The sequence below is a fragment of the Saimiri boliviensis genome, chromosome 5, assembly GCF_048565385.1.
Source record: "Saimiri boliviensis isolate mSaiBol1 chromosome 5, mSaiBol1.pri, whole genome shotgun sequence".
Classification (NCBI taxonomy): domain Eukaryota; kingdom Metazoa; phylum Chordata; class Mammalia; order Primates; family Cebidae; genus Saimiri; species Saimiri boliviensis.
In genome coordinates this window covers 21,542-165,357 of record NC_133453.1, presented here as the reverse complement: position 1 = coordinate 165,357, position 143,816 = coordinate 21,542, and the positions used below count along the sequence as shown (strand labels likewise).

General features: G+C 47.4%; 1 protein-coding gene, 2 non-coding genes and 1 pseudogene across 3 annotated transcripts; 3 read left to right on the top strand and 1 right to left on the bottom strand.

Annotated features, from left to right (window-relative positions):
* The first annotated feature begins 38,305 nt into the window (after positions 1–38,305).
* Positions 38,306–38,412, top strand: LOC141584722 (U6 spliceosomal RNA). Its single transcript, XR_012517927.1, has one exon. It is a non-coding gene; the product is annotated as a U6 spliceosomal RNA (small nuclear RNA).
* Positions 38,413–39,217: 805 nt separating this feature from the next.
* Positions 39,218–40,104, bottom strand: LOC141584509 (uncharacterized; annotated as a pseudogene).
* Positions 40,105–78,110: 38,006 nt separating this feature from the next.
* On the top strand, positions 78,111–112,243 carry LOC141584432 (phospholipid phosphatase 2-like). The gene is given in 5 exon segments (XM_074398658.1): positions 78,111–78,161; positions 78,716–78,993; positions 110,877–110,934; positions 111,170–111,374; positions 112,095–112,243. Coding segments are annotated over 5 exon segments (726 nt in total). The 5' UTR covers positions 78,111–78,125.
* Positions 112,244–127,053: 14,810 nt separating this feature from the next.
* LOC141584720 (U4 spliceosomal RNA) lies at positions 127,054–127,194 on the top strand. Its single transcript, XR_012517925.1, has one exon. It is a non-coding gene; the product is annotated as a U4 spliceosomal RNA (small nuclear RNA).
* Positions 127,195–143,816: the final 16,622 nt, after the last annotated feature.

Genomic DNA, 143,816 nt, shown 5'->3' with positions numbered 1-143,816 from the left:
AGAGAGGGCCTGGGGAGTTCGTGCTCATCTGAGGGTGATGGGAAAGGAGTGTTGCTTGGGCCTCCCATGTGCTGTGAGAGAAGCTCTTCCTTGTTGGTGGGAGGCCTCGAGGCCAAGGCGGGTGTGGGGGCCCCATGGCCCAGCTGGTGTGAGAACCTCACAGCTCCCAGGCCCTTCTCCCCCTCCAGCCTCCCTGTCCTTCGCTGTCCTGTTGCTGGTGAACACCCCGTATAACAGAGGATTTGACTGTGGGGATGACTCCATCCGGTACCCCTATCGTCCAGACACCATCACTCTTGGGCTCTGGCCGGGGTCACCATCACAGCCACGGTCATCCTTGTAAGGCAGGAGGGTTTCAGAGGGACAGGGAGGGGGACAGGATGGGGTACGGCCTAACCCTGGGTTCCTGATGGGGGTGGCCTGGAGGTCTGTGGGGGGCTGGGGGACACAGCCTTGCCCCGAGTGGTACTTGTGGGTAATAGGAACCCCCTTTTGTGTTTTGAGATGGAGTTTTGCTCTTGTTGCCCAGTCTGGAGTGCAATGGCAGGATCCCCGCGCACTGCAACCTCCGCCTCCTGGGTTCAAGTGATTCTCTTGCCTCAGTCTCCCCAGTAGCTGGGACTACAGGCGTGCTAATTTTTGTATTTTTAGTAGAGACAGGTTTCACCATGTTGGTCAGGCTGGTCTTGAATGCCCGACCTCAGGTGATCCTCCCTCCTCAGCCTCCCACAGTGCTGGGCTGGCAGGCGTGAGCCACCGAGCCCAGCTAGGGCACCTTTAGAGTCTCCAGCTCTGCAGCAGCCTTGGGGAGGCCCATAGGGAGGACTGAGGCCCACTAAGGGCCCATGGGCTGACCAGGACCTCCGCTGGTCGCTGCGGCTGCCCCACACGCAGGTCTCAGCGGGAGAAGCCTACGTGGTGCCCACAGACCGGCTCTATTCCTGCTCTGACTTCAATAATTACGTGGCTGTCGTGTACAAGGTGCTGGGGACCTTCCTCTTTGGGGCGGCTGTGAGCCAGTCTCTGACGGACCTGGCCAAGTGCACAATCGGCTGCCTGCACCCCAACTTCCTGGCCATCTGTGACCCCGAGTGGAGCTGGGTCAACTGCTCGGTCTACGTGCAGCTGGAGAGCGTGTGCAGGGGAAACGCTGCTGGCGTCACCGAGGCCAGGTGAGTGTGGACGACCAGCCTTCACTCTGGGGGCAGTGGGAGCTGAAGAAGCCGCAGAAGCCAGATGATTAGGAGCCAGCAGGCAGGGAGTCAGGCAGGAGCGGGGCCTCAGGGCTCCAGGCACCCCACAGGCAGCAGGAGGCCGCGGGGAGCCGGCTGTCTCCCTTGAGTCTCAGCCCTGCCCTCTTCTGCCCTGTCTTCTTCTTTTTTTTTTTTTTAAAGATGGGTTTTCACCATGGTGGCCAGGCTGGTCTTGAATTCCTGACCGCAGGTGATCCACCCACCTTGGCCTCCCAAAGTGCTAGGATTACAGGCGTGAGCCACCGCGCCCAGCCATGCGCTGTCTTCTTACGATTTCTACTGATAGGTCCTTACACGTTTCAACTCATCATTGTCCTTTTTAAAAAATCAAAATATTGACTGACAAGCCTAGAGGCATGGCAGACCAGAAAAAATCAATCAATCAATCAATCAAAATAAAATTTGTATAAGTCACCATTTCTTCCATTGTAATGTGTACAGTTCATTTTTAGTACATTCACAATGCTGTACAGCCATCTCCTCTACCTAATTCCAGAATATTTTCATCTCATCAGAAGGAAACCCCGCAGCATAGGTAACATGGCAAAACCCCGTCTCTATGACAAATCAAAAAATTAGGCCGAGCTAGGTGGCTCATGCCCATAATCCCTGCACTTTGGGAGGCTGAGGCGGGCAGATTACCTGAGGTTGGGGGTTCGAGACGAGCCTGGCCAACATGGAGAAATCCTGTCTCTACTAAAAATACAAAATTAGCCAGGCATGGTGGCACACGCTTGTAATCCCAGCGAATACCACACCATGAGCGAGAGAACCCTGCAGTGCTCTAGTTGCCAACACGGGAGTGTTGCCAGGACGCTATGGGCAAGAGGGTCTTGCAGTGCCCCAGTGGCCAGCCGGGGGTGTGACCCCACTCCACCGAGAGTAAGAGTGCCCAGCAGCACAGGCACCACACCGTGAGCAAGAGGATGTAGCACTGCGCTGTTTGCCAGCAGCGGGCATATTGCCACTACACTGAGCAAGAGGGCCCTGCAGGGCTCCAGCTGCCAGCAGGTGATGCCGGTCACCACACTGTCAGAGGGCCCTGCAGTGGACCTAGCCAGAAGGGGGCGTGGGCACAGCATCGTGAGCAAGAGGGCCCTGCAGTGCAGGCCCCCAGTAGGGGCCCCCACACCCACCTTTCAGATTCTTGAGGCTCCTCCACCGGTGTGCATCCTGTCACACCACCAGCGTGCATTGAGTCACAGCGGTCTGCAGAGTTGCGTTCTCCTCCTTACAGAACTGGGGGGCATTGTGAGGGTGGAACTGCGTCCTCCTCAGCACAGACCTTAGGGTGGGGTTCTTACTCCAAGAGGGGCTTGCGGTGGCCCCAGCTGCCATCAGGGGGGTGCAGACACAGGAACATGAGCAAGAGGGCCCCCACCGCCTGGCCACCAGCAGGGGGCGCCCGAGCGTGCCTTTTCAGTGGGCGTCAGGGCACCGGCGTGCATCGCGTCAGGGCGATCTGCGGAGCTGCGTTCTCCACGGCACAGACGTAGCGGGCACAGCCTCGGTTTGGGACAACTCTGGGCCGTGTCCACGGTGAGTAAAATCCTTCCTGTCTGCATTCCTGACTGCTGAGGGTCAGAGACTAGTACGAAGAGCTCTGTGTGGGAAACTGGACACGAAAAGCCCCTCTGAACCCTGCGCACCTGGGTTCTCCGCCCAAGGCCAGGCGGCTGCGGGGTGAGGGGCACCCAGCAGCCTCAGAAGACAAATGGAGCGTTCCCGAGGCAGATATGGCCTCTGAAATACGGATACAATAAGCCCAGTGCTCAGGTAGGAAACACCTAATGCTGATGCAAGGCCTCAGTCCAAACATGTTACTATAAAATCCGCACTAGTCATGCGGCCCTGCCGGTACCGCGGTTTCAATACTCAGCACGGACATATCAGTGCAAATGTAGAAACTAACGTATGGTTAGGGTTTAGGGTGAGGATTAGGGCTAGCGGATAGGGTTAGCGTTCGGGGTTACCAGTTAGGGGTTAGGATACAGGGGTTAGAAAAATTTTAGGCAAATTTGAAGGAAGGAATGATGCATGAATCATGCCTGAAGCACCAGAACGGAAAACAGGGCTTGGGGCTTCGAGCTCTTAGTGGTGGCAGCTGAGTGAGGTTTCTCATGGGCTCCAGCTGGGCGACCGCCGGTTGTGGGGATGGTTCCCTCAGCGTCAATAGTCGTACAGCCAGCTGGCAGCTGGGCTTTCTGTCATTAACTGATTGGTTTATTCATGTTTTTAAGTCAGTTTGCATGCCTCGAAGTTCGGTTTCCGTTTGCTTAGGCAAGACCTCAGGCTGACGGCTTCCTCCTTTTTTGCTTTAACATATCAAAACCATAATTCATTTTCATTTTATTTTCCTGGCATTAATAAAAGTAAGTTCACATTTTTGTTGTCATTCAGAAAGTCAGTTTAATTGGCAGCCTATTTGTGATGTTGCATAAAATAATGTTTGTTAATCATTAGCATCTTAGATTAGATGAAATATGTTAACTCTATTAAGCTTTGTTATGAAACCATCACAGGAGTTCAGTTGCTTTTTTTTCCTCCTAGGCTTTAACCAATTAAAATACACTCAAGCATCTCCTAACAATGTGGATACTGTCTGAGAAATGTGTCCTTAGTGATTTCATCTTTGTGCAAACACCATCGAGTGTCCTTATAAAACCTGGATGGTGTAGCCCCCTTCACACGTAAGTGATATGGTATAGCTTCTTGCTTTCAGGCTACATACCATACCTGTATAGCTCATCTCTGTACTGAATGCTGTAGTCAAATGTCACACCATGGTGATTGTGGATTGTGATCCCTAAATATCTGAGTCAGGTCTCAGTCAAGTAGAAAGCTTATTTCGCCAAGGTTAAGGACATGCCCATGACACAGCCTCAGGAGGTCCTGACAACATGGGCCCAAGGTGGTCAGGGTAGAGCTTGCTTTTATATCTTTTAGAGAGGCAGGATACACCAATCAATATGTGTAAGATGTAAAGTCATTTTGTTCAGTGAGGTGGAACAAATAGAAGTAGGAAGGCAGGGTGGGGGGTGGTTCTAGGTCAGAAGTAGATAAAACAAAAGTTGCATTCTTCTGAATTTTTTGATCAGCCTTCCACTGAATACAATTTAGTCTGGTTCAGTGAAGTTGCATTTTTACATAGACAGTAGGGCAGAGGAATGGTGTGATCTTGGCCCAGCACACCCGCCTCCTCCCTGGTTTAAGCCATTGTCTTGCCGCATCCTCCCCAGTAGCTGGGATTACCGGCAGGCACCACCAAGCCTGGGTAATTTTTGTATTTTTAGTAGAGATGGGGTTTCTCCGTGTTTGTCAGGTGGGTCTTGAGCTCCTGACCTCTGGTGATCCGCCTGCTTTGGCCTCTCAAAGTCTTGGGATTACAGGTGTGAGCCACCATGCCTGGTCAGGAAGCTTATTTTGATTCTGATATTGTCAACTGTATTTCAGGTATAACTTGTTTTCCTTGGAGCGTTAAATACTGCGTTGGTATTGTATTACACAAATAAAACAGAGATCCCTTTTTATCACATTCATTGCTAGTGATATTGACAACTAAATTTAGATACATTCCAGAGTCTGGGCTTCCAGTAATTCTTGGCGATCCTCTAAAGGTAAATTACTTTTTCTCACAAGACACGGTGACATCTAAAGTCACATTGATTGTCCTGCCACTTTTGTTTCTCTAGTTTCATCGATTTCTTCAAAGCATCTTTGGGGGAATAACTTTGACTATCCCTTTAAACTTTTCAGTATTAGAAAGCATCTTCATGAAACATTGAATAATTGTGGTCACAAATTCCCTTTACAGTCTTCCTTTGAATATTTTTTCCAATGGCAAATATTTGCTTTTGTTGCATTGTAGCTAAAAGGAATGCTGGGAAACAAAGAGAAGCATTCATTATAATAAGTGATTCAGTCACAATCAATTGCTATTTTAATTTTTTTATTTAATATATATAAATTAAATTAATAAACCGGTCGCCCCTCATTGGGCCACCCATGGAGGTGCTCAGGGACACCTGGGAAAGGGAGGGGTGGTCTTTGGCAAGAGGAGGAAAACCAGAGGCGCTGCTTACCCTGCGCGGGAGGGGCACACCTTGCTTGACCACCTCGACGACCCCCCCTCCGACGAGCTGAGCTCCTCCTCAGGACCCACACGCAGACCCCACGGCAGCAACCGGAGGAGGGGGCCCCAGGGGCTGGAACAGCACCACCGCTCGGCCTCGGGCACCTGAGGGACAGCCCGGAGCGCTCCAGGGGCACCGCAAAGGCCCAAGCGGAGCCAACGCTGACACCACCCCGGCAAGGGCAGCACGGCGGGCTGGCGGGACAGCCCCCCACCGCCGTGGAGAGGGGCCCGCCCCCGCAAGGCAACAACCACAGGAGGCAAGAGCGAGGGATGCCTGCCGCGTCAGATGACCCCGCCGCCACCGCCTCCGCCAGGCAGCGGAACGGGGAAGCACAGCGAGGTCCAGCCGGATTCCGTACCCCTATGCCTCTCCCAAGGCAAACCCCACAGGCAGGGAGAGGAGAGGCAAGGGGCCCCCGCGGGCAGGACGAGAAGAGCAGTCCCAATCACCATGAATGGCTGTCCCTCGCCCGCCACGGATCGGTCACGGCCTGGGAGAGCATGACGTCACCACATCGATCGGAAGAAATTTTTTTTTAAAAAAGTTATATTTTTGAAAACGTCCTGCTGTAAATTGAAATAGTCTCCAAAATCTGAATTCTTTCCTTGGTTCTAAGGTGACCAGATTTCCTAGAGAGTGAACCACACCACAAGAAAAAAGATACGATAAATATGTTTACATGGATGTGTTATTTTAACATAAATCTTGTAAAATAGGCATTTCATTGAAATTATATGTTTGCATAAATTACTTTGCAGCATCATGAATGCCCTTGTTTTGAAAAGTAGTAGTTAGTGTCAATTACTACTTATTATTAGTACAAATAAGTAAGCAGATATTTTTAAAAATTTATAATTTTAAAATAAAGGTTTTATTTTAAATTGGTTTTAGATTCACACTGAAATTGGGAGGAAAATGCAGATTTTCTGTGTAGACCCAAACTAGTTTCCCCTCATATTAACATATCAACATGTGTCAGATACGTTATTAACATTTTTTTTTTTTTTTGAGATGGAGTCTTTCTTGCTCTGTAACCTAGGTTGGAGTGCAATGGCACGATACTGGCTCATTGCACTCTCTAGCTCCCATGTTTAAGTGATTCTCCTGCTTCAGCCTCCCAAGTAGCTGGGATTACAGGTGCCCACCAGCACGCTTGGCTAATTTTTTGTATTTTTAGTAGAGATGGGGTTTCGCCATGTTGGCCAGGCTGGTCTGGAACTCCTGACCTCAGATTATTTACCCATCTAAGCCTTCAAAAGTTGTGGGATGACAGGCAGGAGCCACCATGCCCAGCCTACTATCAGTATATTTGCTTTGGTTAGGTATCTGTTCAGATATTTACGCAGTTTTAAAATCACGTATGTGTTTTGTAATTATCTTCTCACATCTCTCTTGTCTTTTTGTTCTCTGAATAGTTTTGCACAGTTGAATACTTAGTTTTATAAAGTCTGTGTTATCAATATTTTCATGAATTGGCATTTGATGTTTTATGTTACAAGTCAACACCAAACTCAATGTCATATAGATTTTCTTTTAGATTTTTTATAGTTTTGCATTTAAAATTACAGGCTCTGGGCCGGGCGCGGTGGCTCAAGCCTGTAATCCCAGCACTTTGGGAGGCCGAGGCGGGTGGATCACGAGGTCAAGAGATCGAGACCATCCTGGTCAACATGGTAAAACCCCGTCTCTACTAAAAATACAAAAAATTAGCTGGGCATGGTGGTGCGTGCCTGTAATCCCAGCTACTCAGGAGGCTGAGGCAGGAGAATTGCCTGAACCCAGGAGGCAGAGGTTGCGGTGAGCCGAGATGGCGCCATTGCACTCCAGCCTGGGTAACAAGAGCGAAACTCCGTCTCAAAAAAAAAAAAAAAAAATTACAGTCTCTGGACTATTTTGAGTAGGTTTTTGTTTTTCTTAATTTGTGTATTTATTCATTTTATTCTACATGGCTTCCAAAGTCTTCCATCACCGTCTTTGGGAAGGAATGGCTACAGCGGGCTTCATTTTGGTTTGAATTTCTAAAATTATTACATTGCGTAAACTCAATATTGAATTTTATAGGTATTTCAGGACAGCCAGGTGGGGTTGCACGTCCACCTAGAAACTGAGCAAGAGTGTCTGTGCTGAGCTCTGGCATCACCAGAGGGTGCACGAACCCACCCCTGACCAACTTCCCTCTGAGGTGCCAGAAGTGGCAAGGAGCTTTATCTTCCTCAGGGCAGCATGAAGGTCGTGTCAACTTGGTGTTATTCATTGGTGAGTAATAAACTTCCTGTCCAAAGCCCTGAGTGCAGAGGAGAGAGTCTTTAGAGAGTACTCAGCAGAGGAAGGAATTCAGCTAGACAAAGGAAACCATCAAATCCACTGTTTTGACTACACTCTGATCTTGTCAGTGTCCAAGACACAGCGGCTGCTAATAAGTATTCTCACAGTGGTCTGTAATATAGTAATCACACCATGCCCTAACACCAGTATAATATTCACACCATGTCCTAACACTAATATCCATATCATGCCATAACACTAATATATCCACACAGTAGCTTCTAATACTAGTAAATACAGTAGTATCTACTAAGTGAACTCTGTTGACATGGAGACTTTTATAAGGATTTCACAGCTTTGGTTGAACTATAGCCTCTATAATGGATTTTGATGAGGTCTTTGCTTTCCTGGCATGGTATTGATATGGTTGTTCTAAAAAGTAGTTTGTTTCCAATAATGTCATACTTCTAAGAATCTTCCAATAGCAGTACAAAGTATAACCTGTTTCTTCTCTTAGATTTTGCAGCAGTTGTTGCTGTACCAGATTTACAATGTCCCAGAAAATACTTCAGTATATTTTGCCCAAAGTACACTCTCCCAGGTAACCACCACATAACCCCTAGATCAGGAAATCAGCATGGTTCCTAAATGATAATTCAGTCTACAAACTCATTTCACTTTTACCTTCTGCACCACCTGGGAGTATGATGTGTTTTTCATTGTTCTGATCCAGTTTTCTTTTCCTGGCACTGTGACCCAGACTTTCCTGCATATTTGTCACCTTGACACACTTAAAGAGCATACAAGTTTTTGTTTGAACACCTGTCTTCAGTTCTTTGCAGTATATGCTGAGGAATGGAATCATTGAGTCATATGGCAAATCTATTTGCAAGTGTTTGAAGAAACACCAAATGATTTTACACATAGGCTGGACCGTTTAATACTGTCAGAAGCAGTGTTTATGGGTTCAAGTTTCTGCACATCTTTGTCAACTCTTTTTTTTGTTTTGTTTTTTAGTATAACTACTCTAGTGTGAAATTATTTGAATTTTTTTTTTTTTTGAGACGGAATCTTTCTCTGTCGCCCAGGCTGGAGTGCAGTAGCACCACCTCGGCTCAGTGCAAACTTCACCTCCCAGGTTGAAGTGATCTTTCTTCCTCATCCAGCTGAGGAGCTGGGATTACAGGCACATGCCACTATGCCCAGCTAATTTTTGTATTTTCCATAGAGACAGGTGTTCTTCATGTTGGTCAGGCTGGTCTTGAACTGCTAACATCAGGTGCTCTGCTCGCCTCAGCCTCCCAAATTGCTGGGATTACAGGAGTGACCCACTGCACCCTGCCACTCCCAGACATTTTGGTTTTCTTTCTTTTTTTCTTTTCCAGATGGAATCTTGCCGTTTCAGCCAGGCTGGTGTGCAGTGGCTCGATATCAGCTTACTGCAGCCTCCACCTTTTGGGTTCAAGCAGTTCTCCTGCCTCAGCCTCCCAAGTAGCTAGGATTCCAAGTGCATGCTAGCAGGCCTGGGTAATTTTTGTATTTTTAGTAGAGACAGGGTTTTGCCACACTGGCCAAGCTGGTCTAGAACTCCTACCCTCAGGTGATCTGTCTGCCTCGGCTTCTGAGGTGGGTGGATCACGAGGTCGAGAGATCGAGACCATCCTGGTCAACATGGTGAAACCCCATCTCTACTAAAAACACAAAAAATTAGCTGGGTATGGTGGCACGTGCCTGTAATCCCAGCTACTCAGGAGGCTGAGGCAGGAGAATTGCCTGAACCCAGGAGGCGGAGGTTGTGGTGAGCCGAGATCGCGCCATTGCACTCCAGCCTGGGTAACAAGAGTGAAACTCCACCTCAAAAAAAAAAAAAAAAAAAAAAAAAAAGAATTCAAATATAACTTAATCCGTTATTACTAAAAGAATGCTCAACTCAAGGGGACACAGGTCACTCATTTTGACTTTATCAGCTGTGGCACTTAGAGACAACTTTTTGAAAATACACAGCTTAAACTGTCCATGCTTTAAGTGCTAGATAAGTTTTTAAGAATACAGAGCTAAAATGGTCCCCGCTTTAAGTGCTTTAGGAAAATGGATTTCAGGCAAGGGCAGGCACGTCGATTTCAGAAAAGTCGATTTCAGACAAGGCATGTCGATTCCAGAGAAATTGATTTCAGGCAAGGCCAAGCAAGTCGATTCCCAAAAAAATCTATTTCAGGCAAGGAAAGTCAATTCCAGAAAAATCGATTTCAGACAAGGGGAGGCAAGCAGATTTCAGAAAAATCGAGTACAGGCAAGGCTAGGCAAGTCCATTTCAGAAAAATCGATTTCAGACCAGACAAGTGGATTGCAGAAAAGTCGATTTCAAAAAAAAAAAAAAAGGCAAGGCAAGTCAAATCCAGGAAAATAGATTTCAGGCAAGACCAAATAAGTCGATTCCAGAAAAATCAATTTCAGGCTAGACAGGTCGATTCCAGAAAAGTGGATTTCAGACAAGGCACATCGATTCCAGAGACATCGATTTCAGGCAAGGCAGGTCTATTCCAGAAAAGTCGATTTGAGAAAAGGCAAAGCAAGTCGATTTCAGACCGGAGAAGTAAATTTCAGAAAAATCGATTTCAGGCAAGTTGATTCCAGAAAAGTCGATTTCAAAAAAGGCAAGGGAAGTCGAATCCAGGAAAATGGATTTCAGGCAAGGCCAAATAAGTTGATTTTAGAAAAATGGATTTTAGGCAAGTCGATTTTGGAAAAGTCGATTTCAGACCAAGTAAGTGGATTCCAGAAAAATCGATTTCAGACAAGGCATGTCGATTCCAGAGAAATGGATTTCAGGCAAGATCAAACAAGTCATTCCAAAAAAATCGATTTCAGGCAAGGAAAGTCAATTCCAGAAAAATCGATTTAAGACAAGGGGAGGCAAGCTGATTTCAGAAAAGTCGATTTCAGGCAAGGCCAAACAAGTCGATTCCAAAAAAAAAAATCGATTTCAGGCAAGGCAAGGCAAGTCAATTTCAGAAAAGGTCGATTTCAGACCAAACAAGTGGATTTCAGAAAAATCGATTTCAGACCGGAGAGGGCGCCCAAGCCCGCCTTTTCAGAGTCCTGAGGCTCCGCCCCCCGAGGTGCATCATCGCCGCCCACGTGGTCTGCAGAGTTGTGTTCTCCTCAGTGTTGACCTGGGGGCACTTGGAGGTGGAGCTCCGTCCTCCTCAGCACAGACCCCGGGGCTCGGGTCTCACTGTGGGAGGGCCCTGCCGTGGCCCTCGTCGCCGGAAGAGGGCGCGGGCACATCACCGGGAGCGAGAGGGCCCCGCACTGCCCGGCGGCCGCCAGCAGGGGGCGCCCGAGCCGCCTTTTCAGACGGCGTCACGGTCCCGGCGTGCCTTGCGTCATGGCGGCCTGCGGAGTTCCGTCGTCCTCATTGCAGACCTGCGGGGCCCATGAGGGCGGAGCTGCGTTCTCCACAGCACAGACCTAGCAGGCACAGCCTCACCTGGGGACGACTCTGGGCCTTGTCCACAGTGAGTAAAATCCTTCCTGTTTGCAGCCTGACTGCTTAGGGTCAGAGACTAGTAGGAAGATCTCGGTGTGGAAACCTGGACACCAAAAGCCCTTCGGAGTCCTGTGCGCTGAGGTTCTCCCGAGCCAAGGCCACGTGGCGACAGTGCGAGGTGCACACCGCAGCCTCGGAACGCAATGGCGCGTTCCTAAGGCAGCTGTGACATCCGGGATGCAAATACAACACCCGCAGTGCTCGTGTAGAAAACGGCTGTGATGCTGATGCAAGGCCTCCGTCCGCGGCCTTACTCTAAAGTCCGCGCTGCTCCTGCGGCCGCCATACAGCAGTTTGAATCATCAACAGTGACGTATCAGTGCAAACGCAGAAACCAATGTATGCTCAGGGCTTTGGGTGAGGATTACGGCTACGGGTGAGGGTTAGAGTTTGGGGTTACCGGTTAGTTGTTAGGATTTAGGGGTTAGAGAATTTTAGGCAAAATAAATTTAGTTTATTTAAGCAAAGGAATGATTCGCGCATCACACCTGAAGCACCAGAATGGAAAACAGGGCTTGGGACTTCGAGCTGTTAGTGGTGGCAGCTAAGTGAGGTTTCTCCTTGGCTCCAGCTAGGCGACTGCCTGTTGTGGGGATGGTTCCCTCAGCATCAACAGTCATAAAGCCAACTAGCAGCTGGGTTTATTGTCATTGACGGGTTGGTTTGCTCATGTTTTAAAGTCAGTTTTAAAGACTCCAATTCGGTTTCCATTTGCTTTGCAAGACCTCAGGCTAACGGCTTCCTCCTGTTTTGTTTTGAATTAAATGTAATTCATTTTCATTTTACTTTACTGGCATGAATAGCAGTAAATTCACATTTTTGTTGTTATTCAGAAAGTCAGTTTAATTGGCAACCTATTTGTGATGGTGCATAAAATAATGTTTGTTAATCATTAGCATCTTAGATTAGATGAAACATGTTAACTCTATTAAGCTTTGTTATTAAACCAAAACAGGAGTTGAGTTTCTTTTTTTTTCTTTCTTCTAGACTTTAACCATTTAAAATACACTCAAGCATCTTCTATTGATGTGAATTCTTTCTGAGAAATTTGTCCTTGGTGATTTCATCCTTGTCTGAACACCATAGAGTGTCTTTTTAAATCCTAGATGGTATAGCCCACTCCACACATAAGTTATATGGTATAGCCTATTGCTCCCATGCTACAAACCTGTATAGCACATCTCTGTAATGAATGCTGTAGTCAACTGTCATACCATGGTGACTGTGGATTGTGATCCCAAAATATCTGAGTCAGGTCTCAGTCAAGTAGAAATCTTATTTCGCCAAGGTTAAGGACATGCCCATGACACAGCCTCAGGAGGTCCTGACAACATGGGCCCAAGGTGGTCAGGGTAGAGCTTGCTCTTATACATTTTAGAGAGACAGGAGACACCAATCAATAGGCGTAAGATGTACAGTCATTTGGTTCAGTGAGGAGGAACAACTGGAAGTAGGAAGTGGGGGTGCTTCTAGGTCAGAAGTAGATAAAACACAAGGTTTCATTCTTTTGAATCCTTGATCAGCCTTCCAGTGAATGCAATTTAGTCTGGTTCAGTGAATCTGCATTTTTACATATACAGTAGGGCAGAGGAATAGTGTGATCTTGGCCCACCACAACCTCCGCCTCCCAGGTTCAAGCGATTGTCTTGCCTCAGCCTCCCGAGCAGCTAGGATTACAGGCATGCACCACCATGCCTGGGTAATTTTTGTATTTTTAGTAGAGATGGGCATCCACCATGCCCAGCCTACTATCGGTATATTTGCTGTGGTTGAGTATCTGTTCAGATATTTAACCAGTTTAAAAATCACCTATGTATTGTGTAAATATCTTCTCACATCTGTCTTGTCTTTTTATTCTCTGAATACAATTTTCCACAGTAGAATATTTAGCTTTATAAAGTCTGTTATCAATATTTTCATGAATTGGCATCTGATGTTGTGTGTTAAAACTCAACACCAAACCCAATGTCATCTAGATTTTCTTTTAGATTTTTTTATAGTTTTGCATTTCATATTACTGCCTCTGGACTATTTTGAGTAGGTTTTTGTTTTTTTTTATTTTGTGTATATATTCATTTCATTCTACGTGGCTTCCAAAGTCTTCCATCACTATTTTTGGGAAGGATATGGCTACAGTGGGCTTCATTTTGGCTTGAGTTTCCAAAATTATTACATTGAATAAACTGAATATTGAATTTTATAGGTATTTCAGGACAGCCAGGCGGGGGTGAACATCTGCTGAGAAACTGAGTAAGAGTGTCTGTGCTGAGTTCTGGCGCCACCAAAGGTTGCGTGAACCCACCCCTGACCAACTTCCCTCTGAGGTGCCAGGGCAGCACAAGGGTTGTGTCAACTTAGTCTTGTTCATTGGTGAGTAAAATGCTTCCTTTCCATGGCCCTGAGTGCAGAGAAGAGAGTCTTTAGAGTACTCAGCAAAGGAAGAAATTCATCTAGAAAAATGAAATCCCCAAATCTCATCATTATGACTACACCCTGATATCATTGTCAATATCCAGACACAGTGGCTGCTAAGATATGTTCTCACAGTGACCTCTAATATAATAATCACAGCATGCCCTAACATTACTATGATATCCATACCGTGCCCTAACACCAATATATTCACACCATACTCTAACGCTAATCTGATATCCACACCATTGCTTCTAATACTAATGTAATACTATCCACATGGTTCCCTGATGTTAATGTAATATCTGCACTGTTCACCAACACCAATATAGTATGTACACCATGTCCTAACACTAATATCCACACTGTGCCGTAACACTAATGTATCCACACAGTAGCCTCTAATACTAATAAGTGTAATAATATCTACTAAGTGGAATCTGTTGACGTTGAGGCTTTTATAAGGGTTCACAGCTTTGGATGAAGCATAGCCTCTATAGTGGATTTTGGTGATGTCTCTGCTTTTCTGGCGTAGTATTGATATGGTTGTTTTAAAAAGTAATTTACTTTTTTTTTTTTTTTTTTTTTTTGAGATGGAGTTTCACTCTTGTTACCCAGGCTGGAGTGCAACGGCGCGATCTCGGCTCACCGCAACCTCTGCCTCTTGGGTTCAGGCAATTCTCCTGCCTCAGCCTTCTGAGTAGCTGGGATTACAGGCACATGCCACCATGCCCAGCTAATTTTTTGTATTTTTAGTAGAGATGGGGTTTCACCATGTTGACCAGGGTGGTCTCGATCTCTTGACTTCGTGATCCACCCGCCTCGGCCTCCCAAAGTGCTGGGATTACAGGCTTGAGCCACCACCCCCTTCAGTAATTTACTTTTTAATAATGTGATACTTCTAGGAAACTTCCAGTAGCAGTGCAAAATATAACCTGTTTCTTTTCTTAGAGTCCCCAGCAGTTATCACTGTACCAGATTTGCAGCGTCCCACAAAATACTCCGGTATACTTTATCCAGAGCATGGAAACTCTCCTAGGTTACCACCACATAACCCCTAGATCAGGAAATCAGCATGGTTCCTACGTGATAATTCAGTTCACAAACTCATTTCACTTTTACCTCCTGCCCCGCTTGGGAGTATAATGTGTTTTTTCATTTTGATCCAGTTTTCCTGTCAGTGTTCCCAAGACTTTCCTGCATGTTTATGATCTTGACACATTTAAAGAGCATACGAGTTTTTGTTTGAACACCTGTTTTCAGGTCTTTGGGGTATATAGCTAGGAATGGAATCACTGAGTCGTATGGTAAATCTACTTGCAACTGTTTGAAGAAACTCCAAATTATTTGACACATATGCTGCACCATTTCATATTGTCACAAGCAGTGTTAAATAGTTCACGTTTCCGCACATTTGTCAACACTTGTTTTTTTTTTTAGTATGACTATTTTAGTGTGAGTTAAGGGGTATCTGTTTCTGGTTTGAATTAGGACTAATGATGTTAAGCATCTCTCAAGTGCTTGCTGGTGAAGTGTGTATTAAAGTGCTTCATTAGTTTTTAGATTGGATTGTCTTTGTTGTTGAATTGTAAAAGTTATTTATACATTCTGGATAACAGACGCTTAGGAAGAATCTACTGTGCAGATTTTTTCTTCCATTCTGTGGGTTACTGGAACATAATAAGTGTTTGTGTGTGGTCTCTGCCCCAGTGTCCTGAGTGTAATGTATGAAATGATGTGTCTTTTGTATGCTAATGAGATGACTGATGGCTGGGGGCACCTGGACAGCCTCAGTGGGGCTGGTTGCCAAAGAAACCAACCTTGCCATTAGAAGATTTGAAATTTCAGCCTCCCTCCCATCTCTGTGAAAGTTAGAGGTGCTGATGGTTGAGTAGAATACCTGAGGCACTGTTGGGAACATGCTAACACAGTGGTCTGCAAGCTTTTTGGCACCAGGGACTGGTTTTCTGGAAGACAGTTTTTCTATGGCCCAGGGTGGGCTGCATGGATTTGGGATGATTCAAACACATTACGTTTATTGTACATTTATTACACTGTAACATGTAATGAAATAATGATTTCAGATTGTCTTCTTGCAATGGACGGTCCCATCTGGGGGTGATGGAAGACAGTGACAGATCATCAGACATGAGATTCTCATAAGGAGCATGCAGCCCAGATATCCCACATGTGCAGTTCACAATAGGGTTCATGCTTCTATGAGAATCTAATGCCACTGCTGATCTGTCAGGAGGCGGAGATCAAGTGGGGACGCATGTGATGTGGAATGGATATGAACACAGGTGACACAATGCTCGCCTTTCCTCCTCTCACCTCCTGCTGTATGGTCCAGTTCCTGAGGCTGCAGACTGGTACCAGTCTGTGAGCTGGGGGTTGGGGGGACTCCTCCTCGAACAGACCAGGTCTTGTCCTCATGCAGAAAGTCCAAGATGATAAGCATGGCAACATTTTGGTCAAGCTAGAAAAAAGTATCACTGCAAGCTCAGCACGATGGCTCATGCTTGTCATCCCAGCACTTTGGGAGGCCGAGGTGGGTGGATCATGAGGTCAAGAGTTTGAGACCAGCCTGGCCAAACTAAAATACAAGTATTAGCCAGGTGTGATAGCGTGCACTATAATCCCAGCTACTCAGGAGGCTGAGGTAGAATAATCGCTTGAAGCTGGGAGGCGCAGGTTGCAGTAATCGAAGACCATGCCACTGCACTCCAGCCTGTGCTACAGAGTGAGATTCCATCTCAGAAAAAAAAAAAGAAAGAAAGAAAGAAAGGAGAAAAGAAAATAGCATAATTGCAAGCCTTATTGCATGATGAGACTCTCCAAACTCAAGTTACTTGGGCTTGCCCCTCCAGCCCATCCTTTTGTCACCCCATAGACCAAGCCACCCTCCCCCTTGTTGTACTGAAGCACCTGGGCAAACTGTGTACCTGGAAAACACTCACCTAGTGGTAAAAACCTAGCCGATGGCATTGGACTGCCCAGGTCCAAATCCCAGCCCCGGCACTGACTAGCTGGTTGATCCTGACAAGTAGATCATCTCTCTCAGCCTCTGTGTTTCCATCTGCAAAATGGGCATATTGATTATCACAGCAGCTGGTTGTGAGAATGGATTTAATGGATCTGGGCTGAGCCATGAGAGCTTTGATTTTTAGAAAATCTTTCAGGAGATTCTATTTGTTAAGGATCAAGAACCACTAATCTAATTACACTTGTCACAGTGAAATATTTATTAACGATTATAATGGTTATGATAATTATTGTAGTTATGTAATTAAAAATAAATATATAATATATATTCTAATAAGTATGTGCTATTATTTGAGATGGAGTCTCGCTCTGTCTTCCAGGCTGGAGTGCGGTGAATGGTGCAATCTTGGCTCACTGCAACCTCCCGGGTTCAAGCAATTCTCCTGCCTTAGCTTCTTGAGTAGCTGTGATTACAGGCACCCACCACCACACCTGGCTACTTTTCATACTTTTTGGTAGAGACGGGGTTTTGCCAAGTTGGCCAGGCTGGTCTGAAACTCCTGGCCTCAAGTGATCCACCCACCTCAGCTTCCCAAAGTGCTGAGATTACAGGTGTGAGACATGCGCCCTACCCCTGCAGGGTCACACAGGAGCCAGCGAGCAGCTGGACGGTTTGTTCAGTAGGAGAGATTTCCTGTTGCTGCTTCTGCCTCTGGCCTCCCCGATGCAGAGGCTGGCCAGGTCAGGGGGCTCCTGTAACTGGCCTCTTGTGCCCCGCAGCTGCCAGGAAGGATTGCATCATGATACACGGTGCCACCTCTGCCTGGTTCCAGGAAAGCCCTCCCTGCCTCCACAGGTACAGAATGACACCCATGGAAACCAGCCTCATGTTTTTAGGGAGAAGCTGTGTAGGGCTCCAGCTGACTTCCACCTGAGGGGTGGTGCAGGTTTCCAGCCTGGGATGGGAGGGTAGGTTAGGTTGGGCTGGGCCTCTGCCAGAAAGGTTCCCAGGATGCTCCTGTACCTCCTGCAGGTGGGGACCTGGACAGCATAGACCTGCACTTCCTGCAGATGGGGACAATGGCATTTGCTTAATCGGCTTTGCTCAATTCTGTGCCACATATATCAGTCCCAGATCATTATCATCTACAGCCCCCGATTCCATGGCTTGGTCTTTGTGGCCAAAAAATCTCAGCCAGGCCTGAAACTCCATAAGAAGGGAGAGAATATGTCCTGGGCAGTATTTGCATTGGCTGTCACTCAGTCACTTCATTTATGGAGCACTAGCTCTGGGCCATGCTCTGTTCTAGGTACTGGGGATTGGGTGAAAGAAACAGACAAGGGCCGTGCTCTCTTGGGGTGATGTGCTGGTAGAGGTGAGGCCCAAACAGGAATCCAGGGCAAGGGGACAGAGCACGATGGCATGTAGTGAGGGAAGGCTTGGCATTCAAGCTGAGACCATAAGGAAAGACAGTGAGCCGTGCCGTTGTCTGGGAGAACAGTTTTGGGGTTTTTTTGGAAACAGTCTTCCTCTGTCACCCAGGCTGGGGTGCAATGGCATGATCTTGGCTCACTGCAACTTCCACCTTTGGGGTTTAAGCAATTCTCTTGCTTCAGCCTCCCGAGTAGCTGGGATTACAGGTGTGCCCCACCACACCCAGCTCATTTTTGTATTTTTAGTAGAGATGGGGTTTCACTATGTTGGCTGTGCTGGTCTCCAACTCCCAACTTCAAGTGATCCACCTGCCTCATCTCCCATAGTGCTGGGATTACAGGCATAAGCCGCCATGGCTGGCATGGGAGAAGAGCCTTCTAGGCAGTGGGAATGGCATATGCAAAGGCCCTGGGTCAGGACTATGCCTGGACTTAGGTTTTCCAACCTCAGCATGGTTGATATTTTGGGCTGAAACTTCATTGTTGGGTTCTGTCCTGTGCATTACGGGATGTTTAGCAGATTCCCAGTCTCTACCCACTAGATGCCAGCAGCACCCCCTACCAGTTGTGACATCCAAAAATATCTAGATCTTGCCAAATGACTCTTGGGGGATGCAGTCATCCGCAGTTGAGAACCACTGACCGATTATGTTCAAGAAACAGCAAGGAGGTCAGCATGGCCAAGAAAGAGCAGCTGAGGCACAGAGTGGACGGAGGCGGGATGTCGTTCATGATCATCAGGACTTTAGCTTTGACCCTGAGTGAAATGGGAGTGCTGACGGGTTTAGCTGGGAAGTGTTAAGAGCTGACTTGGGTTTTTTATTTATTTGTTTGTTTTTTGAGATGGAGCCTCACTCTGTTGCCAGGCTGGAGTGAAGTGGTGTGATCTCAGCTCACTGCAACCTCCACCTCCTGGTTCAAGCAATTCTCCTGCCTCAGCCTCCCAAGTAGCTAGGACTACAGGCATCTACCACCACACCCAGCTAATTTTTGTATTTTTAGTAGAGATGAAAGTCCTCCATATTGGTCAGGTTGATCTCAGGCTCCCAACCTCAGGTGATCCACTCACCACAGCCTCCCAAAGTGCTGGGATTACAGTCATGAGCCACTGCCGACTTGGGTTTTAACAGATCCCTCTGGTCACGGGGTGGAGGATGGGCTGTGGGATAATGGACAGGAGTGGGGCGGGACCAACAGCAGGGGCAGGGAGGGGAGGAAAGAGCCTATTTATTGCAGGAGCCAAGGCAGGAGGCCAGGCTGGTGAAACCCTCAGGCTACTGCCAACTCTGTGCACGTGGGTGGACATGCATGCATGTGTGTGCATGGTGTGAGTGTGTGCACACATGTATGCATGTGAGCATGGATTGCTTGGGTATGCGCATGTGCTTGTGTGTGTAGATGTGTGCCTACATTGTGTGTGTTGCTGTGCATGCTAACATGCTTGTATGAGTGTGCAAATGAGTGTACATGCATGTGTACACACTTTGTATGTGTGTATGCGTGTGCACATGCACAGATGTGCACAGGATGGTTGCTCAAATAGCCAGACAAGGACTGGGAAAGGAACAGCCCCACAGGTGCTCTTAGAGTCCTGGAGCAGGAAAGCTCGTCTCCATCTGAGGCTCACCCTTCCTCAAAGATGAGGGTTGGGCCCTAACCAATGTCATGTCTCCTTTCTTGCACTCAAAGAATAAACCTCACCATGCCCCAGGGCTGTTTCCTGGCTTTAGTCAGTCCAGTGGGGACAGGGAAGTCCTCCCTGCTGTCCATCCTCTTTGGGGAGCTGTCAAAGGTGGAGGGGTTTGTGAGCATCACAGTAAGGCCACCCCCTGCCTGTGTGCTAGGATGTCCCCATCATCCTGAAAGTCCCCCTTCCTCACTGCCTTTCCACCCCTCCCCATCTCAGCCAAGCTCACTTTCATTCTCTCAACCACCCACCCACTGAGAGCCCAGCTCCCACTGCTCCTCAAAACCTGTCATACGTCTTTCCCCATCATCCTTCTGTGACCAAAGTAAGTCGTGTTTTAGTGTTCAGTGGCCTACACGCTCCAGGAGGCCTGGGTGCAGAACACCTCTGTGGTGGAGAAAGTGTGCCTCAGGCAGTAGCTGGACCCAGCCTGGCTGGGGAGAGTCCTAGAGGCCTGTGCCCTGTGGGCCAGATGTGGATAGCTTTCCTGGGGGAGTCCACACTTCAATTAGGGAGAAGGTGAGAGTCTTAGGGTCTTTTGGGTCAGGGAGGCATTGCAGTTGGGGGTCATTTGGGTCTCTGACTCATCATGGGCACTATGATGGAGAAATGCAGGGAGTGGTCAGGGACTTGGGGAAGAAGAAGGGCTCAGCTCATGGTCAAGCACATACTAGGTGCTCAATGAATAATCACTAATCAGGAAATAGAAATGGACACAGAGAGACTCAAGGAGTTGTGGTAGGGATTGGCTGTGAGGGTCTGTTCGGCAACTGAGAGTGAGATGACTAGAGTCCTGTCTTACTCTGCCCTGCCTTGCTGGGTGACATTGATCTAATTGCTTCCCCTCTCTGGGCCTCACCAAAGGGTCTGGACAGAGATGTCCAAGACACAGAATATATGCATCTGGAGCTATGGCTTGGGCAGGAGCTGGCAAACTGTGACCCCCAGGCCAAATCCAGTCCTCCACTTTTGTGTGCGTGTGTGTGTGTTTGAGATGGAGTCTCTGTTGCACAGGCTGGGGTGGTGCAATCTTGGCTCACTGCAACCTCCCCCTCCCACATTCAAGAAATTCTCCTGCCTCAGCTTCCTGAGTAGCTGGGATTATAGGCGCATGCCACCACACTTGGCTAATTTTTACATTTTTAGTAGAGACAGTGTTTCACCATGTTGGCCAGGCTCATCTCGAACTCCTGACCTCAGGCCATCTTCCCGTTTTCCTCAGAGTCAAAGCCCAAGTCGTGATGATCCCTGGCAAGGTCACTGTCACCTTGCTCTGGTATCTGTCATCCCCATCTTCCTTCATCATCTGGCTTCACTCCAGCCTCCAGAGTCTGTGATGTTCCCTGATCCCCTGCAGCACACTCTGTCCCCAGGGCCTTTACAACTGCTGTTCCCACTGTGGGAAATCTCTCCCCAGGAGTGGCCAGGACTCATCCCTCACTTCTGTCACATTCGCAGAGAAGGCTTCCCAGATTACCTTATCCACCACCACTGCAACCCTGCTCATGCTAGTGCGCCTTACACCCACACCTGCTTCCCCTCCCCTCCCCTCCCGTCCCCTCCCTTCTCCTCCCTTCCCTTCCCTTTCCTTCCCTTCCCTTCCCTTCTCCCCTTCCCTTTCCGAGACAGAGTCTTGCTGTGTTCCCCAGGCTGGAGTGCAGTTGTGCAATCTCGGCTCACTGCAACCTCCGCCTCTCAAGTTCAAGCAATACTCCCGCCTGAGTAGCTAGGATTAAAGGCAGGTGCCACCATTTTTGTACTTTTAGTAAAAATGGGGTTTCACCATGTTGGTCAGGCTGATCTCGAACTCCTAATCTCAAGCGATCCACTCACCTTGGCCTCCCAAGGTGCTGAGATTACAGGCGTGAGCCACCGCACCTGGCTGCACCTACTTTAGAATTTATTCTTCATAGCGCTTTCCACCTAATGTGCTGTCTGTGTTACTGGTTTGTTTGTGGATTGCCTGTCTCTCTCCCTCTCATTAGAGTGATGGATCCATTCAGATAGCAGAAACTTTGTTTCATTCACTGCTGTTTCCCCAAAGACTAGAACCCTGACAGGGATATGATAACCAGGCAGTAGTTAATGGAATAAATTAATGTAAGAATGAATGAATGTGTCATCTGAGTCTAGATTATAGACAGAAAAAAAAAGAATGAATGAATGGCTGGGTGCAGTGGCTCATGCCTGTAGTCCCAGCACTTGGGGAGGCTGAGGCGGGCAGATTGCTTGAAGTCAGGAGTTCAAGACCAGCCTGGCCATCTCTACTAAAAATACAAAAATTGGCCAGGCATGGTGGCACACCTGTAATCCCAGCTACACAGGAGGCTGAGGCAGGAGAATCGATTGAACCCAGGAGGTGGAGGTTGGAGTGAGTTGAGATCACGCCACTGCACTCCAGCATGGATGGAAGAGCGAGACTCTGTCTCAAAAATAAATAAAAATAATTTTAAAAAGGAATGCATGAAAGACAAGAAGTCCTAGATAGAAGGAATAAGTGATAGTAATCAATACTATACAAGGGAAATCATAGTGAATGAGAATTTATTTGTAAATTTCAAGACAGCTAGAAGACAAGGATTGTGGTGTACTCAATACAAAAGATAAATATTTGAGGTGATGACTATCTCAGTTACCCTGATATAATCATTACATACGCTCTACATCAGGGGTCCCCACACCCTCTGGCCACGAATCAGTACCAGTCTGAGGCCGCTTAGGAACTGGACAGACAGCACAGCAGATGAGTAGGGGGCAGGTGTGTGAGGCTTCATCTGTGTTTACAGCCACTCCTTATTGTTTGCATCACCACTTAAGCTCCACCTCTAGATCAGTGGCAGTGTTAGATTCTCATTAAGAGCACAAACCCTAGTGTAAAGAGCACATGTGAGGAATCTCGGCTGCATGCTTCTTCTTCTTCTTCTTCTTTTTTTTTTTTTTGAGATGCAGTCTCACTCTTTGCCAGGCTAGAGTACAGTTGCACATGCTTGGCTCACTGCAACCTCTGCTTTTTGGGTTCAAGCCATTCTCCTGCGTCAGTCTCCTGAGTAGCTGGGATTACAGATACATACCACCACACATGACTAATTTTTGTATTTTTTTAGTAGAGACAGGGTCTCACCATGTTGGCCAGGCTGGTATCAAACTACTGACCTCGTGATCCACCCACTTTGGCCTCCCAAAGTGCTGGGATTACAGGCATGAGCCACCATGCCCTGCAGCTGCATGCTTCTTATAAAAATCTAATGCCTGATAATCTATCACAGTCTCCCATTACCCCCAGAGGGACCATCTAGTTTCAGCAAGACTAGCTGAGGCTCTCGATGATTCTACATTGTGGTGAGTTGTGTATTTTGTCATATTTTACAATATAATAATAATAGGAGCAGGCCAGGCACAATGGCTTATGCCTATCATCCCAGCACTTTGTAGGGAATGAGGCAGGCAGATAATCTGAGGTCAGGGGTTCAAGACCAGCCTGGCCAACATGGCCACTAATTCAATTCACGAGGAAGCTCTTCCCTAACGACTTAATCAGCTCCTAAAGACTCCACCTCTTAGTACTGTCTATATTGGAGTTTAAGTTCCAGCATGAATTTTGGAGGAGATACAAACATTCCAACCATAGCGAATATACTTTACTAAAAAAGGAGAAAAAAAGGAAAATCCTGTCTCTAAACATGGTATTTTAAGAGTTATTTGTAGCCCCATTTTCTGCTTGCTTAGCTTCATATTTGTGACCATGAGTGTCAGCTGAGAAGTTTCAGCAAATTTAAAAAGTTTCATACTATCTATTAATATCTTATTCAGATAAGATCAAATTTCTAACCTAGATTTTAGGTTAAGACAGAGACCCATAGTAATTTATTGCAATGTGAAACTGACAGAGAGATATTAACTAGCAGAATCCAGCTATAAAAATAAATTTAAGGGCACAGTTCTCTGCTAATGACTCCCCCAGACAAATCATTCTTTGGATATCAATGAATCAACTAAAAATGGAAGTGAGAACAGTTTGAGTTCTTTTTGCAGTGGATGGATGTTTATGAGACTATTAAGTGAAGAGGTTCCGAAACAAGGGGATAAATGGCATGCTAATTTGGGGTTGAATGGAGTAACGGGATGATCTTGAAATATAAGAATCCTGCTTAATGGGGCTTGTCTACTTGCAGTTCGATAAACTAATATACGTCAATTCAAAGAGATAAAGGCCAGGAGCACTCAGAACAAAATTACAGAAATGCATTTAGCAAAGAGGCAACCCAGTTGAGGCAAGGGTCACTGTGCCACGCCTGATACTTTTAATTCCCGAGTCCTGGGGATGGTAAGCCGGGAAGCAGAGTCTTCCGACTGGAAGCTAAATCTACCTGGGGTGGGTTCAGCGCGCCTGTTCAGGCTCAAGAAGCGAAACAGATGTTGTGTGGTTGAAAACATCCCGATGGCAAGGGCGTTTTCAAAGACGGTGGTGCTTGGGGAAAACAGAATGCTGCGTGTTTTTTAATAAATAAAAAGGATTAAAAGGAAGAATGGGACAAGGAAGGAAAGGCGACCAGCGGGCAGGGCGACCACGTGTTCTGGTTTGCAAGGTGCAGCTGAGGTTACGTCTGCGTCCCGGTGCAATTACGGTAGTGCCCGTTTCGCCCTCCGAAGCGTCTGGATTTGGACGATCAACCCGCTGGAGAGGAAACCAGCCGGAAGGCCCCGCGTCCACCGCGGGCGCTGTGCACCGACCCGCAGCCCCGCCGCGCCCCGCGGGGGTCTCCGGCAAGGCCGGGCGGGCGGACCCTCGGCTCCCGCGCCGCTCTGCTGCCGCCTGCAGGTCGTGCGCGGAACTGCGTCTCTCCGCCCCGCCGCGCCCCGCCGGGGTCTCCGGCAAGGCCGGGCGGACCTCGGCTCCCGCGCCGCTCTGCTGCCGCCTGCAGGTCGTGCGCGGAACTGCGTCTCTCCGCCCCGCCGCCCGCCGCCCGCCGCCCGCCGCCCGCCCGGACCCTGCGCAGCGCTGGGCTGGACCGAGAGCCGCTCCGGGAGCGGGAAGCCGGGGCTGGGGCGTGCGCTGGACCCGGCCGTGAAGCCCGCATGGCGCGATCAGACGCGCCCAGCTTGAACCAACAGACGCGCCTCCTCTTCCTGCCCGCTCCTGTCTGGGCTCGCGTTGCGGACGGGAAACTGAAGCCTGATGCAGAATTTTCGTTGATGGCTTGTGAAGCGCGCAGCTGGAGTCTCCCAGGCGCCCTTCCCCACGTGCCTGTCTTCCCCTAATACATCTGGATGGCGGAAGCAGGAGAACTCAAGCTTACTAAGCTCCTACTGTGTCCTGGGCACACACTGGGCGCTTTTCTCTGCGGCCCCCCGACTGGTGGAACGTAGGTGATTATCCACCGGGGACACAGGATCCGAGTGGGCTGGTGGCGTGCTCACGGTCTCTCAGCTGAGACCGGAACCCCGGGGCCTAAGGCTAGTGCTCTTTTAGGATCTCCAGCTTGAGGAATAGTTGCAAAATGCAAAGAGCACCATGAACATCTAATACTGATCCGTGTAAGACTACATTGCAAACAAAAACATGAGTGTCTGTGCGGGTGGCAGCGAGGTCGGGAGATTATCTCAATTCTGTGTGACCTGGGAGCTCTCCAAGGAACAGGAACGAAGCACGAGGGAGTGCGATTTGTCTGACAAACAACATCTGTCAGAACGTGGGGCCCTGTGGGTCCCGGGTCGTGCAGAGGAGAAACCTCGGTGCCGGAATTTCCTGAAGTCTTCTTTATGAAATTACTCAGGGCCTCGGGGCCTCCACTTTCTGCGTGACCCCTAGGCAGTTTCCCCTCTGTCTTCATCCGACCGCCTGCCCTCCTAGCCGTCAAACTGTTGGAGTTATGTCTCGATAAAATAAAAATCACGGTGGAAGCCATTTACACCCGATGAGAGTCTGTGAGACTCCCCTTTCTTCGCAGACCTTTCAGCTGAAGTTGGTTATGAGAGAGGACGGGGCGGGGAAAAGGGTTGGGGTGAGCACTCTTGGGACTTGCACTGATTCTTGCGGCCGCCCTGGCTCAGTGTGAATGTCAATCTGAGTGGAGAGCGCTAGGGATGTTCCTCTCTATTCCCTTTGTCGCCAGTGCTGATTCCCAAGGCAGATCCGGGAGGGCTGGACTGAAGGACCTGGCGGTAACAGACAACACTTGGCTTTGGATTTCAGGTCAAGTTCTGCCCGTGACTTGCTGCGTGAGATCAGACAAGTCGGTTCACCTCTCTGTACTTCACTGACCTCATCTGCACAAGGCTGGTCTGAACTAGATTATTAATTATTTTAGGTTTTGCAATTTTTTTGGTCTTAACATTATATTCAATTCTTCCCTCATTTTTATTAAAGTATAATTGACAACTAAAAATTGTTTATATTTATGGTGTTCAGTGTGATGTTTAGATACATGCGAACATTGTATAATGATTAAATCAAGTTAATTAACATTTAAATCACTTCACATACATTTATTATTATTGTTTTCGTGTTAAGAACATTTAAGATCTGTTTGCTTCGAATAGTGTTTACTAGAGGTGAGGAAGGGTAAGGGGAAGAGGGTAGCCGAAGGTTGGCCAATAGGTTAACAGATACAAGAGCACATGGCTGAGGATAGCGGCTCATGCCTGTAGTCCTAGTACTTTGAGAGGATGACTTGATCCAGGAGTTTGAGACAAGGCTGGGCAACATAGGGAGATCCAATCTCTACAAAAAAAAAAAAAAAAAAAAAAGAAAAATTAGCCAGGCATGGTGGTTGCATGCCTGTGGTCCCAGCTACTTGGGCGGCTGAGGTGGAAGGATCGCTTGCGCCCAAGAGGTCAAGGCTACAGTGAGTTGCGATTGCACAACCACATTCCAGCCATGCGGACAGATTGAGATTCTGCCCGGGGAAAAAAACAAACCAAAAAACGGAGTACAGCTAGATAGGAGGAACAGTTCTGGTGTCTTTATAGCACTATAGGGTGACTATAATTAATTATGTTTTATTATATATTTTTAAATAGCTAGAAGAGTGGATTTTGAACGCTCCCAGAACAAAGAAATAATAAATGTCTGAGGTGGTGGAGATTCTAATTATGATTTGATTATTACACATGATATACATGTATAAAAATATACTGTACCCCATAAATATATACAATTATGTGTTGATTAAAAATAATAAAAGCAGACCTGGCGCGGTGGCTCATGCCTGTAATCCCAGCACTTTGGGAGGCCGAGGTGGGCAGATCACGAGGTCAGAAGATCGAGACCAACCTGGCTAACACAGTGAAACCCCATCCCTACTAAAAACACACACACACAAAAAATAGCCAAGCGTGCACCTGTAGTACCAGCTACTCGAGAGGCTGAGGCAGGAGAATTGCTTGAACCCAGGAGGCAGAGGTTGCAGTGAGTTGAGATCACACCACTGCACTCCAGGCTGGGCCACAGAACGAAACTCCATCTCAAAATAATAATAATAATAATAATAATACCAAAAAATCTACTATCTTGGCAATTTTCAAGTATACATTATTATTAGCTATAGTCATCATGCTGTACAAAGGTCTCCAGAACTCACAACATTATACTTAATTCCGATCAAAATCATCAGAGTTAAGAACAAAATTGTATCTGGAGCAAGAAATTCTCAGTAAAACAAGAAGAAATAACAAAATGGAAATAAGAGGTTTATATCAAAAAGCATTTCCTCCGCCCATTCCTTTCTTGTCTCTGAGTTCTAATTCCCAGAGGCCATCACTTTAAACTCATTTGCTACTTCCTCTGGTATTTATCAGCTTTTTTTTTTTTTTTTTTTTTTAAGGCTGATTTTTGCTCTTGTTGCCCAGGCTGGAGTGCAGGCAACCAATTCCCCTTCCTCAGACCCCGAGTGGCTGGGATTACAGGCATGTGCCACCCCACCCGGATAATTTTGTATTTTTAGTAGAGATGGGTTTCTTCACATTGGTCAGGCTGATTGTGAACTCTTGACCTCAGGTGATCGCCCCCCCGTACCCCCCCTCCCACCTCAGCCTCCCAAAGTGCTGGGATTATAAGCATGAGCCACCATGCCTGTCATTATATTTGTCTTTTTTTTTTTTTTTTTTTTTTTTTTTTTTTCAGATGGAGTCTCACTCTGCTGCCCAGGCTGGAGTGCAATGGTGCAATCTCAGCTCACTCCAACTTCCGCCTCCAGGGTTCAAGAAATTCTCCTGCCTCAGCCTCCCTAGTAGCTGGGATTATAGACATTTGCCACGATACCCGGCTAATTTTTTTGTATTTTTAGTAGAGATAGGGTTTCACCATATTGGCCAGGTTAGTCTCGAGCTTCTGATCCTGTGATCTGCCCACCTGGGCCTCCCAAAGTGCTAGGATTATAGGCGTGAGCCACCACTCCCAGCCCTATCATCATATTTCTGAAGAATGATTGTGTTGCTATTTCTTGATTTGTTTTCTTCATTATCTGTGGATTCCTGGCATAGCGCAGTATAGGGCTTACCTCCCTTATGAAGTCTTAATTTTTTTGCCTCAATTTCACCAATTTGACTGGATCACAATGTTATGAAATCAAAAGCATTTTATATTGTAGCTATCTAAATATTGTTCCCTAACCCAAGTCCTGCACTGAAATTGTTTCATTTCTTTCTTTTTCTTCTCTGGAGTTAATAATTGCCTCAGATTTTTCTCTTTCATTTGCTTATTTTTAATTTTTTTTTTTTTTAACCAATTACCAACTTTTTCAGATGCTCCAATCAATTTATCAAATGCCTAGTGGTCATTATCCAAAGACTAAGAGGCCTTGGATGCTCTTTCGGCTCTGTATTTTCCCTGGAGGCTTCCCTCTCTCCCTTGCCCTCCATCCTTCCGCTCCAAACTGGACTCAGCTCTCAGCCCACGGCAGGGCTGGCATCCTGGCACGTCTGCACCGCCCTGTGAATTTCCTGCTGCCCCTGCTGTGTGCATTTCCTGTTCCCCGGCCCCAGGTGGTCTTTCCCTGCTCTACTCTCTCAGGCACTGCAGCGGGTCTTCCAGTGGCTTCCAGAGAAAGAGTGAAGGGAAGTCAAGCTTTCTGACCCTCTCGTATTTTAGAATGTCATTGTTCTGCCCCTACTCCTGATGAATAGTTTGGCTGGAAATCATGCTCTAATTTGCACGTAACTTCTCCTCACTTGGGAAATGTTGCTCTATTATTTTCTAGCTCCCAGTGTTGTTGGGAAGAAGTCGGTGTCATGCTGAGTCTTGATTCTTTGTATATGACCTGTCTTTTCTTTCTGGAAGGTTTCAGGATTTTCTCTCTATCCTTAGTCCTTTTCCGAAATTTCCTGATGTGCCTTCTTGTAGATCTGTCTTCATTCGCTGTGCTAGTCACTTGGTAGACTCTTTTGAACTAGAAAATTATAGCCTTTTATTGTAGGAAGCCACCAGCCGGTTTGTGTGAGCTGCGTCATCGCATTCTGTTCTTGCAAGGACAGAGGTCTCAAGGCCCCGGGAACCTTATAAGTGGAGGGCGGGGAAGCGGGGTCTGAGGTGAATTCAACAAAGCTGCAGCACCCACTGAGCTCATGTCCCAGGGCCAGGCTCTGCCTGAGGACAGTAGACGTGCGTGAGACCCACTTCCTGCCCAGTCCCATGTGGGGCTCAGGACACACATGGTCCAGGAGGCCCCCAGCCCCGGGCTACATTTACATGCATCTACCTGCACCCAGCATTCAGTTTCATTCAAATTGAACCCAGAAGGAGACTGCGGCTTTAGTCTTGGCTGCCTGGAAATTGGGCTATGTAGAGTGTTTGTGTGCTGGAAATTGTCAGACATGTGCAGACTGACCCAGTAGATACAGCAGGTACACACAGGGTGTGTATTTCTTGATGTACATGTGCACACACACACACACAGCATACAGCAAGTACACACAGGGTGTGTATTTCTTGATGTACATGTGCACACACACATACAGCATACAGCAAGTACACACAGGGTGTGTATTTCTTGAGGTACATGTGCACACACACACACACAGCATACAGCAAGTACACACAGGGTGTGTACATGTATACACACCAGTGTGCACATGTATGCACACGCACACACACACACACACACACACACAGCAGAAAATCTGTCATGGAAATTTTATGTCATTTTCCCAAAAAACACAACTTTTATTTTATGATTTAATCTTATTTTTTTTTTAAGAATTATTTAAGAAAAGGGGGAGCTGAATGTGATGGCCCATATCTGTGATTCTAGCAGTTTGAGAGGCTGAGGCAGGAGGATTGCTTGAGCCCAAGAGTTCAAGACTAGCCTGGGCCACATGGCACAACCCCATCTCTACAAAAACTACAGAATTAGCTGGATAAGGTGGTGCACGCCTTTGGGAGGGATGCCTTCCTCAGGCAGGGGCTGCCCCTACTGCAGACATCAGGACACGGAGCTGGGCCAGGTGTGGGGACAGAGATGGGTCTTTGGACGGGAGCTCTCTCACCCACTCCTCATTTCGGAGTCCTAAAGGCAGGGGATGGTGGAACGTTATAAAACCCCACCGCACCACGCCGCTCTCCTGCCCTAAAACCCTTGTGGCTTCTCCTTGGCCAACAAGGCATAGGCTGTGGGCTTCATTTTGCCATTTAAGGCTTCCGTGCCCCAGCCCAGTGGCTCTCCCTGGCCTGTGCTTGAAATATGCCTCCCAGCCAGGCTGCTGGCCTTCCTGTCTCAACACCCCTCTGCTTACGCCCACCTGGTGCCTCTGAGTCAGCGCCCCTGCCTGGAGTACTGACTCCTTCCCATCCACCGACGCTCGGTTCCAGGACCACCCTGTGTCCCGCCCCAGCGTGCCCCTGACTTTCTCCCCGTGGTACTTTCCATCCGCATCTTTGCTGTTTGAGATCAAATTTGCCTTTCTGCCTCCTGAATGAGCCTAAGTTGAGCCTCTCGATTTCCTCGTGCCCCTGAGAGTCCAGCACCAGGCCCGCGTGTTGTCGGGGCTGAGAAGGGATTTGGGAATGGCTCTCAGTTGAAGCCCAGGGAGGTGGGAGCGTTGGAATCCCTCCTTGGCTGGAGGCTGGGCCTGGATGAGCTGACCACCCCGGTCACCCTGGATGCTCCCTTCCCATCTCCCTGGAGGCCCAGCCCTTCCCTCAGGCCCTGAAATCTTAGGGGATCTGGTCCCTGCAGACAGGAACGGGGAGCCTGGGGATCCAGCACTGATTCACCCCGGGGGGTCCTCCCTTGACTCACTTCCCTTCCAGGAACCCCGTGATGCCCTCTCTGAGAGCTGGCTGCTCCATCTGAAGGGGAGAAGGGTGTGGCCTGGGCCCCGGTGAAGGAGGCTCAGGCCCGTCCTTGCTCCACGTTGCTCTTGGGAATGGTCCCCAAGAGGAAGCTGAGGCACTGAATCACGCATGGGAGGTGATGACGGGTGCGCCCTGAGGCCACAGTTCTCACGGCATAACTGGAGCTGCCTTGGCTGAAGGAAGAAGGCTGTCATGTGGGGTTTCTGGCATCGGGACAGAGAGGGGATGTATCCCTGCACCTCTCCGAAAGCAAACTCCTGGGGTTGGAGGTGGGGACCCAGCAGGCCCCAAGGACCATGTAGGGAAGGCGAGACCAAAGTCAGCCCTTAATTAACCCAGAGTGTCCCAAGGGTGGGGGTGGGGAGGGTCCACACCCCAAAACCCTACAATTCCTTCTCACAGCATTGCTGTGCAGTGAGAAGGGGGCTTTCACCCTCTTAGGGGGTTCCGTGCACCAAGGCCCCTGACTGCCAGGGAATCCACACCCACAGTTCCCTTCTTTCTGAATGCTGGCCCTTCCACAGCCTGGATGCTTGAGCCTGGGCAGAGGGGTAACGACCCCAGGACTGTCTTCGCAAGCAGAGAGGCTACTTGCCACCAGGCTCTGACTCCTTGGGCTGAGCTCAGCAGCAGGCATGTCACCAGCACCCCCTGGACAGAAGGGGCTCAGCCCTGAGGACCTAGCACTCCCCACACCTGCATGTCCCTGCTGGGCATCCACCCTGGGGACCCAGCTTTCCCCCGCCCCCAGCTGCTGGCAGCTGCATCTTGACTCATCTTGGGTCTCTGAGGCCACACCAGGAAGCAGCCTGGAGCTGGGAGGAGCACCTGCTGTTTCCGCATCTTTATTATTATTATTATTTTTATTTTTTTGAGACAGAGTCTCACTCTGTCACCCAGGCTGGAGGGCAATGGCACGCTGTCAGCTCACCATAACCTCTGCCTTCCAGGTTCAAGCAATTCTCCTGCGTCAGCCTCACAAATAGCTGGGATTACAGGTGCGCGCCACCAGGCCTGGCTAATTTTTGTATTTTTAAGTAGAGATGGGGTTTCACCATGTTGGTCAAGCTGGTCTCGAACTCCTGAACTTGTGAGCCTCCCACCTCAGCCTCCCAAAGTGCTGGTTTAAAGGCGTGAGCCACCCAGACCAGCTGTTTCTGCATCTTTTCTCTGGAGCTCACTTGGGTGGGAGGGGCTACAGACTCCTGCAGCCCACGCCCCCCGCGCCCTGGCTGAGCGAGCTTTCTTCTCAGGAGTCTGACTGCAGGCTGGGACCGCCTGTCACAGAGGCAGGTCTGAGTAGTCCAGGCCCGTTCCTGCTCTCCAGCAGGGCCCCTCCTGTTCATTTGTGCAGCTGCCTTTGCCCAAAGCACAGGTGAAGTCTGTGTGGACTGTGTCCCTTGTTCCCAAGGGGAGCGTGGCTCCAGCCCTGGCCTGGAACTCGGATGCCTTAGAATTAGAGGTCACATGTGGCAGGGAGGAGCAGCGTGGTCTGCCCACGGCCAGGGCAGGTACCACGTTGGCAGCCCCAGACCTGACACCACAGCTCCCGTGTCCCCTCTCCACTTCCGTCCAGCGCATCACCTACACCACGTGCTGCCCCTGATGAATCCGGACTGTCAGCTTCCCCAGCTCAGCCGGGAAGTCCCGCCGACCCTAAGGAGAACAGTGTCTCCTGAGTTGGTGGCTGTGGGAATGGGCCTGGTGTGGGGTGGGGGAGGTCGGGGTGAGGCAGGTGTCCAGCGCCGCTCTGCTTACCTTCCCTTCTCCTTTGCCCACAACGGAGGCATCTTCTCCATGTCCCTCTGCCACCCTGAGGACATAAAATACTTCCCCAGGTCTGTCTTCCCTTGGACACGGCCCACCTACCTTCCTGTGGGACTCGGGGCTTTGTTTTGTCCTGTGGCCCACATGAGAAGCAATTATCCCTACTCTGTCAGCTGAGAGAGGTAAACTGAGGCAGAGCTGGGGAACAACTCTGTCGTAGTCTGGATGTTAATGGCACAGTCAAGAGCAGCCATTCCCCGAGTGATCAGGTCCAGTGGATCCCAAGCGTGGAGGCTGTATCAGTACGTTTTGCATTGCTCCAGAGGAATGCCTGAGACAAGGTCATTTATTTATTTCTTTCAAGGGGTTGGCAGGGCCACTAGGCTGAGGGTTGGAGCCCCGTCTCCTAGTCCCAGCCTGGGTCTCCATCACTGGCTAGCCGGCTCTGCTGGCTGCATTCTCTCTACACCTGCCTCCTGCAGCCCAGGGGTCAGTCTGGGTGCCAGCCTGGGAAAGGTCCAGGAGCAGATTCTGCCCCCAGCTCATGCCTCCTGTGCACCAAGGCCGCCAAAATGCAGCAGCAGAGCCAGGAGCGCTGGCTTGTCCCTGTATCCCAGTGTCTTGGGAGGTTGAGGTGGAAAGTTCACTTGAGACCAGGCTGCACAACATAGCAACACCCTGTCTCTACAAAAAATACAACCAGGCATGGTGGCATGCGCCTGTAGTCCCAGCTACTCAGGAGGCTGAGGTGGGAGGACCGCATGAACCCAGGAGGTCGAGGCTGCAGTGAGCTATGATTGTACCACTGCACTCCAGCCCGGGCAACAGAGCAAGACCCTGTCTCTAAAACAAGAAACAAAGTGCACCTGTGTGTGGAATCCAGCTTCTGGCGTGTGGACCTGACCTCACTCGGTCCCATCAGTGAGTGGGAGGCTGCCTGCTGTCTTCCAGAACATTCCCACCACTACACCTGTGTCCCTCCTGTGTTCCCTGGCAGGCTTTGTGAGGGGGCCTGTCACCTACCCCTCTGGCTTCTCTAAGGCACAGCTGAAACCTTCCTCGCCACTGAGAACCTTTTCCTGAAGAGTCTTACCCTCACCCACAGGCCTCCTCATTTCAGAGCTTTTGGTGCGGTGAGTACCAGGATTGACTCACTGCTACCAGTTGGGAGGAATTGTCCCTAGGGTTGGTCTCTGGATGTCATATGAGGATCTAGACGAGGACCCAGATGCCTGTAACCTGAAGGGCAAGGGCCTCGGCTGCCCCGGCTTCACACAGCCCCTCGTCCAGCCTGACCTTCTGGGACAGGCCAGACCCCTCCATCCTTTGGTCTTGGTCCCTACTGGGAACTCTGGTTTCCCCGGATTACCGACTTTGACGCCAAGGTAATAATGCCGGCATCCCCATGAGACAGAGTGACAGACTGAGACTATGGTAGGGTTGCCTGGCTCAGAGTCACCATAGCCAGGCAGAGCTCAGGTCCTGGCCCTGTTCACGGTTTCCCCAACGCCTTCTAGCTCTGGTACCTGGGTTCTTCCTCACCCAGCTGCAGCTCCCCCGCCCCTTCAACCTGGTGACAGAGAACCTGGCAGTCCGTGACCCATAGAAGGCTTCACTTTCCTTCTGGTGAGGCATGAGAACCTGCTTGGGGCGATAGGGAAGAGGGGTCAGGGGGCCCTCCCAGCCCTGCCTCTGGCATTTGAAGGATGGTGTCTGGGCAGCAGCATGGTTTCAGCTAGACATGAGCTGTGGGCTGATGTCCCTAGGTTTATAGCCTGGCCTCAGACAGCTGCTTCCATGTCACCTTCTCTTCTGCACGTGCTGACCTGGCATCCCACCTAGTTAAAGGTCCTCACACCTCCTGCCTCTGGGCATTTCCCCCACTCCCTGCCCAGGCACAGCTGTCCTTGTCCTGGACTCATCTTCAGAGATTCTTGTCCAACACACAGCTTTGCTGGACGTCGCAGGCTGGGCCGGGCCCCCTGCCCTGCACTGACATTTCTTTATGAGTCTCAAGTAGACTGAGCTGCAGCTTCAGGGTCAGGACAGGATCTGACTTAATTGATGTGACACAGGACAATGGTGTTACATCTGCTTGAGTTCTTGGCCTCTATGGTCTCTTTGGGGCACAATTCCCCTCTGTGTCATGCTTAGGTGCCCACATGTGGCCAGAAGTGCTTTTCCTACCACCATCTGTACTTCAGGCCACTGTCCAGGCACCTGTGGCTCCAGGCAGAAGTGTGAGTGCAGAGCCAGGCCTGGGCGGATGTTCGGCAGGTGCTGCAGGAGCTGACAGCCTTGGCCACGCCGCCCATGTCCCTCCGTTCCCCGTCACTGTGGCTGCCCCCAGTCCGCCATCTTTCCAGGGCCAGGCCTGGAACCAAACTGACTTCTGTCTGGTCGTGACAGGTTCTCGGCTGAGCATGATGGTCTTGCCCATTTCATTAATTATTCTCATTAAAAGGATTATAGAGCCACTTGGGGACCTCACATCTGACTACCAGGTCCTCACCAGAGCCATGACTGCCTTGGGCCGGGCCTGGGACAGTCAGGGGTTACACCTGCCTGTTGGGACCCAGATTCAGTGGCTTCAATCTAGCCAGTGGGCTGATGGGCAGCTGGCACTTCTCCTCTGCTTGGGGGAGGCAGGAGAGGACGGTCAGGCAGGAGACGTGCTTGGCGCCCACCTGTGCCTGTCTCACCTGGCTGCAGGTGCATTGGAGGCTCAACGCCCCTTCCTCGTCTCCTGCGGGTGTGGATTTCAGGTTTCCGATGGGTGTCAGGGTGCGCTCCAGTGCTCTCCTGGCCCTAGGGAACCCTGGGCTCCATGAGGCCTCGGCCTAGGCAGGATAGTTTCCCACACTGTCATCTCCCCATACAGTCACCTCCCCAAACACTGGGCTGCAGGCTCTGGTAGATTGAAAAGTTGAAAAGCAAAAGCCGGGCCCTCCCCTCTCCCGGAGTGGGGGGCCCCTCCCCTCTCCGAGTGGGCGGGGACAGGGGTTACCGGGGACACTTTCCTTGGGATGCCGCAGGTGTCTCCGGAGCTGCCTGGCCACCCCCCCTCTCCCTTTCATCTTCCTCACTGACCAATGGGCTTGCAGCATGCAGGCCACGCCCCCATTCCACATTCCAGTGCGGCCCCGGTTACGCCTCCTCTGGCTCAGTCAACACAGCCGCCTGGCAGGAGAGCGGAGCTGCTCACCAGTGCTCCCCTGAATTGTGTCGATGTGGCCCCAACCCGACCCCCCTCCCCAGCCCCCCCTCCCTCCCCAGCCGCCCCTCCCTGCCCACCCCACCATGGCGATGTCAGAAGAAATTCGCCAGATGAAATTAGCCTCGGCTAGGAAGAAGGTAACAGGCACGCAGATGCCCTCCGACGGCAAGACCACTGCCAGAGTCCATAACACTTCCGAGACACGCCAGGCTGGGCGGGCCCCCAACCCCGGTGCCTCTGGGCTCCCCTACCAACGTCTTGTCAGTCAGCCCCACCCCTTCAGCAAGGAGCCCAGCCCCTGCCCTTGCCAATCACCCCAGGGTGACATTGGATGTGTAACCGCTGAGGCTCCCCGCTCCCTACTTGGACCTCACCTTTTCCTGCCCCAAGCCGGACCTCCCTGGGCTCTGTGGGCTCCTGTCTCTGAGGACCCGGGTCTCCCAGCCCCCACCCTCACCAGTCATTTCTGGGTGACTTTGGGCTGCTGACTCCTGGGGCTCCTGCTGCAGACTCTGCCCTCCCCTCCTGCTCCCCCAGCGCGACCTCCCTGTGCTCTTTGGGCTGGCGTCTCCAAGGACCTGGGTCCCAGCCCTGCATCCCCTCCCCCATCAGGGAGCAGTGACGGAGGCATGTCCTTGATGTGGTCCCTTCCCCCAGGAGGAGTGGAATGTAGTGATGTCACCGTTCCCCTGGGAACCCTCAGTGCTGCTACAAGACCAGCCTTTGACCTTAGGACCCAGTCCCCTACGCATTCTCATCCCATTTCTGGCTCCTCTGGCCCCAGCACACATTTCCAGCTGAAGGGGGAATGCAGCAAGAGGTTTCAGCCTGCCTCACTCCCTTAACATAGACATTGACAGTGTGGAAAGCCTGCACTTCCCCCGTGAGCTCTAAACGTTGACAGTGTCTCTGGGTGGCAGTGGGAGAATGGGTTTGGTTTGGTTTTCTCTCAGGCTTCTACTCTCCAGAGAGACTTTCATGTTTCTTTCTGAGTTCTCCACCTCATATTCGAATTCCCCATGGTTCTGGGACAAGACTGCCCTTCAGTCAGTGGCCTCTGGAGTGAGATCTGCTCATCTTCTGTGGAACAGATCTTGGGAAATTGAACTTGACAGCTTGAATCTTCCTCATATCATCTCAACCTGGGCTACTTTGAATGCCACGGGATAAACATGGGACATCTTTCTGAAGCATCAGTTTCCCTTGAGTCTCTTGAGACAGCAAAAACATTAATGTACTTAGAGATGACAGTCACATAGGTTTCTAAGAGCATACCAGACTTCTCTCGGAAATGAGACTTGGGTTGTCCTCTTTCTGGTGAATTCCCAGATTTAACAGAAAGGCTGCCTTCTGCCATGGGGACACATTGATATAAAAGTGTGAGAGGTGCTGGTGCTCTTCTTAACACTAACAGACATGTGAGGCCGTATGACTCTAAACCACACGGCGTACAGTTCCTGCCTACTTAATGGTGACTTTTCTGCCTCTGCCTGTGGTTTTGGTCTCTGGCAGTTGCTGATTCGTGGCAAAACCCCAGAGCTTGGAGTCAGAGGAATGAGTTTAAGGTCTAGTATTGCTTTTTCTTCTTTTTTCTTTTTTTTTTCTTTTTTGCCATGATATCAGTTCCTCTCAGTCACTAAGTGATTGTCACAACACTTTATAGAGTTGTTGGTGGCATTAAATCAGGTGGTGTATAACAGTATTTTGTAAAAACTGTAAGGTAGGTTGTGACCGTAGGGGTTTGTAGTTCTCATGGGCATTACTGCTCTTTTTCCCCCTAGTTAAAAGAATTTCAACAAAGAAACAGCCCTGCTGTTCCAACACGAGTGAGAAGACAAAAGAAAAGAAACAACAATTGCCGTGAGACAGCCGCTTCTGATGGTGGCCAGTCACCATGCCATGTGAGTCTTGGCTGGCCAGGCTTCCTGGGAAAAGGGGTCCAAGGGGCAGTAGATGGTAATTGTTAAGATTGTGGAAGAACTTCTGGGTACTGGTTAAGAATTCTGGGTTTGAGGTCAGGCGCGGTGGCTCAAGCCTGTAATCCCAGCACTTTGGGAGGCCGAGGCAGGTGGATCACGACGTCAAGAGATCGAGACCAACCTGGTCAACATGGTGACACCCCGTCTCTACTAAAAATACAAAACATTAGCTGGGCATGGTGGCACATGCCTATAATCCCAGCTACTCAGGAGGCTGAGGCAGGAGAATTGCCTGAACCCAGGAGGCGGAGGTTGCGGTGAGCCGAGATCGCGCCATTGCACTCCAGCCTGGGTAACAAGAGTGAAACTCCGTCTAAAAAAAAAAAAAGAGTGCTTGCTTCGGCAGCACATATACTAAAATTGGAACGATACAGAGAAGATTAGCATGGCCCCTGCGCAAGGATGACACGCAAATTTGTGAAGCGTTCCATATTTTTAAAGTTCAAAAAATAAATCACATTTTATAAACTAGAAAAAAAAAAAAAAAGAAATCTGGGTTTGAATCCAGCCTCTCAATCTGCTAGGGATATGATTTAGGGCAAGTTGCTGGAGCTTTTTGGGTCTCTCCTTTCACATCTGTAAAATAGAGGTGGTGGTGTCTGACTTCCATTAGTGAAGGTGAAATGAGATTCGTTATTGCTGTTGTTTTTTTGTTAATCCCTAGTACATGGCCCGCTGTAAACACCCAGGACACCCAGGAAATGGTCCTTGCTGTTTGGTTTTCCTCATCCCCAGGCTCAAGGGGAAGCCAGCCCAATGAGCACAGCCATTTGCTGTCAGGCTGTCCCTTTAAGAATCACTGAAGGGGCCCCAGGGTGGGATGGTGGGAGATAAGAACCATGAGAGGAGCTGGCACAAGGAGTTTTGGGACAAAGGGTCCGAGAGGCAGAACGGAAAATGCTGCTAGCTGATGGGGAGGGCAGGAAGTCAGAGGCTTGGACACGGAGGGGACAGAACATCTCCATGTGCACTCTCGTCTCTTGTAGTCAGAGGCAGGTGGTCACAAGGAGGGCCCTGCGCCATGTGCCTCCATGAAAGATCCAGAGGTAAGAGGCCCTGAGCTGAGGTACAGTGACCCTGCAGGCCAGCCCTCCACCCCCCTCCCACAGTGGCGGCTGGGTGCCCCTCTGCCAGCCGAGACAGCCCCCACACACCCCAACCCTAATGATTGTTCTCTCTACCTCTCCCCCGACCCTCCCCCAACTCCTCCTCTCTGCATGTGCCTCAGAGCGCGCACCAACCTCAAATAGCCCTGGACTCGAGCTCCGTCACAACCACTGAACTGAATAACACCGTCAACGTATTGGTAAGAGTCCGGTGGGGTCCCCTGATTCCACGCCACCAATCCTGGGCTCCAGTTTCCCCTTGGGGCTGCTGTGGGTGAGTTGAAGGACACTATGGGGAGCCAGCACTGGACGCAGAGCTCAGAGGCCAAATGCCCGTCCTGCCCTCACCTGGCTGTGGCCTTGGCCAAGTCCTAGGTGGGGGACTGGGTACTTGGACAGTGAAGGTACAGAAGAGTAGCTTTGGGATGTTACGATTTGTGTAGAGAGAGGAAACGTGTGTGTGTGTGTGTGTGTGTGTGTGCACGCATGTGTGTACATACTATGATAATATACATAAAACATGTCTGCAAGGATTTGTGAAAAACTCAGGAGAGCACGGGTGGCTGGGAGATACTTCCCTTCTGTACCTTCTGAGTTTTGGACTATGTGAATGTATCATCCTTTCCAAAAGTGAGCAGAAGGTTAATTTCCCCCTTCCTGTCTGTGCCCCCACCCCTGGCAGGAAAAAAAATGGACTTAGAGGATCAGATGGACCTGGGTGTTCAAGTCCCAGCTCTGTCTAAGTGATCTTAGCCAACCACCTAACCTCTAATGCTCCCTGTTTTCCATCTACACAATAGAGGTAATCGTAGTGACTGCCTCACATGGTGGTTGTGAGCTTAAATGGGATCATTACCATGCTACCTGGTGACCCACTCGATAAAGGTTCCAACAGCGGTAGTAATAACAGGAATAACAATAGAATATGATCTGATCTCTCTGGGCCTCTGTGAGCCAGCTGTAAATTTGATCTCTTTGCCTGTCCCTTCCAACTTTACTGAGTTCTTTTAAAATCCAGGCCATGGGCCTTGATCTTTACTGACCGAGTTGTGTATTAAGCCCAGCCCTAGCCCTTTTAAGGGGCACCATGTGGAATGGCCCAGGCTCAACAGATTGAAGCTTCTCCCTCTCCACCCTCCAGCCCTCGAGCCGCTGTGAAGCAGTCCTTGAGCAGCAGTTACAGCAGTTTCTACAGGAGCGGGAACTGCTCAAAGCACAGGTGGCGGAGGTGAGACTTTGCAGAGGGAGGGATGTGGAAGGAAAATGACCCCAGGTGGCCAGGAGCAGGTGAGGACCCGTGACAGCCCTTCCTAACTTCCGGGCCCATTCTTGCAGGTGACGGAATGTCTTAAGAAAGTTCAGCTAGAAAGAGACGCATACGCTCAACAACTCAAAACAGAGAAGGCGCGGTGGCAGCAGCAATTGCTGAAAATGGCAAGAGAAGTGAGAGCTGACCCTTCAGCCGCGCTCCTTAGATAGCTCACTGGATCTTCCTGGGCATCTGTAAAATGAGAATAGTCCAGCCAGGGGTGGTCACGGGACTGGGCTTTGTGGAGCTGGGGGCGGAGAGGGAGATGGTAGCCTGTCCAGCCACCAGCCCCTCTCTCCAGGGCCCTTGCCCCCTGTGCTTTGGGCAGATGGAAATATTCAAAATGGAGAAAAGCCAGGATGCAATTAAAATCGAGGAGCTGAAGAGGAGCCTTGCCCACCTACAAAACCATCTGGGTAAGATGGGGCTGGCGCTGACCCGGGAGCAGGACTGGCATCAGAGGGCTGTGGGGGTGGCTTAGGGTGCCCCAGGGAGGTGGGTGTCTGGAAGGGCTTTGAGGCAGAGGGAAAGAGGTCTGTGCCAGGAGGCGGCAAGTCTCGTAATCTCCACGAGCCTCAGTGTCCCCATCAGAAAGAGGGAGGGGTTCCCGTTGTCAGCCACCCACGGTGCTCTCGATCTGAAAGTGGCTCGGAAGACTGGCTACCATTTGGGGTTGAGGAATCATGAGCAGTGAGGGCAGGTTTGGGGAGCCTGAGAGGAGCTGTGCACCCAGAAGAGTTTTTTTTTGTTTTTTGTTTCGAGAATCCAGAGGCCCTTATCGTCTGCTTCCTTTCTCAGCTGAACCCTCAATCCTGAAGCCCCCAGCAGGACACTCTGACTTGGAGAAAAACCTAAAAACTGAAACCAAGTACCTGAGAGACAAGCTGCAGGAACAGGAGAGACTGCAGGAGGCGAAAATGAGGCTCCAGGAGCAGGAGGTGAAGCTGAGAGAACAGGAGGAGAGGCTTCTTGAGCAGGAGGGGCTCCAGGAGCAGGAGGAGGAGCTGGTGTGTTGCCCACCTGGGGAGCTTGCCCTCCTCCCCAGCCCTCCAGGCCTTTGTTTTCCCACCTGTAAAATGGGGGAGTATATGAAATGGGGCTCCTAAAGCCACCTGTGAGCCACAGCCCTGCTCTGATGGCTGTGGGAGAAAGGAGACAATTTTTCTAACCTGACTCCACCCTTCCCGGTGCCATGGGAGGCAGACACCAGGTTCTGGGGTCTCCAGCTGCAGTGGGTGGCCGCTGATTGCTTCTCTCTGTCCAGAAGAATGAGAACAGGAGCGCACTGCATTTGGAGCAGGAAGGAAAGGAGCTGCAGGAGAAGCTTGAAGAACAGGAGACGGTACTCTCCGTCCCATCCGGGAGGGCTGGGAGGCAGGCACCGGCCTCTGGGGAGGGGAGGTGCAAGGCCACAGGCAGCTCCACCCTGGGGGCAGGTGACCCCACACCCTCCAGGACAGTCCTGTGACCGTTTCTGGCTTCCTGCCCTCTGACTTTTAGAGGCAGGTAGCCCTGGGCTCCTCCCAGGTCTGGACATCATCATCCCAGCTCGAGGCATGGAGCCCCCCAGTCATAGGGCAAGAGACAGTGGTGTGAGAGGCTCTTTGTGCTGAGTGCAGTGGCTCACCCCTGTCATCCCAGCACTTTGGGAGGCTGAGGCAGGAATTTGAGACCAGCCTGGCCAATATCGCAAAGGCTCACCTCTACTAAAATTACAGCAACAACCACAACAACAAAGCTGGGCATTGTGGCGCACACCAGTAATCCCAGCTACGCAGGGGGCTGAGGCATGAGCATCGCTTGAGCCCGGGAGCTGGAGGTTGCGGTGAGCTGAGTTTGCACCACGAATCTCCAGCCTGGGCCACAGAGTGACACTCTGTCTCAAAACAAAACAAATCAAATCAAATCAAAACAAAACGAAAGTCTCCTTAGATCCAAACTGGATTCCAGCCTGGGTTCCACTGGTCACCATTCGACGACTTCGCATCTCTAGTCTCTGTTTCTTTAACTTCCAAAGGAAGTTAGCGTTTTCCTCGCGTGGGTGCTGAGGATTAAATGAGATGATGCGTGGAAAGCATTAGGCACGTAGCACACTTGGCAGATGGTGGTCGGCTCCCTCTGCTTTTCCACCAGTCTGTGGCCTACAGTTTAAATGGTGGAAGGAAGGACGTGAGATTTGAGGCTGGGGAAGGAGGCGTGGAGTTCTAGGCAAGGGAGGCAGTCTCTTAGGCTGGAGCCAGGGGCCAGGCGCCTGGGCGGGCCACCTTCCTCTGTGGTCCCTCCCAGACCCCCTTATGCTCTTGGTTTCTCCACTTTCTGATTCCTCTGGACCCTCACCCCTTCCAGGAGCCGGTGGTCAGACACCTTCGTGACTGACAGGTGCACTCTCTGAGGCCCCAAGGGAAGGGGCTGCGCTCCACCTCCCTGCCCCGTCTGTCCTGTGTATGCCCCTACAAGAACGCTCCCCTCTTGCCTTCAGGTGCCATTTCTGAACACTGCTGGAGCCGGTGCCCAGGAGGAGCAGGCACGGCTCTGTGAGCAGCTCCAGCAACAACAGGTGTGCTGCCAGCAGCAGGCTCACCCGGTGGCCTCGGCCCTGAGGAAGCCAGAGGCAGCGGCCGTGGCCACAGGGACTGGGAGCAAGTGTGGGTGTGGGGAGACCCAGCGGGCCCTGCAGGAAGCCATCGACAAGCTGCAGGTGAGTGAGTCCTGCAGGGGCCATGAAGGCTGGGGGTGGGGCAGGTCGCTGCCGAGATGTGACCCCATTATTTTGGCTCCAGAGAGACTTCGTGGCCATCATGAAGGAGAATGAGGACCTCAAGGAGCGGGTGGAAAAACTAGAACTCGGACTGATCCAGCTCTCCGGAGATAGAGACATGATAAGTGAGCAGGAGGCCAGGCAGGGCAGGGGAGCTGCAGGGTGGTGGAGGGGACCAGCCTCTGAGCCTGTCCTCCCGCAGGAAAGTCCGTCAAACCAAATGACCGTGAGAGGGCAGTGGCCAAGACCCAGCACCAGAAGAAGGATGTTAGCATGCTGTCCCAGGCCGAGGAGGGGATGAAGGTAAGGTGTACAATCTCTCTGCGGGGGTGAGGGGATGGGGGTGAGTGTGAGCGTGGGTGCCGGCACCGGCATGGAAGCTGAGCACCCCTATCTCCAGGTGGAGCTGCTGGAGCTGCAGGGGCCAGTGATGCCGCTTATGATCGACCACGACGTCCAGCACCCTGCTCATGAGTCCTCTCCAGGGGCCACAGCCCCCCAGGGGCTCGGTGCTGCTGACAAGGATGGTGAGCAGAGCCCTCAGGTGGGGTGGGCGGGCAGGAGCAGGGGAGGCTGGCACTGTGCTCAGATCCCCACCTCCCTCTCTCCAAAGAATTTTATGAGGTGAGCCTGGACGACGACAGCGACAGCCTGGAGCCTGCAGGAGGGAGAGTGCAGCACAACCCCACTGCACAGCAGATGGCACCTGGCTTTGTGAGCTGCGGGACGGCCAGCAACACCGGCCCTTGGGCAGCAGTCCCTCTATGCCACGCTTTCACCGGGCTGCGGCAAAGGAGGAAGTAGACATCACCGTCAGCTAAGAGGTGGCCAAGAAATTTACAAAGGAACGAAGTTATAGGGTTAGTCTTCTACACGTTTACTTTATTTGAATGTTAGGGCCACTCATGATGATTTCTGTTTCTAATTTATAGTTTATTTGTAAAAAGTTAAAGGATAGTGGGTCTTCGTGTGGCTTTCACTGATGTTCACTCTGGCATCCTTTAGCGTTTTTCCTTTTTAATTTGAGAATCATAGATCATTAGCATGCCTATCCAGTTTGCCCTTACGTGGTGAGAGTTCAAACACACAAAGACCCACTATTGGCACAAAACCATTCTCGCCAGCTTGGAATAGGCTGCTATGGTTTTTTAATGTTATTGCAGCATGTAAAGTTATTACGGAATTCAGATACAATTTGCTTATGTTCTGCTATGATATTTGATGGAATCCTGATCGCAGTGACCTCTTAATTAGCTCAATATGTGCTTTGCCCTCACGTGCACACTGTTTATTACCCTGTAAGATGCCACTATGAGTACTGAGATTTAGAGCTGTTGAAAGGCCGAGAACTGGAAACAGCCTTTCTTCCATGTTCTGTGCATTGCAAATGAGAGTAATAACATTTCTGGGAGCTTTTAAAATCTCACAGAAGAGGAAAGTGGCCTGCTCCGGCAGGTATGTGCAGAATAGAGTATTCCATTCGTTCCCATGCCGAGAACAAGCGCTGTGCTATGGCAGTTCTTTTAAGATTTTTCTGTGCTGTGGGCTCATGAAGATAGTGCATCATGAGCTGCGGCAGCTGTACTCTTTTTTGATGACCTAAAAAAGGATGATTTCTGAGGAATAAAAGGCTCCCATCTTTGACAGTGGATGTGGAAAACCTTTCCTAGCCTAGAGCATTTGTATCTATAATACATTGTAAAGTCAGAGTTCATGTTACCTGTTTTAACACATGACTCTAAGTCTCAGTACACAAAAGGGCACTGGTTGGCATTCTTCTTAATGTATTTAGTAAAGATCATAAGAAATCCTTTAAGATAAAGTGTAATATATATATTTATATGTATATATGAATGAAAATTTGTATCATAGAGTGGATAGGCACTAAATATTGATGACTCAACAGTTAACGTTTTAGGACACTTGGTATAGTGCCTTGATGATATTATCCTTTTGTATCATTTCAGTTTTAAAAATTGCTATTGATTACAGTTCACATAGCAAGTTGCCGATAAAATATCCATTTTTATAAAACATCTCCAAGAAAAAAGAAGTCCTTTAAGAGTTTAAATGTCCAGAAAGAAAAGAAAATTAAAAAAAAATTTTTTAAGTTTAAATGTCCCTAGAACAGGCATACAGGTTCTAGTCAAGAATGAATTAGAGCGCAGGAAAGCCGTGTGACACCTGGCATCCCTCTGTGTTCATGGAGCTTTTTTGAGGCAACAAGACTGATTGACCGTCCAGACTCCTCTGGCTAATATCTATTCTTCAACCACCGTGGTTACTCTGACATAGGAATTGCCTTCATTTTCTTCAATAAAAAGGACTTTAAACAATGATCACAAACAAAAAATAATAATCACAAACCTTATTATAAACTAATACATGTGAGAGTACTTGGCTGAAACAAAAAGGAGTTTCAGTAGAGAGAATTGTACTGTATTTTAAAATCAAGGAGAAGTTTGTGCAACTTAAAATGTTTATGGACTGCATGCCATCTACTGTTTGTGAATGTCAACGTATTATCAGGAAAAGTGTCTGTACAATCACAGAGTTCTATTTCCTCACCAAGTTCTTTACCAAGAGGGAAATATGTTTTTACACCTTTCGGTTTCATTTAGAGGCATATTTTGTGCAAGATTTATGTTAATGTGCCTCTACATTATGAATGAATTCTTTCAGTCAGACATTGCCTAAGTCACAACCTTATGATGCTTGGGAAATAATCAACAGTTGAAACTTCATAAAGTTCTAATGTCTGTTTGCCAAAACACATCCCATTGTTAGGATGGAGGGAGATATGCATGTGTGCTCCCTGAAGTGGAGATTCCTAGTTACTGACCGTGTCCATGTTTAGCATTTGGCATCCTCATATTTTTATAAATATGACATTAATAGGAGAGCACTAATATGATTTACAGATGGAATAACACATTTGCCTGCATTCCCTGAAAGAGTATAAATATTGGGTCCTGGTGACTTGAACTGACTCTTCCAAATTATAGAAATTTATCAATGTATCAGATAAACCCAGTTTCAGAATGATCAAGGAAAACTGTTAGACCAAATAATGCGGCAGATTGACAGTGGTACGATTTCTAGCCTGGGGGTTTAAAATGGACTTAAAGTTCTGTTTTGTGTTTTATTTCTGAACTTAACTGCTTTTGCATTCTTTGAGTTCAGTTTAAAGACAGTTACTCTTAAGTCCATTTTCAGCCCTCGGGCTAGAAATCGTACCACTGTTAATCTGCCACATTATTTGGTCAAACATTTTCCCTTGATCATTCTGAAACTGAGTTTATCTGATACGTTGATAAATTTCTATAATTTGGAAGAGTCAGTTCAAGTCACCAGGACCCAATATTTATACTCTTTCAGCGAATGCAGGCAAATGTTTTTCTTAATCATTCTGAAACTGGGTTTATCTAATACATTGATAAATTATTTCAAAGGGATTTTGATAGTTCAAATCACTTCACTTTTACCCTAAGAAATATAAATGACTAGCAATGACCTTGACATAGTGTTTAGCATCTGTACCCAATCTGACAAGAATGTGTTCATCAGGTACCTATGGAGTAAATCACATACAGACATATTTAGCTGAATGTCAGTCTGGAAAATACATTTACTATAGTAACCGAAATATCACTCTGTGTAGGCATTTTGTCATATATTTAAGAAAAATGTAAAAAGAATGGAAATTATATGACAGTGACTTAAGTCTTTCTTCAAAGTGCATGCGAGTCTTTTGCAGTACTTCATTCAGCCAAGTATCTGTTCTCTGCCTCATTCAGTAGAAGGCAGCTTTCAATTTGCTTAGAAGGCAACATCAGAAGGTTAGCATTCATCAAAAACACAGAATTTTATTTTTTTCATATTTGTGTATGTTTATTTTAGATAACTGAAACTTCACAGAATTTAACAGCAAATAAAGTTTAAAAATTTTTCATTCTGTACTTTAGCTCCAACTATCTCTATTTTACAATCTATAAGGCTATGCTGTAGTTCAGCACCAACAAGATCCACACAAAACTGTTTAAGAATCTTATCCATCCTGTGCGATAGTTTTTGTTTGTTGTTGTTTTTAAGGTAAAAGTCCTACTTTCAGACCTTGAAGAGCAATCCCTCTAGTCAGAGTACAAACCTTGGGTTGTATGTTCTTATTTTCATTGAACAGATACAAAAAAAAAAAAAAAAAAAAAAAAAAAAAAAAGGAAAAGAACCGTGTTCCACCATTGATTTCGGTTGTCAGTCTATATGTTGAATTTATAACACTGATGCATCAGACATAACATAACAATGCCCTGCCTCTATTCTTCCCCTCCATTTTAAAGTTTTAAAAACGCAACCAGAAAAATGTTTCATTTATTCTTTAAAATAAGGTGCAAAGAAGGATTACAACAACAAACGTCCTCATCCACACCTCCAGCAACATCTCACTATTTAGCATAATCTACCATGAACGGATTCAGGGGCTCACCTAGAGCTATATTCACAGCTCCTGAATGGAGCATGTTTGCTATACCAGAGGCCTGCTCAATGGCAGCGTCTCTCTGTTCAGAGGTCATTACAAAAATACATAGAATTTTCAAATGTGGGTTCAACTGAATAAATTTGAATTTCTGTAGGAAGAATCAAAATACCTATTTAAAGATTGCGATATATGATAATCATTTTAAAGGATTTTGTCAAACCTGATAGATTTTTCAGAAATGAATAAAAATCAGTTCTGAAACCAAAGCTGATTTTAAGAAAATTTGAAAATGTAAATCAGTCCTATCCTACCCAAAATATAGCTGCTCCAAAACTTTATCTTAAAGAGTCATTTTAAAATAACTATTAAAACATGTAACTGCTATCTTAATGTTTTGAAATTACTTAAAACATTTTAAAATATGAATGTCATAGTTTAAAAGAAACCAGGGGAAGGAAAAATAGAAAAAGAAATGCCAATTCCAGTCCATAGCATTAGTTGCCAAGTTTCCTAAGAATTACTTTTACCAATGTATGAACTCTTGTGAACAGAATGTAAGATGTGAATCCTGAGCCTTTTGAGTAAAGCGGCATTATTGACTGCTGCTGTGACGCTCCTGTAATGTAATAAATTATTCAATTGCTGCAAAGCGCTGTTTTTGCCTTAAAATTTTGTGTGTCTTGACAACTACAGTATTAAAGATATTGAGACTCTGCCAGTGCTGGGCACACTTGGCATGAGATAGTGTGTTTTTATTTTTATGAAATTGTAATATAGCTATGCAAGTGTATTTATTAAAAGAACACAAACTAATAAAAATTACGGGATTAAAAGTTATGGGATAAAAAATGTGGAAAAGTTGTGGTAAAAAAAGTGGATAAAATGTAGAAAAATTTTATGAAAAGTATAAAATTTATGAAAAGGAAGTTATGAGATTTTTAAAAACCATCATGGGGAAAAATATAAAAATAAAAGCAGGCCCGTGTCAGCAAGGCCTGGAGAAGGGGGGCTGGAGTCTCCGCCCCCACCATGTCCCTCCCACCCCTTCCCAGTCACCCCTTTATTATTAGGGTAGCAAGACAAGACCCCTGTCTAATGGGGGGAGACAAACAGACCCTTTGCCACCTTGACCAGGGCTGAGTCCTCAAATCTCTGGATGATGATGGTTGTTATTGAAGAGCCAGAGGCTGCTGGAGTTGGTTGGTTTGGAGGAGGCCTGGTGGCCTCGTTCCTCTCACCAAAGGAACTCTTCCCTCAGGGGGCTCCCATCTTCTTACTCAGAGAGGCAGCTGAGGCAGGACAGTGGCGCTGACTGTGGACCAGGCGAGGGCACGGGCTGCTGGGGTGACCCCATTCCCCAGTGTACATATTGTATCCGTGTAACGTTTTGTATATTTTAGGGGTTTGGGGTGCCCTGTGTATCTGACCTGGCAGAGGTTGGAGTGGCACTTGGGGAGGAGGTTCAAATAATTATTTGCAGCTGGGAAACTTGTTTATTGATAGCAGAGGACAGAGGAAGGAGCCGGGGATGGGGTCGCGGCTCCCTGGTGATGCAACTCCTGTTTATTTTGCCTTTTATTTTGGAATAAATGGATTTAGCCGCACTGCTCGGCCTGGTGTAGTCCCGTTTCCCTCACTGGGTCCTGGAGTTTGTGCCCCTGAACGAGGAGCCCCAGAGTGTCTGAGCGTGTCCAGCCGGGCTGTTGGGGACCTTCCAGGCCTGTTACCTGTGTGCCGCCTGGTGACACCGGGGGGACTTCCCGGGGACTGCGGTGGCACGTCCGGCCCTGACAGCCAGCAGGCTCAGAAGCCTGATCAGCGGTGGCCGGGAAGGCAGGTACCGGCACCCAAGGGCGCTGACTCCCGCCCACCCCAGGCGTCTGTCTCCCACCCCCCGCCTCCCTCTCCTGTCTGCGCCTGGTGGCCTGCGCTGTCTGTCCCTCCAGAGCGCCGGCTGCCCCGCGGGCTCCCTCCAGGCTGAGTGTGTGGCCCTCCTGCCCCCTCGTGGCCAGAGCCGGCTGCACGGGACGAGACCAGCTGAGCTCCGGGGGCTTTCCGGGAACAGTGGCCCTTGGAAAGGGTGGGGCCTTTTCACTGCTCCCAACAGCGCCCCAGAAATGGCTTGGCCTTTCCCCTCCCCTGAGCTCCACAGAGAACACAGTCCACAGAGGGCACATTCCCCGTCGTCCAGAAATGGGTTTGACTCTCAGCCGAGGGGCAGCAGGACGGGTAGAGACGGTCAGGCCACAGGGCCGCCTGCACGGCAACCCCATGCTTGGCCGGGACAGGAGGGACGGCGGGGCCCGGGTGACAGGGAGGCTCACTGGAGGTGGCGCACTTTGGAGGGGCAGTGTCAGGGGACGGCTTTCTCTTGTTGGGCCACACGGCTCCACCACAAGGACATCACGGTGACTGATTCCCAGTGCCAGAGGCGAGGCGGTCGGCCACGTGGAGGTGTGTGTATATATGTGAGTATTTATAGCTATTTCTAGAACAGAGCAGGGGCGTGCCACAGAGGGGACGGTCACACCTGGATGTGTCACCTCACCGCTACCACAGAATAAGTCACAGATGAAGGGGGCTGCCTTCGGGGCTGGGGAGTCACAGAACATCGCACCGCACGGTAGAGCAGGAGCCGGGGGCCGCCCCGGCGCTGGAGCTGGCTCTGAGGCTCTGGCTGCTGAGCGGCTGCACGGACCCTGCCGGAGGCAGAAGAGACCGTCAGCCTTTGGGACCCAGGCCCAGGCCTGTGGCTGCAGAGCGGCAGCGTCACCCTGGCGTGCGACCTTCAGCTCCTCCCGGGCTCCCAGCAGCCAGGAAGCCCAGGGTCAGCACAGGCACCTGGGCGGACGGTGAGGGTCCGGCTGCCCTCCAGCGAGAGGAGCACCTGCTTCTGGGCTGTCACTCGGAAGAAGTGTCCGGAGGAAGCGTGCTCGCCGTCAGGGAGGCCGAAGCGGAAGCCTCCGTCCAAGGCTCCTGGGGACGGGGGCACTGGGTCCGCTGGCCCGAGCTGGCTCCCCACCCCGGGGCTCCCCCGTGGGCAGCAGGAACCCGGGGCCCGCCCTCAGCACCCACCTCTGTGTGAGAACAGCACGAGCCCGCCGTCCAGCTGGGCCTGCGTGAAGCTGCGCACCTCGGTGCCCGGCGCCGCCCGCAGCGCCACCCGCCCGTTGCTGGGCTACTCGATGGTGTAGACCAGGTCCTCAGGCCCGGGGTCGCCGTCCGTGCTCCTCGGAGCCTCCGCAGGGATGGACGCCGTGGCCCCCTCCCACATCTGGGGACACGGGCCTGTGACGGTTCTGCCCTGCCACGCTCACCCACCCCCTCGTCCCCGGTCTGGGCGGCCACCAGGACTCCAACCCCACTGCAGCCCAGGCCTCAGCTGGCATCGAGGCTGGCACCGCTCCGGCTCCCCTGCGCAAAGGGCCCTCCCCGAATTCACCTTCCCTGTCACCCCAGGGAAGGCCCCAGGGAAGGCCACCCTCCAGGCCCAGCGTCCCTGCTCTCCATCCGGCCCAGTCCGCGTGTCCCTCAAGGCCAGCTTGTGTCCCCTGCCCAGGAAGGCCCCAGCTCTCACCCTCACCAAGTTCTCACCCCCAGGAACCCCCGACCCTGACCAACAGTGCCCCCTAATTTGCCCCGCTGATGGCGCCGGGGTCTCCTTTCAGGCCCTCCATGTGTGTCTGGCAGGGGCTGGGCACGGTGGGAACGGTGATTTTGGACATGGGCCCTCCTTCCAGCTGAGGGAGGGGTGGGACGCGCGGAGAGTGGGGGCCGATGGCTGGCAGTGTCCTCGGCACAGAAGCAGCGCTGGGACGGGCCAGGTGCTTCCAGAGCAGTTCCGGGCCCTGCTCATGCTGGGCGAAGGGGACCCCGCTTCAGGCCTCCCACGTGCAGGCAGAGCCGGCGCCGGTTCCTGAGCTCCTGAGGGCTGGTCTTGCTGGGCCCATTATTTGTGGGCAGTGCCGGCATGGGGCTCACATGCCCGGAAAATGGAGCCCTTTGGCAGTCCTGGGCCCTCTCCCCCGGCCCCAGGGAGCCCTCAGGCCCAGCCCTGGCAGGAGGGGCCTTCATGTGGGGGGCAGGGCCCCAGCGCTGGGCTCCTGCAGCAAACGCGGGTGGACGGTCCCACCTGGTGGCCGCGCTGCCCCACGGCCGTCCCGGCCCGCGGTTCCTGAGCGCTGGGTCCCACTCACTGCTCAGCGGCCTCCCCGCCACCAGGCCGCCCTCCACGGGCACATCCTAGACCACCAAAGCCCCCCCAGTGCCCCACATCAGAGACAGCCCGAGTCGGCCCTGGGCGGAACCTTCAGTGGCTCCCGGCCGAGGAGGCTGCCCCCCCGAAGCCGGCGTTCAGAGCCCCGCCACGTGGGCTTAGTCCACGCAGGCCCCTCCCGTTCCAGCAGAGCCACCTGCGCAGCCACGACAGGTTCCAGCCCACGTCCGGGCCTCCACCTCCACCCCTGCCGAACGGGCGCCCTGCTCTGCCGGGGCACAAGGGCAGGAGTTTGGGCAGCCAGGCCGCGCCTTCACTTGCCGGGGCGAAGGTGGGAAGCTTACCGGCTCCGCCCTGGCGCCCGCCCTTAGGGGCCTGTCCGTGATTCTGGCGGATGTCTGGTCCTGAGCCGCAGGAGAAGCGGCCGCAGAGCCGCGCGGGGCCGCCCAGGAGTCCGCCCGCCGTGCCCGCGAGCGCCCGGCGGCAGAACCTCCCGCCCTGTTCCGTGCCCAGGAGTCCGCCCGCCGTGCCCGCGAGCGCCCGGCGGCAGAACCTCCCGCCCTGTTCCGTGCCCAGGAGTCCGCCCGCCGCGCCCGCGAGCGCCCGGCAGCAGAACCTCCCGCCCTGTTCCGTGCCCAGGAGTCCGCCCGCCGTGCCCGCGAGCGCCCGGCAGCAGAACCTCCCGCCCTGTTCCGTGCCCAGGAGTCCGCCCGCCGCGCCCGCGAGCGCCCGGCAGCAGAACCTCCCGCCCTGTTCCGTGCCCAGGAGTCCGCCCGCCGTGCCCGCGAGCGCCCGGCAGCAGAACCTCCCGCCCTGTTCCGTGCCCAGGAGTCCGCCCGCCGTGCCCGCGAGCGCCCGGCAGCAGAACCTCCCGCCCTGTTCCGTGCCCAGGAGTCCGCCCGCCGTGCCCGCGAGCGCCCGGCAGCAGAACCTCCCGCCCTGTTCCGTTTCGGCGCCGTCTCGCATCGCTCCTTCCAGCCACCGCGGGAGGCACGCGGCAGCGCCCCGTTCGCAGAGGAGGAAACTGAGGCTCAGAGAGGGGGAGCTGTGCGCCGGGAGGGAGGCGACGCTGGCCTCTCTCGGAGCAGCCAAGGGGGTGGTCGCAGGGACGCTCTCACCTGCGGGCCGGTGTTTGTGCTGAGGACGGGAGTTGGTCGTTGCCAGGCCGGACGGTGACAGGGAAGGCCACAGGTGGCTCTGGCGGTCCGTCTCGGAGGCGTTCGCCGTCAGGACGAAACTGTCCGTCGGCGTCTCGCTCCCTCGTGCACGTAGCGGACGAGCCGCTCTTCCACCTCGGGGCAGGCCCCGGGCTGGCGGTCAGGCCCCAGCGGCACCTCCGTGTCCTGCCTTTGGGGGCAGGAGACCGACTCTTTCAGGGCCCCCGTTTCCACTGTGGAAATGGGGAGAACGGGCTCCAGCTCCCGGAGGCGTCGTGCGGAGGAAAGCAGACGCGGTGCGGAAAGCAGAGGTGCTTCCACGTGCGGCTCCCGGCTCCTCTGCGCAGACCCCAGATGGGGGTCCCGGGGCTCCCGTCACTGGCGCCCGGAGCTGGCTGCAGCCCTGGGCCTGTCGCAGCCGCAGCTCTCTCCGGGAGAAGGCGCGGAGGGTCCCGGCTCGAGGTCCGTCCTCTGCTGCAGGGCCCCGCAGGCCGAGGCCAGGAGCGCAGGGACAGGACCCTCTCAGGGATTTGCCTGAGAATCCCCGGTTGGCTCAGAGGTCTCTACACCCCTCTGGGGGCTGGGCTGCGAGCCTACAACATGGGGAGACCCCTGAGAACAGCAGGTGGGATGTCTGCTCCTGGGGAGCTGTGGGTCCCGGGGGTGAAGCTTCCACCCAAACCAGGGACACAGCCCCACCCCCAACCTGCTGAGGACTTACTGTGTGACTCGGAACCAGCAGGCTCCTCTCTCTGAGCCCGGGCTTTCCCCAGGATCCATGGGGGTCTGACGCAGCTCAGGGGTTTCTGCAGTAAGTTCCGGGAAGGGAGGCAGCCTCGCTGACACACCCAAACCGTTAGGCCCCGGGAGAACCGCACGTGGACGTGCTGAAGCAGTGTTGCACATTATCAGTAGATGAAACAAAATAGATAAACATCTGTTTCCCTTCCCCCTTTATTAACAAGTAAGTAATGCATTCTTACTAAGATGTAATAAATTTTTATTCATACTTGAAGGCAGTATTTTTCAATCTTTTCCTTGTTAGTAGCTCAGAGCTTTAAGGACAGAGGATACATATTAAGGGCAGCTTGTATTCTTAATCCTAAGTGGCTTTCTGATATATTAGGTTCCTTATTTCCTATTTGTGAATAAAATTGCTCCAGTAGTATGAGCCTGTTTACTTTGTGACTCCCTCACTGATCTATTGCTTTATGTCCCAGTTTTTAGAAGCAGGCTGATTCTATTACCTGAATTAAAATGCTTTTGAAACCAAAACGTAGTACCTTAAAAAGAAATGTGTGAAAACCATGAATTTTAAGCGTTCTTTCATATAAAAAAGTCTCTCTTTATAATGTAAATTTAAATTTGAATTCTGTCTTCCTGGAGTTCTTTTGATATTTGACAAGAATGAGAAATTATTCTTTTTAAGACCCCAAATTTTAGTTTTTAACAAAACTGAATAGCATCACCGCGAACAAGGATATTTACATTCTAGATAAATCCATTCTGACTTCTGACAGCACCAATAAATAACATTATTAATTGGGTTTATTTTTGCTTTCCAGTCAAAAAAGATTGGAACATCAAAATTCCCAAGCTACAGAAACAAGTGGAAGAGATTTTTAATCTGAAATTTGGTAAGTAAAATCCAGTATCTATGTCTTTAAATTAATAACATCAATGAATGGCCATTCCTGAATGAATGAGAAGTTCAGACCCTTAAGAAGGAAGGTCCCAGAAACTGGGTTTTGTTTATTTTTCTACCACTACACTTGGTACTGAAACCAAGCAGATGACTTCATTTCTCTTGGATTCAGCTTTCTCATATGTCAGAATGGGTGACAAATGTTGGGATAAGTCTCAGTTCCACTGTTTGTACTTCGGATCTGGGTGGCACCCATGGGGCAAGTAGGTTTTATCATCTGTGTCCGCTTAGATTTGTTGATGGCAGTCTTCTGGAGCGGTGTCTTGAGAATAATTCTGAGGAGGCTCAGCAAGGTAGAGTGTTTTTTCAGTTGACTGGGTGTCTCTGTCAGGGAAAAGAAAGTTAGAAGTGGGCAGTGGTAGCACTATTTATGGGGCATTCCTATCCATTATCTCAACCTGGTGTTGACATTTGCTGTCCCAGATTAGGAATCCTGATGACTCTGCCTCTGACCATTCAAACTTACTGAGTGCTGCTTAGATGCATGGTAGACATTGCCTGTCTTTGAACAGCCACCCTGCCTCTCAATAATAACCCAAAGGTACCAGGGGCTACTGCTGTGTGGAATGGCCTCTGGTTATTTTGGCACAGAGATCATTTTGATTAATAACGTAACTCTCCTTTTGACTGAAAATGTTAAAATGTTCCTCCTAAAAGTACTTATTTTTTATACTTGTTTTCAGATTTGCCCACTATTCTAAGCAAAATACCTTCAATGTGAAGTTGAATGTTACTCGATTTTAGGGAACTTGTCTGTAATGTGCTTGAGAATGCAGATACAAACAAAATAATACCTGTGTCAAATTTTATCTTTCACAAGTTATGTTGTCTTGCACTTTCAGCTTAAAGTGCTTGGACTCACTGAGGCAGTAAAAGTACCATATGGTATGTTTGAATCAAACCCCGAGTTATATGTAGAAGGCCTGCCATAGGGTTATTTCTAGAATTTAAACAAGGAAATGTCATTTCTCTTAATTTTTTTCTAGCTAGAGGTGGCAGGTGTGGGCCTAAATCTTCAATGGAAAGGCCTAGATCTGAGCTGCAGTCCTGGTACTGTCCTGTGCCCCTGCAGTCCCTTGTCCTGTGTTCGGTCATTTGTCTTCAGTGCAAAAATAGTGACAACAGTCTCCGCAGTGTTCAGAGGTGCTGTGGGGCTTGCAGTATGCCTAAAGACTTGCATGGATGTTTAATTTGCAGGATTTTATCTGCTCTGTTATTTCTGGTCAATCTTGCGAGTGACTAAATAAAAGTGAGTTTCTTACGTATATTTCTACAGAATTTTAGTAGCTGAAGAAAGTACACTAGTGTTAATTTTCTTTTTCATGAAAAAAGTTATTTACTCTTTGTAAAATTACTTACCAGTCATGGGCAGGAAAAATCAGGATTTATAGCTAACCATGATAGTAATTATCATAGGTTAAAGGATGATTCTGTGAATACCTTTAGAAAAAAACCCTGGTCATGTCGTGACCATTTTCCTAGCCGTGAGACCACCATCATACTGGCTACACAATACGATCGTACTTTGGTTTTCTTTCTAGACCTGAACTAGTTTTACTTCCCTCCTGGAATGGGTAATAAAATAAACACTAAGGGTAAGAGATTATGTATACTCCATATTATATTTCAGTGCATTAAGACATTCTTATCGGCACTGCCTAAATCATACGGAATCACCGGCCAGTATCTTTGCAGGAATTGCAGTTAGTTAGTTTGTTTTTTAATGTATTTTATTTAATGGACTTTTTTTTTTTTTTTGAGACGGACTTTCACTCTTGTTACCCAGGCTGGAGTGCAATGGCCCGATCTCGGCTCACTGCAACCTCCGCCTCCTGGGTTCAAGCAATTCTCCTGCCTCAGCCTCCTGAGTTGCTGGGATTACAGGCACGCGCCACCATGCCCAGCTAATTTTTTGTATTTTTAGTAGAGACGGGGTTTCACCATGTTGACCAGGATGGTCTCGATCTCTCGACCTCGTGATCCACCCACCTCGGCCTCCCAAAGTGCTGGGATTACAGACTTGAGCCACCGCGCCCGGCCTAATGGACTTATTTTTTTAAACAATTAATTGAAAATGTTACATTTGCAATTTTCCTTCATTTATGTTTCTATAGCTTTCTCGAGCCCCCTGTGGAGGATTAGACTACATGTTTAATTCTGCAGGTTTTTTTTGGAAAGAACGAAACTGTATGAATTACAATATTCTGCTCTTATAAAACATTTCATTCTGTATCTTTTTCTCTTCAATATACAAAGGAATTCATTGTTTATTTCACGGCTTTGCAGTCCCCCAAAAGACCACAAAGCTCTGGGAGTAATTCAAAGGTTTCTAAAATTCAGGCCACTGTGGAAGGTAAGAGCCAAAAATTGGCATATTTCTATAGATTCTTTAGTTTATTCATTTTGTCATTTCATTAGCTATATGTTTATACTGATGAAGTTAATGAAACTAGTTTTACATTTGAACAGCTGCTTGTAATAAGGCTAAATTTCTCAATATTTCTAAGTAAAATTTTGAAAATCATTAACAGGAGACATATAATATGGCTCACATCATAAACTGCTCTGAAGAAAATCTGTGAAATGCTCTTTATTATAACATATAAGAGTACAGAGACATGGACTATTCCTTCATCTTTTTTTTTTTCTTTCTCTTTTTTTCTATTCTTTTAAGGAAATAAAGTTTAGGGTTGGTTTAAACAGGCCGTGCATTGAATTAAAGTATTTTCTACTACACCTTCAAATGTACTTTCTTCTTTCCACCCACACTGGGTCAGCAAAATTCTTCTCTTTTCAGGTTCACAGTATTAAAATACTTCATACAATACGAAAGACAACTCCCAACCATCAAGTGGATATTTCTTCCCTCTTTTCATAAATGTGGAAGGAAGTAACTGCATTAGGATCATTCTTTGTCTCTTAGTTTTCAAGTTTTGTGGGTTTTGTTTGTTTGTTTGTTTTTGGTTTTTGAGATGGAGTTTTGCTCTTGTTACCCAGGCTGGAGTGCAATGGCGTGATCTCGGCTCACCGCAACCTCCGCCTCCTGGGTTCAAGCAATTCTTCTGCCTCAGTTTTTTGTGTTTTTAGTAGAGACGGGGTTTCACCTTGTCGACCAGGATGGTCTCGATCTCTTGACCTCGTGATCCACCCGCCTCGGACTCCCAAAGTGCTGGGATTATAGGTGTGAGCCACCGCGCCCGGCCCTAAGTTTTTTGGTAAGAGTTTGCTGTACCGGTTTTTAGTGGTGCAGTAGTCCTCATTTAGTCATCCGGTACACTCAGTCTCTTTAAAAGGATCTTGTTAAATGGAGACTAGAGTGAGTTTTCACATTCTTCATTCATTGATTCTGTTAAAGCAAAGCTTACTTAATGGAAACTCTTGATTATCAATTAGAAGTTAGAAAAAATAGAACAATGAAGTGCTAATGTAATGTGTTGAAAGTATTAGGGCTATTGGAGAAATGTTACCAGGTATAACTTTGATTGTTTGCTGTGGCAGCCAGCAAACAAATAGGGAGATGCCTATTTTTCTCACACAAAAATAATTGAGTAGGTAGGCTGAGGCAGATGTTAGTGCATCGGCTCAAATATGGTAAGACTGGCTTCCTTGTGACTTTTTGCTTGTGGACTCTTCAGCCTGATGCTTGCCAAAGATCATGTACAGAGGAAACACAAATCGATGGTTTATCACATCCTCACTCTGACAAGTTTAAATTCATGCGTGATTTTACCATACTATTGGCGAGTTTTCATGTTTTAAAAGACTAATTGTGAGGCTTGCTGAAAGGTTTGTGTAGGAAAGACCACTTCTTTTTTTCCTCTTCATTTTAAGCAGCAGCACTAGTTGGCATGACAACCTGCAGTATTAAAAAGAAAGCAACAAGCACCACTGACTCTGTTTTTTAGAATAAACCCAAGCTGCTATGGAGGTTTGTTTCTTGAATTTGACTATTAATGGCTTCATTTTGACAGGATATTGTGGGGTTCTTTTAGAAGGTTGTGTGTTTCCCCTCATAGGCAAGGCAGCTTTAAAGACAGTATGGTATTTTTATTTTTTTCTGATGATCTCATATTCATGTGTTTTTGGTAAATCTCAACAGGACCGTAGTTCTGTGGGTGTAACTGTCTGACTAGTGATTGTGCCAAACACACCTCCCTAACCTAAACTCTTATTTCATCAGGGAGCAGTGTGAAAAGCATTGCATGTCTAACTATGTCTGCTTGCCAGGCCTACCATTTGTTAAAGCTCAGCATTTCATGCAGTACCACTTGCACTGAAGCAACCCAACCCTGAGATAAGGGGACAAGGTTTCTAGAAGGCATCAGCGGGCTTGACAAAAATGAACCCCTAGACTTCAAGAAAGCAAGGGAGGGTGTTTGGCTCATGGTAGGTGGTTGGTAAAAACTTGCTGAATATGCCAGTGGTTCGAAGCCAGTGGGCACCGTCATTGTGCCCCCTTTTCTTTGGTTTTAGAGGTCCCTAGATGTGCAAAGAGTGCGTCTTCCCCAGGTAGACCTGAAGATTAAAGGTCATTTCTTTGCTGGGAAATGGACAGCAGAGGAAGGGATGGGCCCAGCTTGGGCAGAGCATCTGGACAGTTCCCAGCTCTGGTTCATCTTTGGAGTTTGCTCAATAGGGACCATTTGCATGATTTTTGCCTGGTGGTCTGCCCTGAAGTATCTCAGTCTCTGACATGGCCCTTGGGATCTCCATTCTCACCATTACAGAAATGCCCTTTTGAATTAAGCATTGATTGCTTTTGTAGTCTGCAATTGAAAATGCCAATAGTCCTGGAAGGAATGGAAGGGGTTTAAACTCTTAGAGGAGCATAGTTTAGAGACAAGGTATTCAGGTATATACCTCTTAGTTTTGTTTTTATTATGACATTTCAGCATTTTTAAAGCATAAAATTCAGTGGCATTTAATTACTTTCACAAGGTTCACAACCATCATCACTATGTATTTCCAAAATTTTCCATCGTCCCAAACAGAAATTCTTTACCCATTAAGCAATAACATTCCATTTTCTCCTTCCTGATACCCTAGTGACCTCTTAGTGTGATTTTTGTTTTTATGAATTGGCTTATTTGGGTACGTCATATAAAATGAATCATGCGATACTTGCCCTTTTATGTCTGGCTTACTTCACTTAGCCTAAGGTTTTCGAGGTTAAGCCAGGTTGTAACAATATATCTGACAGCATTGATCAGAACTTCATTCCTTTTCACGGCTGAATACATTCCATTGCATGTAGTATGTTACATTTTGTTTATCCCCCATCTATGGCATGACGCCTGGGGCGTGTCCACCTTTTGGCTATTGTGATCAATGCTGCAGTGAAGGCCCCTTCTCTTGTCGCCAACCGACATCAACACTTGCGCGTCAGCACACAGCACATTCTGTGAGTTCATTTTTTTTCTGTTCTTTTGGGTATACACCTGGGAGTGGAAATGCTTAGTCTTATGGTAATTCTGTGTTTAACTTTTTGAGTAACTGCCAGACTTTTTCACAGTGACTGTACCATTTTACATTCCTACCAAGAATATTCAAGGTTTCTAATTTCTCTACTTCTTCATCAACACTTGTTATGCTTTTAGTTATTATGTGTTTAGGTATTATTTTTAGCTATAATAATAACTGCAAAGATCTCATTGTGGGATTGATTTTCTTCTTCCTAATAACTAATGATGTTGAACATCTTCTTATGTGCTCCTTTGGTGAAATTACTATTCAATTCTTTTTTTTTTTTTTTGAGACAGAGTCTTGCTGTCACCAGGCTGGTGTGCAGTGGTGCAATATTGGCTCACTGCAACCTCCGCCTCCTCTGGGTTCAAGTGATTCTTGTGCCTCATCCTCCCAAGTAGCTGCAACGACAGGTGCATGCCACCATGCCCAGCTAATTTTTGTATTTTTAGTAAACACAGGGTTTTACCATGTTGGCGAGCATGGTCTCTGTCTCTTGACCTCATGATCCGCCTGCCTCGGCCTCCGAAAGTGCTTGGATTTCCTTTATCCAGTCTATCATTGATGGGCATTTGGGTTGGTTCCAAGTCTTTGCTGTTGTGAACAGTGCCACAATAAATATACATGTACATGTGTCTTCATAATAGAACGATTTATAATCCTTTGGATATATACCCAGTAATGAGATTGCCGGGTCAGATGGTATTTCTATTTCTAGATCCTGGAGGAATCACCACAGTGTCTTCTGCAATGGTTGAACTAACTTACACATACCTCTGTAACAAACCTGCACATTCTACACATGCACCCCAGAACTTAAAAGTATAAAAAAAAAAAAGAACTGGGATCATAGACATGAGCCACCATGTCTGGCCTACTATTCAAGTTTTTTCCTATTTTAAAGTTTAAATAATAAACTCTAATCAGGTATATGATTTCTAAATATTTTCTTACATTCTGTAGATTGTCTATTCTCTTTCTTCTTTTTCTTTTTAAAGATAGAGTCTTGCTTTGCTGCTCAGGCCAGAAGGCAGTGGTGCAATCATAGCTTACTGTAATCTCAAGCTCCTGAGCTCAAGCAATCTTCCCATCTCACGTCTGCTGAGTAGCTCGACCTATAGGCGCACACTACCATGCACAGCTTAATTTTTTTTTTTTTTTTTGGTAGAGACAGGTGCTTCATTGGGTTGCCCAGGCTGGTCTCCCTCCTATAGTGCTAGGATTACAGGCATGAGCTACCATGCTCATCCTCACTTTCTTGAAATATCCTTTGATATGCAAAAGTTTCACATTGTTATTGAGTTTAGTTTATCTATTTTGTTGTTGTTGTTGCTTATGCTCTGGGTGTCATATCTAAGAATCCATTGCCAAACCCAAGGTCTTCAAGGTTTACCCCTCTGTTTTCCTTTAAGGGTTTTACAGTTTTGCTCTTACATTTGAGCTGTTGTTCTATTTATAGTTTTTTTTTTTTTTTGTATATGGTTTGAGATAGGAGTCCAACTCCATTCTTTTGCATTTGGAAATCCAGTTGTCCTAGCACCATTGCACCATTGATTGAAAAAACTATTTTTTCCCTATTGAATGGACTTGGCACCGTTGTCAAAAATAAACTGGCCATAAATGTGTGGATTTTTTTTTCTGGAATCTTTATTCCAGTGGTCCATATATTTATCTTTATACAATACCATACTCTTTTGATTTCTGTAGCTTTGAAACTGGAAAGTATAAGTTCTCTAACTTTGTTCTTTTTCAAGTTAGTTTTGAGTATTCTGGGTCCCTTAAAATTTCATATGAATTTGAGGATTGGCTTTTCCGTTACTGCAAAAAAAAGTTTAAATTTTGATGGGGAAGTGCTGAATTTTAGATCCCTTTGGATGGCATTGCTGTCTCAACAACGCCTCATATTTTAACATCAGATCTGTGTTATAATCTCAGTTCTCCTACTTTAGGTGCAGAATATTAACTTGAACAGATTCCTTTACCTCTCTGAACTTGTCCACTAATGCGGAAAATACAGATAATAATAGGATCTACCTTGGAGGGTTATTGTGAAGATTAAGGAGATAATGTGTGCAAAGTGCATGTTACTATTAGTTGTATTAATAATCTGCTTTCTAATGTGAAAATCTTTTTTTGTTAAATAACTCTGGCAGATGATCCTTGACCCTTATTGTAGAAAAGTACCCATTGTATAGTGAAAAAATTTACTGCCCTTTCCTAGCTGTGAGTCTTGGAGAAAGATACTTGACCATTGTGAGCTACTATCTCAGAGACTTTCATGAAGCTCAGTAAGATAATGGCTAAAATGTAGCCAGCACAGTAATTGATGGGTAATATATACCATTCCATTTCTCTTTGGTTTTTAGAAAGGCTTGATTTAAACTGTGTCTCCTTGTAAATTCTACCTATTCGGTGTTTTTGGAGCAATAGGACAAGTCCAGTCTCACCTTGATGACAGGTCGCCAATTTTTTGGAGGGGTTGGTCTTGTCACCTATTTTGAGCTGGTGATGTATGCACAAGGGAAGCATTACAACAGAGCCAAGGGGAAACACGAAGAGGAAGTGACTTTTGTATTATCTAGAGACAGATTATGAATCTACAAGCCTCTGTGTATATGAGTGTGTCCCTCTTCAATGCAAAAGTAGCATGCCCCAGGACATAACATCTATGTTTTATACAATCAGTTATACATCCTGAAGATCGTACCAGATCTGTGTGTCTAGAACTGCCTCTTTCTTCACAGGTAGGAGACTGTTTCATAATAAAGATGCCCTGGTGATGGATGGATCCAGCTCCCTATTGAGTCCACCACATGTTTGAAGACAGTTTTCATATCGTCTTCTTTCTTCCACTCTAAAGTGCCCCCAGCTCCTTTGCTCCCAGGGTCAGTAGATTAAAGGACCAGATGCTAAATATTGTAGGCTTCAAAGGCTAAGAGACAAAACCATAAATAGCATAAAGGTATAACAAAGAAAACAAATTTTCATAAAATTTTAATGAATGAAAATCTAAATATAATACTTAAGTACAACTTTTTGTAACAGAGCTCTATTAAGAAGAACGGGATTGTTTGCAGGGGTAGAGGGTAGCGGGTAGGGTAATGAATAGTGGGTAGGGTGATCTGCAAGAGGATCTTTTCTAGAAACTGAGGACCAAGAACAAATATTAAAACAAAGATGCTCCTATCACCTCTATCATTGCGAACTTTGTAAGAGCTTTAGAAGCTCTGTGCCAGGACCAGGGGCAGAGACCAAATGTGACTCTGTTATTTTATATTTTTGAGACAGAGCCTCACTCTATCACCCAGGCTGGAGTACAGTGATGTGATCATAGCTCACTGCAGCCTCAACCTCCTGGGCTCAAGCAATCCTCCCGCCTTAGCCTCCTGAGTAGCCGGGACTATAGGTACACGCCACCCACGCCCAGCTAATTTTTGTATTTTTTATAAAGATTCAATTTTGTTATGTTGCCTAGGCTGGTCTCAAACTCCTGGGTTAAAGCAATTCTCTCATCTTGGCCTTTCATGTAGCTGGGACTACAGGTGCACACTACTATGACTGGCTAATATTTATTATTATTATTTTTGTCAAAGTAGAGTCTCACTGTGTTGCCCAGGCTGGCCTTGAACCCCAGGCCTCAAGCATCCCTCCCACCTTGGGGTCCCAGAGTGTCGGAATTATAGGTGTGAGCTACCATGCCCAGAAATTACAAGGGTCTTTATAAGCGCAAGAAGGAGGTAGAAGAGTCAGAACTGGAGGAGATGTGATGATGGAAACAGAGGAGAGAGAGGGATATTTGAAGATGCTACATTTCTACCTTGAAAGAGGGAGTTAGGAGCCATGAGCCGAGGAATGAGGGTGGCATGAAGCTAGAAAAGGCAATGGAACACATTCTCTCTCGGCCCTCCAGAAGAAGAGCAGCCCTGCTGACATCTTGACTTTAGCCCTGATCCACCTGTTTTGGACCTCTGAGCTTCGGAACTGTCAGATAGTGGACTTGTGGTGTTTTAAGCCATTCAATGTAGGGTAGTTTGTAAAAGGAGCAAGAAGAAATGAACACAAAGCCAGGAGCAGTGGCTCATGTCTGCAATCCCAGCATTTTAGGAGGTTGATGTGGAAGGATCAGTTGAGCCCAGGAGTTCAAGACCAGTCTGTGCAACATAGTGAGACCCTGTCTACAAAAAATAAAGCCAGCCACGGTAGCATGTATCTGCAGTTTTAGCTACTAAGGAGGCTGAGGTGTGAGGATTGCTTGAGCGTATCAGTTCAAAGTTGTGGATAGCTGTGATAGCACCACTGAACTCTAACCTGGGTGACAGAGGTCTTGTCTCAAAGAGAAAAGAAAAAAGAGTGAGCATGGTGGAAATGGGGACAGATAGCAATATTAAATAGATCGTCAGGGTCGTCCTCATGTGTGAAAATTAGCAAAGGCTTGAAGAAGGGAAAAGAGCTGGCCAATTTGCTTAGGGAAGAGCAATGCAGCCAGAAGCCACAGAATCAAGGCGCCAGGAGGGAACTCCTTGTGTGTCTGAGGCTCAGGGTGGAGGCCAGTGCAGCAGAGAGAGAGAGGGAGAGAAGGATGGAAGAAGGCCAGGGAGCTGCTGGGCCGGAATCAGTACACATTTTGCAAACCCTGGGAGGTTATTGCTGGGGCTTTGACTTTTACTCTGACTGAGACGGTAACTGCAGGAAGGTTCTGAGCAGAGGTGACATGATCTGTCTCCCTATTTAAAAGCACCTCCTGTCTGCTGAGTTGAGAAAGACTGTGGGAAGACTTGGGTAGAAGCAGGGAGGCCAAGCTGTCACTAAAACCGGGTGGGAAATAATAATGGTCCTGACCAGGGTCATGGCGGTCATCAAGGTTGAGTTTGATTCAAATTGAATTATTAATTAAAAAAAAAAAAACACTGCTATCTTCCCCAGTCCTACCAAGTAAAGGATGCTAGATTATAGCAATCTCAGGCCAGGCCAGGTGCAGTGTCTCACATCTATAGTTCCAACAATTTTTGAGAGGCAGACATGAGAGTATCTTTTGAGACTAGGAGTTTTAGAGCAGCCTGAGCAACACAGCAAGACCTCCTCTCTACAAAAATAAAAGAAATTTAATAATAAATATAGCCAGGCATGGAGATGTGTGCCTGTGGTCCCAGTTATTCAGGAGGCTAAGGTGGGCAGATTTCTTGAGGCTAGAAATTTGAGGCCAGCTTGGGCAACATAGTGAGACTTCTCTCTACTAAAATTTAAAAAAAATAGCCTGGCATGGTGGCACTTGCCTGTATTCCCAGGTGTTGGGGAGGATGAGGCAGGAGGATTTCTTGAGGCCAGTTGGTCAAGGCTGCAGTGAGCTATGATTATACTTCTGCACTCCAGCCTGGGTGACAGAGCGAAACCCTGTCTCAAAATACAAATACAAATAAAATCACAAGTTGGACCAGTCCTGTCTGGGCTATGCAGGCCTTGCAACCACATAGCTGCATGATTGGGTTGTGTTACTGTGGATGAGGAGACCCTGCCCAGTTGTTGTTGGCTATATAACTAGTTTATTTTTAAATACAGTAATCAAATCTATTTCATCATACTTGATTATCTCAGGTGTGGGTTTGGAATTCTCCTTGGAACAGTTGTAACATCTTATTGGTTCCATCATTCCATAATTTTTTTATCTGATCTTTTTTTTTTAATTGAGACCGAGTCTCACTTTGTCACCCGGGCTGGAGTGAAGTGGCGCCATCTTGGCTCACTGCAACCTCTGCCTTCCAGGTTCAAGCAATTCTCCTGTGTCGTTCTCTCGAGCAGCTGGGGTTACAGGCGTGTGCCACCACACCTGGCTGATTCTGTATATTTTTGGTAGAGACAGGGTTTTACCATGCTGGCCAGGCTAGTCTCAAACTCCTGACTCAAGTGATCCACCCCCTTGTCTTCCCAAAGTGCTGGGATTACAGGCATAAGCCATTGTGCCCATCCTATATTTGATCAGTTGTTAATAAAATCAGAATTGATATTAGACTACTTAAGCTGTTTTGATTAACATAAGATGAAATTTTGTTGTTTGCATTTTATCTTGCACTTCATCCAAGATTGACGTCATGCTGGCTACATCAAATCAATACTTGAACAAATGCAAAATCAGACCTTTTTTTTTTTTGAGACGGAGTTTCACTCTTGTTACCCGGGCTGGAGTGCAATGGCGCGATCTCGGCTCACCGCAACCTCCGCCTCCTGGGTTCAGGCAATTCTCCTGCCTCAGACTCCTGAGTTGCTGGGATTACAGGCACGTGCCACCATGCCCAGCTAATTTTTTGTATTTTTAGTAGAGACGGGGTTTCACCATGTTGACCAGGATGGTCTCGATCTCTCGACCTTGTGATCCACCCACCTCGGCCTCCCAAAGTGCTGGGATTACAGACTTGAGCCACCGCGCCCGGTCTAATGGACCTATTTTTTTAAACAATTAATTGAAAATGTCACATTTGCAATTTTCCTTCATTTATGTTTCTATAGCTTTCTTGAGTCCCCTGTGGAGGATTAGACTACATGTTAAATTCTGCAGGTTTTTTTTGGAAAGAACGAAACTGTATGAATTACAATATTCTGCTCTTATAAAACATTTCATTCTGTATCTTTTTCTCTTCAATATACAAAGGAATTCATTGTTTATTTCACGGCTTTGCAGTCCCCCAAAAGACCACAAAGCTCTGGGAGTAATTCAAAGGTTTCTAAAATTCAGGCCACTGTGGAAGGTAAGAGCCAAAAATTGGCATATTTGTATAGATTCTTTAGTTTATTCATTTTGTCATTTCATTAGCTATGTTTATACTGATGAAGTTAATGAAACTAGTTTTACATTTGAACAGCTGCTTGTAATAAGGCTAAATTTCTCAATATTTCTAATTAAAATTTTGAAAATCATTAACAGGAGACATATAACATGGCTCACATCATAAACTGCTCTGAAGAAAATCTGTGAAATGCTCTTTATTATAACATATAAGGGTACAGAGACATGGACTATTCCTTCATCTTTTTTTTTTCTTTCTCTTTTTTCTATTCTTTTAAGGAAATAAAGTTTAGGGTTGGTTTAAACAGGCCGTGCATTGAATTAAAGTATTTTCTACTACACCTTCAAATGTACTTTCTTCTTTCCACCCACACTGGGTCAGCAAAATTCTTCTCTTTTCAGGTTCACAGTATTAAAATACTTCATACAATACAAAAGACAACTCCCAACCATCAAGTGGATATTTCTTCCCTCTTTTCATAAATGTGGAAGGAAGTAACTGCATTAGGGTCATTCTTTGTCTCTTAGTTTTCAAGTTTTGTGGGGTTTTGTTTGTTTGTTTGTTTTTGGTTTTTGAGATGGAGTTTTGCTCTTGTTACCCAGGCTGGAGTGCAATGGCGTGATCTCGGCTCACCGCAACCTCCGCCTCCTGGGTTCAAGCAATTCTTCTGCCTCAGCTTTTTGTGTTTTTAGTAGAGACGGGGTTTCACTTTGTTGACCAGGATGGTCTCGATCTCTTGACCTCGTGATCCACCCGCCTCGGACTCCCAAAGTGCTGGGATTATAGGTGTGAGCCACCACGCCCGGCCCTAAGTTTTTTAGTAAGAGTTTGCTGTACCGGTTTTTAGTGGTGCAGTAGTCCTCATTTAGTCATCCGGTACACTCAGTCTCTTTAAAAGGATCTTGTTAAATGGAGACTAGAGTGAGTTTTCACATTCTTCATTCATTGATTCTGTTAAAGCAAAGCTTACTTAATGGAAACTCTTGATTATCAATTAGAAATTAGAAAAAATAGAACAATGAAGTGCTAATGTAATGTGTTAAAAGTATCAGGGCTATTGGAGAAACGTTACCAGGTATAACTTTGATTGTTTGCTGTGGCAGCCAGCAAACAAATAGGGAGATGCCTATTTTTCTCACACAAAAATAATTGAGTAGGTAGGCTGAGGCTGATGTTAGTGCATCGGCTCAAATATGGTAAGACTGGCTTCCTTGTGACTTTTTGCTTGTGGACTCTTCAGCCTGATGCTTGCCAAAGATCATGTACAGAGGAAACACAAATCGATGGTTTATCACATCCTCACTCTGACAAGTTTAAATTCATGTGTGATTTTACCATATCATTGGTGAGTTTTCATGTTTTAAAAGACTAATTGTGAGGCTTGCTGAAAGGTTTGTGTAGGAAAGATCACTTCTTTTTTTCCTCTTCATTTTAAGCAGCAGCACTAGTTGGCATGACAACCTGCAGTATTAAAAAGAAAGCAACAAGCACCACTGACTCTGTTTTTTAGAATAAACCCAAGCTGCTATGGAGGTTTGTTTCTTGAATTTGACTATTAATGGCTTCATTTTGACAGGATATTGTGGGGTTCTTTTAGAAGGTTGTGTGTTTCCCCTCATAGGCAAGGCAGCTTTAAAGACAGTATGGTATTTTTATTTTTTTCTGATGATCTCATATTCATGTGTTTTTGGTAAATCTCAACAGGACCGTAGTTCTCTGGGCGTAACTGTCTGACTAGTGATTGTGCCAAACACACCTCCCTAACCTAAACTATTATTTCATCAGGGAGCAGTGTGAAAAGCATTGCATGTCTAACTATGTCTGCTTGCCAGGCCTACCATTTGTTAAAGCTCAGCATTTCATGCAGTACCACTTGCACTGAAGCAACCCAACCCTGAGATAAGGGGGCAAGGTTTCTAGAAGGCATCAGTAGGCTTGACAAAAATGAACCCCTAGACTTCAAGAAAGCAAGGGAGGGCGTTTGGCTCATGGTAGGTGGTTGGTAAAAACTTGCTGAATATGCCAGTGGTTCGAAGCCAGTGGGCACTGTCATTGTGCCCCCTTTTCTTTGGTTTTAGAGGTCCCTAGATGTGCAAAGACTGCATCTTCCCCAGGTAGGCTGAAGGTTAAAGGCCATATCTTTGCTGGGAAATGGACAGCAGAGGAAGGGATGGGCCCAGCTTGGGCAGAGCATCTGGACAGTTCCCAGCTCTGGTTCTTCTTTGGAGTTTGCTCAATAGGGACCATTTGCATGATTTTTGCCTGGTGGTCTGCCCTGAAGTATCTCAGTCTCTGACATGGCCCTTGGGATCTCCATTCTCACCATTACAGAAATGCCCTTTTGAATTAAGCATTGATTGCTTTTGTAGTCTGCAATTGAAAATGCCAATAGTCCTGGGAGGAATGGAAAGGGTTTAAACTCTTAGAGGAGCATAGTTTAGAGACAAGGTATTTAGGTATATACCTCATAGTTTTGTTTTAGTTCTTTGCTTTAAAAATTATTTTTATTATGACATTTCAGCATTTTCAAAGCATAAAATTCAGTGGCATTTAATTACATTCACAAGGTTTACAACTATCATCACTATGTATTTCCAAAATTTTCCATCGTCCCAAACAGAAATTCTTTACCCATTAAGCAATAACATTCCATTTTCTCCTTCCTGATACCCTAGTGACCTCTTAGTGTAATTTTTGTTTTTATGAATTGGCTTATTTGGGTACGTCATATAAAATGAATCATGCGATACTTGCCCTTTTATGTCTGGCTTACTTCACTTAGCCTAAGGTTTTCGAGGTTAAGCCAGGTTGTAACAATATATCTGACAGCATTGATCAGAACTTCATTCCTTTTCACGGCTGAATACATTCCATTGCATGTAGTATGTCACATTTTGTTTATCCCCCATCTATGGCATGACACCTGGGGCGTGCCCACCTTTTGGCTACTGTGATCAATGCTGCAGTGAAGGCCCCTTCTCTTGTCGCCAACCGACATCAACACTTGCGCATCAGCACACAGCACATTCTGTGAGTTCATTTTTTTTCTGTTCTTTTGGGTATACACCTGGGAGTGGAAATGCTTAGTCATATGGTAATTCTGTGTTTAACTTTTTGAGTAACTGCCAGACTTTTTCACAGTGACTGTACCATTTTACATTCCTACCAAGAATATTCAAGGTTTCTAATTTCTCTACTTCTTCATCAACACTTGTTATGCTTTTAGTTATTATGTTTTTAGGTATTATTTTTAGCTATAATAATAACTGCAAAGATCTCATTGTGGGATTGATTTTCTTCTTCCTAATAACTAATGATGTTGAACATCTTCTTATGTGCTCCTTTGGTGAAATTACTATTCAATTCTTTTTTGTTTTTTGAGACAGAGTCTTGCTGTCACCAGGCTGGTGTGCAGTGATGCAATATTGGCTCACTGCAACCTCCGCCTCCTCTGGGTTCAAGTGATTCTTGTGCCTCATCCTCCCAAGTAGCTGCAATGACAGGTGCATGCCACCATGCCCAGCTAATTTTTGTATTTTTAGTAAACACAGGGTTTTACCATGTTGGCGAGCATGGTCTCTGTCTCTTGACCTCATGATCCGCCTGCCTCGGCCTCCGAAAGTGCTTGGATTTCCTTTATCCAGTCTATCGTTGATGGGCATTTGGGTTGGTTCCAAGTCTTTGCTGTTGTGAACAGTGCTGCAATAAATATACATGTACATGTGTCTTCATAATAGAACGATTTATAATCCTTTGGATATATACCCAGTAATGAGATTGCCGGGTCAGATGGTATTTCTATTTCTAGATCCTTGAGGAATCACCACAGTGTCTTCTGCAATGGTTGAACTAACTTACACATACCTCTGTAACAAACCTGCACATTCTACACATGCACCCCAGAACTTAAAAGTATAAAAAAAAAAAGAACTGGGATCATAGACATGAGCCACCATGTCTGGCCTACTATTCAAGTTTTTTCCTATTTTAAAGTTTAAATAATAAACTCTAATCAGGTATATGATTTCTAAATATTTTCTTACATTCTGTAGATTGTCTATTCTCTTTCTTCTTTTTCTTTTTAAAGATAGAGTCTTGCTTTGCTGCTCAGGCCAGAAGGCAGTGGTGCAATCATAGCTTACTGTAATCTCAAGCTCCTGAGCTCAAGCAATCTTCCCATCTCACGTCTGCTGAGTAGCTCGACCTATAGGCGCACACTACCATGCACAGCTTAATTTTTTTTTTTTTTTTTTTTTTTGGTAGAGACAGGTGCTTCATTGGGTTGCCCAGCTGGTCTCCCTCCTATAGTGCTAGGATTACAGGCATGAGCTACCATGCTCATCCTCACTTTCTTGAAATATCCTTTGATATGCAAAAGTTTCACATTGTTATTGAGTTTAGTTTATCTATTTTGTTGTTGTTGTTGCTTATGCTCTGGGTGTCATATCTAAGAATCCATTGCCAAACCCAAGGTCTTCAAGGCTTACCACTCTGTTTTCCTTTAAGGGTTTTACAGTTTTGCTCTTACATTTGAGCTGTTGTTCTATTTATAGTTTTTTGGTTTTTTTTTTGTATATGGTTTGAGATAGGAGTCCAACTCCATTCTTTTGCATTTGGAAATCCAGTTGTCCTAGCACCATTGCACCATTGATTGAAAAAACTATTTTTTCCCTATTGAATGGACTTGGCACCCTTGTCAAAAATAAACTGGCTATAAATGTGTGGATTTTTTTTTCTGGAATCTTTATTCCAGTGGTCCATATATTTATCTTTATGCAATACCATACTCTTTTTATTTCTGTAGCTTTGAAACTGGAAAGTATAAGTTCTCTAACTTTGTTCTTTTTCAAGTTAGTTTTGAGTATTCTGGGTCCCTTAAAATTTCATATGAATTTGAGGATTGGCTTTTCCGTTACTGCAAAAAAAAGTTTAAATTTTGATGGGGAAGTGCTGAATTTTAGATCCCTTTGGATGGCATTGCTGTCTCAACAACGCCTCATATTTTAACATCAGATCTGTGTTATAATCTCAGTTCTCCTACTTTAGGTGCAGAATATTAACTTGAACAGATTCCTTTACCTCTCTGAACTTGTCCACTAATGCGGAAAATACAGATAATAATAGGATCTACCTTGGAGGGTTATTGTGAAGATTAAGGAGATAATGTATGCAAAGTGCATGTTACTATTAGTTGTATTAATAATCTGCTTTCTAATGTGAAAATCTTTTTTTGTTAAATAACTCTGGCAGATGATCCTTGACCCTTATTGTAGAAAAGTACCCATTGTATAGTGAAAAAATTTACTGCCCTTTCCTAGCTGTGAGACTTGGAGAAAGATACTTGACCATTGTGAGCTACTGTCTCAGAGACTTTCATGAAGCTCAGTAAGATAATGGCTAAAATGTAGCCAGCACAGTAACTGATGGGTAATATATACCATTCCATTTCTCTTTGGTTTTTAGAAAGGCTTGATTTAAACTGTGTCTCCTTGTAAATTCTACCTATTCGGTGTTTTTGGAGCAATAGGACAAGTCCAGTCTCACCTTGATGACAGGTCGTCAATTTTTTGGAGGGGTTGGTCTTGTCACCTATTTTGAGCTGGTGATGTATGCACAAGGGAAGCATTACAACAGAGCCAAGGGGAAACACGAAGAGGAAGTGACTTTTGTATTATCTAGAGACAGATTATGAATCTACAAGCCTCTATGCATATGGGTGTGTCCCTCTTCAATGCAAAAGTAGCATGCCCCAGGACATAACATCTATGTTTTATACAATCAGTTATACATCCTGAAGATTGTACCAGATCTGTGGGTCTAGAACTGCCTCTTTCTTCACAGGTAGGAGAGTGTTTCATAATAAAGATGCCCTGGTGATGGATGGATCCAGCTCTCTATTGAGTCCACCACACGTTTGAAGACAGTTTTCACATTGTCTTCTTTCTTCCACTCTAAAGTGCCCCCAGCTCCTTTACTCCCAGGGTCAGTAGATTAAAGGACCAGATGCTAAATATTGTAGGCTTCAAAGGCTAAGAGACAAAACCATAAATAGCATAAAGGTATAACAAAGAAAACAAATTTTCATAAAATTTTAATGAATAAAAATCTAAATATAATACTTAAGTACAACTTCTTGTAACAGAGCTCTATTAAGAAGAACGGGATTGTTTGCAGGGGTAGAGGGTAGCGGGTAGGGTAATGAATAGTGGGTAGGGTGATCTGCAAGAGGATCTTTTCTAGAAACTGAGGACTAAGAACAAATATTAAAACAAAGATGCTCCTATCACCTCTATCATTGCGAACTTTGTAAGAGCTTTAGAAGCTCTGTGCCAGGACCAGGGGCAGAGACCAAATGTGACTCTGTTATTTTATATTTTTGAGACAGAGCCTCACTCTATCACCCAGGCTGGAGTACAGTGATGTGATCATAGCTCACTGCAGCCTCAACCTCCTGGGCTCAAGCAATCCTCCCGCCTTAGCCTCCTGAGTAGCCGGGACTATAGGTACACGCCACCCACGCCCAGCTAATTTTTGTATTTTTTATAAAGATTCAATTTTGTTATGTTGCCTAGGCTGGTCTCAAACTCCTGGGTTAAAGCAATTCTCTCATCTTGGCCTCTCATGTAGCTGGGACTACAGGTGCACACTACTATGACTGGCTAATATTTATTATTATTATTTTTGTCAAAGTAGGTTGGAATTCAAGTAACCTACCTCCAGAGCTGACGTTGCCACTAGACTTTTGTCTTCCTTGCAAAAGCCCTTATTGATTGTATATGTGTCATAAAGATATAAATACTCCTGTATATTTCTGAGTAACCATAGTTTCTTACACATCATAGTTTGTAAGATCTTTGTAGGTCTGTGTCCTAGTCAGCACAAATCTAAGCCAGCAGAAAATTATTTGCCCCCTCCTTCAGAAAAATCAGGTGGAATGCTTTAAACACCCGGTATTTGAAATTGTGTCATCTATTTGTGTGCATTCCATCTATTTGTGCACTCTAGCCTGGGAGACAGTGTTTACTGATTTGCTGTCTGCAACCTGACCCACAAACTGATAACTGTATGAGTGCAGGGACTCTGTCAACACTGAAGCACCAGCACCTAAAATAGTGCCTAGTGGATACAGGTACTTCACAAATATTTATTAAACAAAAAGAAAGGGAATCGTTCCACATTAAGACAGTGCATAATATAAAAACTTCACCCTAAATCATCAATGAATCTTTGAAACCACAATGTTTATTTTCAATAGTCATTTAATTGTGTCAGTTTGTTTTATTAGCCAAAGTTTGTAGTATCATACTGACCTTTTATGCTATTTGGTGCCTGGAAAATATGCAGCAGAGGCTTTTCTTTTTCTTTCTTCCTTTTTCTTTCTTTCTTTCTTTTTTTTTTTTTGAGGCAAAGTTTCGCTCTCGTTACCCAGGCTGGAGTCTAATGGCAGGATCTCGGCTCACTGCAACCTCTGCCTCCTGGGTTCAGGCAATTCTCCTGCCTCAGCCTCCCGAGTAGCTGTAATCCCAGCTACTCGGGAGGCTGAGGCAGGAGAATTGCTTCAACCTGGGAAGCAGAGGTTGCAGTGAGCCGAGATTGCACTCCAGCATGGACAACAAGAAGGAAACCCTGTCTCAAAAATAATAATAATTGGGGCCGGGCACGGTGGCTCACACCTGTAATCCCAGCACTTTGGGAGGCCGAGGCGGGTGGATCACGAGGTCAAGAGATCGAGACCCTCCTGGTCAACACGGTGAAACCCCGTCTCTACTAAAAATTCAAAAAATTAGCTGGGCATGGTGGCACATGCCTGTAATCCCAGCTACTCAGGAGGCTGAGGCAGGAGAATTGCCTGAACCCAGGAGGCGGAGGTTGTGGTGAGCCAAGATCACGCCATTGCACTCCAGCCTGGGTAACAAGAGCGAAACTCCGTCTCAAAAAATAATAATAATAATAATAATTAGATAGGCATAGGCCCTGCGCGTCGGTGGGATTCGAACCCCTGCGCCTCAGGCAGGGGAGACACTTGGAGAGAAAAGCTGGGTCCCAGGCTTCGCGGCCTCGGGAGACCGAAACCTGTCCTGCGAGTTTTCGGGCCGGATGGGGGAAGGGGCCCCCCCGCCAGGGTCCTGGGAACAAAGGCGGAGTGTTTGCTCTGTGGCTGAAGGGACAATGGCCCCCCGCAGTTCTGTCACCGTGGGGGCGGGGGTGCGCCCCTCCCCAGCACTTTTCCTGGTTCTCTGGCCAAGTCCTCTGACCTCCGAAGTAGACTCTCGTTGTGGGGCGGCAGGGGACAGCACGAGGTCCCCGTGGGGTGTCTGCCAGCCCTTGGTGCCATGTCCAGTGGGGTGTCTGCCAGCCCTGGGCGCCATGTCCCGTGGGGTGTCTGCCAGCCCTGGGCGCCATGTCCCGTGGGGTGTCTGCCAGCCCTGGGCGCCATGTCCCGTGGGGTGTCTGCCAGCCCTGGGCGCCATGTCCCGTGGGGTGTCTGCCAGCCCTGGGCGCCATGTCCCGTGGGGTGTCTGCCAGCCCTGGGCGCCATGTCCCGTGGGGTGTCTGCCAGCCCTGGGCGCTATGTCCTGTGGGGTGTCTGCCAGCCCTGGGTGCCATGTCCTGAGCAGCTGTGCTGTCAGTTACTTAAACATGTGTGTGGCACTTTCTGGCTGCCAGGCGCTCAGCAGCATGCAGATAACCGAAACGGTTCCGTAAATGGCCTGTGAGGGAGGGGCAGCCGCGCGGAGTCGCCTGCTGGAGGCCGCACAGCCAGGAGGTGCCGCCGGGGTGGGGTCGGGTGTGGCTGCTGCGTGCCAGGGGTGGCGGCCAGGCCGAGGGCACCTCCATCTGGAAGCTCCGGCCCGTCACAGAGCAGTCCACAGGTTCCAGACGGGGCTGGGGGGCAGCGTGAGGGCGGGAAGGCTCCCGGGGGTCAAAGGAAGAGAAGGTGCCTGTTCCGGGGACCCCAGGGTGAGCTTTCCAGGCAGAGGGAAGCCCAGGGCCGGTTGTCATGGGGGTGTCTGAGTCTCTAGCTGGAGTTACTGGGGCAGGGAGGTCGGAAACGGAGGCCAACCGGTGTGAGCCTCCGCCTGCTGAGAGCCCCTGAGAGGGGCTGGTGTCCGCTGTCAGCGGCCTGTGACCCTGACTTTCCACCGCGGGGCAATTGCAGGAGCCTCCTCCCTGGTCTCTGCCGTCACTCACAGCGGCGCCAGCCGCCCCTGCGCCCCAGCAGAAGCCGGGCTCTTACAGCGCATCCCGCTCTGCCCCAGCGCTCGCCTCTCCAGGCACCGTCTAGGCTCTGGGCCCCTGCGCTGCCCGTTCTGTTCTGCATTCCCTCCGCCTTTTCTGCCCTGTGAGGCAGACCTCTGCTGTCTTCACTGCTTTATTTCCCCAGACTCAGCCAGCATCGAAGGCGTGCCGTGTCCTAGGACCCTTGCAGCTGGCATGCAGGGAGGAGTGTGAGGCTCCCTGTCCCTCCTCAGGCTCTCAGAATTCGGAAGAGCCACGCTTTTTTGTCCTTGCCCTGCTGGGCCAAAGACGCCCTGCCTTCGTTATTCTCTGGGGTAGACACCCTGCGCTTTTGTTGTGCACCTGCCGCGTGGAACAGGGAGCTGCCCCGGGCCCTGCCCTCTGTAGCTGACTCCGGCTTCCCTGGCCACCCTCAGCTCAGCAGGGCCCCGGGAGCCCCAGTGCTGTGTGACACCTTCCGCAAGTGTGGAATTGACAAGAATGTGCTTTTCGTCCCTGAGTTACCGTGTGGCTGGCATGTGCCCTGGCACGAGGGTCAGTGGCGGGCAGGGGCGAGCAGGAAGGCACCTTCGCTGTGCCCCTGCTTTTGCCTTTTCCTGACTTCTCTGGCCAGCTCTTAGGTTGAAATAAGTCCTGCCTGTTTTAACAGATGTTTATTAAACATCTGCGCTGGCCAGGCTCTGAGCAGCCTCCAGGGTCTCTGTCCTGAATACAATAGGCCCCTCCTGGTGCTGGCGGGTTGAGGCGGGGAGATTAAGTCCAGTGTCCCACAGGTGACTGCGTAATTCCACATGGGGCAATAGGGAGAAAGAGCAGACCTTCCCATTATTTATTTATTTATTTATTTATTTTCTTTTAATAAATTGAGACAGAGTCTCGCCCTGTTGCCAGGCTGGAGTGTAGTGGCACGATCCCGGCTCACTGCAACTTCCATTTTCCGGTTTCAAGCAATTTTTCTGCCTCGGCCTCCCAAGTAGCTGGATTACAGGCACATGCCACCACGCACGGCTAAACAGACCTTTCCTTTTGTGAGAGGGACGCTGGTGGGGACAGCCGGGAAGGGAGATGAAACTGAGTGGAAGTGGGAGTCACTTTGGTGCCCGGCACGTTGTCTCACACCTTTAATCTCGGCACTTTGGGAGGCTGAGGCTGGGGGGTCGCTTTAGCCTGGGAGTTTGTGACCGGCCTGGTCAGCATCAGACCCCTGTCTCTACTTTTAAAAATAAAAATAAGATATTTTGGGCAGAGAGAAGTCTCTGTGCAAAGGCCCAGAGGTGAGTGTTTGCCTGTTTTTTTTTTTTTTTTTTTTTTTTTTTGAGATGGAGTTTTGCTCTTGTTACTCAGGCTGGAGTGCAATGGCAGGGTCTCCGCTCACTGTAACCTCCGCCTCCTGGGTTCAGGCAATTCTCCTGTCTCAGCCTGCTGAGTAGCTGGGATTACAGGCATGCACCACCATGCCCAGCTGATTTTTTGTATTTTTAGTAGAGATGGGGTTTCACCATGTTGACCAGGATGGTCTCGATCTCTTGACCTCGTGATCCACCCGCCTTGGCCTCCCAAAGTGCTGGGATTACAGGCTTGAGCCACCGTGCCCGGCCTTGCCCGGTTTTTCAAGGAGCAGAGGGAGGGTGTGAGGGGGAGAGGGCCTGGGGAGTTCGTGCTCATCTGAGGGTGATGGGAAAGGAGTGTTGCTTGGGCCTCCCACGTGCTGTGAGAGAAGCTCTTCCTTGTTGGTGGGAGGCCTCGAGGCCAAGGCGGGTGTGGAGGCCCCACGGCACAGCTGGTTTGAGAACCTCACAGCTCCCAGGCCCTTCTCCCCCTCCAGCCTCCCTGTCCTTCGCTGTCCTGTCGCTGGTGAACACCCTGTATAACCGAGGATTTGACTGTGGGGATGACTCCGTCCGGGACCCCTACCGTCCAGACACCATCACCCTTGGGCTATGGCCGGGGTCACCATCACAGCCACCGTCATCCTTGTAAGGCAGGAGGGGTTCAGAGGGACAGGGAGGGGGCAGGATGGGGTACAGCCTAACCCTGGGTTCCTGATGGGGGTGGCCTGGAGGTCTGTGGGGGGCTGGGGGACACAGCCTTGCCCCGAGTGGTACTTGTGGGTAATAGGAACCCCCTTTTGTGTTTTGAGATGGAGCTTTGCTCTTGTTGCCCAGTCTGGAGTGCAATGGCAGGATCTCCGCGCACTGTAACCTCTGCCTCCTGGGTTCAAGTGATTCCCTTGCCTCAGTCTCCCCAGTAGCTGGGACTATAGGCATGCTAATTTTTGTATTTTTAGTAGAGACAGGTTTCACCATGTTGGTCAGGCTGGTCTTGAATGCCCGACCTCAGGTGATCCTCCCGCCTCAGCCTCCCACAGTGCTGGGCTGGCAGGTGTGAGCCACCGAGCCCAGCTAGGGCACCTTTAGAGTCTCCAGCTCTGCAGCAGCCTTGGGGAGGCCCGTGGAGATGACTGAGGCCCACTAAGGGCCCATGGGCTGACCAGGACCCCCTCTGTTCACCGCGGCTGCTCCACACGCAGGTCTCGGCGGGAGAAGCCTACCTGGTGCCCACAGACCAGCTCTATTCCTGCTCTGAGTTCAATAATTACGTGGCTGCCGTGTACAAGGTGCTGGGGACCTTCCTCTTCGGGGCGGCTGTGAGCCAGTCTCTGACAGACCTGGCCAAGTACACGATCGGCCACCTGCACCCCTACTTCCTGGCCATCTGTGACCCCGAGTGGAGCTGGGTCAACTGCTCGGTCTACGTGCAACTGGAGAGCGTGTGCAGGGGAAACGCTGCTGGCGTCACCGAGGCCAGGTGAGTGTGGACGAGCAGCCTTCACTCTGAGGGCAGTGGGAGCCGAAGAAGCCGCAGAAGCCAGATGATTAGGAGCCAGCAGGCAGGGGGTCAGGCAGGAGTGGGGCCTCAGGGCTCCAGGCGCCCCGCAGACAGCAGGAGGCCGTGGGGAGCGTGCTGTCTCCCTTGAGTCTCAGCCCTGCCCTCTTCTGCGCTGTCTTCTTCTTTTTTTTTTTTTAAAGATGGGGTTCCACCATGGTGGCCAGGCTGGTCTTGAATTCCTGACCGCAGGTGATCCACCCACCTTGGCCTCCCAAAGTGCTAGGATTACAGGTGTGAGCCACCGTGCCCAGCCATGCGCTGTCTTCTTACCATTTCTATTGATAGGTCCTTAAACGTTTCAACTCATCGTTGTCCTTTTTAAAAAAATCAAAATATTGACTGACAAGCCTAGGGTCATGTCAGACCAGAAAAAATCAATCAATCAATCAATCAAAATAAAATTTGTATAAGTCACCATTTCTTCCATTTTAATGTGTACAGTTCGTTTTTAGTACATTCACAATGCTGTACAGCCATCTCCTCTACCTAATTCCAGAATATTTTCATCTCATCAGAAGGAAACCCCGCAGCATAGGTAACATGGCAAAACCCTGTCTCTATGACAAATCAAAAAATTAGGCCGAGCTAGGTGGCTCATGCCCATAATCCCCGCACTTTGGGAGGCTGAGGCGGGCAGATTACCTGAGATTGGGAGTTCGAGACCAGCCTGGCCAACATGGAGAAATCCTGACTGTATTAAAGATACAAAATTAGCCAGGCATGGTGGCCCACACTTGTAATCCCAGCGAATACCACACCATGAGCAAGAGAACCCTGCAGTGCTCTAGTTGCCATCACGGGAGTGTTGCCAGGACGCTATGGGCAAGAGGGTCTTGCAGTGCCCCAGCGGCCAGCCGGGGGCGTGACCCCACTCCACCGAGAGTAAGAGTGCCCAGCAGCACAGGCACCACACCGTGAGCAAGAGGATGTAGCACTGCCCTGTTTGCCAGCAGCGGGCATATTGCCACTACACTGAGCAAGAGGGCCCTGCAGGGCTCCAGCTGCCAGCAGGTGATGCCGGTCACCACACTGTAAGAGGGCCCTGCAGTGGACCTAGCCAGAAGGGGGTGTGGGCACAGCATCGTGAGCGAGAGGGCCCTGCAGTGCAGGCCCCCAGTAGGGGCCCCCACACCCACCTTTCAGATTCTTGAGGCTCCTCCACCGGTGTGCATCCTGTCACACCACCAGCGTGCATTGAGTCACAGCGGTCTGCAGAGTTGCGTTCTCCTCCTTACAGAACTGGGGGGCATTGTGAGGGTGGAACTGCGTCCTCCTCAGCACAGACCTTGGGGCGGGGTTCTTACTGCAAGAGGGGCTTGCGGTGGCCCCAGCTGCCATCAGGGGGGTGCAGACACAGGACCATGAGCAAGAGGGCCCCCACCGCCTGGCCACCAGCAGGGGGCGCCCTAGCCTGCCTTTTCGGTTGGCTTCACGGCGCCGGCGTGCGTTGCGCATCGCGTCAGGGCGATCTGCGGAGCTGCGTTCTCCACGGCACAGACGTAGCGGGCACAGCCTCGGTTTGGGACAACTCTGGGCCGTGTCCAGGGTGAGTAAAATCCTTCCTGTCTGCATTCCTGACTGCTGAGGGTCAGAGACTAGTACGAAGAGCTCTGTGTGGGAAACTGGACACGAAAAGCCCCTCTGAACCCTGCGCACCTGGGTTCTCCGCCCAAGGCCAGGCGGCTGCGGGGTGAGGGGCACCCAGCAGCCTCACAAGACAAATGGAGCGTTCCCGAGGCAGAGATGGCCTCTGAAATACGGATACAATAAGCCCAGTGCTCAGGTAGGAAACACCTAATGCTAACGCAAGGCCTCAGTCCAAACATGTTACTACAAAATCCGCACCATTCATGCGGCCCTGCCAGTACCGCAGTTTCAATACTCAGCACGGACATATCAGTGCAAATGTAGAAACTAACGTCTGGTTAGGGTTTAGGGTGAGGATTAGGGCTAGCGGATAGGGTTAGAGTTCGGGGTTACCAGTTAGGGGTTAGGATACAGGGGTTAGAAAAATTTTAGGCAAACTTGAAGGAAGGAATGATGCATGAATCATGCCTGAAGCACCAGAACGGAAAACGGGGCTTGGGGCTTCAAGCTCTTAGCGGTGGCAGCTGAGTGAGGTTTCTCATGGGCTCCAGCTGGGCGACCGCCAGTTGTGGGGATGGTTCCCTCAGCGTCAATAGTCATACAGCCAGCTGGCAGCTGGGCTTTCTGTCATTGACTAATTGGTTTATTCATGTTTTTAAGTCAGTTTGCATGCCTCGAAGTTCGGTTTCCGTTTGCTTAGGCAAGACCTCAGGCTAACGGCTTCCTCCTTTTTTGCTTTAACATATCAAAACCATAATTCATTTTCATTTTATTTTCCTGGCATTAATAAAAGTAAGTTCACATTTTTGTTGTCATTCAGAAAGTCAGTTTAATTGGCAGCCTATTTGTGATGTTGCATAAAATAATGTCTGTTAATTATTAGCATCTTAGATTAGATGAAATATGTTAACTCTATTAAGCTTTGTGATTAAACCATAACAGGAGTTCAGTTGCTTTTTTTTCCTCCTAGGCTTTAACCAATTAAAATACACTCTAGCATCTCCTAACAATGTGGATACTGTCTGAGAAATGTGTCCTTAGTGATTTCATCTTTGTGCAAACACCATCGAGTGTCCTTATAAAACCTGGATGGTGTAAATGATATGGTATAGCTTCTTGCTTTCAGGCTACATACCATACCTGTATAGCTCATCTCTGTACTGAATGCTGTAGTCAAATGTCACACCATGGTGATTGTGGATTGTGATCCCAAAATATCTGAGTCAGGTCTCAGTCAAGTAGAAAGCTTATTTCGCCAAGGTTAAGGACATGCCCATGACACAGCCTCAGGAGGTCCTGACAACATGGGCCCAAGGTGGTCAGGGTAGAGCTTGCTTTTATATCTTTTAGAGAGACAAGAGACACCAATCAATATGTGCAAGATGTAAAGTCATTTGGTTCAGTGAGGTGGAACAACTGGAAGTAGGAAGGCGGGGTAGGGGGTGGTTCTAGGTCAGAAGTAGATAAAACAAAAGTTGCATTCTTCTGAATTTTTTTATCAGCCTTCCACTGAATACAATTTAGTCTGGTTCAGTGAAGTTGCATTTTTACACAGACAGTAGGGCAGAAGAATGGTGTGATCTTGGCCCAGCACACCCGCCTCCTCCCTGGTTTAAGCGATTGTCTTGCCGCATCCTCCCCAGTAGCTGGGATTACCGGCAGGCACCACCAAGCCTGGGTAATTTTTGTATTTTTAGTAGAGATGGGGTTTCTCCGTGTTTGTCAGGCGGGTCTGGAGCTCCCGACCTCTGGTGATCCGCCTGCTTTGGCCTCTCAAAGTCTTGGGATTACAGGCGTGAGCCACCATGGCTGGTCAGGAAGCTTATTTTGATTCTGATATTGTCAACTGTATTTCAGGTATAACTTGTTTTCCTTGGAGCGTTAAATACTGCGTTGGTATTGTATTACACAAATAAAACAGAGATCCCTTTTTATCACATTCATTGCTAGTGATACTGACAACTAAATTTAGATGCATTCCAGAGTCTGGGCTTCCAGTAATTCTTAGCGATCCTCTAAAGGTAAATTACTTTTTCTCATGAGACACAGTGACATCTAAAGTCACATTGATTGTCCTGCCACTTTTGTTTCTCTAGTTTCATCGATTTCTTCAAAGCATCTTTGGGGGAATAACTTTGACTATCCCTTTAAACTTTTCAGTATTAGAAAGCATCGTCATGAAACATTGAATAATTGTGGTCACAAATTCCCTTTACAGTCTTCCTTTGAATATTTTTTCCAATGGCAAATATTTGCTTTTGTTGTATTGTAGCTAAAAGGAATGCTGGGAAACAAAACAAAGACAAGAATTCATTATAATAAGTGATTCAGTCACAATCAATTGCTATTTTAATTTTTTTATTTAATATATATAAATTAAATTAATAAACCGGTCGCCCCTCATTGGGCCACCCATGGAGGCACTCAGGGACACCTGGGAAAGGGAGGGGTGGTCTTTGGCAAGAGGAGGAAAACCAGAGGCGCCCCTTACCCTGCGCGGGAGGGGCACACCTTGCTTGACCACCTCGACGACCCCCCCCGACGAGCTGAGCTCCTCCTCAGGACCCAAACGCAGACCCCACGGCAGCAACCGGAGGAGGGGGCCCCAGGGGCTGGAACAGCACCACCGCTCGGCCTCGGGCACCTGAGGGACAGCCCGGAGCGCTCCAGGAGCACCGCAAAGGCCCAAGCGGAGCCAACGCTCACACCACCCCGGCAAGGGCAGCATGGCGGGCTGGCGGGACAGCCCCCCACCGCCGCGGAGAGGGGCCCGCCCCCGCAAGGCAACAACCACAGGAGGCAAGAGCGAGGGATGCCTGCCGCGTCAGATGACCCCGCCGCCACCGCCCCCGCCAGGCAGAGGATCGGGGAAGCACAGCGAGGTCCAGCCGGATTCTGTACCCCTATGCCTCTCCCAAGGCAAACCCCACAGGCAGGGAGAGGAGAGGCAAGGGGCCCCCGTGGGCAGGACGAGAAGAGCAGTCCCAATCACCATGAATGGCTGTCCCTCGCCCGCCACGGATCGGTCACGGCCTGGGAGAGCATGACGTCACCACATCGATTGGAAGAAATTTTTTATTTTAAAAAGTTGTATTTTTGAAAACGTCCTGCTGTAAATTGAAATAGTCTCCAAAATCTGAATTCTTTCCTTGGTTCTAAGGTGACCAGATTTCCTAGAGAGTGAAACACACCACAAGAAAAAAGATACGATAAATATGTTTACATGGATGTGTTATTTTAACATAAATCTTGTAAAATAGGCATTTCATTGAAATTATATATGTTTGCATAAATTACTTTGCAGCATCATGAATGCCCTTGTTTTGAAAAGTAGTAGTTAGTGTCAATTACTACTTATTATTAGTACAAATAAGTAAGCAGATATTTAAAAAAATTTATAATTTTTAAATAAAGGTTTTATTTTAAATTGGTTTTAGATTCACACTGAAATTGGGAGGAAAATGCAGATTTCCTATGTAGACCCAAACTAGTTTCCCCTCGTATTAACATATCAACATGTGTCAGATACGTTATTAACATTTTTTTTTTGAGATGGAGTCTTTCTTGCTCTGTAACCTAGGTTGGAGTGCAATGGCACGATACTGGCTCATTGCACCCTCTACCTCCCATGTTTAAGCGATTCTCCTGCTTCAGCCTCCCAAGCAGCTGGGATTACAGGTGCCCACCAGCACGCTTGGCTAATTTTTTGTATTTTTAGTAGAGATGGGGTTTCGCCATGTTGGCCAGGCTGGTCTGGAACTCCTGACCTCAGATTATTTACCCGTCTAAACCTTCGAAAGTTGTGGGATGACAGGCATGAGCCACCATGCCCAGCCTACTATCAGTATATTTGCTTTGGTTAGGTATCTGTTCAGATATTTACCCAGTTTTAAAATCATGTATGTATTTTGTAATTATCTTCTCACATCTCTCTTGTCTTTTTGTTCTCTGAATAGTTTTACACAGTAGAATACTTAGTTTTATAAAGTCTGTGTTATCAATATTTTCATGAATTGGCATTTGATGTTTTATGTTACAACTCAACACCAAACTCAATGTCATATAGATTTTCTTTTAGATTTTTTATAGTTTTGCATTTAAAATTACAGTCTCTGGGCCGGGCGCGGTGGCTCAAGCCTGTAATCCCAGCACTTTGGGAGGCCGAGGCAGGTGGATCACGAGGTCGAGAGATCGAGACCAACCTGGTCAACATGGTGAAACCCCGTCTCTACTAAAAATACAAAAAATTAGCTGGGCATGGTGGTGCGTGCCTATAATCCCAGCTACTCAGGAGGCTGAGGCAGGAGAATTGCCTGAACCCAGGAGGCGGAGGTTGCGGTGAGCTGAGATCGTGCCATTGCACTCCAGCCTGGGTAACAAGAGCGAAACTCGGTCTCAAAAAAAAAAAAAAAATTACAGTCTCTGGACTATTTTGAGTAGGTTTTTGTTTTTCTTAATTTGTGTGTTTATTCATTTTATTCTACATGGCTTCCAAAGTCTTCCATCACCGTCTTTGGGAAGGAATGGCTATAGCGGGCTTCATTTTGGTTTGAATTTCTAAAATTATTACATTGCGTAAACTCAATATTGAATTTTATAGGTATTTCAGGACAGCCAGGTGGGGTTGCACGTCCACCTAGAAACTGAGCAAGAGTGTCTGTGCTGAGCTCTGGCATCACCAGAGGGTGCATGAACCCACCCCTGACCAACTTCCCTCTGAGGTGCCAGAAGTGGCAAGGAGCTTTATCTTCCTCAGGGCAGCATGAAGGTCGTGTCAACTTGGTGTTATTCATTGGTGAGTAACAAACTTCCTGTCCAAAGCCCTGACTGCAGAGGAGAGTGTCTTTAGAGAGTACTCAGCAGAGGAAGGAATTCAGCTAGACAAAGGAAACCATCAAATCCACTGTTTTGACTACACTCTGATCTTGTCAGTGTACAAGACACAGTGGCTGCTAATAAGTATTCTCACAGTGGTCTGTAATATAGTAATCACACCGTGCCCTAACACCAGTATAATATTCACACCATGTCCTAACACTAATATCCATATCATGCCATAACACTAATATATCCACACAGTAGCTTCTAATACTAGTAAATACAGTAGTATCTACTAAGTGAACTCTGTTGACATGGAGACTTTTATAAGGATTTCACAGCTTTGGTTGAACTATAGCCTCTATAATGGATTTTGATGAGGTCTTTGCTTTCCTGGCATGGTATTGATATGGTTGTTCTAAAAAGTAGTTTGCTTTCCAATAATGTCATACTTATAGGAATCTTCCAATAGCAGTACAAAGTATAACCTGTTTCTTCTCTTAGATTTTGCAGCAGTTGTTGCTGTACCAGATTTACAATGTCCCAGAAAATACTTCAGTATATTTTGCCCAAAGTACACTCTCCCAGGTAACCACCACATAACCCCTAGATCAGGAAATCAGCACGGTTTCTACATGATAATTCAGTCTACAAACTCATTTCACTTTTACCTTCTGCACCACCTGGGAGTATGATGTGTTTTTCATTGTTCTGATCCAGTTTTCTTTTCCTGGCACTGTGACCCAGACTTTCCTGCATATTTGTCACCTTGACACACTTAAAGAGCATACAAGTTTTTGTTTGAACACCTGTCTTCAGTTCTTTGCGGTATATGCCGAAGAATGGAATCATTGAGTCATATGGCAAATCTATTTGCAAGTGTTTGAAGAAACACCAAATGATTTTACACATAGGCTGGACCGTTTAATACTGTCAGAAGCAGTGTTTATGGGTTCAAGTTTCTGCACATCTTTGTCAACTCTTTTTTTTGTTTTGCTTTTTAGTATAACTATTCTAGTGTGAAATTATTTGAATTTTTTTTTTTTTATTTAGACGGAGACTTTCTCTGTCGCCCAGGCTGGAGTGCAGTAGCACCACCTCGGCTCACTGCAAACTTCACCTCCCAGGTTGAAGTGATCTTCCTACCTCATCCAGCTAAGGAGCTGGGATTACAGGCACATGCCACTATGCCCAGCTAATTTTTGTATTTTCCATAGAGACAGGTGTTCTTCATGTTGGTCAGGCTGGTCTTGAACTGCTAACGTCAGGTGCTCTGCTCGCCTCAGCCTCCCAAATTGCTGGGATTACAGGAGTGAGCCACTGCACCCTGCCACTCCCAGACATTTTGGTTTTCTTTCTTTTTTCTTTTCCAGATGGAATCTTGCCGTTTCAGCCAGGCTGGCGTGCAGTGGCTCGATATCAGCTTACTGCAGCCTCCACCTTTTGGGTTCAAGCAGTTCTCCTGCCTCAGCCTCCCAAGTAGCTAGGATTCCAAGTGCATGCTAGCAGGCCCGGGTAATTTTTGTATTTTTAGTAGAGACAGGGTTTTGCCACATTGGCCAAGCTGGTCTAGAACTCCTAACCTCAGGTGATCTGTCTGCCTCGGCTTCCGAGGTGGGTGGATCACGAGGTCGAGAGATCGAGACCATCCTGGTCAACATGGTGAAACCCCGTCTCTACTAAAAACACAAAAAATTAGCTGGGCATGGTGGCACGCGCCTGTAATCCCAGCTACTCAGGAGGCTGAGGCAGGAGAATTGCCTGAACCCAGGAGGTGGAGGTTGTGGTGAGCCGAGATCGCGCCATTGCACTCCAGCCTGGGTAACAAGAGTGAAACTCCACCTCAAAAAAAAAAAAAAAAACAAACAAAAACAGAATTCAAATATAACTTAATCCGTTATTACTAAAAGAATGCTCAACTCAAGGGGACACAGGTCACTCATTTTGACTTTATCAGCTGTGGCACTTACAGACAACTTTTTGAAAATACACAGCTTAAACTGTCCGTGCTTTAAGTGCTAGATAAGTTTTTAAGAATACAGAGCTAAAATGGTCCCCGCTTTAAGTGCTTTAGGAAAATGGATTTCAGGCAAGGCCAGGCACGTCGATTTCAGAAAAGTCGATTTCAGACAAGGCACATCGATTCCAGAGAAATTGATTTCAGGCAAGGCCAAGCAAGTCGATTCCGAAAAAATCTATTTCAGGCAAGGAAAGTCAATTCCAGAAAAATCGATTTCAGACAAGGGGCGGCAAGCAGATTTCAGAAAAATCGATTACAGGCAAGGCTAGGCAAGTCCATTTCAGAAAAATCGATTTCAGACCAGACAAGTGGATTCCAGAAAAGTCGATTTCAAAAAAAAAAAAAAAAAGGCAAGGCAAGTCAAATCCAGGAAAATGGATTCCAGGCAAGGCCAAACAAGTCGATTCCAGAAAAATCAATTTCAGGCAAGACAGGTCGATTCCAGAAAAGTCGATTTCAGGCAAGGCCAGGCAAGTGGATTGCAGGAAAATGGATTTCAGGCAAGGCCAAACAAGTCGATTTCAGAAAAATCGATTTCAGGCAAGTCCTGCAAGTCGATTTCAGACCAGAGAAGTAAATTTCAGAAAAATCGATTGCAGGCAAGGCCAGGCAAGTCGATTTCGGAAAAGTCGATTTCAGATCAAGTAAGTGGATTCCAGAAAAATCGATTTCAGACAAGGCATGTCGATTCCAGAGAAATGGATTTCAGGCAAGATCAAACAAGTACTTCCGAAAAAATCGATTTCAGGCAACGCAAGGAAAGTCAATTCCAGAAAAATCGATTTAAGACAAGGGGAGGCAAGCTGATTTCAGAAAAGTCGATTTCAGGCAAGGCCAAACAAGTCGATTCCAAAAAAAAAAAAATCGATTTCAGGCAAGGCCAGGCAAGTCAATTTCAGAAAAGGTCGATTTCAGACCAAACAAGTGGATTTCAGAAAAATCGATTTCAGACAAGGCAAGTCAATTCCAGAAAAGTCGATTTGAGACAAGTCGATTTCAGAATCGACAAGGCAAGTCGATTCCAGAGAAGTTGATTTCAGACAACGCCAAACAAGTTGATTCCAGAAAAGTCAATTTGAGAAAAGGCCAGGCAAGTTGATTCCAGAAAAGTCGATTAAAAAAAGGGTTAGGGTTAGGGTTAGGGTTCGGGTTCGGGTTCGGGATTAGGGTTAGGTTTAGGGCTAGGGCTAGGGCTAGGGCTAGGGCTATAGGACTTAAAGCAGGAACAGTTTTGGCTGTGTATTTTGAAAAAGTTGTGTGCTCTACAAAGAAAAAACAACTTTTGTTGTTCCTTTTGGTCCCTAGGAGAAATGGGAGTCTTTTTCAGAGAGCACAGGAGACACGTGAGTCCTTTGCTGTCCTCTTGTCTGCCTCTAAGGGTGAAATGAGAGTGTGAAGCACTTTGGGAGGTGGCCAGGCACACAGCTTGGATGGCTGCAGAGCAGAGCTTCTCCCTGGAGGCGTGGTCCCAGTCATCATGAGCCATGTCTGAAAGAATTAATCACATTTTATATGCAAGCTCTCCATTTGACTGTGCTGTTATTTTTAATGAGAGCATCATTGACAATGCTTTAACCTGATAGCCCTGCCTAATTTTGTTCTACGTAGTAATGAGTGGGCTTGAGGGGGAGGCAGCATTGGGGGAGAAGGAGGGAGAATGGACATGTGAATTAGGGAAAGGTGTCTCTTCCTTTGCAGCATGGATGACTTCAAAGCCCTCCTCATACTGCTAAGTATCTGGCAAGTATCTGGCTGGACACTACCAGTTGTGTGTTTAGACTGTGTGTGTGTGTGTGTGTGTGTGTGTGTGTGTCTGTGTGTCTGTCTTCAGGAGTGAACAGCATCTCCTTCCTGTGGTAGCATGTTACTCAGAATCTTGGATAACCCCCAGCCCTCCGAAAAACACAATACATGTATATTTTAAGGAATTTTATCTTGATGATTAGTGAGAGGGTGGTAATTGAAACGAGCTCATTTCCTATTGACCACTGAGGTCAGCTCACCTTTGCTGAAAATGGTTCTTGACTCTTACTTTGTAGCAGTAACTCCTAAGTTAATCAATCCTTTTCAAGAGTTTCAGGCTGAAAGTCCAGATCTCTCAGGTTAGACCCAGTGTTAAAATATTACCTGGGCAAATTCTTGTTAGAGACAAGGGGCCAAAGACTGTTCCGATGTCTTTTAATGTTGACTTCAATCCAGTAAAGCCCTTGTTAAGCTATTTACCTGTGAAACTGGGCCTTGGGGAGGCAGTGCACCCTTTGAAATTAGAGGTCAGGAGATTTGGATTTGATTTCTAGCCCTCTGCTAGTGAGTCAGCCACTCACTTTCAAGTGACAAGCCTTAGGTGAGTCCCTTTCTGTCTCTGTTTCTCGATTTCTGTGCAGGGATTTATGTGGGCCAGAAAAGATCCCTCTTCCAGCTCAGTGCCTGGTTTGTTGAGTATACTTGTCAATCTGGACTTTAATACACCTATGGTTTTGGATTAACTCTATTACCTCTGCTAGAAATTAACACAGATAATTCACAGTTGACTGACAAGAATGAGAGTCAGTTCTAAAGAATTCAAATAGAACTTAATCCTTTATTACTAAAAGAAAGCTCAACTCAAGTAGACACAGATCACTCATTCTAATTTCATCAGCTATAGCACTTAGAGACAACTTTTTCAAAATACACAGCTAAAACCGTAGCAGCCCCCCAGGCCACCCTGGCTGCTAGGGATTCCTTGGCTAGGAGTCTGTGCCCACACACAGCCCCTGGCCCACCCTGGCTACTAGGGACCCCCTGGCTAGGAGGCTGTGCCTGCACCCCTCGCCAGAGGGCCCATAGCAGCCCCCGGCCCACCCTGGCTATTAGGGACCTCCTGGCTAGGGGGCTGTGCCCACAGCCCCATCCAGAGTGCCCGTAGCAGCCCCCCAGCCCACCCTGGCTCCTAGGGACCATCTGTTTTGAAAATGTTGTGTAATATGATACTCAGAACCATATCATAGGGAAATCATAATGTTATTCTGGTTTTTTTTTTATATATTAAGCACAATAACACTAGTTCTATTTACATCTCTTTGATATTGACAAAAATGTCATCCTTACCTTCCTTGACATTAGGATTGACAGCACAGGGGTTTTTCACCCCTTGCAATGTTTAATTCAATATAATTGTTTTTTTTTTTTTGTGGACATTAGTGACCGTATCAGAGCTTGATGTACACCTCTTGCCATACAGAGAGTATTTCCCTATGGGCAGTAACATCATCCTCTCCTTCCCTGGATATTAGGAACAACATCACAGGACGGGTGTACAGCCCCAGTCACATTGTGAGTATTATTATCTGTAATCCCTTAGTTATTAGGAACAATATCACTGGGGGTTTGTGCGCTTCCTGAGATACTTGGAGTAATATCCTCTCCGTTTTTGGATGTGTTAGAAACAATATTACAGTGGTGGTGTACACTTCCTGTGATATTCAGGGTACTCTCCCCAGGATATTAGTAACTACATCACAGAAGCGTTGTACACCGCCTGTGATAATGGAACAGTCACAGAGTGTACACTTGCTTTCACAATGAGAGTAATACCTACTTAGGATATGATGGATAATATCACAAGATATACACACATGGGTGTATACCCACCCTGATATTAGGAATAATTTTTATCTAATATACTAAAAATAATATCCCAGAATATACTCATAATGTGTACGTTTATTGGGATGTTACAATAAATGTATATAATACGTACCATATGTACCTTTACTGTGATGTACATATGTGTACACAAGACATGTGTACAATAAATGTACATAATCTGTACAATATGTACATTTATATGCACATGTGTATGATATATACATTATTGTAATATCACAATGATATATGTAATTACAATAATATATATACAATATGTAATATCATGGTAAATATACAGATTGTACACATTATGTACTTTTAATTTATTTTGGTATTACAATATGTAACTGTGTACATAATGTACATATGTACTATATGTACATGTGTACATATGTGTGCACATTATGTACATTATGTACAGCTGTACAATATATACACGTTTACATAATGTGCACATTATGTACGGATGTGCAATATGTACACATATGCGTAATGTACACATGTTCACGTATACATAATGTACACATTATGTACATATGTACTATATATACACGTGTACCTAATGTGCACATTAGGTAGAGATGTACAGTATGTGCACATTTACATAATGTTTACATTATGTACAGATGTACAGTATGTATGCATGTACATATAGGCGCACATTGTGTACATATGCACAGCCCCCTAGCTCAGTGAGCCAGAGGATGCTGCATTGCCCTAGTTGCCAGCAGGGAGCATCTTGCCACTGCAGTGTGAGCAAGAGGGCCCTGCATTGGTCCGCCGCCAGGAGAGGGCGCCCAAGCCCGCCTTTTCAGAGTCCTGAGGCTCTGCCCCCCGAGGTGCATCATCGCCGCCCACGCGGTCTGCAGAGTTGTGTTCTCCTCAGTGTTGACCTGGGGGCACTTGGAGGTGGAGCTCCGTCCTCCTCAGCACAGACCCCGGGGCTCGGGTCTCACTGTGGGAGGGCCCTGCCGTGGCCCTCGTCGCCGGAAGAGGGCGCGGGCACATCACCGGGAGTGAGAGGGCCCCGCACTGCCCGGCGGCCGCCAGCAGGGGGCGCCCGGGCCGCCTTTTCGGACGGCGCCACAGTCCCGGCGTGCCTTGCGTCATGGCGGCCTGCGGAGTTCCGTCGTCCTCAGTGCAGACCTGCGGGGCCCCGTGAGGGCGGAGCTGCGTTCTCCACAGCACAGACCTAGCGGGCACAGCCTCACCTGGGGACGACTCTGGGCCGCGTCCACAGTGAGTAAAATCCTTCCTGTTTGCAGCCTGACTGCTTAGGGTCGGAGACTAGTAGGAAGATCTCGGGGTGGAAACCTGGACACCAAAAGCCCCTCGGAGTCCTGCGCCACGAGGTTCTCCCAAGCCAAGGCCACGTGGCGGCAGTGCGAGGTGCACACCGCAGCCTCGGAACACAATGGCGTGTTCCTAAGGCAGCTGTGACATCCGGAATGTGAATACCACACCCGCAGTGCTCGTGTAGAAAACAGCTGTGATGCTGATGCAAGGCCTCCGTCCGCGCGTTACTGTAAAGTCCGCGCTGCTCCTGCGGCCGCCATACAGCAGTTTGAATCATCAACAGTGACATATCAGTGCAAACGCAGAAACCAATGTATGCTCAGGGCTTTGGGTGAGGATTACGGCTACAGGTTAGGGTTAGAGTTTGGGGTTACCGGTTAGTTGTTAGGATTTAGGGGTTAGAGAACTTTAGGCAAAATAAATTTAGTTTATTTAAGCAAAGGAATGATTCGTGAATCACACCTGAAGCACCAGAATGGAAAACAGGGCTTGGGACTTCGAGCTGTTAGTGGTGGCAGCTAAGTGAGGTTTCTCCTTGGCTCCAGGTAGGCGACTGCCTGTTGTGGGGATGGTTCCCTCAGCATCAACAGTCATAAAGCCAACTAGCAGCTGGGTTTATTGTCATTGACGGGTTGGTTTGCTCATGTTTTAAAGTCAGTTTTAATGCCTCCAATTCAGTTTCCATTTGCTTTGCAAGACCTCAGGCTGACGGCTTCCTCCTGTTTTGCTTTAACATGTCAAAACTGTAATTCATTTTCATTTTACTTTACTGGCATGAATAGCAGTAAATTCACATTTTTGTTGTTATTCAGAAAGTCAGTTTAATTGGCAACCTATTTGTGATGGTGCATAAAATAATGTTTGTTAATCATTAGCATCTTAGATTAGATGAAATATGTTAACTCTATTAAGCTTTGTTATTAAACCAAAACAGGAGTTGACTTTCTATTTTTTTCTTCTAGGCTTTAACCATTTAAAATACACTCAAGCATCTTCTATTGATGTGAATTCTTTCTGAGAAATTTGTCCTTGGTGATTTCATCCTTGTCTGAACACCATAGAGTGTCTTTTTAAATCCTAGATGGTATAGCCCACTCCACACATAAGTTATATGGTATAGCCTATTGCTCCCATGCTACAAACCTGTATAGCACATCTCTGTACTGAATGCTGTAGTCAACTGTCACACCATGGTGACTGTGGATTGTGATCCCAAAATATCTGAGTCAGGTCTCAGTCAAGTAGAAATCTTATTTCACCAAGGTTAAGGACACGCCCATGACACAGCCTCAGGAGGTCCTGACAACATGGGCCCAAGGTGGTCAGGGTAGAGCTTGCTCTTATACATTTTAGAGAGACAGGAGACACCAATCAATATGCATAAGATGTACAGTCATTTGGTTCAATGAGGAGGAACAACTGGAAGTAGGAAGTGGGGGTGCTTCTAGGTCAGAAGTAGATAAAACACAAGGTTTCATTCTTTTGAATCCTTGATCAGCCTTCCAGTGAATGCAATTTAGTCTGGTTCAGTGAATCTGCATTTTTACATATACAGTAGGGCAGAGGAATAGTGTGATCTTGGCCCACCACAACCTCCGCCTCCCAGGTTCAAGCGATTGTCTTGCCTCAGCCTCCTGAGCAGCTAGGATTACAGGCATGCACCACCATGCCTGGGTAATTTTTGTATTTTTAGTAGAGATGGGCATCCACCATGCCCAGCCTACTATCGGTATATTTGCTGTGGTTGAGTATCTGTTCAGATATTTAACCAGTTTTAAAATCACCTATGTATTGTGTAAATATCTTCTCACATCTGTCTTGTCTTTTTATTCTCTGAATACAATTTTCCACAGTAGAATATTTAGCTTTATAAAGTCTGTTATCAATATTTTCATGAATTGGCATTTGATGTTGTGTGTTAAAACTCAACACCAAACCCAATGTCATCTAGATTTTCTTTTAGATTTTTTATAGTTTTGCATTTCATATTACTGCCTCTGGACTATTTTGAGTAGGTTTTTTTTTTTTTTAATTTTGTGTATATATTTATTTCATTCTACATGGCTTCCAAAGTCTTCCATCACTATTTTTGGGAAGGATATGGCTACAGTGGGCTTCATTTTGGCTTGAGTTTCCAAAATTATTACATTGAATAAACTGAATATTGAATTTTATAGGTATTTCAGGACAGCCAGGTGGGGGTGAACATCTGCTGAGAAACTGAGTAAGAGTGTCTGTGCTGAGTTCTGGTGCCACCAGAGGGTGCGTGAACCCACCCCTGACCAACTTCCCTCTGAGGTGCCAGGGCAGCACAAGGGTTGTGTCAACTTAGTCTTGTTCATTGGTGAGTAAAATGCTTCCTTTCCATGGCCCTGAGTGCAGAGAAGAGAGTCTTTAGAGTACTCAGCAAAGGAAGAAATTCATCTAGAAAAATGAAATCTCCAAATCTCATCATTATGACTACACCCTGATATCATTGTCAATATCCAGACACAGTGGCTGCTAAGATATGTTCTCACAGTGACCTCTAATATAATAATCACAGCATGCCCTAACATTACTATGATATCCATACTGTGCCCTAACACCAATATATTCACACCATACTCTAACGCTAATCTGATATCCACACCATTGCTTCTAATACTAATGTAATACTATCCACATGGTTCCCTGATGTTAATGTAATATCTGCACTGTTCACCAACACCAATATAGTATGTACACCATGTCCTAACACTAATATCCACACTGTGCCATAACACTAATGTATCCACACGGTAGCCTCTAATACTAATAAGTATAATAATATCTACTAAGTGGAGTCTGTTGATGTTGAGGCTTTTATAAGGGTTCACAGCTTTGGATGAAGCATAGCCTCTATAGTGGATTTTGGTGATGTCTCTGCTTTTCTGGAATAGTATTGATATGGTTGTTATAAAAAGTAATTTGCTTTTTTTTTTTTTTTCTCTGAGATGGAGTTTCGCTCTTGTTACCCAGGCTGGAGTGCAATGGCACGATCTCGGCTCACCGCAACCTCCGCCTCCTGGGTTCAGGCAATTCTCCTGCCTCAGCCTTCTGAGTAGCTGGGATTACAGGCACATGCCACCATGCCCAGCTAATTTTTTGTATCTTTAGTAGAGATGGGGTTTCACCATGTTGACCAGGGTGGTCTCGATCTCTTGACTTCGTGATCCACCCGCTTCGGCCTCCCAAAGTGCTGGGATTACAGGTGTGAGCCACCGTACTTGTCCTATTTATTTTTATTTTTATTTTTGGAGGTGCAGTCTGGCTCTGTTGCCCAGGCTGCAGTGCAGTGATGCAATCTTGGCTCACTACCTGCAACCTCTGCCTCCTGAGTTCAAGCGATTCTCCTGCCTCAGCCTACCGGGTAGCTGAGACTACAGGCACCCTGCCACACCTAGCTAATTTTTGTATTTTTAGTAGAGACAGAGTTTCACCATGTTGCCCAGGCTGGTCTTGAGCTCCTGAGCTTAGGCAATCTGCCCACCTCAGCCTCCCAAAGTGCAGGGATTAATTACATGTGTGAGCCACCATACCTGGCCCACAAATGCATGTAATACACCTACCCTACCAAGCATTGGATGTTAGCCCAGCCGACTTTATGTTGATAACAAACCGAGCAGTACTAAAAGGAGAACAAAACCCACTCACCCTTCCCCAGCTTGGATCATGACTTTGACATTTCAGGGGTCTGGCCTTCATGAATGTTTGTAGAAATAGATAATAAACTTGGATAAATGTACCACCTTTAAGTGTACAATTCAATGGCGTTTGGTAGATTCACAATATTGTGCAACAATCACTACCATCTGTTTCTAAACTTTCTCATCATCCCAAACAGAAATGCTGTCCTCGTGAAGCAATAGTTTACCTACTTTTAAATTTTTATTTAATTATTTATTATGAGACCGAGTCTTTCTCTGTCTCCCAGGCTAGAGTACAATGGTGCAATCTCGGCTCACCGCTACTTCTACCTCCCAGGTTCTAAGCAATTCTCCTGCCTCAGCCTCCGGAGTTGGGATTACAGGTGCATGCCACCACACCCAGCTAATTTTTGTATTTTTAGTAGAGATGGAGTTTCACCGTGTTGGTCATGCTGGTCTTGAACTTCTGACCTCATCGTGATCCATCCACCTCAGCCTCCCAAAGTGCTGTGATTACAGGCATAAGCCACCATGCCTGGCCTAAATTTTTTATTTTTTAAGAGATGAGGTCCTGCTTTGTTACCCAGGCTGGAGTGCAATGGCATGATTATAGCTCACTGCGGCCTCAATCTCCTGGACTCAAGTGATCCCTCCTGCCTCGGCCTCCCAAGTAGATGGGACTACAGGTGCACACAATTGCACGTGGCTAATTTTTATCTTTTTTATAGAGACAGGGTGTCACTATGTTCCCAGGCTGCTCTCAAACTCCTGGGTTCCAGCAATCCTCCCACCTCAGGCTTCTGAAGTATTGGAATTAAGGGCATGAGCCACTGCACCTGGCCCTCATGCAATTTACTGAATACTATACTAAAACAGACAGATTGTATCGGTACTGGGAGCATAGTTTCTACTGAATGTGGTCATTTTTGTGCCATTGTAAAGTCAAAAAGTTGTGTGTCCATCTGCACTTGCAACTACTGGTAGGCTTAGACACTTGAATTTTAGATCCAGAAACATCCAGACAGTTCCTGCTGGGTGGGAGAAGGCCGTAGGAGTCAGAGCTCTTAGCTGCTAGTGAGAGAAGCCCACTCAGGCTGAGTTTAAAAACTGAGGCCGGGCACTGTGGCTTATGCCTGTAATCCCAGCACTTTGGGAGGTTGAGGTGGGTAGATCACCGAGGTCAGGAGTTTGAGACCAGCCTGACCAACATGATGAAACCCTATCTTAATAAAAATACAAAAATTAGCCCAGCTTGGTGGCACGTGTCTGTAGTCCCAGCTACTTGGGCGGCTGAGGCAGGAAAATTGCTTGAACATGGGAGGCGGAGGTTGCAATGAGCCGAGATCATGCCATTGCATTCCAGTCTGGGTGACAGAGCAAAACTTCATCTCAAGGAAAAAAAAAAAAAAAAAGGAAATGAATGTATGGGCAGCTGAGAAGGATCGAGGAGACACAGAGACTAAAGATGACAGGCAACCAGCTGGACAGCCGCAGCCTCATCAAGCCCAAACATGCAGAGACTGGCCTAGGGGGTGTCACAGAAATAGCCAGGCATGGTGGCTCATGCCTGTAATTCCAGCATTTTAGGAGCCCAGGTGAGCAGATCACTTGAGACCAGGAGTTCAAGACCAGTCTGACCAATACGGTGAAATCCTGTCTCCACTAAAAATACAAAATTAGCCAGGTATGGTTGCAGGTGCCTGTAACTCCAGCTACTTGGGAGGCTGAGGCAGGAGCTCTGCATAGAGAAAATATCACTGCAGAATTGTGAATGAGTGTCTCTCCTTTTGGGGGCAATGTCAGGGGATTTCTAGAATCTAGGAGCGGGCACCAAGCATGTGGCTGAGAATCCTGGACAGCTGCAACATCCAGATGTACTTACCAGAGGAATCCGGGATGTGCCTGGCTGGGGTATCAACAAAGCCATCAATTCTAGCTGGCTGTTGGTGTTGATGCTATACATCCTGTATATGAATTCTCCCATCAGAAACTCGATCTAGTTAGAAAGGCAAAGAACGACAATCATGCTCCCGTTCCCCAAAGGAAAGGGCAAGGAGGCGGGAAGGTGGAAGGGAACTTCCTGGTGCTGTGGCCTGAATCTCCACTTGTGCTGCTGTCTTCCCCACTAGGCTCTGTACTTCCAGAAGGGGCTGGAGATGGGCACAATGTGAGCCCCTCCCTTCTCTCCAGAAGTGTTCCTAAACCCTGATATTTACAGTAATTGCTTCTTTCTGTTCCTCTTTTTTTTTGAGGCAGGTTCTTGCTCAGTCACCCAGGCTGGAGTGCAGTGGTCTGATCATGGCTCACTGCAGCCTTGACCTCTTGGGCTCAAGTGATCATTTCCCCTCAGCCTCCTGAGTAGCTGGGACTATAGGTGTGCACCACCATTCTGGGCTAATTTAAAAAAAGTTTGTTTTTTCCTGTAGAGACAGGGTCTTACTATGTTGCCAGGCTGGTCCCAAACTCCTGGGCACAAGCGATCCTCCCTTCTAGGCCTCCCAAAGTGTTTGGTGTTACAGGTGTGAGCCACCACACCTGGTGTCTTTGTGTTTCTTTAGAGTAGACGTCCTAGTATGCATCTCTAGCCCATAACCATTCCCCAGCATTGTTATGTCTTTTAAGTCTCTTTCACTCTCCAAGTTTGTTGGCTGGGTGAGTCCTCACACCTGTAATCCTGATGTGATAGGATCATTTAAGTTCAGAGGTTTGAGACCAACCTGGACAACACTGGGAGACTCCTGTCTCTACAAAACCTAATTTTCTTCTTTTTTTAAACTCTACCCAGGCTGCAGTGCAGTGGTGTGATCTCACCTCACTGCAACCTTCGCCTCCTGGGTTCAAGCCATTCTTCTGTCTCATCCTCCCAAGTAGCTGAGATTATAGGCCCATGGGACCATGCCCAGCTAATTTTTGTACTTTTAATAGAGCCGGGGTTTCACCATGTTGGCCTGGCTGTCCTCAAACTCCTGACCTCAGGTGACCTGCCCATCTCAGTCTCTCAAAGTGCAAAGATTGGAATCACAGGTGTGAACAATCATGCCTGGCCAAAAACTAAAATTTAAAAAAAGACACAATTTATAAGTTTCTCCTGTATTCCTTTTTCTTTTTCTTTCTTTCTTTCTTTTTTTTTTTTGTGAGACGGAGTTTCGCCCTTGTTACCTAGGCTGGAGTGCAATGGTGCCATCTCGGCTCACCACAACCTCCGCCCCCTGGGTTCAGGCAATTCTCCTGCCTCAGCCTCCTGAGTAGCTGGGATTACAGGCATGTGCTACAACACCTGGCTAATTTTGGTATTTTTGGTAGAGATGGGGTTTCTCCATGTTGGTCAGTCTGGTCTCAAACTCCTGACCTTGTGATCTGCCCACCTTGGCTTCCCAATGTGCTGGGATTACAGGCCTGAGCCACCTTGCCTGGCCTCTCCCTTTTCCTTTCTATGGATTTTGGAAGACTCCACACTGTTGGGCCTGTAGCATTTCTCAAAGTCTGGATTTCCCTGGTGCAGGTGAACCCATTCTCTGTCTTTTGTATTTGTGGCATATTTGCAGCTGGATTTATGCTCACCCCATTAGAGTTTGATCGTGTTGGCAAGATTCAGTGGGTGATGTGATTGATCTCTTATTGGTGATGAATACTATCCTATTGTCTCTCTTATTTTGTTAATTTTTTAAATTAGTTTTTTAGAAATAGGGGTCTCATTTGGTTACCCAGGCTGGAGTGCAGTGACTCCACCATAGCTCCCTAAAGCATCAAACTCCTGGGCTCAAGTGATCCGCGCACCTGAGCCTCCTGAGTAGCTGAGACTACACACACCACACTCAACTTTTTTTCTTTTTTGAGATGAAGTCTGTCTCTGTTGCCCAGGCTGGAGTACAGTGGCGTGATCTCAGCTCATTGCAAACTCCGCCTCCCAAGTTAATGCAATTCTCCTGCCTCAGCACTCTGAGTAGGTGGAATTATAGGCAATCACCACCACACCCAGCTAATATTCATATTTTTAGTAGAGATGGGCTTTCACCAAGTCAGTCAGGCTGGTTTGAAACTCCTAAACTCAAGTGATCTGCCTGCCACAGCCTCCCCAAGTGCTGAGATTACAGATGTGCCATTGCACTGCACCTGGCCAATGTCCAGCATTTTCTTTTTATAGACTGAGTGTTTTTTTGTCACCCAGGCTGCAGTGCAGTGGCGCAATCTCGGCTTGGTGCAATCTCCGCCTCCTGGGTTCAAGCAATTCTGCTGCCTCTGCCTCCTGAGTAGCTGGAATTACAGGCACCCGCCACCACACCCAGCTAATTTTTGTATTTTTAGTACAGATGGGGTTTTGCCATATTGGCCAGGCTGGTCTTGAACTGACCTAGTGATCCACCCACCTCAGCTTCCCAAAGTGTTGGGATTCCAGGCGTGAGCTACCACGCCTGGTACCTAATTCCTATTCACTGGTCATGGATGGGAGCTATGGAACCTTTCCCCAGAATACATGCTGGCCCCATCAGAACATCAGGGTTCAGTCTCCTAAGAGATGTTCCTCTGTTTGTGCTACACACCCAAATAGTCCATCTCAGTCCACTGTCAGACAACTTCCAGGAATGACAGTGGCTGTAGTCTAGCTGGAAAAACACTGAAGTAGGAGTCAGCAGACCCCGGGACCCTCTTGACTCAGCCACTAACAACTTAATGTGGCCTTGGGGAAAAAAAAGCTGGAGCGACCATGCCTGTAATCCCAGCACCTTGGGAGGTCGATGTGGGAGGATGCTTGAGCCCAGGAGTTTGAGAGCAGCCTGGGCAACATAGCAAGACCCCATCTCTACAAAAAATTTCAAACATTTTTCCAGGTGTGGCAGTGTCCCCCTGTAGTCCCAGCTACTCAGGAGGCTAAAGTGGGAGGATCACTTGAGTCCCGGAGGTCAAGACTGCAGTGAGCCAAGGTCATGCCACTGCACTCAAGCTTGGGCTTCAAAGTGAGACAGTCTCAGAAAAAGAAAGCTGGAGCTTTTGTTTCACATTTTTAAAAGGTAAATATTATCTCCTTTATGGAGTTACTGTGAGGATGGAAATGCAATTATTTCTTTTCCCTCCCCTTTTAGAAATACAATGCGATAGGCATAGTGGCCAGGTGAGGTGGCTCATGCCTGTAATCCCAGCACTTTGGGAGGCTGAGGTGGGTGGATCACCTGAGGTCAGGAGTTCAAGACCAGCCTGGCCAACATAGTGAAACCGTGACTCCACTAAAACTACAAAAATTAGCCCAGCGTGGTGGCATGTGCCTACAATCTCAGCTACTCGGGAAGCTGAGGCAGGAGAATTGCTTGAACCCGGGAGGTGGAGGTTGTAGTGAGCCGAGATCATCCCACTGCACTCCAGCCTGGGAGACAGAGCAAGACTCCATCTCAAAAAACAAACAAAAACCAAAACCCGGTGTGGTGGCTCATCCCTGTAATCTCAGCACTTTGGGAGGCCGAGTTGAATGGATCACCTGAGGTCAGGACTTCAAGACCAGCCTGACCAACATGCAGAAACCCCACCTCTACTAAAAATACAAAATTAAGCAAGCATGGTGGCATGTGCCTGTAATCGCAGCTACTTGGGAGGCTGAGGCAGAAGAATTGCTTCAACCTGGGAAGCAGAGGTTGCAGTGAGCTGAGATTGCACTCCAGCATGGACAACGAGAAGGAAACTCCGTCTCAAAAATAATAATAATAATTAGGCATAGGCCCAGCGCATCGGTGGGATTCGAACCCCTGCGCCTCGGGCGGGGGAGACACTTGGAGAGAAAAGCTGAGTCGCATTCTTCCGGACCTCGGGAGACTGAAACCTGTCCCGCGGGTTATTGGGCCAGGTGGGGGAAGCACCTGGAGGCCTCCCGCCAGGGTCTCGGAAACAAAGGCCAAGTGTTTGCTCTGTGGCTGAAGGGACAATGGCCTTGCGGATCTGTCACTGCGGGGGGGCGGGTGTGTGCTCCTCCCCAGCGCGTTTCCTGGTTCTCTGGCCAAGCCCTCTGAACTCCGAAGTAGACCCTTGTTGGGGGGCCAGGGGACAGCACGAGGTCCCCGTGGGGTGTCTGCCAGCCCTGGGCGCCATGTCCCGTGGGGTGTCTGCCGGCCCTGGGCGCCATGTCCAGTGGGGTGTCTGTCAGCCCTGGGCACCATGTCCAGTGGGGTGTCTGCCAGCCCTGGGCGCCATGTCCTGTGGGGTGTCTGCCAGCCCTGGGTGCCATGTCCTGTCGGGTGTCTGCCAGCCCTGGGTGCCATGTCCTGAGCAGCTGTGCTGTCAGTTACTTAAACATGTGTGTGGCACTTTCTGGCAGCCAGGCGCTCAGCAGCATGCAGATAACCGAAACGACTCCGTAAACGGCCTGTGAGGAAGGGGCAGCCGCGCGGAGTCGCCTGCTGGAGGCCGCACAGCCGGGAGGTGCCGCCGGCGTGGGGTTGGGTGTGGCTGCTGCGTGCCAGGGGTGGCGGCCAGGCCGAGGGCACCTCCATCTGGAAGCTGCGGCCTGTCACGGTGCAGTCCACAGGTTCCAGACGGGGCTGGGGGGCAGCGTGAGGGCGGGAAGGCTCCTGGGGGTCAAAGGAAGAGAAGGTTCCTGTTCCGGGGACCCCAGGGTGCGCTTTCCAGGCAGAGGAAAGCCCGGGGCCGGTTGTCATGGGGGTGTCTGAGTCTCTAGCTGGAGTTACTGGGGCAGGGAGGTCGGAAACGGAGGCCAACCGATGTGAGCCTCCGCCTGCTGAGAGCCGCGGGGAGAGGCTGCAGTCCTGTGACCCTGACCTTCCACCGCGGGGCAATTGCAGGAGCCTCCTCCCTGGTCTCTGCCCTCACTCACAGCGGTGCCAGCCACCCCTGCACCCCAGCAGAAGCCGGGCTCTTAACATGGCAACCCCCTCTGTCCCAGCGCTCGCCTCTCCAGGCACCGTCCCAGCTCCGGGCCCCTGCACTGCCCATTCTGTTCTGCAGTCCCACCACCTTTTCTGCCCTGTGAGGCAGACCTCTGCTGTCTTCACTGCTTTATTTCCCCAGACTCAGCCAGTATCGAAGGCGTGCCGTGTCCTAGGACCCTTGCAGCTGGCATGCAGGGAGGAGTGTGAGGCTCCCTGTCCCTCCTCAGACTCTCAGAATTCAGAAGAGCCACGCTTTTTTGTCCTTGCCCTGCTGGGCCAAAGACGCCCTGCCTTCTTTTCTCTCTGGGGTAGACACCCCTGCGCTTTTGATGTGCACTTGCCAAGTGGAACAGGGAGCTGCCCCCGCCCCTGCCCTCTGTAGCTGACTCTGGCTTCCCTGGTCCCTTGGCTCAGCAGGGCCCTGGGAGCCTTAGTGCTATGTGACACCTTCCTTAAGTGTGGAATTCAGTAGAATGTGCCTTTGATCCCTGAGTCACTGTGTGACTGGCATGTGCCCTGGCATGAGAGTCAGTGACGGGCAGGGGCGAGCATTAAGTCAACTCTGCTGTGCCCCTGCTTTCACCCTTTCCTGACTTCTCTGGCCAGCTCTTAGGTTGAAATAAGTCCTGCCTGTTTTAACAGATGTTTATTAAACATCTACCCTGGCCAGGCTCTGAGCAGCCTCCAGGGTCTCTGTCCTGAATACAATAGGCCCCTCCTGGTGCTGGTGGGTGGAGGGGGGGAGATTAAGTCCAATGTCCTACAGGCAACTGCGTAATTCCACATGGGACAAGAGGAAAAAAGTACAGAACTTCCCTTTTATTTTTATTTATTTATTTTCTTTTTATAAATTGAGACAGAGTCTCGCTCTGTTGCCAGGCTGGAGTGCAGTGGCACGATCCTGGCTCACTGCAACTTCCATTTTCCAGTTTCAAGTGATTCTGCTGCCTCAGCCTCCTGAGTAGCTGGATTACAGGCATGTGCCACCATGCACGGCTAAACAGACCTTTCCTTTTGTGAGAGGGACGTGGGTATGGACAGCTGGGAGGGGAGATGAAACTGAGTGGAAGTGAGAGTCACTTGGGTGCCCAGCACCTTGTCTCACACCTGTAATCTCAGCACTTTGGGAGGCTGAGGCTGAGCCTGGGGGGTCGCTCCAGCCCAGGAGTTTGTGACCAGCCTGGTCAGCATGAGACCCCTGTCTCTACTTTTAAAAATAAAAATAAGGTATTTTGGGCAGAGAGAAGTGCTTGTGCAAAGGCCCTGAGGTGAGAGTTTACCCGGTTTGTTCAAGGAGCAGAGGGGAGGGTGTGTGGGGGAGAGGGCCTGGGGAGTTTGTGGTCATCTGAGGACGATGGGAAAGGGGTGTCACTTGGGCCTCCCACGTGCTGTGAGAAAAGCTCTTCCTTGCTGTCAGTGGGAGGCCTCGAGGCAGGGCAGGTGTCGGGCCCCACAGCCCAGCTGGTTGGAGAACATCGCAGCTCCCAAGCCCTTCTCTCCCTCCACCCTCCCTACCCTTCGCTGTCCTGTCGCTGGCGAATGCCCCGTATAAGCGAGGATTTTACTATGGGGATGACTCCATCCGGTACCCCTACCGTCCAGACACCATCACCCTTGGGCTCTGGCCGGGGTCGCCGTCACGGCCACCGTCATCCTTGTAAGGCAGGAGGGGTTCAGAGTGACAGGGAGGGGGGCGGGATGGGGTACAGCCTTACCCTGGGTTCCTGATGGGGGTGGCCTGGAGGTCTGTGGGGGGCTGGGGGACACAGCCTTGTCCTGAGTGGTACTTGCGGGTCATAGGACCCCCCCTTTTGTTTTTTGAGACGAAGTTTTGCTCTTGTTGCCCAGGCTGGAGTGCAATGGCAGGGTCTCTGCTCACTGAAACCTCCGCCTCCTGGGTTCAAGTGATTCTCTTGCCTCAGTCTCCCCAGTTGCTGAGACTACAGGTGAGCGCCATCACACCCCCTAGTTTTGTATTTTTAGTAGAGACGGGTTTCACCATGTTGGTCAGGCTGCTCTTGAATGCCCGACCTCAGGTGATCTGCCTGCCTCAGACTCCCAAAGTGCTGGGATGGAAGGCGTGAGCCACTGAGCCCATCTAGGGTCCCTTTAGAGTCCCCAGGTCTTCAGCAGCCTTGGGGAGGCCTGTGGGGAAAACTGAGGCCCAGTGAGGGCCCACAGGCTGACTGGTCCATTTTAATATGTACAGTTCATTTTTGGTACATCCACAATGCTGTACAGCCATCTCCTCTACCTAATTCCAGAATATTTTCATCTCATCAGAAGGAAACCCCCCAGCATGGGTAACATGGCAAAACACCGTCTCTACGACAAATCAAAAAATTAGGCCAGGCTAGGTGGCTCATGCCTGTAATCCCTGCACTTTGGGAGGCTGAGGCGGGTGGATCACCTGAGGTTGGGAGTTTAAGACCAGCCTGGCCAACATGGAGAAATCCTGTCTCTATTAAAAATACAAAATTAGCCAGGCATGGAGGCACACGCTTGTAATCCCAGCCACTCGGGAGGCTGAGGCAGGAGAATTGCTTGAACCCAGGAGGTGGAGGTTGTGGTGAGCTGAGATTGTGTCATTGCAGTCCAGCCTGGGCAACAAGAGTGAAACTCCATCTCAAAGAAAAAAAAAAAAATTAGCCAGGCCTGGTGGTGTGCACCTGCAGTCCCAGCTACTGGGGAGGCAGAGGCGGGAGCGGCACTTGAACTCGGGAGGTAGAGGTTTCAGTGAGCCAAGATTGTGCCCACCCCAGGCTGGGTGACAGAGTGAGACCCTGTCTCAAAAAAAGGAAAGGAAACGAACTTTTGTACCCATTAGCTGTCACTCCTTCCCCAGCCCCTGGCAGCCGCCACTATCCTATTTTCTGTCTGTAGATTTGCGTGTTCTCAATGTTTCATATAAATGGAATCATACACTATGTGGTCTTTGGCATCTGCCTTCTCTTTTTCTAACTTTTTTTTTTTTTTTTTTTTTGACAGGGAGTTTTGCTCTTGTTGCCCACACTGGAGTGCACTGGTGTGATCTTGGCTGACCGCAACCTCTGCCTCCTGGGTTCAAGCAATTTTTCTGTCTCTGCCTCCTGAGTAGCTGGGACTACAGGCACCTACCAACACACCGGGCTGATTTTGTATTTTTTACTAGAGACGGGGTTTCCTCCATGTTGGCCAGGCTGGTCTCGAACTACTAACCTCAGGTGATCTGCCCACCTTGGCCTCCCAAAGTGCTGGGATTACAGGCATGAGCCACTGTGCCTGGATTCTTTTTCTAATTAAAAAAATGTTGGGCCGGGCGCGGTGGCTCAAGCCTGTAATCCCAACACTTTGGGAGGCCGAGGCGTGTGGATCACGAAGTCAAGTGATCGAGACCGTCCTGGTCAACATGGTGAAACCCTGCCTCTACTAAAAATACAAAAAATTAGCTGGGCATGGTGGCATGTGCCTGTAATCCCAGCTACTCAGGAGGCTGAGGCAGGAGAATTGCCTGAACCCAGGAGGTGGAGGTTACGGTGAGCCGAGATCGCGCCATTGCACTCCAGCCTGGGTAACAAGAGCGAAACTCCGTCTCAAAAAAAAAAATGTTGGGGGGCTGTGCAAGATGGCTCACACCTGTAATCCCATCACTTTGGGAGGTTGAGGTGGGCAGATCACCTGAGGTCAGGAGTTTGAGACTAGCCCAGCCAAAAGTAAGCTGGGTGTAGTGGCGCATGCCTATAATACCAGATGCTCAGGAGGCCCAGGCAGAGAATCAGTTGAACCTGGGAGGCAGAGACCGCAGTGAGCCAAGACGGTGCCATTGCACTCCAGTCTGAGTGAGAAAGTGAGACTCTGACTGAAAAAAAAAAAAAAAAAAAAATTTGGCCAGAAATGATGGTTCACACTTGTAATCCCAGCACTTTGGGAGGCCGAGGTGGGCAGATCACTTGAGGCCAGGAGTTCAAGACCAACCTGATCAACATGGAGAAATCCCATCTCTACTAAAAATACAAAAATTAGCCTGTCCTGGTGATGGATGCCTGTAATCCCAACTACTCAGGAGGTTGAGGCAGGAGAATTGCTGGAACCCGGGAGGTGGAGGTTGCAGTGAGCTGATTGTGCTCCAGCTCGGGAGACACGAAACTCTGTCTCAAGAAAAAAAATTGTTTTTGTTTTGCTCAAAACTATAGGAAAAAAATAAAAAGAAAAGGAAAAAAAAAAGAGGATAAGTGAATAGAATAAAAACAAAGTTGTTTTTGTGTGTTTTTAGTGATTGAACACAGTGTATTCTTGTGTTTTGGAAGTTCATGTTGTAACGTTCTGTCCTCTTTTGCTTTATGTACTTTGGAGTTCTGTGGTTTACTACATTTACATTTATAATTGTATTATTATTACATTTATAATTATAATTTTTACATTTATAATTGCTATATCTTTTTGATAGATTGACCCTTTCATCATCATAGAATGATACATGTGAGTTTTGCCTCAACAATTTTTGTCTTGATGTCCATTTTGTCTGATATTAGTATAGCTATTCTGGCTCTCTTTTCGTTACTGTTTTGCATGGAATATATATTTTTTCCAATCTTGTACTTTCAACCTATTCATGTCTCTGACTCTAAAGTAAGTCTCTTATACTTAGCATAAAATTGGGCCATTTTTTTTTGTATTGTCCTGTCTCTGATTCTTTTCGAGACAGAGGCTCACTTTGTTGCCCAGGCTGGAGTACGGTGATCTCAGCTCCCTGCAGCCTTGGACTCACTCCCAGACCAAGCCATCTTTCAGCCTCAGCCTCCCGAGTGGCTAGGACTGGCCACTACATTCAGCTACTGTTTATTTATGTTTTTTGTAGAAATAGGGTTTTGCCATGTTGCCCAGGTTGGTCTTGAACTCCTCAGCTCAAGCGATCCACCCTCTGTGGCCTCCCAAACTGCTGGGATTACAGGTGTGTGCCACCATGCCCAGCCAGATGTCTGACTTTTTATTTTTTGTGTTTTTCCCCCCCCAGCATATGTTAATCTTTTTATTGAATTAAGGCATTTAACGAATCTCTGACTTTCAGTTGGAGTGTTTAATCTATTTATAGTCAGTGTAATTACTGATAAGGAAGGCCCTCTGTCATTTTGTTTAGGGTTGCTTAGGTTATGCCTTCCTTTTTCAGTTCCTTGTCACTGCCTTTTTTTTTTTTTTGTCTTTAATTTTTTTTTTTTTCTTTTAGTGATGAGGGTCTTGCTGTCTTGCCCAGGGCTTGAACTCCTGGGCTCAAACCATCTCTGCCTTCCAAGTAGCTGGGACTACAGGTATACATTACCACATCTGGCTGGTTTTGCCATTTTTTTTTTTTTTTTTTTTTAGAAATAGGGTCTCACCATGTTGCCTAGGCTGGTCTAGAATGCCTGGACTCAAGCAGTCCTTCTGCCTTGGCCTCCCAAAGTGCTGGGATTACAGGTGTGAGCCGCTGAGCCCATTCAGGCTAAATCATCTTTTTCTCTCTTTTTTTTTTGAGACAGAGTCTGGCTGTGTTGCCCAGGCTGGAGTGCAGTGGTTCGATCTCTGCTTACTGCAACCTCCACTTCCTGAGTTCAAGCAATTCTCCTGTCTCAGCCTCCCCAGTAGCTGGAATTACAGGTGTGTACCACCACACCTGGCTAATTTTTGTATTTTCATTTTTATTATTTTTATTTATTTTATTTTTTGAGACAGAATCTCACTCCGTCACTCAGGCTGGAGTGCAGTGTACAGTGGCATGATCTTGGCTCAGTGCAACCTCTGCCTCCTGGGTTCAAGTGATTCTCCTGCCTCAGCCTTCCAAGTAGCTGGAACTATGGGCATGTACCACCACGTCCTGCTAATTTTTTTGTATTTTCAGTAGAGATGGGGCTTCATCATGTTGGCCAGGCTGCTCTCGAACTCCTGATTTCAGATGACCCACCCACCTTGGCCTCCCAAAGTGCTGGGATTACAGATGTAAGCCACTGTGACTGGCCCGGCTGAATATTCTTAACTGACCTATTTTCTCTGTTTTTTTTTGAGACAGAGTCTCACTCTGTCACCCAGGCTGGCATGCAGCGGTGCGATCTTTGCTGTCCGCCACCTCCATCTCCTGGATTTAAACACTTCCCCTGCTTTAGTCTTCTGAGTGCTGGGATCACAGGCATGCACCACCACACCTGGACAAATTTTGTACTTTTAGTAGAGACAGGGTTTCACCATGTTGGCCAGGCTGGTCTCAAACTCCTGACCTCAGACGAGCCACCTGCCTCAGCCTCCTAAAGCACTGGGATCACAGGCGTGAGCCACTGCGCCCGACCTGTTTTATTTTGTTTTAAACTGTGTGTTTAGAGTATTATAAGGCTACTCTGGAAATAGGATTCTCCCTACTCCCCGGGGTGTGTTGTTGCTGTTTGTTGCAGTGGTTATTTGTTTAATGACTTTTCTGATTGTGAAGTCTCTATCTTTTGTCATGGATGGCCATTTCCTCCGGTTCTTTTAGCCTGGTGGTCAGCGAGTGATAGGACAGAGATGTCTTTAAACATCTGGAACAACAACAACAAAAACCCACAACACCCTCCTAAGTCAGTAGAAGGGGTCTGCATGCCTGTGGGGTCAGCCCTTCCATGGTGAAACAGGTTTTCTCTGCCTTCATTTTCACTTCCTGCTTGTGCAGAGCTGGAAGGCCAGCTGGATGTGAGCGCAGGGCCCTCGCAGGCCTCTCGCAGGCCTCTTCCAAGCTCCCGCACCACTCGGGTCTTGTAGGTTCCAAGCCTTCATTCCCCAGAGCGTTTTATTCCCTGGCCTTTCCTCCTAGGCCGTTTGGCTCCTCTGTTTTTTGCCTCATCTGCTCTCGTGGCCCCAGGCAGCAGACATTAACAAATTTGTTGTAAACGTTTCCTGCAAATGTCCTCCAGGTAGCACCTCAGCACTGGGAGAATGTCCAGTCAGGTGAGATCAAGATCAGCCCTTGAGCCATACCCCTGTCCGCAGTGGCAAATAAGGCCCCTTCTTGGAACCTGTGCTGGGCGTGTGGTCTGTTACCCTCAGGCCACCACAGTCTAAGCAGTGGGAGAGGGACCAGGATGAGTTAAAATGCCACAAAGCTGTTTGTTCTGAGATCCTACTGAAATACCTCTGGTTTTTATTTGAGATGGAGTCTCGCTCTGTCGCCCAGGTAGTGGCATCATCTTGGCTCACCCCAACCTCCACCTCACAGGTTTTCAAGTGATTCTCCTGGTTCAGCCTCCCGAGTAGCTGGGATTATAGGCATGTGGCACCATGCCTGGCTATTTTTGTATTTTTAGTCGAGACAGGGTTTCACCATGTTGATCAGGCTGGTCTCAATCTCCTGGCCTCGTGATCCCCCTGTCTTGGTCCCCTAAAGTGCAGGAATTACAGGCGTGAGCCACCGCGCCCGGCCTCAACTGGATTATGTTAATCAAGTATTCCTCTGGTTCCTGCAAGCTTTTGATTCTGTCCAAAAAAGTTGATTGTGACTTTTTTGCCAGTTTTTTGTTGCTTCCTGTTTTCTGTGTTTCATTCACGTCCTTCACGGGATCTCAAATTTATATAAAAAGAAATCTTCCCTCAGATCCACAGATGGGAGAAAATCCTGAGAAGAAATGCAGTGAAAATGAAACTGGCGTTGCCTGCTTGCTGGACACTACCGTCCACCCTGGGTGTTGGGTTCAGGCCTCAGAGTCTTCACGGGGGAGGCGTCTCATGCCACAGCCCCAGCTGGAGACTCTGATCCATCATCAGATAACTGGAAAGGACAGAGGGAACAGCCTCTGCTCCTGGGATTTGCTGGCCTGTAACGTCGGCAGCTCTCGTGTTGAACCCTCCCTTCTGCAGGAGGGGCGGTGGTGAAGAGAGGTTGGAAGATGCCGACTGAGTCGCCAGCCCTCCAACCTGCTGCCTCTCATACCCCAGGTTGTCTTTCTACTCGGGACACACCTCCTTTGGGATGTACTGCATGGTGTTCCTGGCGGTGAGTCCATTTTTCTGGGGCTCGCCTGTCAAGTCACCCCTTCCCTGGACCTCAGTTTTCCCAGCTGTAGAATGGGTGGGTCGTGGTGGTGATGGGCGCACTCACTGACTTGTTTGTAAAGACAGGAGGCCCTGGGCTGGCCAGTTTTGTGCCCCCGGCCTCGGAGCTGCCATCTGTGCAGTGGGTGTGGGAGGGCCTGGCAGGGCACAGACTGAGGCACCCTCTCCCGTCCCAGCTCTATGTGCAGGCGTGGCTCTGCTGGAAGTGGGCACGGCTGCTGCGCCTCATGGTCCAATTCTTCCTGGTGGCCTTTGCCTTCTATGTGGGCTACACCCGCGTGTCTGATCACAAACACCCCTGGAGTGACGTCCTTGCTGGCCTCCTGCAGGGAATACTGGTGGCTGGCCTCACTGCGAGCTTCTGACCTTGACTCCCCCCCTGTGCTGTCCAGAGACCACTCCCTGCCCAACCCTGGTCCTGCCCTGCACACTCTTGCCCCACGGAGTCCTCCCCTGGGACCCCTTCCTCCAATCCTGGTCCTTCCCTGGGACCCCTCCTTCCCCCGGTTTCTCCCCTGGGACCCCTACCAAAAACTCCAGTCCCTATCTGGACCCCTCCTTTTCCCCCCATCCTCCCCTGGGACCCCTTCCCCCAACCCCAGGCTTTTCTGAGGGCCCCTCCCTTCCCCCATTCCTCCCCTTGGGACCCTTTTCCCCAACCCCAGTCCATCCCTGGGACCCCTCCTTCCCCGATTCCTCTGCTGATACTACTTCCCCCAACCCCAGTCCTCCCTTAGATCCCTCCCTTCCTCCCCCACATCCTACCCTGGGACCCCTTGTCCCAACCCCAGTCCATTCATGGAACCCCTCCTTCCCCCATTCCTCCCCGGGACCCCTCTCCCCAAAGCCAGTCCTTCCCTGGACACCTTCCTCCCCCAGTTCCTTCCCTGGGTCTCCTCCCTGCACACCGCAGCCCTTCCCTGGGCTCATCGGTGCCCCAGTGCTCTCCACTGGTCCTCCACTAAGAGGGCTCTCTTCCCCCACAGGCACTCTTCCTCTCATTGCCCACCTGGGACCCTGTTCCTCCCCCTCCTGCTCATGCCCATGACCCTGGTGCCTGCCCAACCCCTGCCCAGTCTCACCTTCCTCCACTCTGCCCAGTCCGCTCCATCTCAGACTTCTTCAAAGCCCGACCCCCACAGCACTGCCCGAAGGAGGAGGAGCTGGAACGGAAGCCCAGCCTGTCACTGACAGTGACCCTGAGCGAGGCTGACCACAACTACTATAGGTACCCACACTCCTCCTCCTGACACTGTACCCCGCCCGGCAGGGAGTGCTGTGAGTCCAACTGAGGCCGGCCCCCCCCAGGTGGTCCCTCTGGTCCTGGGTAGGCAGTGAGGGCTCCAGACGGGCTCCAGGAACCCTGAGTAGGCTCTGCTGCCCCCTGCCCTGCACTGGACCAGGGGTCTGGGGAGGCCTAGGTAGCCCTGAGCATTTGGAGGGGGACCTGTTTCTGTAGCTCCCCAAATATCCCCATTCTTTTATGGGGTTAAGGAAGGGACTGTTTTGTAAAATGTAATGTACATGTGGTTTTTAGTAAAACGGGGCATTGGTTTGATGAGTGGTCTCAGTGCCTCTGTTCCTTATGGCCGTTCTGGGACGGTGTTCCTCCTGTCAGAGGGCTCCGCGGAGCTCTGGCATCAGGTGGACTCACCCGCTGTGAGGGTGGAGGACAGCAGCCAAGCCCGCCCCTTGCGTTTCTCCCTGCATGGCGCTGGGGTCAAGGGTCATATGGGTCAGCACACCCTTCCCCTCTGCTCATGTCCACCCTGTGCCCCTGGGGGCCACACTTCTGAAATGGGTAATTCAGGGGCTGGTTTCCCTGAAGTGATGGTAGAACACACAGAGCTTACTTTTTCAACAGGAGGGTAAAGGGTACATTTGGTTTTTGTACAGGTGGTAACTCAAGTGTCTGCTGATGTTTTGTTTGCACCTGAAACCTCTCTTATTCCCTCACCCTGCAGGGTGTTCCTATCAGGCCTTAGCCTTCAGGAAGGGTGGTGTAGCCCTGGGGGCAAAAGTGCAGCCTGGGAGCCCCACCCAGGGTGCCTCTGTGGAGACCTGCTCTTGGTGGATGGGAAGGAAGGTGACCCAGACCCTGCAGAACTCCAGCTGGACGTCAGGGACTTGCCTCCATGCAGGTGTCAGACGGGATCCTGGCCAGGAAAGTCACACTGAAGCCTCCCAGGTATCCTAGGGTGCCACAGCAGGCAGTGACACCCGAGGACTAAGGAGGCTGTGTCTGGGCTCAGAATGGGTGGGAGAGAGGTTCCCAGCCAGATCCCACAGGGACAGTCACTGCATCAGGAGCAAATGGGAATGAGCCAGGTGCCCTGACAGCCGCCGACACCTCCATCTCCTCCCAGGCACAATGGCCTTGAAAGCCAGGACCGCAGTGAGGGTTGAGTGCGAGTCTGTGGGAGCAGCTGCAGTGCACAGGACACCGGTGTAGTCTGCTGGGAGCAGGTGGCCGTGTTGGGATGAGCTGTGAAGACTGAGGAGTGGAGGAAGTTTGGAGTGAGGGAGAGGACGTGGCTGAGTCCAGTGGCTGGCCTCGGCTGGGGGGGTCTTAGTGCTTCAGAAAGAGCATGTGCACCCCACAGCTATGAGAGCGGAGAAAGAAAGGGCTGTACTGACCAGAGCCATCCCCAGAAGGTCCTCAGGAGCCAGGAGGGCCCAGCTCTGGGAGCCAGTGGCCTGTCTCGCCGTTTGGATGTTGCCCAGCTGGGCTACACACGCACTGCTCTGCATCTGTTGGGAAAAGGCGGGACGCAGGGTGTCGGGCTCGGAAATTCTCACAGGTTCCCAGTACCAAGATGGCAGACAGGGCAGCAGTTAGGACACATTTCTCCACCCACACGGAGCTCTGGGGAAGCTCTCATGCATAATTTTGGGTTTACACTGCCCACACCCTTATGGTTTCATGGAAAAAAAATAGTATTTTCTCTTGTTGTACAGGAGGATTTTTTTCTTCTGTTGTTTCTCACAGGAAACTCAGATTCTTAGCCATGTAAATATCAATTCCCATGGCTGTGTCCTCGTGGCCTGGCATTTCTCCCACCTTCTGAGGTTAATTGGTTTCTGAAGACCTCCTCCTGGCCGGGCACAGTGGCTCACACCTGTAATCCCAGCACTTTGGGAGGCTGAGGCGGGTGGATCACAAGGTCAGGAGATCGAGACCATCCTGGCAACATGATGAAACCCCGTCTGTACCAAAAATGCAAAACTTAACCGGGCATGGTGGTGGACCCCTGTAATCCCAGCTATTCGGGAGGCTGAGGCAGGAGAATTGCTCAAACCCAGGAGGCAGAGGTTGCAGTGAGCTGATATTGCACTACTGCTCTCTGGCCTGGCGACAGAGTGAGACTAGGTCTCAAAAAAAAAAACAAAAAAACAAAACAAAACAAAAAGAAAACTCCTGAGTATTTGATGATATGCAGGGTTTTTTTAAAAATGTGTCAGCTACCATATGTTATTCTGGTTTTGTAGGAAACCATACATACTTTGTTTTTTAGACACAGGGTCTTATTCTGTCACCCAGGCTGGAGTGCAGTGGTGCAATTACTGCTCACTGCAGCCATGACCTCCCAGGCTCAAGCAATGCTCCTTCCTCAGCCTCCTCAGTAGCTGGGACTACAGGTGCTCACCACCACACCCCACTTTCATGCTTACTTTTTTTTATAAGTGCATACTGAAGTATTTAGGAGTGAAATTTTGTGAGATCTGCAAATTACAATATTTCATAATATAAAAACATGAAGCAGACATGGCAACATATGAGTAACTGTTAAATCTGTTTTGTGTATGTGGGCATCATTATGCCATGCTCTGGACTGCATCTGGAAAAATTTTAAGTCAAAAAGTAAAACTCTGCCTGAGAAAATTTTCCTAAGTTCCAAATGTCACTACCTTTACTTTCAGTGAGACAATATTTCTTTTTTTTTTTTTTTTTTTTTTTTTTTTTTTTTTTGAGGAGTCTTGCCCTGTTGCCCAGCCTAGAGTGCAGTGGTGTGATCCTGGCTCACTGTAACATCCACCTCGTGGGTTCAAGCAATTCTCCTGCCTCAGCCTCCCAAGTAACTGGGATTACAGGCACCCTCCACCATGACCAGCTAATTTTTGTATTTTTAGTAGAGATGCTGTTTTACCATGTTGGCCAGGCTGGTCTCAAACTCCTGACGTCAGGTGATCCACCCACCTCAGCCTCACAAAGCGCTGGGATTACAGGTGTGAGCCACCATGCATGGCTATTTATTTCTCATCTGAATTTCTGTTTGAATTGAAACAATATAAAATCCTAATTTCGATAACATTATTTACATTTTTTACGTTAGCTGATATAGAACCTGATGAGAGAAGGCAGCGTTTCCTCAACCTCACCCAGCAGTGGTGTGGCCTGCGACCTTCTGGACAGCATTGGGAGTGGGGATTTGCGGGGGTGTGAGCCCCCGAGCTGGCTCAGCAGTGCGGTTGGAGCCTTTTCCCAGAGGCTTCTTAGCTCCAAGCCTGATTGTCCACCCCAAGTCTCCTCAACAGCGAGAGGCACATCGTCCTGCTGTGTAGAGAATCTTAGTTCTTCTGTCTCCTGCTACATATTTTCAGGAGCTGGACAGCTCTCAGCTCCCATCCCCTGTCTCAGAAATGACTTCTCAAGTCATACCCTGCCGCAGCATTTTGTTAGCCTGTTTTGTTGTTGTTGTTTGTTTTGAGATAGGGTTTCACTCTTCTTGCCCAGGCTGGAGTGCAGTGGCAAAACCTCGGCTCACTGCAACCTCCGCCCTCCAGGTTCAAGCAATTCTCCTGCCTCAGCTTCCTGAATAGCTGAGATTACAGGCACCTGCCACCATGCCCAGCTAAGGTTTTTGTATTTTCAGTAGAGACGGGGTTTCACCATGTTGGCCAGACCAGTTTCAAACTCCTGACCTCAAGTGATCCACCCGCCTCAGCCTCCCAAAATGCTGGGATTACAGGCATGAGCCATTGCACCCTGCTGAGCCTCTTTTCTGACAGTTGTGATTTGTTGGATCTAAGCCCAGTTTTGTTTTTACTCTGACTTGCTGTTTTATAAGCCGGCGGACTAGTTTAGACATTTTAACGGCATTACAGGGATGGGAAATCCCTGGGAAGAATTAGCCAACCAGGCAAGGTGTGTGGTAAGGGCATTGCATGGCATGTGGAAGTTTAGGTTATTTGGGATTACTAAGTTACAGCAATGGAATTTATGAATGAATTAGACGAGTGAGTGAATAAATGACTGAGTAAAGAAGACTTACCTGAGGCCGGGTGCGGTGACTCACACCTGTAATCCCAGCACTTTGGGAGGCCCAGGTGGGCGGAGCAGGAGTTTGAGACCAGCCTGACCTACATGGAGAAACCCCGTCTCTACTAAAAAAAAAAATACCAATTTAGCCTGGAGTGGTGGTACATTTCTGTGATCCCAGCTACTCGAGAGGCTGAGGCAGGAGAATCACTTGAACCTGAGAGGCGGAGGTTGCGGTGAGCCGAGGTCACGCCATTGTACTCCCTCCTGGGTGACAGGAGGGAAACGCCATCTCAAAAAAAAACAAACAAAAAAACAAACAAACAAAAAAAAACGACTTACCTGTAATTCCGAGGCCCTCTGCCCTCACCTGGAGTCAGGGCAGGAAGGATGACAGGTGTGGACGGGAGGGCATCGCTGCAGGTGCTCTTCCATCTGGCTGGAAACCCCGTGTGGACAGGCAATGAAGCCACAGCAGCTGGTGCGCTTCCCTCCTTCAGGGTCTTCCTGAGTCCGGGGCCACACCATAGGCCGCACCTCAGGGAATCCAAAATGGAACATGAGAGACGTGTCGTCACAACTGAGCAATATGTACAGCAGTGGAGGTATCTAACAGGAAAGGCAGTTCTATGCTTTTGGCGGGGTTTGGATGTTTTTATTTTTTGAGACAGGGTCTCACTCTGCTGCCCAGGCTGGAGTGCGGTGGTGAAATCACTGCTTACTGCAGCCTCGACCTCCCAGGCTCAAGCAATCCTCCCGCCTCAAGCTCCCGAGTAGCTGGAAGTACACATGTGTGTCACCACATCCGGCTCATTTTTGTATTTTTTGTAGAGACAGGGGTTCTGCCATGTTGCCCAGGCTGGTCTAGAATTCCTGGTCTCAAGCAGTCCTCCTGCCAGCCTCTCAGAGTGCTGGAATTACAAGTGTGAGCCCCCGCACCTGGCCAATAGTATGGGTCGTCTTTTTTTTGTTTTGTTTTGTTTTTTGAGACAGAGTCACCCAGGCTGGAGTGCAGTGGCATAATCTTGGCTCACTGCAACTTCTGCCTCCTGGGATCAAGCGATTCTCCTGCCTCAACCTCCTTAGTAGCTGGGATTACAGGCACCCACCACCGCATCCAGCTAATTTTTGTATTTGTAGTAGAGACAGGGTTTTGCCATGTTGGTCGGGTTGGTCTCGAATTCCTGACTTCATGATCCACCTGCCTCGGCCTCCCAAAGTGCTGGTGTTACAGGCATCAGCCACTGTGCCTGGTTAGTATGGTTTTTTGAAAGACAAAGTGGTTTTCAAATCATGAATCAAAAGAACAGTAGCTAAATGAAATTAAAGTCCATGTTAGTAAGGAAACGTCACATGCCAGTGCTTCCTGTGAGGCAGATGGCACAATTGGATTTACATTTTTTGGAATCAACCAATTAATTGATAAAACATCCTAGTCCACATTCCTGACCTATTATAAATATTTGAAAGCACCTTCATCTAGACATTGGACAATTAGTTGAAAATCCTAGACAGTTAAGCAGGTTATTTATAATGTTTGTAGACATTGAGATGCAGGGAAGGGTCAGGGATAGTGGCTCATGCCTGTAATCCTAGCACCTTGGGAGGCCGAGGCATGTGGTTTGCCTGAGGTCAGGAGTTTGAGACCAGCCTGGCCAACATGGTGAAACCCTGTCTCTACTAAAAATATAAAAATTAGTCAGGATTAGTGGCACATGTAGTCCCAGCTACTCAGGATGCTGAGGCAGGAGAATCACTTGAACACAGGAGGCAGAGGTTGCAGCATTGAGCTGAGATCATGCCACTGCACTCCAGCGTGGGTGACACAGCAAGATTCTATCTTAAAAAAAAAAGAAAAAAAGGTCTGGTATGGTGGCTCACACCTGTAATCCCGGCACTTTGGGAGGCTGAGGTGGGCAGGTCACGAGGTCAGGAGTTCAAGACCAGCCTGGCCAACATGGTGAAACCCCATCTCTACTAAAAATACAAAAATTAGCTGGTGTAGTGGTATGTCCCTGTAGTCCCAGCTACTCAGGGAGTTGAGGCAGAGAATCATTTGAACCCAGGTGGCGGAGATTGCAGTGAGCTGAGATCACACCACTGCACCTGGGCAACAGAGCAAGACTCCATCTCAAAAAAAAAAAAAAAAAAAAAATCCAGGGAGGGTGTGACTTTCAGAGCTTAGAGCAGGCACATGTTCGGTGTTAACATCACCCAAGAATCCAGCAGCTCCCTGTCACCTCCTGCTGTGCAGCAAATTCTGGACCCCATGGAGATGGAGACACAAACTGCCACCTTCAGAAACTTTAGTTCCCCAAATTCCTCGCACTTCAGAATGTCACATCCTGCCAGGTGTTTTCTTCTCCTCCGAGACTTGCTCCTGGTGGTATTGTTAGCCCAGCTGCCTCTCAGGTGGGAGTGCAGCTGGGAGAGATGCGTGTTCATGTCACGCAACATGAATTCAAACAATAAAACAGCCACACCACCTGTGGAGGTTTGTTTTGCAGACTGAGACTTAGGCACAGATGAATGAATGCACTCACAACCAGTACAGTGATTTCGAATGGGTGGGAATATTTGTTAACTGCTTTTAGAGGGCGGTTTTAGCAAACTGGGCCATGACTCCCTGTACCTTCTTATATTTATTTGCTATAGATTGAATAATAGAGGCTTTAAGTTAACACACTTGTGGATAATTAACATGGTTGAAAGAGTGGTTTTGAATGATAAAAGTTTTTGGTTTGGGGCCCAGAGAAAACATCCTTCACGTGTCATTCCCCTTCGACCTCCTGCTGAGAGGGCTGTTCAGCACAGGGTTTACAGGAGTCAACAGTTAGAATAGAGACAAAGGGATGTGGGTAAACAGGCCACTGGGTAAGCTTGATTGTCCCTACCTTTCACCCTACGACTTTTTCAAATTTTATGCTCAAATTTTAGCTTAAAAAACTGGTTGCCTTTAGCCCATTCCATTAAAACCTTTTGGCCAGCCGGGCACGGTGGCTCAAGCCTGTAATCCCAGCACTTTGGGAGGCTGAGGCAGGTGGATCACGAGGTCAAGAGATCAAGACCAGCGTGGTCAACATAGTGAAACACCGTCTCTACTAAAAATACGAAAAATTTGCTGGGCATGGTGGTGCGTGCCTGTAGTCCCAGCTACTCAGGAGGCTGAGGCAGGAGAATTGCCTGAACCCAGGAGGCAGAGGTTGCAGTGAACAGAGATTGTGCCATTGCACTCCAGCCTGGGTAACAAGAGCGAAACTTCGTCTCAAAAAAAAAAAAAAAAAAAAACAACCTTTCGGCCTGCCAAAAGGTTTGAGACTATAAATTTCTAACTTTCCCTAATATTTTCCTCCTGTTTTGCCAGCCACCCCGAGTAAATCCCAACGCATGGTGAAAACCACATTTGGAATATTTTAGCTGCTGGCTGTGTGGAAAATCACTTGCATCCCCAGTGTTCAACAATAAAAAGACAAGTATTTATACTGAAGAGCACAGAATTTTGTGACTATAATAAAAGATAATATGAGAGACTCCTGGCAAAATTAGATGCATGAAAATGCTCATATATAGATTGTAGACAAACATGTACATGTTAATGGAAGTGCCAGTCACACTTTGGATCTTGTAATCAGGAGGCCGTCATCGCACCCTGTGAACGTGAGAACCTAGTTCCAAATCAGCTACTGCCAACAAACTTGGGTGAGGTGCTTGGTCACAGCCTCCGCTAGCCTCGTAATCTTTGTCTTTTATTTTTATTTTTGAGATGGAATCTTGCTCTGTTGCCCAGGCTGGAGTGCAGTGGAGCAATCTCGGCTCACTGCAACTTCTGCCTCCCAGGTGTTGAAAATTCGTGCTTTGAATGAAGAGACCCCCCCCCCCCAGACAGGCTTCGTGTGGGTAATGTGGCTGTTTATTCTCCTGGGTGCAGGTCGGCTATAGCTGAAAAGGGTGTTAGCAAAGTGCAGTGGGATGGGAGTTGGTTTTACAGGTTTGGGGCGGGCAGTGGAAAGTCACAGAGTAAGATCAGTTACTGGTGGGGTAGGGGAAAGGAGTGTACATGACCCCAAGTTCAGTTACAGTGGGAGCTGGGGTGAGGCAGAAGAGCAGTTAAGATGACAGGATGAGTGAGAGGCATTCACATTATCATAAGAACAGTTGAGATGGTAGGGTTGGGTGAGTGGCTTGTCTTGGGAAGCTCCGCTGGGCACTCAGGGACAATGGCGAACACAGGTTGGGGGGTGGGAGACAATCAGCCCAGGCAGGCAGGACATCAGGCTTGCATATGGAGACCTGACATACCTGTCTGTCTATATAGAGAGAAAGAATTAGAGAAGAGGGGGTGAGCACAGGTTTCTGGGGGTGAGGATGAAGTTTCTTAAGGTTACTTCGTGCCTGACAGGGGACTGCGGGGGCACGTAAAATATTTTTTTTGAGCGGGGGAGACGGGGTGGAAATGGGAACAGGACAGGTGTGCAAATAAGGAAGGTCTGGACAATACATTCTGCCTTACGAATGCTTAAGCTGCTGGGGGACTTATAGGCACTCCGCGGTACTGTGGGTCATCCAGAGCAGCATCGGCTGGTTTGTGGTCACCTGGATGTGGTTTTGTATGAATTGGGAGACTAAACAGAAGATACAGGGTCCGAACAGGAGAAAAAGAAAGATGGGTATTAAAGGAGTAAGGATTGGGAGGAGCCGTGACTCCAGTTAGACAGCATCCAGCCCAACCAGCCAGGTCCAGAATAACCATTTGCCTGATTTGTGTGCTTTTGGGCTCTGTCTCTTCATTAATTGATGTCATTAAATATGAGGCCATGCTGCTTTACATATTAACATTTTTTCTGGAGCTTTGGACCTGAAAGCCAAGGGAACCAGCAAGGGCTGCTGCTGTTACAGGGCTTGGTGGGGTAACTGTGTGCAGCGAGAGCTTTTGTTTTCATGGCATGTGAGGAAGCGTGCGGTATCTATAAGCAAACACTCACTTTTATTAACAAGATTGTGTTTGAGCAGAGAACGGGAGCCAGATGAAGAGTGAAATGTCAGCTGTAATTGCCTGGAGGAAACGTGTAAACCGGCAACTTAAAGAAAAGCAGGGCATGTAAAAGTAAATGAGTGCAGTGAATTTGGGCACAGTTAGGAAATAATAGAAACAGACTTTTTGAGGTGTGGTTTAAGCAGTAGGGGCGACTGCTTAAAGCTGGAGAAGGCGAGGGGCTGAAGGTAAGTGTGTGAGGTGTAAAGACAAAACTTTGGAGGCAGTGAGAGCAGGAGGGTAAGTGGGGCAGAGCCTGTGACTTTGAGGGATTCTAAGAGTATCAGGGCAGCAGCTGCTGTTGCATGTTGTCATGAGGGCCTGCCCAGGGCTGTGAGCTTAAGTTGTTTGGATAAAAAGGCTGCAGGCCATGGGCCTGGATCCTGTGTGAGAATCCTGACCACACAGCCCTGGACTTTAGCAGTATAGAATGAAAAAGTGTTGAGACAGGTTGGGGAGAGCTAGGGAGGGAGTCGTTTTTAGAGCTGTTTTTTTAAGGAGCAAAAGGAGGAGTGAGGAAAGGATTTGGGATTAATAGGGTTGGATAAGTTTTCTTTAGTGAGTTTATACAATGGCTCAGTTAGAATAGCCAAACCTGGTATCCTGAGGTGAAGTAGCAACCACACCCAGGAAGGAGATAAGATGTTGTTTGGTGGAGGGGGTTGGGGTTTGGGAATTTTACTGGATGCGATTGGCAGGGGGAGCATGTGTATGCTGGTGAAAGATTATAAAAGATGGGAAGAAATTTGGGCTTCGGAAGGGGATATATGATGCCCCTTTGAGTACAGATGCCGAAGAAGCAGACGGGTGAATTAAAAGGCCATGTTTCAACAGACAGGTGATAACAGGCTTTACTTTTAAAAGCTGTTGTGGGATGGGGTACAGGGCTGGGCAGGGGAAGGGTGGTTAGGTTCTAAGGTGATGAGAAGGGGTGAGTGACTTGTAGCAACGGATGGGAAGGTGGTGTTTTACACCCAGGCTTAAGGTTGGGGGACATAAGGGGAGCTATTAAGGGAGGTATGGGTTTGGGGAGGAGGGCGGCAATGAGGTGTTGAAGAGGGAGCCCCAGGCATCTCAGATCAACTTCCCTTTTCCTAAGACTGTAAACTTCACCTTTTCATTCCCGAGACTGTAAACTGAAGCCCTTTTCATATGTAATTCCTTAGACTGTAAACTGAAACTCTTTTCATATGTAATTCCTAAGACCGTAGACTGAGACCCTTTTCATATGTTAAGTTATAAACCTAAGATTCTTCCAGGTAACATCTAAAGTATAAGCCTATATAAAGAGGGAAACTTCTTTTGTTAGGCGAGCTTGGATATTAGGCAAATATGCCACCTGGCTTCTGGCCAAATAAACTCCTTCCTCCAATATTCGGTGTTCAAGAGATCTGTTTCCTGTGGCCGCTCCTGCAACAGTCAAGGAGGCAGACAATTTCCCTAGGATATTCCGGCCTAACAGGGAAACCGGACAGGTGGGGATGATTAGGAAAGAATGTGGAAGGGAGTGCTGGCCTGATTGACACCACATGTGGGGAGTTATGAGCGGCCTGGAGGCCTGGCCGTCAATTTCCACAACAGCAGGGCGGCCAAGGGGACAGATCTTTGAAAAGAAGGCAGGATGGAGTGGGTGCCTCCGTGCTGATTAAGAAGGAGATGGACTTGCCCTCCACGTAAGAGTTACCCGAAGTTTGGCATCTGTGAATGTCCAGGGGGCTTCTGAGATGGTCGGGCAGCATCAGTCTTTAGCCGCCAAGCCGAGCGTTGGAGCTTCAAGAGCTCTGGGAGCAGCGACCTGAGTTGGACAGTCGACTTTCTGTGGGGGCCCCGCACAGACGGGGCAGGGCTCAGGAGGAGTCCCAGGCTGCGGGCATTCCTTGGCCCAGTGGCCAGGTTTCCGACACGTGAAGCAAGGTCTGGGGGGTCGGCTGGAGCCGCTACAGTCCGGGTGCTCTGAAGCCTCTGTGAGCCGGTGGCGTGGCTTGAGTTTGTCTTACTGAGGAGGCAGCGTCTGCAGTTCTGAGATGTGCAGCCGGGCAGATTTCTCCCTGTTATTGAACACCTTGAAGGTAGGGTTGCCTAATTCCTGTTGCTGTGTTTGAGGGCCAGATTTTAATTTTTGTACCTTTTTGTAATGTTGGGGTTGACTGGGTGATAAAATGCACATAAAGCGTTTTTTAGGGGTGAGAGTGGAAGTAAAGATGGCATTTAAGTCACTCCAGGTGAGATTATTGGACTCGGTGAAGTATTGGAGGATCTGAAGAAAAGGAGCCTGACCAGTGGTCGATTTGGGAAAGGTCAGATAAAGGGAAGGAACGTCACCCTAACTGTGCCTTGGCTCCAGCCACCTCTGGAAGGGGGATTGTCGGGCAGGGGTGCAGGACGAAGCTGCAGGACTAACTGTAAGCCAGCCACGTAGGAGGTGGGGAGGTGACAGGAGGGGCATGAGGGGGCGGGTTGTGGGCAGAGGAAGAGGAGGAAGGCTCTGGGGTGGGGTTAGGTCCGGGATGAGGGCCTGGTTCACAGGCGGGAAGGAGAAAGGTTGGAAGGTTGATGGACAGGGAGGATTTTGACTAACCTACAGAGGAAGGAGGGGCAGACGGAAGCGAAGAGAAGAAGTAGACTAGAGATGAGGGAGGGATTGGTGTGTAAAAAAAAATGCCTGAACTTAGGGAATTTCAGACCATTTGCTCATATTGTGATGAAAATTGTCTTAATTTCATAAAATAGAGGTGAAAGGTGCCAATTTTTTGCCAGTTGGAGCCATTGTTTCACTTGTATTGCGACCATGCAGTGGCCCAGTAAAGAGAACGCAGTGTTTACAGAGACGTTTGGGTTTTAGGTTAGGGGACAGTTGGAGAGGTTTAAGGTTCTTTAAACACAGGCTAGTGGAGAGGAGGGAGGGATAGAGGATGGACGATTGCCCAGGGTTCTGGAAAGACAGCAGAGACAAGGAGAACAGGCACGCATCCCAGCCGCTCAACAGGTGTCCCTCGGTGAGCCTGCGTTGAACCTCGTCGTTGGTGAGCAGTCAAAAAAAGCGTCTTGAATGTTGACCTGCCACCAATATCGGCCCTGAGCCTGGTGGGTGAGTGACTAGGGTGAACGTCTCCATGATAGTCAAACTCCTGGGGAAACTGGGTACAAGGATCCATGACCTACATAGGGTTTTTTGGGTCCCAAACCTCATGGAAGAACCTGGTTTACCTGATTTTCCTTGTGTTTGTGGTGGAAAAACGATGAAACTGAAAGGGGGAGGAAGTGGAAAGGAAAAGATAAAAGAATGAGAAAGCAAAAAAGTGTGACTGCTTACCAAAACAGCCAGTGGTGTGTGTTTGGGCTGGTCTGATGACCGGGGTCGGGTTGGTAGGTCGATCTCTTCATGGAAGGAGCACAAGAGCAGGGACGGGGGTTTGGTTTCCTGTAGGAGTTCCTCCATCCTGGGTTTTGGTACCAAAATGTTGAAAATTCACGCTTTGAATGAAGAGACCCCCCAGACAGGCTTTGTGTGGGCAACGTGGCTGTTTATTCACCTGGGTGCAGGTCAGCTAAGGCCGAAACAGCGTTAGCAAAGGGTAGTGGGATAGGAGTTGGTTTTACAGGTTTGGGGCGGGCAGTGGAAAGTCACAGAGTAAGATCAGTTACTGCGGTGGGTAGGGGCAAGGAGTGTACATGATCCCAAGTTCAGTTACAGTGGCGGTGCGGTGAGGCAGAAGAGCAGTTAAGACGACAGGATGGGTGAGAGGCATTATCATAAGAACAGTTGAGATGGCAGGGTTGGGTGAGGGGCTTGTCCGGGGAAGCTCCGCTCGGCACTCAGGGACAATGGTGAACGCGGGGGGCAGGGGTTGGGAGATAATCAGGAGGTAAGCAGGACTTCAGACTTTCAGGTTCCAGGTTTACCTATGGAGACCTGACACCGGGTTTAAGCAATTTCCTGCCTCAGTCTCCCGAATAGCTGGGATTATCGGTGCCCGCCACCACGCCCGGCTAATTTTTGTGTTTTCAGTAGAGACTGGGTTTGTCCATCTTGGCCAGGCTGGTCTTGAACTCCTGACCTCATGATCCACCTGCCTCAGTCTCCCAGAGTGCTGGGATGACAGGTGTGAGCCACCGTGCCTGACCACCTCATAGTCTTTGAAATACAGGGGCAGAAGTATTCTTCCCAGGGCAGTCCAGGGTCCAGTGAGACGAGTTATCAGGTCTCTCAGCAGAGTGACTTGGACAAGGGAGAGGCTCCACAGCTGTCCTCTTTCCACAGTTGCTCAGAGCGATTGTGAGTGAGACTGGAAAGTAGCCCAGGTGGGAGAGTGGCCGTGTGCAGGGAGGAGGTGACCTGGTGAGAGACCCAAGCATCTAAGATCACCGCCCCCTCGACTTCCACACTGCATTTCAATAGAAGTAAAGGCTGCCGACCGGGCGCCACCTTAAAGATCGCAGGCATGGCATGGGGGAATCTTTCCGGAGGCGTTGTTTTAACTTACACGAATTCAAGCCCCCACCCCACACCTACTCCATGCACCAAGACCCTTTCCTATGTAATTTCCAGAACTGTAACCCCAAGACCCTTTCACGTGTCATATCTGGAGTTGTCAGCCTCTGTAAAGCCGGGCTTCTGATTGTTAGAGGAGCTTGGCCATCAGGCAGTTACGCCGCCTTGCTCCAGCGCGCCCTCTGCTGGCGGCCGGGGCACTGCAGGGCCCTCGCGCTCACAGCGCTGGCCGAGGCCGCGCGCCCTCTGGTGGCCGTCCCGCTGCACCACTTGAAGTCGGAGCGCGGAGTGTTCAGCGCCCTCGTTCTGGAAATGCAAACTGACGCGGAGCCCACTAGCCCGTGTGTTTCCAAAAAGGAAGAAGGGACAATTAACTGGAAACCATAGGAATGAGATAAACATGGATGCACGTTTTACAACTGATGGAAAAATTCACTCAACATAGTCTTTGCACTTAAAATGCAAAACCGTCAGAGGCATCTTAACCACAGTGACTTTATTTTAAATAAAAGCTTTAGAAAAAGCTAAATCTGGGCAGGGTGCGGGGCTCACGAATGTAATCCCAGCACTCTGGAAGGCCAAGGAGGGAGGATCACTTGAGATCAGGAGTTCAAGACCAGCCTGGGAAAATACTGAGATCCTCATGCCTACAAAAAATATAAAAATTAGCTGGTGTGGTGGCTCGTGCCTGTGGTCCCAGCTACCCAGGAGGCTGAGGTGGGAGGATCGCTTGAGCCCAGGAGTTTGAGGCCGCATTGAGCCAGCCATGATCACACCACTGTACTCAAGCTTGGGAGACAGAGTGAGACACTCTCTCTCTCTCTCTCTCTCTCTCTCTCTCGCTCTCGCTCTCTCTCTCTCTCTCTCACACACACACACACACACACACAGGTTAAATCTGTCAGATCATATATTTAGGGATTGAGCACCTTTGGCTATAAAATATTTATGGTTGCAGGAACAAGTTAATAACTAAATAAAGACCCAAAACTTATAAAAATATACTAGTACTTTAAGCCAAAAGTATTCTTAATTTAAAAATAAGTTTTAAAGGTAATAGTACACTAATAAATTATTGTTAAAATCAATAGTAACAAAGAAAAGTAGCAATACTAATAGCCTGACACAAACTGATTATAATCCTGCATAAGAGACAACACTATTCTTAATAACCTATATAAACAAATATTAAGTAATTTTGTTTGTACGTTAATGTCTGGCCATCAGCATGGCTAACATGGTGAAACCCAGTCTCTACTAAAAATTAAAAAAAAATAGCTTTGCACAATGGCAGTATTGTAGCCAATGAGGTTTATCTGAGTTACGATTATGGCTAATTGAAAACTTTTCCCAATACCCCACAATGATGACTGCAAATATAGTCGGCATTGGCAATTTTTGGAAGTTTCTACAGGAATGGAATTTAAAAATTAAATAAAAAAATAAAAATAAATTAAAATGGAAAAGAAATACAAAAAGATTAGCTGGATGTGGTGGTGCACACCTGTAATCCACCTACTTGGGAGGTTGAGGCAGGAGAATCCTTAAACCCAGGAAGCAGAGGTTTTAGTGAGCCGAGATCATGTCATTATGACAAGAGTAAAACTCTGTCTCAAAATTTTTTTTTTCTTTAAAACAGGTGCGTTCCTCCTCTTGCTTTCTGAGGACTCCCTGCTCTGTCACTTAGTAGTGGCTAAGAAACCCTTTTAACGTCACTAGACTGTGCGACTTGCCGTAAATTCCATTTCGTGTGAGATCCAAAATCCTGTTGCTGGGGCCTGGGACAAGACCCCTCTTCTGGAGACAAAATTATACTAATTCTTTTCTTTTTTTTGAGACAGTCTTGCTCTGTTGCCCAGGCTGGAGTAAAATGGTGTGATCTCGGCTCACTGCAGCCTGTGCCTTCCAGGTTCAAGTGATTCTCCTGTTTCAGCCTCTTGAGTAGCTGGGATTACAGGCGCCTGACACCACACTGGCTAGTTTTTGAATTTCTAGTAGAGACAGGCTTTTCCAATGTTGGCCAGGCCAGTCTCGAACTCCTGACCTTAGGTGATCCACATGTGTCAGCTGCCTAAAGTACTGGGTTTATAGGCATGAGCTACCTTGCCTGGCCGGCTTGTATCCTTGGTGATTGCTTGGATATGGAGGGTGGAGGAGGAGGCGTGTCACGCAGATATCGCTCTTGGATTACCACCTGGGATATTAGGCTCAATGCTCTATTATTGGTTCGAACCCTAAGAGCGCCAGCAAACAGCTTGAGGTGGTGTGGAGCAACATGCTGTTTTCATGAGTGCCTGGGTGCAGACGGGCTGAGGCCTAAAAGGGTGTCAGCCCCAAGTGAGGGTGAGGCTGGGGTTTTCTAATCTCCTGTAAATGGAACGTGTTCCAGTCTGATGTAACTGCTCCATGGTACCTAGGCAGCCTCTCTCCTGATCTTCAGGGGCTCCTTGTCTTCCGGCCTGCCCTTTTCTGGCTTCTGCTCGCTTGCTGACCTATGCTGCTCGTGCATGTGGTCTTATACCTTGGGACCAAGCCTGAGGAGGGAGGAATTACCCCCAAGTTGTCAGGCCCCGGGGAGAATCTTTCATTAGGGGGAGTAGGCTGGCTGATTCTTCTTTGTTAGGCACAACTTGGTTTTGCAGGTGCAGTGGGGTGCCTCAAGCCAAAAGCTTTACTCCTGGTATGGGCCAGACCCCACGTGGCCGTTCCTGTGACTGCCAGACCACTTTGAGGCTGAGAGACAGTTTTTATCTGGCCTCTTTCCTGCACATGTTTGCGATGCCTTCTCTGTGTTGGCAGATCTGGGGGTCCACCAGATAGGATCCCGTGAAGAGATCTCAAAGGTCGTTAGTCCACTGCATTTATCACATCACTTCCAGTATCAAAGATATATAAAATATAGAGGAGTATTCAGTGATAAGGTTGATGGTGCACCTGTGCTAGGCAGTGTTTTAGTTCCTTGAGACACCAAGGAGTTGAGACAATCCTTTGCCTTAGAGTTTTGCCTCTCTAAGTACTGCTATTGCGAGCTGTGTGTGTTAAAATGTCTGATTTATCAGGCGGGATCTGGGCTGTCTGTAAGCTTAGGTGAGGGGAGGCTGGTGTCCAGCAAGTATCCAGTACCCCTCAACATCCCAGTTCTTCTCCACCAATCTTCCAATTCTAGGGCTGATACGGAGGCACACTGACTACTTCCCCTCTTAAGTCAGTGTGCTCTGTGGCTAGCTTGTTTGGGAGCATACATTTTAAATTCTCTCCCGACAAAACGTTCAAAAGAAGTAGTGTTTCAGCTTGAGTTTCTCGTAAATGGCTTGCAGTCATATAAACCAGAGCATGCATACCACAGGGCAACATGAGGGTCCCTCTACCACCCTTTCTCCCAGCGGCCTAAGTGGGTATCTACACAGAATAATGTGTGCAGCCTCACTGTGTGAAAGTTCAGTGCTTTGTGCTTGGAGTGTCATCAGGGAAGGCCACTTACTTGGAACGTTGCCGAGCTGCCACGGAGGGAAGCAGGGGGCGTGCAGTGCTGCTGGGCCTGCGTCTCGCTCTGTGACATGAGGCATGAGATAGCCTTGGTCTTATGAAGACCTTGGGTGTCCCAGCTCACTTCAGCCCTGAGCAGCCTGATGCAGGTGCTGGGCCCTGGTTCTGGAGGTGACAATATAGCACGGGCTTCCACTGCATGGCTGGCACAGTGGGCATTCAGGTGCCTATTTGGGGACTGCTATGGAGTCCTGTGCCAGATGCAGTGGTGTACAGCTGGGAGCCAAGGGTCCCTGCTTTTGCTAGAGAATCTGAGCAGATGTAAAGGGTTAAGGTTAGTGGTAGGGTTAGGGGTTAAGTTTAGGGTTGGTGTTGGGGTTAAGGGGTTGGGGTCAAGGGTCAGGGCTAAAGAGTAGGATGAGGAATTGGGGTAGGGGTAGGGTTAGGGTCACAGGGTTAGGGTTTAGGGTTAGAGGTTAAGGAGGTGAGGGTGAGGGTAATCAGATTACTAAAAGCAATTCTGCTTCACTTCAATAACAACGTTCTCCAACTCATTTTGTCTCCACAAACTTATTTTTCCAAGAAGAATCCCAGGCTTCTTAAAGCACCCAGTGACTTTTCACACCTTAAATCTGTGAAATTCTGTCTTCTGCCGTATGCATAGTTCAAACATACAAGGCGAGGCAAAGCCAGATGCTTTCCTGAAGGGACCCGAAAAATTCCTCTCTTTCTCTCTCTGGAACAAAATGAATTCCTCTGTTTCTCTTTTTGGACAAAAATGAGTTATCTGGACCATCAGTGCTAACCTTCAAAAGCCAAACCCATTTGTGAGATCTTTAAAACTACTGTAGACCCAAGTGTTTATACTTATATGATATTAATTTAGTATTTCTATTAATATAAGGGAAAATGTTTAAATCTGTCTATGCCACATGTGCCTCTGGCTTATTGCCCAGTTAATTGTCGCCTCAGGCTAAACTTTGGTTTCTGTCTCTAATTTTTGTGGAAAGAATATAACTGATCTCAAAACATCTGCTTTTATTTTAGGGACTCGTGCTGCCATCTCCATTCCTCCCTCTTTTCTTGTGGTCTGTGCGGAAGTTCTTTAATGTGAACATTTTGACTTCTTTAATGCTCCCATGTCCACTGTTAGCACATTCAGACTAACCCAACCAAGGCTGTCATCTTAGGCCAGGAATTTTTTTAGGGATCTTTATTTTGCTGTGATACGGTTGGCACTCCTTTGACTCACTGTATCACCCTAGAGTTCTTTTTTTTTTTTTTTTTTGAGACAGAGTTTCACTCTTGTTACCAGGCTGGAGTGCAATGGCGTGATCTTGGCTCACCGCAACCTCCACCTCCTGGGTTCAGGCAATTCTCCTGACGCAGCCTCCTGAGTAGCTGGGATTACAGGCACGTGCCACCATGCCCAGCTAATTTTTTGTATTTTTAGTAGAGACGGGGTTTCACTATGTTGACCGGGATGGTCTCGATCTCTTGACCTCGTGATCCACCCGCCTCGGCCTCCCAAAGTGCTGGGATTACAGGCTTGAGCCACCGCCCCCGGCCTGAGTTCTTTTCATTTTAGGAGCCCAAGAGGGCAGAAAAAGAAGTAGGTGAGCAATCAAACCTGAGTGGGGAGAGAGTCCCGTTGTGTTAAGCAACATTGCAGAACATCGTATGTAGTAATCTAGCAGATGAGCCACCTGGCTGCTGAGCACACATGCCCGCTTGCTGCCGTGAGCTCGGACTCCCTCATCATTAGTCTTTTCTATCTCTGGAGGGAATTATAAGGGCCACTTATTAGCCTGTAAGTCATAGAGAGTTAAAGGTGTTTCCCCAAAACACTGAGGACAGAATGAAAGGTGAGGAGTGTTAGCCACAGCTCGGAAGTGCAGGAAAGTCTCTGGATGTGGGTTGTTGGAGAAATGCAGGTCTTTTTTCTTTTGGAAGACTCCCTAGAATGGGGTCAAGAACTCTGCCCATTCTAGGATGAATAATTGGTATATTAGACACACCCTCGGATATTTATCCCAAGCCTTCATTTAGAGTTTTTTTTTTTTTTTACAATGGTTTATTAAATGAAAGGAAGTAGCACTTTGCTTATTCAACATACATCATTTTACACTGTGCCCTAGTAGACAAAACATCAGCTTTGTGACCACAGACCTCAGTTTAAGGCCTGGCTCTACCACTTTCTGCCTGGAAAATTTATGGCAGCTTCTTAACTCCCAGTACTTGCCTCACAGTAGTATTGGGGTCCGTGTGTGACAGTAACCTTCTGTTTGACTTTGGGAAACTTAACCCCTAAGCCTCAGAGGCTTCATCTCTTAAATGCATTTAGGGTTCTTAATGAGTTTGTTCAGCCATCACAGTCTCAAATGCTAAGTAGGACATTGGAATCTCTCCACAGTCCAAACTGGCACTGTCTTTTAAAGTTGAGTTTCTCATTATTCTCACCTGACATACCTTATGTATCCCACACGCATGCTAATAACACATCGTGCTCACTGTTACCTTTGCAACAAGACTTGAACTTTACTTAGCCTGGAGGAGTGCACTTCACATGTCCAGACCCAGTTCTGACTCATTCTTCAGCCCTGCATCAGTCAGTGGGGGCTGGTTAAACCACGGTGACAAACAACCTCCAAGTTTCAGTGGCTCAAGAATCTTCTTTCTCATTTATTTGCATCTCATCATGGGTCAGGCGAGTGGTCGCTCTGTGCTGTGTCGTCCTAATACAGGAATCGAGGCTGAAGGAGGTACCATCAGTAAGATCCCCATTGCTCTAGAAAAGACAAAAAGCATTCTGGATAGAACTGTTTCTTGGAGATTTCTCCTGAAGAAGTCACATATTAAGAAGTCACATATTATGTCTTCTAACCTCCAATGGCAAAAAAAAAAAAAAAAAAAAAAAAGGTTAAGGTTATGTGGCCATGCAAAAATTTAAGTAGGTAGGATGGAACACTCAGAATGCATTCATAAAAAATGAACTGAAAATATGTGGAGAACAGTGCCAATGACTCTCGTGAATGCTAACATGCATTCCTGAGAACCCAGTGCTGCTACCCTTCACACTTCTGTCTTGCAAAGTATTAGAACTTTTTATCTGAAGCCATGCCACTTACAGGGACTGCAGAATACATAATGACCTCTCCTTTAGGATGTCCTTAGAGAATTCAAGGAAAAGAAGTTAAATAATCAAAAAGTGCTTCTGGGTACAGCTGTTTAGCACTAGAGGGTAAGATTAGAGCGAGATTGTAGTGATAATAATAGGGTTAGAATTGGGGTCTGGGTCAGGGTCAGGGCCGGAAGTATGGTTAGAGTTGGGGTCAAGGTCAGGGTCAAGATAAAAGTCAGGGTCAAAGTTTCAAAGTTAGGGTCAGAATTATAGACCAGGGTATGGATCAGGGTTTAGGGTCAGGGTCAAAGTCTAGGGATGGGGTTAGGATTAGAAGCAGAGCTTTGTTCTCCTCAGGACCCACCTGAGGAGAGGCCATGGATTTGGAGCACCTGGTAGCATGTCCACAGTGAAGACCAAAGTTTTGTTCTCCTCAAGTCTGACCTGGGGAGACGTGACTGCAGGCCACATGAGGAAGGTGAGGCAAAAGCTTCCTGTCTGCTCCCCGTGTGCAGAGGAAGGAACTCCAACACTGGCTTTACTTTCACACATTATATTCTACAAATCTTGTTTTCAGAAGCATCTCTTGCCTGAGGCTTTGGCTGCTCATCATCTTAGCGTGCCCTAACGTATTGTAAGATTTGGGTTTGTTTTTGGGGTGAGGTCTTCATATAGAGAAAGGAGAAACACTTAGAGCCACCATCAGGACAGCTGGGATAAAAGCTCAGGATGGGCAGTTGCCTTTCAAGTCACCCATATCCTGAGGCTGGAGGAAACATGTCCACCCCCTGTAAACACTTTTATTGATGTTTTAATTACTCATTTTTCTTACAGCATTAAAGTAGTCAAAATAGGCATATTAAAAAAATAAAAAGTAGGCATATTAAAACTTGCAACATTATTTAAATTTAAATATATTATTCATACCTCATCAACATTTTTATTTTGTTGAGAAAGTCTAAGGTTAATTGGCAGTATAGTTTTAATAGTAGATAGAATACTGTGTGTTTTACAAACATTAACATCCTACATTACATGTATGAACCCCGAAAATCTGAGACAGGCCTTAGATTTTTTAGGGAGTTTATTTTGCCAAGTTTGATGATGCACGCACCCATGATGTATCCTCATGAGGTCCCGACAACATGTGCCCCAGATGGGAGGAGCACAGCTTGGTTTTATACATTTCAGGGAGACATGAGACATCAATCATTATGTGTAAGATGTACATTGGTTCAGTCCAGAAAGGTGAGACAACTTGAAAAGAAGGCCAAACAGGGGGCTTCCAGATCATAGGTAGATAAAGATGAATGATTTCATTCATTTAGTTGCTGATTACCCTTTCCAAATGAGGCATTCAGATATGCATTTATCTCGGTGAGCAGATGAGTGACTTTGGATAGAAGGGGAGGTAGGTTTGCCCTAAGCAGTTCCCAGCTTGACTTTTCCCTTTAGCTTAGTGATTTTGGGTCCCCAAGATTTATTTTCTTTTCACAAGGTCTAACATGTTTTCCCATGAGCATTAATTATTCATTGTGTATTTTATTACACAAATAAGGCAGAGATTTTTTAAAAAGTGTCAACTTCATGACTAGCTAAATAGACAGAATTACATAGAAGTTCAACTAAATTTGGAAACATTCCAGAGTTTGGGTTTCCAATAATTCTTTGTAATTATTTTAAAGGTAAAGTATTTTTTCCCCATAAAACATGGAAACATCTAAAATCACCCATAGGATGTTCTGCCAATTTTGTATCTCTAGTTTCCTCATTTTCTGCAAAGCCTTATTGAGGAAATTGACTTTGAATATCCTTTTAAACATTTTTGTTTTAGGAAGTGTTGTGGTAAAACATTGAATTATCATGGTCACAAGTTCAGTTCACATTCTTTTTTTCTTTGAATATTTTTTCCCAGTGGCCAATATTTGATTCTGGTGTATTATGGCTAAAAGGTAGACATTGGAAAAAAATAAAGACAAGAAGTATTTGGAATAAGTGATCCAGTCACAATGAGTCAATCAGCCATTGGAACATAATTTTACAAAGTCGCTCTTATAAAAATATCCATGAATTGAAATAGAATCTGTAAGGTTATTATTATTTTTCCTGGCCTAAGGTGAAAAGCATTTTAGAGAATGCACCCAGGACACATCCACAGCACAAGAAAAAAATGTGAAAACAAGTTTACACATATGCAAAGCCCACACTCATGGAGTGAGGCGTTAGCTCCACCTTCTTGATGGCTGAGTGTCTACATTATTTGGAATCTTTTGCAAAGGAGATTTCTATTCAACTCCATTTGCTTATTCACCTACACACACAAATGGAGACACCTAGATAATTACTTGAAGCTTTAGTTAGTATTAAACACTGCAGCAGTATGTTGAACAGTTCATTCCTGTGTTGGCCACCAGTAGCTCTTTTTATTGGCTGCAATTTTCCTTTGACATATTTCAATTTTTTTTTTAGTTCTTACTTTCTGATACTTTGAGATTATCCTGGCTCATATATTTACTGTTCCAGTTCTAGTATCACACATTTCTTCAAAGAACCTGATTTCTTTCAGAATGGTAGAAAGAAATCTGGCTGCTGAGTAAGCACATTGTGTCTTGTCTCTCATTAGCAATGCTAGGAAGTATATGTGTGTATGTCGCCTACCTTTACACACCTAGTTAGGAAGGTTTCGATGTGGAACTGTATGTATTAAACTAAACATAAGTTTATGTTGATGTCTTCACCTCTGATCTACTATCACATGAATCTTTCTACCCTTCTCCCCTTGCTAATTTATAACCTCCCATTTCAACAGTGAGGGACCTGGTTCCTACCATCTGCGACTTTATAAAGTGGAATCCAATGATGAAGTATAGTTTATTTTCCTTCAGCCTACAGATTCTACTCATTGTTAAAGAGACTTAGGTCAGCACCGTTTTCCCTACACCTTCAGAGAGTTGTTTCCCACATTTGCATCTTAGTCCATTTTGTGCTTCTGTAACACAATACCTGAGGCAGGGTAATTTGTAAGTAAAGAAGGTTCATTTGGCTCACAATGCTGGTGGCTGGAATGTCTGAGATTGGGCAGTTGCATCTGGCGGGGCTCAGTCTTTTTCACCTCATGGTGAAAGTGGAAGGGGAGCAAGGGGTGCACCAGTGATCACAGCAAGAGTGAAAGCACGAGGGAAGCCAAGGAACCAAGACTCTTTTTGACAATCTACTCTTGCAGGATTTAATCCATTTATGTGAGAGCAGACAGAACTCACCCCCATGGGAGAGCATAAATCTATTCATGAGGGATCAATCTACATAATCCAAACACCTTCCACTAGGCCCCACCTCCCTACACTGTCACCTTGGGGGTCTAATTTCAACATGAATTTTTGCAGGGACAAACGACATCCAAACCATTGTAATTTGTAACATAGTTAAATTATTTTTCACATTATGGATTCTGTGCTGGGATACTCCACATCCTGAATAATATTTAATTTGAATAGAGTTTGATTTACCCATTTAGCTGTAAATTCTGCATATTTTAACAAGTGGATAGTGGTCGGTATATACTATTAAAGTATCATATAGAACACTTAAAACCCCCACCCCACGCAGCCAATGGCTTCCCATCTGTGTAGTTTCCCTTCTCCAGAATCTCATTAAATGAGGTCACACTGTGTCGATTCTCCTCACACTGTGAGGATTCTCCTTCCACTTAGCAATGTGCATGAAAGATCACTTGTGTCTTCATCTGAGTTTATAGCTTGTTCCTTTCTATGGTGAAATAGTATTCCATTGCATAAATGTATTACAATTTGGTTATGCATTTTGGGGACTAAACCTTCCTCTTCTTTGTTCCAGGGTTGAGGCCTTCAAATTATCTGACAATAGATACATTAATAGGGGAGGCAATACTTGGCTGCTTGTTCCACCTGTATCATCATGTGACAAAATTCATGAGATGGCAGGATCCAGTTTACAAAGAGGTCAAAATAGCCCAGACTAGAATCTGATAACCCACAAGGGCTGTAGTTTTCCGATTAAAAAAAATTTTTTTTTAGACAGGGTCTGGCTCTATGGCCGAGGTTGGAGTGCAGTGGTGCAAGCTCAGCTCACTTCACCCTCTATCTCCTGGGTACGAGAAAGCCTCCCTCCTCAGCCTCCTGATTAGCTGGAACCACAGGCACATGCCATCATGCCCAGCTAATTTTTGTACTTTTAGTAGAGACGGGGTTTTGCCGTGTTTCCCACGCTGGTCTTGAACTCTTGGCCTCACAAAGTGTTGGAATTATAGGCATGTGCCACCATGCCTGGCTGAGTTATCGTTTTTCATTGAAATATAAAATTTCTCTCTGCAGTAACCATAATTTTTGATCATAGATAATCACAGATTATTCTTGTTTTAAAGTAAGTCTAGTTTTGTTAGATTTTGCCTGATTATTTATGTAAGTGCAGCAAGAAAAGGAGCTGATCACATAGGTGCTTTCAAGCTTCTTTGCTGCAAGTTTTCCTACAGAATCTCAGATTGGAGTTTTAAAGGCCTTATTGAGGCTAAAAGCCAAGCCCAGAACATACTATCAAATTTCAGCTGCAGTCCTAATAGCTTTGAGTGAATTCCTCTCTTCTTGAGGCTCCCAAACTATCCCCAAATTTCTGGGCCTACAAGAAAGGACCTTTCTTACTAACCTGTAAGGATGTGAATCCTGTAATCTAGGTATCAGGCTGGCTTTTCTCAGACTGCTTTGTAAGGATTGGGTCCATAAAAATCAACCTTAGTTCCTTAAAATTGCTGGTCATAGCTAATCTTAGGTACACTATTGCTAAATATGATATTCCACTAAAAGCCTTGATAATATAAACAAAGTTTCCAACTATGTCCTGTTCTAAGGTGAACAGATTCTTATTGGACTTCTGCTAACAACTATATTGTCATGAAAATAAGAGTGTTCAGTAAGAATTTCAAAATTATGGAGAAAGCAGTCAAGAAAAAAGATAAATACTTCATTTCTATTTAAATAAATGTAATCTACTAAATTGTTGTAAGTTATAGTTAGCTTAAGAGAAAGAGATTTCTTAAATCCAGAAACTATAACATCAAAGAACCAGCAATGCTCAAAAGAAGCTATAAAATTACAATCAATTTTCATCAGTGTAATCAGTGCCATGTACTCAATTCCAGTTTCACCGAATCTTGGGTTAGCCGTGTCATGAACCCATCAGTTTCTCAACTAGACTTCTGGAAGCTTCACTGAGTCAAGTGTATGGTCTTAAAGTTATTTGAGCAATATCATCAGAAACCTGTAACCAGAGTACCTGTCATAGTCTTTTCTGTGAGTCTCAGAGGGAGTCCTGTGTTGGAGACGAACATTCTGATCCATAGCTGATTGCAGGAGCTTTTCGGAAAGCATCAGGGCTAAATAATATCTAAATGACAAAGAGCATGAAATGACTATGACAAAAGACCTGATGAGAATTCATTATACCACAATTGACAAGGATATTCAATTTTGTCTGTGGCATATGACATTTAAAATAATAATTGAAAATATGACTCATAACACTATACCAGCACATAGCATAAATAAGGAAGACATTGACAAATTTCCAGGAATTTTGTATAATTTTTGAAAACATAACATTTTACCAATTCAAATATAACCCAGGGAAGGTTAGATATCTCTTTTTACTTGTGTATTTGGTATAGTTTTTCTTATAAAAAATACAACGTACTTTATTTGCATAACTTGCCTTACTTTTCCTGCATACTTTGCATAGAGTTTCTAGTTATTCTGTTATTTCTAGTAATTTTATTTATGTATAGATTATATCTTTAACACTTAGTAATCTTTATTTTCCAGAGTAAACTAGGAAGTAGACAATTTTAAATTGTCATATATTAACATTCTATAGTAGATTAGAAAATGTATGAGGAGCTGGGCACGGTGGCTCAAGCATGTAATCCCAGCACTTTGGGAGGCCGAGTGGATCACGAGGTCAAGAGATTGAGACCATCCTGGTCAACACGGTGAAACCGCGTCTCTACTAAAAATACAAAAAAATTAGCTGGGCATGGTGGTGTGTGCCTGTAATCCCAGCTACTCAGGAGGCTGAGGCAGGAGAATTGCCCAAACCCAGGAGGAGGAGGTTGCGGTGAGCTGAGATCGCGCCATTGAACTCCAGCCTGGGTAACAAGAGCGAAACTCTGTCTCAAAAAAAAAAAAAAAAAAAAAAAAAAAGGAAAATGTATGAGTATATGATCTCTCCCGACATCTAGAGTGATGTTTCCTCATAGTACAATTTCTCAGTGTTGTATACAAAAAAAAAAAAAAATTATTAACAGGTCAAAATATCTTTATTCTCTCCATTAAAATACGGGACAAAAGTATATAAAATTGAATTAGCTATGCTCAGTAATTAATGTTTTAGTATTGTATCTTATTTATAAATGATTAGATATGAGAACCATGGTTAAGCCTCACACCACAGCATTCCTATAACAAGAGTCACCTTTGCTAATTCAGGGTAACTTGTTGGCTGCAAACTATAACCATAGGCAACTTCTTTAGCAATATAAACCTCTAGATGAAAGAAACACTCGACAATCATAATAGAAACATATATGGTCAATGAAATATCTTTTTTCCAAATGGGAACATGTGTTTTACAGCCTCAAAAGAATATTTTCACCTAGACTGCACTAAAATAACAAGATAAATCTGAAACTAAAACTTAAAACGGCCTTTATGAACAGAAACACTTTGACCCCTCAGGTAAAGGGCTACATATTTCCCTCTATATTTTCGTATCTTAGCTTTAAGATGAAATGACATTGTCCTTTTACTTATAATAGGAGAACCTAGGAATAGGAGAACTTAAAAACATGGTCATTTTACTTAAAATAGGACAACCTAGAAACTTGATTCCCGCTTATTAGTGCAAACCAAAGGGGTTATTTCCAAATATTTTCAGTTTAGTTTTGGTTCATGTATAATATAAATGATTTAAAAGCCAGGTTTCGGGGGAAGCTGTCACAAATGTGTTTAATAGTTGCTGCCGCAGCATCCAGTTTCAGACCTGACCTAAGTTGTCTGAAGCCCAGTCTCACTGTATCCCCTCCGATCTGGGTAACCCTCCCCCTCCCTGAGTGGTTGTGATGTGGCCCATTTGCTCTTCATCCCACTGCGCCAGAACCCACCCATCATACAGCTGCTGATCATGATAAAACCTAATGGTCGACACCAGAACCCTGTAAATAAGCCCAGCTCCACGCGTTCTCTTAAATCAGCAAAGCCACACCCTCACAGGAAAGTCCCAGAACAAAGCTTCAGGCCCTCCCTCTGCTCTCTGGTTTCTCACGGCCTTCAGACTGCCCCTCGTCCTCCAGACGCTCCCCGACCTTCTCCAGGATGTGTAAGTTAGAGATTTCTTCTGTTCCTGCGTTTTGATGTTGCCTCCTCCTCGTGCCTTACCTGACTGACACCCCAGAGCCTGCCTTTCCCCCTGGCCAGGGCTCTCCTGGAGATGGGCTGGTTTCTAGCCTCCTTTAGAGAGAGACCTCAAGACCAAATTAGAGAGAAACCTAAATAAATAAATCACAACAGAAAGCTTGGTTGTTTACTTACAATACATATTTATAATGTAAAGTGTGTTTATGCTACATTTAGAACACACTAGGCCTGTTCTAGCTCTAAATTGCACTGCTATCTTGTAGTATGCAGTTATTCCTCATTTTATTTTCCACTTGAAGTCATTGTATTCCCTCAGTTTATAAACACCTTGAATTCTTTAGCTGAAAAGACAAGGTAACTTGATAGGGCATCCCCCTTAGGAACCATAACCCTCAATGCAGAACAAATTAAATGTGCAAAACTGTGAGCACCATGTCCTATGTTATTAAAGAAAGAAAATAATGCTGAAAGGCAGGAAAGTCTTTATGAAGAAGTTTCAAGGAGTAGAAGACTAGACAGATGAACTGGAAATGGAAAATTCAGTTTTCCTTTCCTTTAGGAGTAAGCCCCTTTGGAAACTAGCTGGTAAATGTCACAGTCCCTTTCGATGGCAAGGTTAGTGAATACTAAGAAAGCACTAGGGTACAAGTGTTCATCATGCAAAGCACACCTGTAATATTTCATCTGGTCTCTCAGTGACCCTATAAGAAACAAGAGACGTTTTCAGATGAGGAGATTGGGCTTCACGGTGAAATTAGGAGACTGGTAAGACTCACATAGAGAGTCAGTGGTGGAATGGAGTTCAGATCCACATTCTTCCAACTGCAAGCACAGGGCATTTTCCACTAATCAGCGCACTAACCCAAGAAATCTAATTTTTCCAAACATTTAAAATGATACTATGGCCATTTGAGTAAAACCAGTTTTGGCCTATACCTCTGATTTCTCATTATCAGCCTACCATTGTTTATCTGATACAGGCAGCAGAATTAAGATTTAATGAAGTCTAACAGAACCCCTCATTATCTGTGTAGATAAAGTAGTAACAGAGATGGTGATATCGTTTGGATGTTTGGCCCCTTCAAATCTCATGTTGAAATGTGATTCCCAGTGTTGGAGGTAGGGCCTGCTGGGAGGGAGGTGTTGGCTCATCGGGCAGATCCTTCATGAATGGCTTGGTGCCCTCCTCACGGTAATGGCTGAATTCCTGCTCTCTTCACTCACTGAGATCTGGTTGTTAAAGTGTGATACTGCTCCCGTCTCTCTCTTGCTTCCTCTCTCACTATGTTAGGTGCCAGCTCCCCTTTGCCTTCTGCCATGATTGTAAGCTCCCTGAGGTCTCACAAAAAGCAGATGCTGGTGCCATGTTTCTTGGGCAGTCTGTACAACCATGAGTCTAATCACCCTCATTTCCCTATAAATTACCCAGCCTCAGGTATCCCTTTATTACAGCAATGCAAATTGGACTAATACAGATGAAGAGATAAATACTAATTTAAAAGATGTTATATATATATATATATATATATATACATATATATGTGTGTGTGTGTGTGTGTGTGTGTGTGTGTGTGTGTGTGTGTGTGTGTTTAATATTCTCACTGAGACTGGGAGGTATTAGAGACAAATAATTGAAAACAAAATTTCCTCCCAACCAAGGAAACTTCTCCACAAAAGTAGAAGAGAAAGAAATACTATTATTATAATTTAATTTCCAGGGTACATGTGCAGAACGTGCAGGTTTGTTACATAGCTATCCACGTGTCTTGGTGCTTTGCTGCATTTGATCCTCCCGTCAACTATACTAGGTATTTCTCCTGTTATCCCTTCCCAATCCCCCACCCCTGCCTGTTTCTCCCCACCCCTTCCCCACCACCCACAGGCCCCAGTGTGTGATGTTCCCCTCCCTATGTCCATGTGTTCTCATTGTTCACTATCCACTTATTTTTTAGAAAAATTTATTATGTTTTAAGTTCTGCAATATATGTGCAGATCATGTAGGCTTGTTCAATAGGTATACACATGCCATGGTGGTTGTTACTGCATCCATTGCCCCATCATCTACATTAGGTATTCCTCCTAATGCTATCCCTCCCCAATTTGCCCACCCCCTGCTATTCCTCCCCTGGCCCCTCAACCCCCCGGGCCCCAGTGTGTGATGTTCCCCCACCTGTGTCTGTGTGTTCTCATTATTCAACACCCACTTATGAGTGAGAACATGCAATGTTGGGTTTTCTGTTCTCGTGTCAGTTAGCTGAGAATGATGGTTTTCAGCTTCATCCATGTTGCAGTAAAGGACATGAAGTTATTTTTTATGGCTGCACAGTATTCCACGGTGTATATGTGACATATTTTCCTTGTCCAGTCTATCTATGATGGGCATTTGGGTCAGTTCAAAGTCTTTGCTATTATAAACAGTGCCACAATAAACATACATGTACACGTGTCTTTATGTTTTGAATGTTTTATAATCCTTTGGGTACATATCCAATAATGGGATTCCTGAGTCAAATGATATTTCTGTTTCTAGATCCTTAAGGAATCACCACACTGTCTTCCACAATGGTTGAACAATTTACATTCTCAACAGCAGTGTAAAAGCATTCCTGTTTCTCCACATTGTCTCCAGCATCTGTTGTCTCCAGATTTTTTAATGATTGCCATTCTAATTGGCATGAGATGGTATCTCAAAGTGGTTTTGATATGCATTTCTCTAATTAACAGTGATGATGACCTTTTTTTTCATGTTTGTTGGCTGCATGAATGTCTTTAGAAAAGTGTCTCTTCATCTCTGTCACAAAATGTTTTGCCCATTTTTGGTTGCCAGTTCACTCTAATGCTAGTTTCTTTTGCTGTGCAGAAGTTCTTACGTTTACTTAGATCTCATTTGTCTGTTTTGGCTTTTGTTGCCATTGCTTTTGCTGTTTTAGTCATGAAGTCCTTGCCTACGGTTATGTCCAGAATGGTATTGCCTAGGTTTTTCACTAGGCTTTTTATGGTATTAGGTCTTATGTTTAAATCTTGAATCCATCCAGAGTTGATTTTTGTATAAGGTTCAAGGAAGGGATCCAGTTTAAGCTTTCTGCATATGGCTAGCCAGTTTTCCAACACCATTTGTTACCTAGGGTATCCTTTCCCCATGGCTTGTTTTTGTCAGGTTTGTCAAAGATCAGACAGTTGTAGCTGTGTGGTGGTACTTTCAAGGCCTCTGTTCTGTACCGTTGGTCTATATATCTGTTTTGGTACCAGTACCACGGTATTTTGATTACTGTGGCCTTGTAGTATAGTTTGAGGTCAGGTAGTATGATGTCTCTATAATTGTGTGCTTAGGATTGTCTTGGCTATGTTGGTTCACTTTTGGTTCCGTTTAAAGCTTAAGGTGTTTATTTTCCAATTCTGTGAGGAAAGTCATTGGTAGCTTGATGGGGATAGCATTGAATATGTAAATTATTTTGGGCAGTATGGCCAGTTTCACAATATTAATTCCTCCTAACCATGAGCATGAAATGTTTTTATATCTGTTTCTGTCCTCTTTTTTTTTTTTTTTTTTTTTTTGAGACGGAGTTTCACTCTTGTTACCCAGGCTGGAGTGCAATGGCATGATCTCGGCTCATCGCAACCTCTGCCTCCTGGGTTCAGGCAATTCTCCTGTCTCAGCCTCCTGAGTAGCTGGGATTACAGGCACGTGCCACCATGCCCAGCTAATTTTTTGTATTTTTAGTAGAGACGGGGTTTCACCATGTTGACCAGGATGGTCTCGATCTCTCGACCTTGTGATCCACCCGCCTCGGCCTCCCAAGGTGCTGGGATTACAGGCTTGAGCCACCACGCACGGCCGAAAAGCAAGTACATTTATCACTTGCAAGTAATAAGGAAAGAAATAGTGATGAGTGAAGGCCCTTGGCTCAAGGATGAGAAGATACCTGTGAAGCTCCTGGTTAGTCAGGCAGTAAATCAAGCATTCCTGATGATTTGGAAAGAATGGAGCTAGAA